The sequence below is a fragment of the Equus caballus genome, chromosome 13, assembly GCF_041296265.1.
Source record: "Equus caballus isolate H_3958 breed thoroughbred chromosome 13, TB-T2T, whole genome shotgun sequence".
In the NCBI taxonomy this organism is placed as follows: Eukaryota; Metazoa; Chordata; class Mammalia; order Perissodactyla; family Equidae; genus Equus; species Equus caballus.
This window is the reverse complement of record NC_091696.1, coordinates 40,485,974-40,630,152: the sequence shown is the minus strand read 5'-3', so window position 1 is coordinate 40,630,152 and position 144,179 is coordinate 40,485,974. Positions and strand designations below refer to the sequence as shown.

At 43.9% G+C, this 144,179-nt stretch overlaps 2 long non-coding RNA genes across 3 annotated transcripts; both read right to left on the bottom strand.

The window, feature by feature from the left end:
• Positions 1-24,865: 24,865 nt before the first annotated feature.
• LOC138917174 (uncharacterized) lies at positions 24,866-37,692 on the bottom strand. The gene is made up of 2 exons (XR_011424789.1): positions 33,833-37,692; positions 24,866-30,236 (listed from the first exon to the last, which is right to left on the bottom strand). It is a non-coding gene; the product is annotated as an uncharacterized lncRNA (long non-coding RNA).
• A 46,637-nt stretch (positions 37,693-84,329) lies between these two features.
• Positions 84,330-142,703, bottom strand: LOC138917173 (uncharacterized). 2 transcript variants are annotated; one of them, XR_011424788.1, is made up of 5 exons: positions 142,156-142,702; positions 97,218-100,045; positions 93,972-94,052; positions 92,316-93,381; positions 84,330-88,002 (listed from the first exon to the last, which is right to left on the bottom strand). It is a non-coding gene; the product is annotated as an uncharacterized lncRNA (long non-coding RNA). The 2 variants fall into 2 exon arrangements; XR_011424787.1 differs by lacking the exon at positions 84,330-88,002 and having other exon boundaries at positions 91,922-93,381; positions 142,156-142,703.
• Positions 142,704-144,179: the final 1,476 nt, after the last annotated feature.

Genomic DNA, 144,179 nt, shown 5'->3' with positions numbered 1-144,179 from the left:
TTTGGGCAATAGTAGATGCTCCAAGACATAAGGAAGAGGAGACGTCAATGAAGTTGGGGGCTCTGTAGGAAATTAGGGAGAGAGAAATTGTCTCCAGACAGTAGGGGAGAGTGGACCTTGCTTGAAGGAAACCTCAAAGAGAGACTTTCGGTTGTTAAATTTGGTGTGCAATGAGAAAATCCCATTTACCCCATGGAATCTTCAGTAAATTTTGCATTATTCACTAATGCATTTATGAGAATAAATTATTTTTAGGGTCCTTTAAGAGGGCATGACATGAAAGCTCGTATCTAGACTTCTCAAGTATGGAAAAATGCATGGACCTGGTTCTAAAGTTGCTGACAAGGATAAATATCATCAGCCTGGGAGAGTAACTTTGGATTTTCTGGTTATCTGTCTGTCAATCTTATAAGTTAACCAAAGTATCAAAAGAACACAACACTTGGGTGTGGGACCATTGTAGCATCATCAGAACACAAAAGCATTGACTAAATACCTGTTTTGAACTATATACCATTTTAGTGTCGGGAGCACGAAGTGGAAAGATAGAGAGCCTATGTTCCCTGGGGACTCACTGTCTGTTGGTGAAAACAAACACATAAACATGGAAAAATATAAGACATAAGATGAATCGATATGATGCCATAATTGAACTTCTGCAAAGAGAGACTCTTCAATAAACATTGACATATTCCAAGGGCAGCAGAAGTTCTGAACCAAGAGCATTGAACTCAGAAAGCACCCTGATGTGTGATGATTAGTGGACATTTCTGACAGCATCACTATTAGCTGTATTGATAATACTTGGGAAAGGTCAAGTTTTGCAAAGACTTTCTGCCCACCAAGAATAGCAAGGAATCGATCGATTCTGAGCATAAGAACAACGTCAGGACCCAGATGGGAGTGCAGTTGCTATCCACTGGGAAGCTCTCTTTCCCTCAAATAAAGCCTCTGGGAAATCCAAGTCCAACCTCCTCTCGTTAGACCATCGGACTCATTGAATACCTTGGATGCCCAGCTTTTCAATGGCTGGTCTTCTGCACCTTCAGTCTGGACTCAAATGTCCATCATCACGGAAGCCTTTCTTGACCGCTTAATAAGGTAACACCCTTCCCCCATCACTGCATTAACACCACACCATTCATTTCCTTCTTGGCACTTGGCATAATCTGAAGTCATCTCCAATATTACTAGGTTGCCTGTTTACCTCGTGGAATCCTCAGTAAATTTTACATGATTCACTAATGCATTTATGAGACTAAATTCTTTTCTGGGTCCTTTAAGAGGCTATGATAAGGCAGCTCATGTCTAGACTACCCAAGTATGGAAAACGCATGGACCTGGCTCCCGAGTTGCTCACAATGACTATCTTCTGGCCTCCTCCTCTTCCTCTTCTAGGATAAGAGCAAGCACTATGATTATCTTGTACACAGACGATAGGCTGGTGTAGACTGCACCTTTGTGTGAATTAGAGAAAATTACCCTCTCTAAACAGACGGGTGAGAATGTCACAGCTTCTTGGCAGGGGTTCACAGCTTGGTGAGTGAATTTCAACCCCACCCTTTCTTCCTGCATGCAGTCCAAGCACTTCAGAAACATAGGTGGCAGTCCTACTTGTCCACTGCTGTCTGGGATTGCCATGGCACATAGCAGGTATTCACTAAAATCTGGGGAATGAAGGAGACACCCCAAATCTACCAAACATATAGAGCAATATCCTCATAGGAGTGTGCAAGGAAGCCCTTGGAAAGGCACTAGAGACCCAGCTGGATTCCCTTCCAATAAGAAGGTAGGGCCAATCAGAGGCTCACAGTCAGAACACAACAGCACTTCAATAGCACAGTAACCAATTGAGATGACCTCTGTGACCTTCTGATAGTTCCTAAATGCACCAACCCCAGGAGCTCTTATCTAAGTACTACTGTCAGCTGTGTTCTTGTTCGTTGACTTTACAGTGCCCTGTATGCATCCAGGCTGGTGGGATTGAAGCCTGCCACCGGAGCACCTCTTACCAGAGGTCCTGTAAGCACTGAAAAGCCAGTCCCCTGCCTTTTCAGAAGAGCAGAATAAAGTCTCGCCGGCGACTTTGGCCCAGGCACGGAGCCACGTCAACAGAGCTGCCTCAGATGGAGATGTGAGGGAACACTACAAAGTAAGGAAAAACCCACGTTGCTTCCTTACACCAAAACTTCAAATGAGAACACGACTTTGGCACTTCATTCCTTGCAGAATTAACCTCTGCTCTCTGCAGGCTGCTTCTGAGAATACACATGGCACCTACAAGGAAAGGAGGGAGAGCATACAGAATGGCTAGTGTGTTTACGGCAAAGGAGAAAAAGCAGAAATGAAAGTGAAGTTGAAAAGGAGGCTTATTTCTAACTAAGCTAGCCTCTAGACAGGAGTCCTAAGATGCAAAAGCAATTATCATCGACAAGAATATGAGTCCCCACTCACAGATGTGCCAACACCACTCCTTCATCTGCTGTTTCCATAACTTACTCTCAAGGGATAACAAAATTCTGGGAGCTGGAAGGCAATCACCGAACCTATAATATAATTTCTTCTTTTCTTTAGAAGTTAATTTGAGACCTCCTTCTGGAAGCCTTCCTAGATTTGATGAGTGCTCTTCCTCTGCGTCCGCTCGAAACCCTACCAGTTTCTTTATTATTGAATTTGTCACATTGTATTATAGTTGTCTGTCTATGTGTCCAGCACAGGGGTATTTTATTTGACTTTAAAGATTTTTCTTTAAAGTCAAATACTTAGGACATTGTCTGGAATAAAATGACATCTCAGTAAGCTCTTAATGAAATAGTCAATGGACCGTTCTATTAACAGTTGTCTATTGAACTCACGCTACTTGTTGTTCCTTTGCCACATACTAGGACAGTACACAAGAAATAAAATACACAGTAATCACAGTGGTAGCTATCCTTTTGAGTGTCTGTTACCAGTCAGGCACTCTGCTAATTGCTTTACGAATAGTTTTCTCCTTAGCACCTTAAGGCTACATTATGACCTTCATTTCATGAGTCAGACTGAGACCCGGAGATATGAACTGGCTTTGGCCCAAAGCCACACGACAGGCAAGAGGCAGAACGAGATTTGAACCAATCTCCAAGTCTCCTGATCTTTACTTTATGGTGGGCGACTTCTCTGACCTTAAGATGCACATGAAATGATGGGGAGGAGGGGGTCAGAGTACAATGCACATGAAGCATTAGGAAACCATTAAGTGCCACCCTGTAGAAATGGGAATCAATGCTTCGAGGGTTCTCTGTGGACTGTATTAATCACGGAAAGACTTATGGAGGCTCTAGGACTCAGACTTGAGCTCAAAATGGATTTAAATATATGGAGGAGAGAAGGTAGAGTGGGGAAACTTGTTCACTGAGTACAGCAGGGCAGTATTGGTTGAGATTGGGCTTCAGAACTGGACAAAACCTGGGACTGGATTCTGATGTTGCAACTTAAAAGCTATGAGAACTTGTGGAATTTGCCCAACTTTTTGAGCCTCCCCATCCTATATATAAAATAATACCCATGGTATCAGTAAAGAATGCTTTCACATGCAGGTAACAGAATTATTAATGAAAAATGGCAATCACAGAGCTCCATCCAATGAGAAACTGTATAAAATAGAAGGATGCATATGTGTCTCCAGGTTTGTTTGCAACTCAGTGGTACTATCAAGGACCAAGGCTCTTTTTGTATATCTACTCTACCATTTTCAGCTGTAAGCTTCTCATCCTCATGTGTGAAAGATGGCTGCCACAGCCCTAGTCATCACGTCCACATTCAAGGCAGAAAGAAGGGGGAAGGGAAGTGCCAACAAGACTTGTCCCTTTGATCAGGAAAGGAAAGCCTTCCCAGTCACTACTATTTAGGAATTCCCCTTGTTACATTTCAGTGACCAGAACTGAATCACGTGTCCACTCTTAGTTGCCGGGAGATTGAGAAAGCAGCTCTCTGGTTTATTTTCATCCTCTTTAAAGTGGGAGGTTAGCAGAGGGTTGGGAGTGGCTTTTGGGATAGCCAAACAAGAGAGTCAGCTACACCTACCTCAACAGCAGTTTAAGTAAGAAGGGAAAGAACACAAGTATGAGGGCAGTAGAACTCTCATGGGAAGCTGCCAGTACATACTGATATGCAAAAATGTGGGACAAAACATGAGTAACTTCTGCATATTTTACTTCGCTCAAAGATGAAAAGTCCGGTAGATGGATTTGGACTTGCTGTGCCATCTATTACGACAACAATAGTACTTAACTGAGTGCCAAGCACTGTGCCAAGAACCTTCTACCTACTGTATCATTGAACGCTTCTAGGTACCATGATTCCCATTTCCATTTTTGGATGAGGAAATGAGAGATGAGTAACTTGACTGAGGTCCACATTTGGAAAATAACAGAGCCAGAAGCTGAGTGCAGGCGGTTGGACCTCAGATACCACAGTGGGTCCCAATCCTTGAGTGATGGAGTGGGACCATGGGATAGGCTGACCCAGCGGGAGTAGACAAGTGTGACGTGGAAGTGCCGAAGTGAGGAAGGGGGGAGCTATAGAATTCCATTCCCCATCTCGTCACACCTGACTGCCCATTTTGAGTCATCGCTATGTGTCCTGACGGCAGAAAGGCATCCTGCTTTTCCTTAGTTATGAAATGAAAGCCAACGAAAGTGACTTGATCAAATCAGGGAAGAACAGAAAAGACAATTGAAGGCCCTAACTGGGGCCCCCTCGCTGCAGGAGGACAAGTCAGCTTGATGAGATCTAAGGGTGGGATCCTCCCGTCTTGTCCTCTCTTCCTCCCTCTTTCATCCCCTCCCCTCCCCTCCTCTTCCCTCCCCATCTCTTGGGTTGATGTTACTCAGCGTGTTCCTCAGATTCCACAGGGAAACAGAGCCATGGTGAATATTCTAGAAGCAAGGATTTCTTACAGGAATTAGACCTCACCCACCTGTGTGAGGAGCTGGGGAACAGAGGCCTGGAAAGGGGAGCCAGAGCATCAGAGGAAGTCACTAACTAGTTTGTCTGAAGCACCCGTCTGGGTGTCAACTTCCAGACTCTAGGCACATCCAGCTGAAGAAGCGGGACAAGAAAGGGGCTCCAGGTGGGCACAGTTGGCTGTGTGTGGCTGCACCTCTGTGAGTCAGCAGCCAGGCACCTGGTAATGGCCTGGGGCCGCCATTGTCAGCAGGGCCAGTGGTGGAAGGCAAGGTCAATGCAGCACAGAGAGTGAGGACAAGCTGGGGCCACCCAAGGTCATCTGTGACTATCCCTCACCATGTTGGACCCAATGACCTTCTGAGGGTAATGGCTGCAGCTTAATCTCTACCTTCAAACTCCCCCACAGGTTCATTTTCTGGACAATTTTAAACCAGAACCCTACGGGACAGGGATTCTGAGAAACACAGTTGTCAGCTTAAAGAAGGAGACAACAACACAGACACGACAGTCACAGACATATGTAGGGACTGAGGCCCAGGAGAAATATTAATTAGCCAGACTGTTTCCATCCTTTAGGTCCATCTAGAACCCTGTTTTGGCTCTGTCTGCTTTTCAAAAAGCTGGAGGAGAGGCAAGGAATGGGTTTTTTTTAGCTCATGATGTTCCAGTCGAATCTCTCCCTCTCTTTTTACTGTCTACAGCCACACTGTGCTTTTAGTTCCTCAAGCAGGCTGAGTTCTTTCTTACCATAGGACCTTTGCACATGCTGCTCACATTCTCTAGAATGCTTTCCTCTCAGATATACGATGCCTCTCTTGCCTTCCAGCATCTTCTTTGTTATTTGTCCTGGTTATGTGCCCCCATAGAATCTTACATTTCTCCTTTAGAATCCTCTATTTCTCCTTTATAATTCTTAAGAGTCACCACCAAAGAGTCACCACCAAAAATAGCTTCTAGTGCCTTTCTTTTCAACTAAAATGTAAATCACATGGAGGCAAGACTGTGCGTGTCTCTTTCAGCCCTGTAGCGCAAGGTCTAGGACACTAGAATTTCAATAAATATTTGTGGAATGCTTAAATCACTAAATAGATAGAAGAATGAGAGAAGCAATAAATGAAAAAATGGGAAAAATATTTAAGGGGGTCAGGATGACAATTTTCCTCAAATATCTGGTGGGATGGGTGGCACATAAACAGGGAAGCCACTGTATCTATGTTGCCCTGGAGATCTGAACTCGTGTCTTAGGGCAGCAGTGGCTGGGATTCGTGCTTAGCATCAGGAAGAACTTTCTAACTAGGAAGCTTCCCTCATTAGAGCAGTGAGCTCCCTTAAGGTGTTCAAGCCAAGCCTGGGGACCTTCTTGCTCAGGGATATTGTAGAGGAATTCCTGCCTCAAGGGTGGATTGGATAAAAGACCGTGGGTGAGTCTATGTCTTTATGTGGGTACCCTCGCAAATGACCCTTAGGGTTAACAGCCAGGCTTTGCAACCATGAAAAGAAGGGTGCAAATCTCAAGGATGCCTCTTACCAGCTGGGGGGACCCCAGGTCAGTGATTTCATCTCTGGGAACCTCAGGGTCTTCACCTGCAGAACTGAGATAAGGATGTTCATCTCACGGGGTCTGTGTGAGGATTAACTTGATACCATGAGGACTGGAAAGAGTCAACCAGCTGCTTGGAGATCATTCACACTCTTGGACAAAGGTCACCATGGTGAGCTTTCATGATTGGGGCGATCACCCAACTTGCCACCACCAGGGTCACCACCCATAATAACGATGATAAAATTAATGGGGAGATGCTGATCAAGAGACACGAGCTGTAAATTACAAGGTGAAAAAGTTCTATGGATCTGATGTACAGCATCGTCACTATAGATAATAATACTCTGTGGTGGACTTGAAATCTAGGAGGGTAGAGTTGAGTATTCTCGCCACACACACAACAATGGTAGCTGTGTAGGGGGATGGATGTGTTCACCTGAATGTGGTCATCCTTTCACAAAGTATACATATTTCAAATCATCGCATTATATGCTTTAAATAGATACAATTTTATTTATCAGTGGTGCCTCAATAAAACTTGAAAAAATAAAAAATAAAATTAATAGCACGTACTTAATAACAGTTATGGAGTACCAACTCAGTACTGAGGATTTTACAAGTATCGTATAGTGCTGAGCAGTGTATTCACATTTAATGCCCCCAAAGCCCAGGGGTGTTGCAGCTTCTCCAGCTTCTGAGCTTCTCTGTGCTTCAGTTTCCTCACCTGTGACATGGACTAGAAGTACTGACCTTGTCAGGCTCTGTGAGGAATGGGCGAGCTAGTGGGAGCGTCTTGCCTGTGATGAACACTGCATGGGCGGAAGCAATGTCAATGCCCCGCTTTCCACACAGGTAAACAGAGGCTTGAGGTTTCCTGTCACAAATCTGGCGACAGCGAGACTGGGCTTGACGCCCAGCCCATCGTGATCACAGCTGTGCGCCGTCTCCTGAGTTGTGTCACCTTTGACAGGCCATGCAAGTCGGTTCCCTGTGCCCAGTGACACTTGCTCTGCTCTGGGCTCAAACTGCCACTCACCCAGGCCAGGCTGTCAGCCTGGCGACAGAGAAGACAGAAATCCAGAGACCTTAACTGGGCACAAACCCAGCCAGAGCCCCTGTGAAGCCAGGCACAGAAGTCTTTACCGGGATTAGCCGTACCTCAGACGCCCTTAAAACCTTCAGGTGGGTCGAGCAGGGGAGAGCAAAGCATCAATCATGCCAAATTAGCACAATTGTGTACCCTGCATGGGACCGCCTCGAGCCCTGGGCACAGTACCCCCAGCAAAGTGGCCCCTAGCTCTCTAACAGGACTTGCCTTCCGTTCCTATCAGTAACCTGTTAACAATTCCTTAACAACAGTGATTAGAACGAAACGCCGGGGCAAGAGAGACGACTGGTGTTTCAACATGTATTTTAATAAATAAACTAACGTTATCTGGCTCCTAGCACAGCAGAGTCTAAACAGTGTTTGGGAAACCTATCAATCAGCTTTTGGGAGCGTGAGATCCGTGCAGTCCTCCCTCCGACAGGCCCTCGGTTGCTATAGCAACCCCAAACCAGGAGTGGTGGCTGTAAACTTAAAAAATACAACTTTCCCTCACCCGCCATGCTTCTCTATCAATATCAAAACCTTTGCCCGAATTCCAAGCGAGTGGGGGATTTTTTTTTCTCTCTCCAGTCGTAAGTCTGAGTTGGAATCTATAGCAACCAAAATTAGACTATAAATCATCTTAATGGTGCTTTTCAGAGAATTCTTTACTGGATCAATTCAGATCATACAAGGTGGCAAGCTCCTGAGCCCAGTGGCTAATAATGGTTGTGTCAGAGATGTATGGCAGGAAAGATGAGGATTGCAGTGGATGCTGTTGGAGTTCATCTCTTTGATGATTGGCCGCCAAACTTCAGCTATGTGTTCCTTGCCTCCACTCCATTGGCTTTTCAGGTGCTCTCTCGAGTCGTCTCTCTACAAGCTGCCTCAGACTCCCAGAAAGAGCGGAACCTCACAATCTCTGCGATTCGCCAGCATGCCACACGGTGGTGGGGTCCTGAGCATTCGGGATCCTGCCTGCCCCAGCTCTCGGTTGGGTCTAACACTTAGTAGCTGTTTGAATTTGGAAAGTGATGTAGGTTTTTTTTTTTTTAATTCCCTGTTCCCAGCCGATTCCTTTTTTCTTTTTTGAAGATTGCCTCTGAGCCAACATCTGTTGCCAATCTCCCTTTTAAAATGTTTTCTCCCCCAAAGCCCCGGCGCATAGTGGTTTATTCCAGTTGTGAGTCATTCTAGCTCTTCTATGTGGGACGCCGCCTCAGCATGGCTTGATGAACGGTGCCATGTTCGCACCCAGAATCCGAACCAGCAAACCCTGGGCTGCCGAAGTGGAGCACGCGAACCTACCCACTTGGGCACAGGGCCAACCCCCTGATGTAACTTCTTGAAGCCTCAGTTTCCTCATCAGAGAAATGGGAAGAACGATAGTGCCTGTTGTCTATGCTATTTGTCAGGATGAAAGAACTAATGATATTAACAGTTGCTGAAGCTAAGTGGTGTTCATTGTATGAACGCTTTTAACTTTTCTTTATGTTTAGGAAAATTTTATAACCAAAGTTGGATGGAAAGAACTATAGAGTCAAAATGACACTAGAGTATATTTTCGGTTCCTCAAATATGGTACTGACCATGTACCAGGCACTGTGCTCGATGCTGAGATCACAGAAGTGACCAAGGTGGGTGAGGGCACTGTCCCCATGGAGCCAGCATTCTAGTTGGGGTGGGGGGGGGAGAGGAGTAAACCTAAGGACCTACTACACTATGGGAGAATGATTCCCCGAGTGGTAAGAAAGGGACTGTAGGGGCACAGCTGAGGGGCAGTGAACTCAGGCTTGGAGCGTCTATCTAAGCGTCTATCTAAGACTCGAAGGATGAGAGACAAGGCGGGTTAGCTAGGCAAACAGGTGTGGGGGAGGCAGACTAATGCTGGTGGCAGATGCAACCATGTGTATAAAAGCCCTTGGTATCTTTGAGGACCCAGAGAACGCCACCCTTCCCCTCCCAACCCTGCCAAATCTGACTGATCTGTCAAGGTTCAATTTTATTCTATTGTATTCAGTAAACCTTTACTCTCCGTCTGCTCTCTTGCAGGCTCTGTGCTACGCACAGGAAATTGAGTTGAATGGATAGCGGGTCATATTTGGCCCGTGGGCTTATACGGTACTGCTAAAGCGTCCCTCTGTGAGGCAAGAGGGTGGGTCTTTTGTACCCCTATATCCATCAGCCATGGGCTGTCGGATGCTTCTGGGTAGAAGACGGAGTGTAATCGCTAATGCAGGGTCCTTCTATCAGCTGTGGGCAATTTGCTGCATAAGTGGAGCAGCTGCAAGCCATTAGCACCCAACATTCACGACAGCTGGAGCATGGGCACAGAGGTGCCATAAAGGGGGTCTGGGTGGGCGTTGTAGGCATCTACCTACAATGTTCCAGGCACGGGGTGCATTGATGAGAAAGACAGACAAGCTCCTTGACCTCATGCCCGCACCCATTCATTTACGTATGGTGCATGGCTGCCTCCCGCCACAATGGCAGCATTGAGTAGTGACAGAGATCACACAGCCTGCAAAGCCTCAAATATTTACTGTCTAGCCCTTTACAGAGAAAGTCTGCTAACCACTGCTCAAGAGTCCTACCCCATGCATCAGGCCAAGACTAGACTTGACCTGAGACAACATCCTTGCTTTGCTCTTCCTCCTTCCCTATTTTGTTTCACTTCCTTAGAGAATTTTCTCGAAGAGTTCTCCCTCAATAAATCACATCCTCCCCACATCCCTGTCTCAGCCTCCACTTCGAGGGCGCCCACCTATAATAAACATTTGTTGAATGAATAAATGCTTCCCGAAGTTGCATGGAGAAGATGACAGCAGACAGATCAAAACTTGAGGAAACATGGCCGGAAAAGGCTGGAGAAGTGTCAAAGAGCAGAGGGGAAGGAAGCTGGGATGGTTTCTCGCGCATCCATACCTGGCCTTGGTTCACACACATACCTGATCCTAGGACAAGAGCTGACTCACACATGTAGCCGATACACACATGGATATTTTGTGCTACGTGGGATAAAAGAAGAAATGAAGGAAGGAAGGAACATTTTCCAAGGTCTGCACTGCATCTACAGGAGCTCACGTCCTCTGCACCCATTCCCAATATCTGGCACCAGAGGCGGGAGGAACAATTTTATTTTATATCCCTGGAAAGGATCACTTATCAGTAGACCTCCTTGTTAGTGGCGAGGGAGCTCTCAGCAGCCTGGGTCTCCTTGTGCCTGGAGACTCACTCCATCCCCATCCTAGCTCCCATCTCTCAGGGAGGAGGAGAGGCTGATGTGACTGACCAGAGTGTAAAACCCTAACTGGGTCACATTTACTGGAGGTCCAAAGCCACCATGTTTGAAAGACATGTACCAAGCTAAGCTCCTTCTCGTCTGTTCTTTCCATGCATCTGGGTGGATGAGTTGCGCTAAAGGCCCAGACCAGCCACATCCTCTCACTCCACACTCATCCCCCTGCCTCCATTCTCACTGGGGTGGGTGGCCTATCGGGGAGGGACGTCAGCTGGATGCCCCATGTCCTGAGATCTTCCCTGTGTCCAGTCAAGATTCCGATTTGGGTTAAGGAGAAGGTGAATTCGCCTTTTCTAAAAAGCCCCGCATCGTAGTCTTGGGCATTGGCCCCGCTGATAACAAAGTGGTCTTTGCTTCCATTGGCTAAAGCTCTTTGCTTCTTTCTCCTGCAGGAACTCCACCAAGAGGAAGAATAAAAGATGAGATGGGGCGGGGGATTTAATTGGCCCCCTGCCACCAAAATATCAACAAAATGCACCTTAAATCCTAATAATCTATTCTGTTCCTGAGAACCCAGTCGGGGGTGAAAAAATGTTCCGAGAGCGACATCCTGCTGAACGTGCCACTCGGGCAGCTCCCCTTTCTGAGAAGCTTTTCAGCCCTTCTTTGTTTCCTCCGTCCCTGTGACTGCGTGAGGCGATTAACCGTGCTGTCCAGAGAATGCTGGTGATTTCCCATGGAGGCTGTGGGCACCTCGAAAAACGGGCTTAAATTAGCAGCCCTTCCTCAGCAGAGTGTCTGCGTGCGGCCGGCCACAGGGGCTTTGCTTCCGTTTTTGGATCTGCCAGCACGCAGACACAGCACACAGACGGTTCCCTGGAGGCAAACTCATTTTCCTTCGGAAGTATTTAGAAGCAAGCTGTCAGGGGGACCACCCACGTCCCACCCCTGCCCGCTGAGATAGTGGTTTCTCTCCGTGTGCAGTTGGTTGACCTCGTAAAGACTTCGTTTTCATGGCCTCCCTCCTTGGAGTCCAGATGGGGTCAAGACATCCAGGCAGGGGGAAAATTCCAACAGTTTCTTCTTTCGCTAATGATGACAACGGTGATCTTAGTGAACAGTAATAGCCGGTCTATAGATGAAGGAGCAAATGTTCACAGCACAGATTTAAAGATGCATTGGGACAAACTCGCTGTCTGCTTGTGGCTTTGCTTATCATGGATGGACTTTGTTCCAGGGACCCAGCCACGGAGCCCTCTCTTGGCCCTAACTTTCCACCTTGTGTGAGAAACAAGAATGAGCACTTTTCGAGAACCAGTTTTGTGCCAAACAGAGTGCTAAGAACTTTGCATATTATGTCATCTGCATTATGGGGAAGTACGAGACCCATATTACAGATGAGAAAGCAGAGTCCCTAAAGAGGGAGAGTGGCTGGCTTCAGGCCGCGTAGCTAGTAAGGGGAAGAGGTGAGATTGGAGCCCAACTTTTATCCGTCTACGCAGACGATTTTACTTTACAAACCATGCTAGTTCAGTGGTTCTCAATTGGGGGTTACTTAAATCTAGTATGTAGAGGTCAGAGATGCTGCTAAATACAGTACAATGCACAGGACAGCCCCCGACAGGGAATTGTCTGGCCCCAAATGTCAGTAGTCCCGAGGGCGAGACACTCCGTGTTAGCTGAGACATTCTCAGTGAATGCTTTTTGACTGTCTGTTTAGCGTTGAGTTAAATAAAGGAGTCTTCAGGCGTCACTAAGGAGACCTGCCGGGGGCAAGTGGACCCCACTGCCGCGTGCAGGAAAGGTGCCCTTCCTCAGGTTGGTTTCCCCAGTCCCACTTTATAGGATGGAGACTGGGGAAGACTGTCCCCGCCAGGGTGGGTCAAGTAGACATGTTCTTATGTTTCTGTACCCACGTGTCAACCAAACAGGGTGAGCAGAGGAAGGCTGGGCCACATCCCCAAAGTGACCCATCGCATGTGAGGGAACCCAGATCCACACCCCAATCTCCTGATGCCCCATTCAGAGGGTCACCCCGCCTGCCATGCTCACCCAGGGATTTTGAGACCCCATTCCAGGGCATATGACATGGCCTCTGTCTTCTTCTCTCATTGCTCCCTCAGGCATGATAGTACCCGGACAGCCTCAGCTCTATATCCACATCCCCATGGAAGGAGGGACTGGTGTCATCCCCATCCTACAGATGGAGATGCTGAGGCACAGTGAGGCGAAGGATTGAAATCCAGGACCGTCTGACTGTGCCGCTGCGGCACCTTCAGGGTTTCTCAAGCTTGGCACTGCAGACACTTGGGGCAGGATAACTCTGTGTTGTGGCGATGTTCTGTGTGTTGCAGGATGTTTAGCAGCATCCCTGGCTTTACCCACTGACGTCAGTGGCACCCTCCCTCCCACTTGTGACAATCAGCAATGTCTCCAGATGCTGCCTAACGGCCCCTGTGGGGGCAGAATTGCCCCTTGTCGAGAACCACTGGTCCAGACTATGAGGCCTAATGTAGCATCCTTGCCCCATCTCATCTCTCGTGACCAGGATTCTTGTGTCCTGGGATTTAGCACCCCTTACCCCCTGCCCTTGTGATACACCTGCCTGCGTTTGCTCTCCCATGTCCTGCTCTTGCAGGCAGGGCATCCTCCCACCCCACACAATATCCTCTTTTGTCAGATGCATTAATGTTGATGATTTCACGAAACTCAGGAAGCTACTCCCACGGTTGTCTCCTCCCTCTCACCATCAATGTCTTTAAATAGCTCGCCTTTCTCGAGGATTTCCCTACCTTCAAGTCCTTGGTGGATCACCTCTCTCTTGCCCCCAAGCCCTCCCACAGTGACCGCACCTCTCTCCCTCTCATCTCTCACGGAGTCCAGCACACAGCTGAATTATTGACCTAACCGCAGGGGCCTTTAAAATGTTTAAATCAGACCGTGTTGCCCCTCGGCTTAAAACCCTCCAGTAGCCTTCCTTGCATTCAGAATAAAATTCAGACTCCTTCCTGCAGCCAGCAAACTCCTGTCTGGGCAAGAACTTCTTGCCTCCCTGGCCGACGTCACCTCCTGCCTGCTCCACCTCACTCATTGCATCATCGTCCGTGGACCTTCTTCGTGTTCAATGGACACGTCCACCCTAGTCTTCCTTCCAGATCTTTGCATTGGGGGACATCTCCTTGAAGCGTTTTTTCTCTAGATTCTGTCTGATTGGCTCTTCCCTGTCACTCACCTTAAATGTCACCGCCTCAGAGAAGTCTCACTCAGTCCCCAATATAAAGTAGCCCCTTGGGTGGTATCTACTGAGCCACCTGCTTAATTTTCTTTCGGGCGCTTCTCAGGGACCATTGTCCACCTGCTTGCTTGTTTATTGCCTGCCCAACCACCCCACTCACAACCAGATTTTAACCTTCATAGGAGCAGAGGTCTCATCTGTCTTGATCACCTTTGCATCCTCAGGATCTAAAACAGCACTGGCCCGGGGTTGGAATTCAAAAAAATACGTGTTGAATGAGCCTGTCACATCAGTTTCGCATGCAGATTTCATGAAACAGAGGTACCTTAGGAATTCAAATCGTTATAATGGGTAAATAAAGCACATGAGTACATATTTGGCTCTCTCTGTCCGGTTTCTTTCCAACTCTTAAGAAGCAGCGTGAATAATATATTCTGATTGTTTTGATTGAACTGTCAGTTTGATTTATTTCATAGCATCTTCTTCCCTCTCCCCTTTGTAAATAATGGTGCGTCTGCAGAGCTTTTTGCTAACATTTATCTTGCTAATTTGCCTAGGGGGTGGGAGGAGGGTGGCATTTTTTTTTTTTACCCCCTTAGAATGGGTTCAGAGAAGAATATTTTCACCCTGGCGTTGGAACTCTAAAAACATCAAGGTTATACGGTGCGTTGACTCTGTGCTGTTTTACAAACCGGCTCAGACTCATTTCACAACTTGAGAATAATTCAAATTGGAAATCACCTCCTTTAAAACTATCAAATTAATGGTATTCCCATTACACTCCCTACCCAACCATGTGAACAACGGGGCCCGAGCTGCAGCTGCTAGAATTCTGCGTCAAAGTAAATAATGTGCTAACAAGACAGCAATTTCTTCCCTCCTGTGGAATTCCCCAGGCGTTTCTCCTTCAAGAGGCCAGGATGGGTTTGGTGGAAATCCCTCTGGATCGTGCAGGGTGACTGGAATGAATGCGGACCCCTGAGTATTGAAGACCGTGTTTGTAGGATGCGGTATGCTTTCTTGAATTACAGTAACCTTTTTGGATTCTCACGGATAACCACCAAGGGGATGGAAAACATCCCTAATTGCTGATGGGCATGTTGGAATCAGTTTCCGGCAATATTATCTGATATATATGTACATATATCACACATATATCATATATATATCACATATGTGTCTATATGCGTAATATATACATGAAGATAAAACCATTGAGTCCCTCAATTCACTAGCCCTCCTCCCTTTTCTCCCTCAGCTCCCACATCTCATCAATCAAAATTGTCAATTTCGGCTCCTAAAATACCATTGTTTTAAATCTGGTCCTTTCTCTCCATCCAGACTCGACTTCCCTAGTGTGAGCCCCCAGCTGCTACTCCTGCCTGTCAATCAGTAGCCTGAATCCTGGCCGAACGCTGGAATTGCCTGATGAGCTTTTCAAATACACCGGCTCCCAGACCGCACCTCCGGAGCGTCTGATTTAATTGGTCTGGGGTGGGAACCCAGCGTCGGATTCTTTAAAACGTTCGCCCGTAGCCAGGGTTCCGAAGCCCTGCTTTAGATCCACCTGGCTTCACACAGCAAGCGGAGGGACTCGGCTCTGTCATCCCCTGCTCAGAACCCCAGGCTGCTTCCCCAGGCCTTTTCGGAGTCCAGGGCGAGGTCCCTCCGAGTGCCCGGATGCTAGCCTGCTCTGGAGTCTTGTTTTTTCCCTTCTCCTCCGACAGGGAGCGGCCGCCAGCAGGATTGGCGGCTTGTCTTTCCTGAGAACAGCGCGCCTGTTCACACCTCCATAACTTTGCACACTCTGATCTTGCATCTGGAATGCCCTTTCTCCCCAAGTCTGCATGCAGGTATTTATTGATCTTGCAAAACTTGCTTTAGGTTCTCCTTCCTCTAAGAGGTCTCTCTGGAGTTACCCTCTCTCCTCCATGTTCTCATATTTGGTTGTGTTGTTGAGGCTGTTGTAATTGACTCACACTTCCATCAGTCTGTCCTGTTGGACCCTGATGGCCTTGAAGACCATGGCCCTATCATCCATCAATATGATCCCAGTATTACACACTGTACTGGGCACCCAGTAAATGCTCAATAAGTGCATATGACTGAACATGTTCCAAATGACAGGCCCAGCGAAGACGTCCATTCCTCTGCTCTCAAGCAGGATTCCCTTTAGATTTCCCAAAATACACATCCACAAAGACACTTGAAGACAGAAAATCCATGAAGGATGACATTGATTTAGCACATTGTTGTGAAGTGAAAAAAAACATGCAGGTCACTTTGCATTGAAATCCTGGCTTAACTACTCACCAGCTGTGTGGCCTTGGACAACTCACTTAACCTCTCTGAGCCTCAGTTTCTCTTGTCTGTGCAATAGGGATACTCATATCTCATTGCTCAGGACTTTATGCTTATGATGCTTTCGAATTCCCAGGGCATCCCCATAAGGCTGGCACGGCTTTTATTCCCATTTTATGACTAGAAATCTGAGGCTTTGAAAAACTCACAGAGGTGAAAAGGGGAAGATGAGAATCCAAACGTCCGTTGTCAGCCACCTTCCTTCTGGGCTCTGTTGGATTTTGTGTGGCTGACCAAGAATAATAGCAGATGGGCCACTTGACTGGTTGTCAATATGAAATGAATCGATTGCTCATTGTTAATGTCCTCCTCCTCCTACCAGGCCTTGAGAACCAGTCTGGGAGAATTTCGCACGTCCTGGCAGGCAGGACATGAATCGACAATACTTGTTGGTGATCAAGGCATGGGAATGTGTTCTGTTGGCAATTAGTGCATTAACGTGTCCTGGATTGCATCGCTCACAGTGATTGAAAAATATGGCAAGCTCGGAACATTGTTAGCACCTGAGGGTTGCAAGCTTTAGGGCGAAGGTGGAGTGTTGATAGTAGGAGGGCAATTGGGAAGTCAGGGGACCTGGTGTCTTGGCCTGCCTATGCCACTTGGCGTGCTGTGTGGCTTTGGACAAGTTGTTTTGCCTCTCTGGACTTCAGGTTCTTTGGAAGTAAAATTAGGAGATGTGAAGGAGAGGGAGGAAGGAAAGGAGAGATGCTAACACAGAGGGCTCTGGGTAAAAGAGATGGATGAGGTTGATTCATCCCCGCTTCTACCCCTGGGAATGCAGGAACCCCCAGTGAGGGATGGATTTCGTCAGGATGGGCTAGGCTCTGCCCTAATAACAGACCAACCCAGAAATTTAGTGGTTTGGCACAACAGTGGTTTGTGTGTCACTCATGCAAATTCCGAGGCAGGTTAGGCAACTCCCCAGGGCTGCCCTTCTGGTGCTGACTCAGAAATAACAGGCTGCCTTGATCTCGTGGCTTCTAGGTTGCTGCCACAAGGGAACAGACTGCTAGAGCATCTTGCTCTGGCTCCTAAATGCTTCAGCCAGGAAGTGACCCAGGTGATGTCCACTCACATGTCACTGGATGGTACTCATCATGTGGCCCTGCCTAACATCCAGGGGCTGGGAGACGTGGGGAAGTTCATGCTATGAAGAAAGCCGTAAGTAGTGTTTCTGATATAGGGAATACGGCAGCTTCGGAACTCTTCGAATCTACAGGGTAAGGAGAGGAAACAAGCACTCAGTAAGCACTTCCTACACGCTGAGACCTTGTACATACATTATTCGGTTCGCTCTTCATACCCCTTCTACTATCACACTCAGTTTTCACATAAGGTCTTTGAGTCTCAGAGAGTTAAGTGTGAGTACAGAAATTTACACTACTAGTAACTGGCTGAACTGGAGTTTTATTCCAAGTGTCTAATATCAAAACCCAAGCTCTTTGCACCTCACCACAATGTTCCAATGTCATTGCGGGCATCTCCTAATCTACCTGATCACTGGGTCCCCCCTCAACTCTGGACCTCTCATGTCCTTAAATGAAATCCCTTGCCGTAATGAAAAAAAAAAACTAAATTAATTTCCATGGTTAGGTTAAATCTCGCTGCCACGGATGGCAACTCTCAGAATTCAACACGGTACACTCTCTATGGAGCTTTTGTTTATTCACATATTTTCCAGTTGACTTGATGTACTTACTGCGCTATCAAAATTCTTGGCGATGTCTTATAAGACTAGGAGAGGAAAAGAGCGAGAAAGTCACAGCGAGGACTCCTTAATCTCATAGCAGCACACAATGGGTTAAAACTCGGGGCAGTGGGAACGTAGATGATTTTCCCAGTCGTGGAGAGATCAGAAATAAAATGTGGTCCTCTGGATCCCTTGACCTTTAGTCTGCTCTTCAGAGCAGGCAGTGGGGTCTAAGGTGGTCAGAGGCATTTCAAGGAGAAGAAGATGCTGCACAGAATCAAATGCCATGGACAGCTCCACAGATGACAGGAAGCCACTGGACATGGCAATACAGTGGTCCTTGGTGACGTTTTGCAGAGCGGACTTCAGTGAACTTGTGGGAACAAAGACTTGATTTCAGGATGGGTGAATAGGAGATAAGGAAGGCGAGATGGTGGTATAGGATATGCTTTCAAGAAATATGGCAGTGATCGGGTGCAGAGGAAGACGGCGGGAGCTTGAAGACCAAGTGTATGCTAATTAAATTTGTTGATTGAGTGCTTTTTTTGGCTTTAGCCAGCTTAGTTCTTAGTTACTTCCCGTCTGTTAGTTTGATTGCCGCTTAGGGAACAGGAATCAGTTTCGTCATTGGCTATTTTAAGCGGCAATTTACAAAGGTCAATCTACTGAAAAAACCCATATGTATCACTCAGTCCACTGGGGATTATTTCCCTGTTACTCGCTGTTTTGGATGATACAGACCACTGCTTTAAACCATTAATAAAGATAATTAAATGCTGGCTATAACAGATCCGCATTCCATTCTTTTGTTATTCATTGTAGCATTGTGGTTGAGAGCACGGGCTATGGAACGCAGTGGTGCCACGTAGTAGCCATGTAACCCTGCACATGTGATCTGGCCTCTCTGTGCCTTGGTTTCCTCATCTGTCACAATGGGGAAAATAATGGAAACTGCGCATAGGGATACTGGGAGAATAGGGTAGGTTCAGACATATGAAAGGATTAGAAGGAAACCTGGCACATAGTAGGTACTCAATGAAATGTTAGCTATTTTGTAAATGTTTATTGAATGCCTACTGTGGACCAACATTGTTGGTGGCACTGGGGATATAAGTGTGGACAAGATAAGTGTGACCCTTGACTTCACAGAGCTTACAGACTGGTGATGTTTCAGAGAAATAAACAGGAAATTCCAATACACTGTGACATGTGCTAAGATGGGGAAAGTGCAGAGTGTTATAGGGCACACGAGGGGCACCTAAGACAGGTGTGCAGGTCCAGAGTAGACCTCATGAAGGAGGCAGTATCCCAGATGTGTGTGATGAATCGAGAGATGCTACTCTGTGCCAGGGAAAAAAGAAAGAGCTCGCATCTACTCTCGTCCTTCCCCAGCTTATTTCCCACACTAGTCAGAGGGTGTGTTTAAAAACATAACTTGAGCCCACGTGTAGTACTTCAATGACTTCCCATTGCTCTGGGATACATGCAAACATCTTTAGCATGGCCCTTGGGTTCCAGAGTCAGGCTTCCGCCTTCTTCTCTGGTCTCTTCTCTCACTAGCTCCTCTATACTTTGGGAGATTCTAGCCATTTTTATTCCTCCAAGGTGCCATGTTTCCTCTAGTCACGTGACTCCTCCCTCCCCGCCCTCTTGGTTAAATTACTCTCTACTCATCCTTCATTTTTCAGATGATGGGCACTTCCTGAGTGGCCTCTAGACCAGAGACAAATGCCCCTGTCATAACCTCCATGTCCTTCTCCATCACGGCATGTGGCCGTTTAGACGCTGCTGTGTGTGATTCTAGCCATTCGTGTCTGTCTCCCCCATGGGATGTGGGCTCCGGACAGACGTGGATCTCCTATGTTTGCACCCCCCTGAAACTCCAGCACTTAGCTCTATGCTGGGCATAGCGGATAGTCAAGTATTTGCAGAAAGAATGCAGAAGCCTCCTTGAAGGCAAGCACATTCTAGACCTGCAAATCCAACAAACCCAAGGCCCATCAGAGCTCATGGAGGTCTGATTCTGCGGTCGGTACCAGTGTCTGCCTCTGGGGTGGTGGGTGTGGGTGGCCAAGACAGCCAAGGGCACAGCTGTCCACTCTGGCCTTGCCAGGGGTTCCAAGAGACTCCAGAAGGCCAAGTCCCAGGGCTTCAGGGAAGGAATCTGAATGGATCTGGAGAGCAGGATGGGTGACGGAAAGGTATCCTGGTTATTAAATGTCCCATTTTAAAGACATAGACCCTCATTGTAGTAATCACTCGGGAACACCTGCAATGGGAAATTGAAATGTTAGAAGTTTGCTGTCTGTGTCGAGAGAGCTTTGGCTATGGAATTCACTGGAATAATCCAGATGGCCAGGCGAGTCCTAGTAGAAAGAGGGAACGCAGTGTAGTCACACAGCTGGGTTTTATTCCCTCTTTCTGGCTGTAGGACCTGGGCAAATTCCTTAGCTTTCTCTATGTGCCTCTATTTCCACCTGTGAAGTATGCAGATAATGGCATTTACTCACAAGGCTGTTGCAAGGGTTAGAAATAATATACATGAAGTGGCTAGCACGGGACAGGCACCCAGTAGGTGCTCAATAAATGGTGGTTGGTGACTGTTATCCCCCTCTTCTCCCTCGTTATTTACCTGGCTTTGGGAATTTACCAACATAAAAAAAAAAAAATGTGTTGTGTGCAAAGAAATTATGGTTGCAAAAAACCCACCCAGTTGATAAAAATTACTACATGTCTCTTTGTGTGGTCGGCTCTGTTCTGAGCTTGGATTCACAATCGTGGAAGAGAAAGAGGGACTCTGCCCTCGTCGAACTTAGACTCAGTGATGTTCTATTTATTTCTAAAGGACCTTTTCCAATTGAAAAAGCAACTGGGGAAATAAATCTATGAAAACGTGAAAAAGTAGAGAAGAGGAATTATCAGTCGACCCTCTACTTCAAGACAACCATCGTAAACATTTTGGTGGGTTTTTTTCAGTCCCTTTGTCTACGCTAATTATTTTTACTTAAATCTATGACAGAAATATATTTCTGGGTTGCTGATAATGCTTTGTGCAAGTAATTTTTAATGACTGAATAATGTTCTATGTAATGAGTGGATTTACTGAACCAATCACCTATCATTCTATATTTGTGCATAAAGATTTTTTCCCCCTGTGCTTTGGAATATTTCCTTGAGATAAAGTCTCAGAACCAACTATCTGGGTAAAAAGCTAGGGAGATTTTTAAGGCTCTTGAAACATTCTGCTCCCCTCTGTTGAGGAGTGTATAGGCAAGTTTCACCTTTGTTTTAGAAAATATTTCTTCTAATGTCCCTTTAAAAGGAGAGGAGATTGAAAATTCTGCAGAGGAGATAGAAAGTTAAAGCCAAATTAATCATCCCAGCTTAGCTTGGAATGCTAAATATTAATGTTCCTCTTTAGCATGTGTGGCATATTATGTACAATTCATCTGAATATAAATAGTCCAGATTGTGACATTACATTATTCATAATGAATCCACTGTCCACCTTCTGTGTGGCACATCACTCAGATAAGCAGCCCTCTCGCTAATGAATCAGCAGGTGGAAAATGGATTGTGTTCGTCAGGAAGGGGGAGCGAAAGGGTCTGATGTTTATTGAGCATTTATTACGTGCTGGGTGCTCTATAGAAATCATCTTACTTAATGAACAGCCCTTGAGGTTGGCAATTGATGAGCCACAGACTTACCTTCCACTCTCTCTTTCTTCAGGCTGCAAGACCCCCGCCCTCCTCCACCCCATGTCTTCACCAGTAACTTCTACTCTTCAGCACCCAGGTCGTCAGAAGGCTGGACTGCAGCTCCGCTGGAAGTGCCTTATTTGTCCTTGTGTAGTTACAAACGTGAGTTGGAGACAACAAGAAAATGAAGAGCTTGGGAAGAAGGAAGCAGGTCATGTGATAGTGGCCAAGGCAGAAATTCCAGTGGTCAGTTTCAATAAACTTGTATTTTTTCTCGTTTATGGCAGCTTAAATGGTTTTCCCTGTGCCACTTAGCACCAAAGACCCCTCTGCTGCACGCGAGAAGGGGCCTAAGGGATTCTGCATGGCCCAATTACTCTTTCAAAAACGTTGAATTAGAGTCTTTGGAGAACTTTAGAAATGTGGTGGTCTTAGTTCCCAAATACCAGTGTCTATAATCCGTAATGACTCATTTGGTGGCTTGTAGGTAACTAGCCTTCAGTCATGGGTGAAAACATCGAAGTCTGTGGAATTGTGTGCCATTCAACAAAGAAGGGTTGTTGATTTATTTATTTTTATTATATGCAAGGTCATTGTATTTTTGATTAGTTAGTAGCCAGTGGAGAGACCCCTAAGCAGCTTGTGCTGGATGTGAGAGTTATAAGGAGCCAGTTCTCATTTGCTTTTGGGTGAGAACAGGTCTACAGCTCATGAACCCTAACATCGGGTATACACGTTTTACCTTATTCTGACAACCCTCCAAACTTCTTTCAGTGGTGAGGCGTAGGAAGAGGGGAAATCAAGGATGGACGTCCCCAACCCATTTGGGAACCTCATCTGCACATCTTGAATTGAGAGGGTTGGAGCAGATGTCAGACAACTGGTGAGTCTAAATACACCTGATCTCAGGGCTTGGCCAAGAACCACGGGGTCAGGTTCTCCTCCGAGAGTCTCCCATTGCAACCAGCCTCTGGAAGGTTTTAGGAAATCTGAGCATTTAATTGATCCAGGCAGAGGCCTCTCTGTTGCATTGTGTGCTGCCATGATGGCAGTGGGGTAGTGAGGAACTGTCAAAATGGCAGCAGACTTGGGACAGGCTCTGGTTTCCTGCATCCTCCAGGAGAGGGAGCTGCCGAGCTTGGGAAGGCGTCTATCCTCCTGGTGGGTGCAGCATCAGTGACCTGTGGATGCAAAGCATCTTGCTAAAGGCTGTGATATTATCATTACTGTTGCTATTGCTATTGCTACTGCTATTGCTACTATTGCAATTACGATAATAATTACCACTATTCAGAACAATACGGCAAGGTCAAATTCCGGCTGCGCCAACTCTCACATTTGTAATTTTTGTCAAATCTCTTCCCTTTGGTTTTCTCATCTGTAAAGTGAAATAATAGTGCCTGTTGTGTCTGTTGTACAAAGATGAGGAGAGTTTGGAGAGAGAGAAAGATTGAGAGAAAGAGATTGATTGAGAGGGAGGTTGAAAGCCTTTGAAAACCACATGGTGCTATATAATATAAGGGGATGTTTTTACAGTTTAATTGATTATCTAGGTAAGAAACACTTGCAATGTTTAATGGCAAAATGAGAAATGTGTGCGTTATAACCCCAAACTCCAAATTTCTGCCCCATGATTTTCTGTTAGAGGAAACCAGTCATGAATCAATTGCAGCCCGATATCAACCGAAAGACCAGTTAACTTAGCCATTTATCTGGAGTCTCCAAGTCCTAAATCAATGTTTTATGAGATTCTTATGAAGCTAAGCGTGTGCACCTAATTCTCAGCCTCATGGCCAAGGCTTCACGGAGTTCCTATCTAAGGTTATGTGCCACTTCAAGGGGCGTTCCCAAAGGTTCGTCCATTTGAACAATGCTTTCTTTTCTTTCTGTTAAAAAACAATCAAAGATACTGTTCACTGTCAACATACCTTAACTAAGGGTATGGTAGATTCCTGCAAAGTTGTCCTGGAAAAAGAAATGTTCACCCTGCAGACATATTTGTATGCTGTCTTCTCTCTGAAAGCAAGTGCTGTGGAGGACACGATGTTTCCGCCTTCACTGTGGCTTCCAGGAAACCGTAAATTCAACCCTCAGCAGCAGCAATCCGTCGATCTCAGGTTCCCAGTGACAACTGCTGTGCTCTTTTCCAGATTTATCCCTGATTGTCTTTTTTTGGCATCATGTTATGCTTAAAAACACCAGATGTGTTTGGGAATAGGGACCCAACCAGCCTGTGGGAGTTGCTGGAGGTCATGTTTTAAACAGGTTGGGATATTTCAGTTATTTATTCAAAATTTCAATAAGACCCTTCAACTTAACAACTGTGTTCAACAATGTCTAGCACAGTCCTTTATTACCCTGCAGAATCAGAGATTCTAGAACAGAAAAGAACCTTCAAGATCATCTTTTATAGCATGTAAAAGGCATCAGCCTCACAATCAGACACGCCGGGTTTCGAATGCTGGCTTTGCCATATCATAGCCAGGTAACCTTAAGAAAAATTCTAAAATGGCTTGAACCTTAGTTTCCTCATCTGTGAAACAGTCACAGTGACATCTAAGTCACAGGGTTGTTTACAATAGTGATAATTTGTGAAAGCACTGAGCGTGGTAGCTGGTGCACAGAAGCTGCACGAAATGTGGTAGTTACTGTATTTAACTATGAGGGAATAGAAGAGGCAATGGGGGAATTTGAAAAGAATATTAAATAAATTATTGGATTAAAATGTAAATACCCCATTGTGAGGGACACACACATCTACCTATTTTAAAGCCTTAACAAATTCACGTGTTGATTTTTTAGTTTATTTAACGGGACAGAACGCAAGGAAGGACCTTGAGTTTTCAGAAGGCATAACATGGGGATTATGGGTTCTTTAAATGCGAGACAAGGTGGGAAACAAAGTTTGAAAAGAGCCTAAATGGAAGACAGAAGGATGCTGGGGATACATTTCATCCACCATAGTTACTTGATTCAAAGATTTATTTTCCTAATGCTTTCTTCTGGTAATTCCACCATCCAGAAAGGTTGAATTTTATAGTGAACACTCATATACCAACTACTTAGTTCAGAATTATATTTTATTCTGCTTGCTTTATCACATATCCATCCATCTATCATCTCTTTATGCATCCTTCCTTTCTTCCTTCCATCCACCCATCCATCCATCCATCCATCCATCCAGCGTATATTCTTGATACATTTCAAAATCAGTTGCAGACATCAGCATGCCTATCATTAGAGTTCAATATTTGTTTACAGTTCTCTTTTTCATGTAAAATTTACATACAATGAAATGCACAATTCTTAAGTGAGCATTGCATGAGTTCTTGCAAATAAATACATTTGCGTGACCCAAGCACCTATCAAGACATAGGACATTACTGTCACCCCAGAAAGTTGCCTGGAATCTGTTCCCTGTCAATGTCCACTCCCTTCTCCTCCAGAGGCAATAACTTCTCTGATTTTTTCCACCGTAGCTTAATTTTTCCTATTCTTGTTTCATATAAATGGAATTATATCCTACCTACTCTTTTGTGTTTGACTTATTTCGCTTAGCATGATGTCTGTGAGCTTCATCTTTATTGTTGCGTGTCTCCGTTTCTGTTGCTTATTGACTGGCACTCCATTGAATAAAGATACTACAGTTGGTCCATTGATTGCCCAGTTGATGAACAACTGGTCCAGTCTTTGCAATGATACACAGAGTTGCTACTGACATCACTGTACACGTCTTTTATGGACATCTGCTTTCATTTCTCCTAGATAACTACCTGGGAGTAGAACTTCCGGGTCATAGTATTAGTTTAGTTGTGTGTTTAGTTTTATAAAAAACTTCCAGAACTTTTTACAAACTGCTTGACCTATCTTACCTTTCCAGTAACAATGTGTGAGAGTTATGGTTGCTGTACATCCTTGCCAACATATGGTGTCAGTCATTTTAACTTTAGCCATTCTTTTTGGCGTTTGGTGGCAATTTATTATGGTTCAAAGATATACTTTTATTTTTCTCCACATTTAATGTTATTTGGGATGCATCTTCCCATCTTTGTCAGTATTTAAGTTGGTTTGCTGCTTTTTTTCCTTCTGCTTCCACCCGAAACGAAACTTCCCATTAAATCTGTTGTACCTGTTACAATCAAGAGCATCTTTTGTTGAAAATACCTCATACTGAAATATTACTGCTATGAGCTCAAGTATGGGGAACCATTTCTGTGGTGTTCAATACAGTCTGCGCAGGGCCTGGGACAGTGCCTGGCACACAGTCTCTGATGAGTGAGTGAATGAATGACCAGTCCTTGAATGAGGCCACATTGGAAGCTGTGGTCTTCTAAGCCCGAAAATCTGAGCACGGATGCACAGTCTCTGTTGTATTCTCCAGAAGTCCTCTTTCCTAATTATTCTGTGCAACCTAGACACCCCAAGGAATCTCTGGGTCAGGTCTGTTGGAAGGTCAAAAGGCCCTGACTTGATGGAGAATCAAGCAAACTTCATGTAGACATTGAAAAACCCGTGGCCAAGTTTCTGGGAGCCAGTCACTTGGTACTCAGAAACGCTCAAGAGCAGGACACCAATCACTTGGTTTTGATCCATTAGCTCAGCTGTAATGTAGCAGAGCTAATGTGGTCAAAGGCAGCAGGCAGCTTCTCCGGCAGAAGAAAAAAGAGAGAGAGAGCTCCTTTCACGTTTGCAATGAAAATTAAATGTGGAAATAATTCCCTGCTCCTTTTTGGAATATTACTGTGCTATTAACTAGGCTAAGATCATTAAAAAGTAATGACATGAAGTTGCATGCATCATTATTTTAAGAGAGATTGAAGGAAAATAGACTGTCGATCTTTTCTGCTTCTTGGCTCATCCCTGGCTTAACGGGCATTGGTAAGGGACCATCGTGAACATATTTTCATATTAAAGTGATGGCTTGGGCCTTGAAGAAGGGAATCTGGGTCATTAGAAAATGGACGGACAGCCCTCATGACATATCTTCCTGATTTTTTTTTATCCAGTTTTCATTAATAGAAAATTAAGAGTGGCTCTCAAAAATCGAGCTGCTCAGAAAATGGTTTAAAGTTCACCATAGACTTGAAAGAAGTAACTATGCTATTTTCAGAAAAAAAAATGTCAGTGGAAAATTACATGGACTTTATTACAATCATCAGGACCTATTTATTTTTCATTGAAGTTATGGATTCCAGGGCCCCAGGGAAATGTAAATTGTCAGACACTCTGCCCCACAGACACTTGGGAAGTTTTACTGGCCGCATGGTATATCCCAAAGCCAGAATGTCTAGAGGGGAGAAAGGAGACAGGGTTTTGATTTGGAAGGAAAGGGTTTCATAAAGATATTATGAGTTCAGGGGCAAGCCTAGTAGTGCAGCGGTTAAGTGCGCACGTTCCGCTTTTGTGATCCGGGGTTCACCGGTTTGGATCCTGGGTGCGGACATGGCACTGCTTGGCAAGCCATGCTGTGGTAGGCGTCCCACATATAAAGCAGAGGAAGATGGGCACGGATGTTAGCTCAGGGCCAGTCTTCCTCAGCAAAAAGAGGAGGATTGGCAGCAGATGTTAGCTCAGGGCTAATCTTCCTCAAAAAGAAAAAAGATATTATGAGTTCAAACTATAACAGCTTCCCAGATTTCCTCTTTCCTCTTCCTTCCAACATGCCACAGTGGCTACCCCTGTAACAAATAGTGTAGTGGTAGCAGGAACATAATCAGGAATTATTACAGTATTAGCCTTTCTCCAGAGAGATGTCAACTGTGCCCAGCCTAAATAGATGTATTAAACACAGAGAAAGTAGACGCTCTTCCTCTCTCCTCTCCTGGGGATGGAAGGAGGGCTGTAAGTGGCTCCGAGGCTTTCAGGTATATTTGTTTAGCACAGATATTCTTTTTTTTTCTCGCTTTTTCTCCCCAAATGCCCCCAATACATAGTTGTATCTTTTAGTTGTGAGTCCTTCTAGTTGTGGCATGTGGGATGCTGCCTCAACGTGACCTGATGAGTGGTCCCATGTCCACGCCCAGGATCCAAACCAGCGAAACCCTGGGCCACCGAAGCAGAGTACGTGAACTTAACCACTCAGCCCCGAGGCTGGCCCCTAGCACAGGTACTCTAACTCTGTTATCTCTGAAGGAAAGGAACAAAGAGAGAACATGCAAACAAAATACTCTCTAATGGTGAATGGACACAGGAGCCAAATCTGAAAGTTTTTCTTCTCCTTCCAAGTTCACTATCAAATCTATAATATTAGATCTCCATGTAAATTTTAATATTATAACCCAATAGATTGTAGTTACTTTCATGTTTATTTCCTTTGTGTGACAAAGGCAAATGTTTTCGTTGAGGAGAATTTGGAAAATTCAACAAAGCATAAAAAAAAGAAAATTAAAAGTTTCCATCATGCCATCCAGCACACCATTGTTGGCATTTTGGTGCATTTATCTTCAGGTTCTCCACCCCACGCACCTTTTAGATAATTTACCTAATTATGACCATACACTATGTACAGTTTCACACCTGATCTTTTTTTCCTTAGCGTGTCTGCATAAGAATGGTCCCATGTCATTAACAATTCTCGTGAAATCTAAATGGTCTTTTGGACTTTATACTCTAATTAGGTAGTTTGAATAATTTTATTTGCACACCGAACTAAACATCATGTCATTTGTTTAGGGTTTCAGTTATACCCTTATGGGGAATCCTTAACACTCAGCACAAAAACCACACTGGTGACTTTTAGCATTCATTAGAGGGCTTGTGCCTTAGCATGTCCCAAAAGATAATCAGAGTAGATTATCTCTGATTATAAAAGACAATCAGAATCTCTCACAGACTCTTCTTCAATAGAGTTCTTGACCCAAACTGGATTTCCAAGTCCAGTGGAATTTTTTGCACTGCAAATGAAGTGGCTATTCTGGAGCCCTCGGCCCAGCGGGGTCCTAAGGCAGAGAGCTGGAGCCCAGGCCTGGGCATTTTGAGTCTTCAGTCTGGCACGGGCAGGAATGAGATAGCTTAGGAAGGGCAGTGCCAGACAGTCAGATGCTCTCTGGGCAATCAGCAAGAAAATCAACGTAAGTCTTTGTGACTGTTGCCTTGATGTCAAGGTGTAAAGTCTCCTGCTTTGAAGTTGGAAAGATGTGAGTTCTGTTTCTCATTCCACACTTAGAAGCTGTGTGTGTCTGGGCAAGTTGCTTAACCTCTCTCTCTGAGCCTCTCTTTTCTCATCAATAGACTAGGGAAGATAACTATACCTCCTTTATTTGGTTGGTGGGAGCACTAACGAGATAATGGGTGCAAAGCTCTTAGTAGGCCATCAAAAAATGGTACTTGTTGATGGTGGTTAGGATTATCACCATCTTTCGCAAGTTCACCCAACGTTGGGAACATTCGAGTAGTGTTATATAAAGTGGTTAGATACACAAGCTTTGGACTCAGTCTTTAGTTTGAACCCAGTTCCAGCGCATCCCAGCATGTGCCCTTGAAGGCTGATTTCTTCTATCAAACGTGCATATAATGAAGAGTAGCTTGCGGTGAGCTTGTGAGGGTGGACTGATATTATATTCTATAGGTAAAAGGAGGAGAGAGATTTCATTTACTTTCGTACGTTGAGGCAGCGGGAGTGTTTCTGTGCCTGCTAATGATATCGCCGTCAGAATGGCAAGCGTTTCTGCCCTCCTGAATATCGTCGCATTTGCAGGTCTGAGTCATGTGTGTTTACATTTCTGCCTATTTGTTAAAACGTTCGGTTCTGATGAGCTGTGCAGCTTCTAGAAATCTGTGCTTGGCCTTCCATTCAGAAGATAGGCACAAGGACTGGCCCCGTGGCTGAGTGGTTGGGTTCACACGCTCTGCTTCGGCGGCCCGGGGTTTCCCCAATTCGGATCCTGGGCGCGGACCTAGCCCTGCTCCTCAGACCATGCTGAGGTGGGTCCCACATAGCACAACCAGAGGGACCAACAACTAGAATATACAACTATGTACTGGGGGACTTTGGGGAGAAAGAAAAAAGAGGAGGAAGATTGGCAATAGATGTTAGCTCAGGTGCCAATCTTACAAAAAATAATAAAGAACAGGTTCATTAATGTATTAAAAAAAGAATAGAGCCACATTTGGAGGGAGACTTATTCACAGGCAATTATGACGTCTTAGTAGGGGCTCTGATGGGGGCAGGACAGGGCATCATGGGAGCCTTAGGAAGACTTGGACCCAGGAATTAGATTATTGGAAAGACCTTCTGGAGGAAGTGATATCAACAGAGAAAACACCTCATATCCTTTTCCCATAGAGCTGATCAAAGCCTTCAGCGGTCGCGGGGCCTCCATCACGAAGTTGGATTTCCTTGGCGCTGAGTCAATTTTAGCTTGTTTTCCAGGATACTCTTTTTCAGACTCACACATCATTTCTGCATAAGTGTCATTCTCTCAAGAACAAGATCTGGAAAGAGAAAAGACCCGTCTAAAACGGCGGCTTAGCCGAGAAGGAATGGCGGAATAAAAGGACGGAGTAAATATTCCAAATGAAATATTCATGGCTGCAGGAAATAGGATCCTCGCTTAATAAAATGATCCGGCTGGGTTCCAGCCCCACTGCGCCTCTCTGCAAATTATGCCCCATCGCCTCTCCCATGTGAGCATTAAAATATATAATTAATGTTCATTGTTAATAATACATTTCTAATTTCCAGTTGCAAAAATATAGCTTTTCCCTCTCTTGGAGGATCACCTATATTTTGTCATTAAGATTTTGTCATAAGAGGCAAGAATGATTTAAATGGATAATAAATCGACAGGCAAGCTGCTGCTTTGGGCTAGGGCCAAACTCTTTGGGGAAGAGTTTCATTTATCACCCAGGACTTAGCATGGTTCTTGTGCTGATTTATGTGGAAGAGAAGGAGAGAGGATCCTGTGGAGGGGTCTCGGGGCCCTGGAGGATTAGTAATAATAAATAGAGTACCAGGATGGCCAGCTGTCAGAGTCAGAGCACCTCCAGCGGGCAGAGGGATGGATGTCTGATTATTGGTCCAGTTTCTGAGAGCATCTGGCTCAACAGTTCTGTGTATCCAATAGCCTACTACACATCTCCGTCTAGATAGCTCGCGTGCACAGGACACTCGATGCGACCCACACCAAATGCTTTCTCCTCAACGGTGCCTTCCTTCCTTTGCATCCTGTCTCGTCTACCTGGTTTCTCAAGACAGAGCCTGGGAGTCATCCGATGACCTTCTGGATCCTCCTACATCCAAAGCTCACAATTCCTTTCAAAGCACGTCCTCCTCCCTTAGCTTATTAGGTCCCCATGGAAGTCTTGAGATGCGAGTGGAGCAGGATCTTTATCTCCTTTTTTGGAATGTAAGAAACTAGGAAATTCACCCATAACTGCACTGGTAACTAATGACTGTCAGGATTTAGGAGTCAAGTGTGTCCCATCGATGGTCCAGTGCCCTTTCCAGGATGCCATCTGGCATCAGGAAACTGTCTCCATCTTTATCCCTCTCTTCTCTTCTTCTGTGCCTTACAGGGCCTCCTGGGTCCTCCTGGCTGCTCAGCCTTCCCCGCTGTAAGGAATTCTATCTTCTCTCAGGAAGAAACACACTAAGACAATGTTCTTTTACCTCGTCTCTGCCAAAGCTTATCTACCCGGTGTCCCATTCTCTTGGAGATACTTTTGAATCAGTTAATGTGGTAATTTAATGAAGATAAGCTGACAGTGATTCGGTGAATTAATCTTCCCCCGTAACACTTTCATAATGACATCTGCCCATGTTTCAAACCTCCTGACTGCAGATGTTGAGGTTTCAGTCCTGCCTAGGGAGAAAGATGCTCTTGAGGGTAGGGCCAGGGCAGATCTGTGCTGCGGAATTAGATTAAGACTTATCTCAGGCACATCAAGGGTCTGAGCATCTTTCACTTTGACATTTAGAAGGAAAGCACAAAATGTTGACATTACAGGAATGGCTTTATGAAAAGCCTTTATGAAAATGCAATCCACCCGGCCCTGTGGAGGGATGGTGATGGAAGAATGACCTCAGGGCCTTCCATTTCTGGATTACTTTGTCGTGCGATACACATTCTTGCATAAAATTTCATTCAGGCTGCACAAAAACCTCTCTTGTGGGACTTTTATTGCGATGCAGAAGACTGATTCAGAGCAGTTAAGTAACTTTCTCAAGATCACACAGCAGTCCCATGGCAGGACATGGGGCAGAAATTTGACGTAAGGATAGAAATTGTCATCCATTATAAACATGTAGCCCTTACATGCCAAATTAGTGAATGAGTTCACTGGCTTGAGAGTCAAGAAATTGGAGTTTAAGTTCTGGGTTGTGCCTCAGTTTCACCAATTTTGGAAATTTGAAGATAAGGATGCCGGAGACCATCTCAAGGGCTGTGTGGGGTTCTAATCCTCTGTGAATGTTAAAACTCTGAAAACTGTAATTTATGGCATTTCCATTGCAGCAATTCGTCTTTAACATTTAACTTTCCTTTTTATGACCTTTACTATTTGACATCCGGAGTGCTGTAGAACATTCCAATACAGTCTTTGCCCCTTTCTGCCTCAAGAGCAAATTTCTCTGGACACCTTTAATTGCCTGTTTCTATTCGGAGCAAAATAAAATAAAATTTAGACTGAAAATCTCTGACCTGAAGTCCCCAAAGAGACTGAATGACCTGATACTTTTCTCCATAATGAATGTCAGTAAGTCACATCACGCCTGCTGGATGCCAACTGAGGATTTTGTCTGAAGACTTGTTTGAACGCATGGCTGGCTTGAGCCGGGTCCATATCAGGACCTGACCTGTGGGGACTGGTCATGCAGGTGCATCAGCTGCTCCATTTGGAGTCCTCAGAGGACATCCGTGGCTATTTAGGAAAAACTGTTGACTATCTGGGTGCCCTCAGATCACTGACCTAGCTTGTGGGATGGTCCCTGCCTCGGAGTCACATTGCCCTCATTTGGAACCTATGTATCGAGCGCTGGCTGTGCAGAGAGGAGAGAAGAGTACGAACTTTAGAGCCAGTAGACCTGGATTCATGTCTTGCCTCTGCTATTTATAATTTATCTTGATGATGTGAACATATCCTTGCAAGCTTTAGTGGCCGGGGAAAGAGGGTTCTGGGGCCCTGGAATCAGGCGGATATTTCTTTTCAGGGAGACCAAAGAATTGACTCTGCTTTTTTCCCCCATTACCTCTGATGAGGACATGGCCTTGCTAATCCTGAATTTCAGAGACCCTGGGGGCCAAGGGCAGCTAAACTGAGCCATGGGGCAGTGGCCCCTGTTCTGTGTGGCCACCTTGATTCCAATGGGTTTCTGTGTCCTTAGCTAAAGAGATTAGTTACATCAGGGAGGAAGGAGGGAGAAAAAGAGAGAAAGAAGGAAAGAGAGATAAATAGAGAGACACAGAGAGAAAGAGAGAGAGAGAGATTCTCTCAAACCTATAACCCACCCCAGATGCTTGACTTACACATCGGACTATGAACACACACACTGTCACCCACATCCTAGGGCCCTGTGTGGGCCTGTCTTCCGTGTCTCATTTTTATCAAAAAATATAATTGAAAACAAGTCAAAGCTTCATGCAAACTCTTGAGAAAACGGCAAAGAAGGGAATAAATTCCAATTTCCTTCCTATTTCTTAAAACTTCTTGCTCTATTTCTCTGTCTCAGTCTCTCTCATATTTTGGAAAAAAATCCCTACAAAACTGCCTTTCCCATTTCTCTGTGCTGCCCCAAATGCTTCTTGATGTATAACCTGGGAAATCCCTTCTGTTTTCCCCCTTCTCTTCCTGCTTTGGTCTTTTAAAAATTATTTATTTACATCTATATCTACATATCAAATAATCCTTTCTTATTTCTTTAGTTTTCCTCCCCATTTTAGCATCATTTGGATTCTGCCTGTATTGGTCAATGTTCTCCAGAGAAACAATAGGATATGCGTATATTATTGGTTCTGTTTATTTGGGAGAATCCAAATATATATGTCTATATATAGAGAAAGAGAGAAACTTATGATAAAGAATAGGCTCACACAATTATGGAGGCTGAGAAGTCCCAGGATCTGCAATGAGCAAGCTGGAACCCCGGGAGAGCCGATGGTGTGAGCTTCAGCCCCAAAACTGGCAGGCTCAAGACGCAAGAAGAGCTGGTTTCAGTTTGAGTCCCAAGGCCAGAAAAGACCAATGTCCCAGCACAAAACAGTCAGGTAGGAGGAGCTCCCTTTTCTTCGAGGGAGGGTGTGCCTTTTTGTTCTATTCAGGCCTTCAACTGATTGGCTGAGGCCCACCCACTTAGGGGAGGGCCATCTGCTTTAGTCAGTCTACTGATGCAGATGTTAATCTCATCCGAAAACACCATGTCAGACGCACCCAGGATCATGTCTGAGCAGATGTCTGGGCACCCGTGGCCCAGCCAAGCTGACACACAAAATTAACGATCACATTGCCCAATGAACAAAATCTCGGCAAGATTTTCCCCCCTTCACAGGCAGGGAGGTGGGAAGAGACTGACTACAAACATCGTTTAACATATCTTCCCCTCCTTCCAGCCTCAGTGACCTCGCAAGAGCACTGTGAGAATTAGAGATGATACATTCAAAATAGCTAGTGTTCAAAAGAAGGAAGCTGCATCGTTCAAGGACTCTGGGTTTCTCTTAGATTTGTACAGATGTTCTTCTGCTGGATGTGAAACGCGACACCAAAGAAAAGCAAAAGAACAGCCAGCGAGTCTGCTCTGCAAGACCTGCCCCCTCCAGGCAGATGTGTGGATGAGCGAGTGTTAATGCAGCCTGATGCGTTCAATTGGCAGAGAATGGATTATCCGACATGTGGCGAGACAGCCCTAGACCCCGTGGATACACACAGAAGTAAGACAGAGCCTTTTCCCTGGAGGAACTCGCTTTCTAATAAAAAAGGTAGTCTGGGAAACAGATTTAAAAAACAATGTGAAAAGTGCTCATCAGAGAGAGATACAAAGATTTCCCAGGGCACAGAAGCTAGTGAGAAAATCCACCTGTGACAAAAGGAGGAGACCGATCCGGGTTTTCAAGGATGAGTATGTGTTCTCCATATGAAGCAGAGAGAAGAAGAAGATTTTTTTTGCTTCTTATGTATTAGGTACTTTCATGTCTTTCAAATTTTCATGCATAAAAATGTTCATTTAATTTATTCCATGAAACCTCGAAGGAAATAGATGTTAATACTCCCATTTTACAGATGAAGACACAAGCTCAGAGAGGTTAAGTGACTCCCCCAATTTGACACAGCAGGGAAGAGTGAAGCCTAGATTTGAACCGAGGTTTTTCTGATTCAGTGCCTCTGGAGGGGAAGAGCTGCAAAGACCTAGAGATGTGAAACAGTCTGGGCACATTTTGAACAAATTTTAGGAGCACGTGACCAAGGGTCACATTGCAGGAAAGTCGCTGTCTTTTGGGATATGGCCATTGGTGAATGGAGAGAGAAACGAATGAGGGAGAAGATGCACAATGAGCGGCGGATAGGGGTGGAACACGGATGGGGATGGGGTTGGTAATAGGTGTAGAGAGTATTGAGGGTCGTCTGTCTCTCCATCCATCAAGGTATGGGTGGAGGTCAAGTTTATAATGATGTGTCATTAAGAATGTGGCTCACATGGAACTTATTTTGAACCCCAGCTCGGGCAGTTACCAAGTGGGTAACTTAGGCAAGTGACTCAGCCTCTCTAAGCCTCAGTTTCCCCAACTGTAAAGTTTGGATAATTACAGTATCCAACTCAAAGGACTGTTGGCAGGGAAAATGAGACAATGCACGTTGCTTTGCAACATGCCTGACACATATTAATTGCTCAATAAATGTAACTGCTATCATTACCATCATTCATTTTCTAGTGTATCTAATTTAGGGAACTTTAAGGATAGCCATTATGCATTCTTGATAGGTTCTCTGTGTGGATCTGTGTCGTCAGATGCTTTAGATACAGCTGTGCCTTCCAAGGGCCCCTAGTAATTTATGCCAGGCTGCTGGTCTCACAGGCGATTTTTGTTTTTTCTGCTGTCATATAAGGCCTGCCTTTGCTACACGATCATTTCTGCAGCTCCTCTGCAAGATGGATTAAAGCAAACCCATGTTCATCCATGTCTGTGAGGCAGGGGGAGCTGCGCACCGTCACCGTCGTGATCATGTGAGACTCTTCACCCCTGCATGAGGCTGAAGTTGCTTTGGGGACCCCAGTGATAACCCAGCACCAGTTCCCTGGGGTGCAGTTGACTAGACTGCATTTGCCGTGTGCTTAACATCGCACCCACTGCTGCCGTCCCATGCACCTGCTGGCAACTCTTGATATGGCCATTCATTGTGTGCTCTTCGGTGGGTGGTATCCTTAAATTCTCTGAACTGCCTCCCCACCTATAAAACAGGGCTAACATTCTGTATCTTGTAGGGAAGTGGTGAGTATTCAAATCAGATAATGTGACTAAAGGGTCCAGCATCTAGAAGATTCTCAATAAATGGAAACACTTAAAGTTACTCTGCACATTCAGCCACTAGACTTTAAATCCCAAAGGAAAGGAACTAGGTCTTGTTGATATTTATATCCCCAGTGTCTATCACATAGTAGGCACACAGGTGTGTTTGTTCAGTGAATAATCAACAAAGTAAGATGGGCATTATTTTCCCCCATTTTACAGATAAGAAGACTGAAACTCAAAGAGGCTTAGTACACTATCCAAGGTTACACAGTTACCAAGTGGAGGAGAAGGGATTTGAACTGGATTTCTAGAGGACTCGAGTCCAAAGACCATGTTCTTGTCTCTGACACTTGAGTCTTGGTTCTGCTAGATTTTGATGAAACTGAGAGTTTAGCATCTTAGTCTCCTTCAGTTCTGCTTTCTTAAAGGCATGCTAAGAAGAGTAACATTTCCTGAGCCTCTATCATGTGCCGGGGACCATGCCAAATATTTTACAAATGAGACCTTATTTAACTTGCAAAGTCACTCTTTGCAAAGTCACAAAATCACATATTGATGTCCCTGGTGGCCATGCGAGGAAACTGAGGCCGAAATAAGTTGCTTAACGTCACAACGCAACTAAGCAACAGGATTCCAACCCCAGCTCGTTGAGCACCACGCTGATTTTTAAATTCTCCTCCACATCCTCACGTGTCTTAGCCAGACTTCTGGGCTTGGTGTGGGTAGAATCTTTGAGATGAAGGACTCCGAGCAGACCTGTTCTAAGAGCTCAGGCAGACAAACCCTGGACAGGCAGACAATGAATCAGAATCAGCATCCACGTGAGGGTCCCTGGCGAGGTGGTGGTTCCTCCCACTCCGATCCCACAAGGATGCGGCTGGACTCCATTTACATGCTGGGTGATGGGTATGTCCTAAGGCAGAATTATTTATTTAAACCATCAGGTACACAAATCAGATTTCAGTGGCCAACAAAAGTTCACTGTGTATCTATTTCTGTAGAAAAATCAGAGAGTAAAAACCTTGATGAAGAATTCATGCCTATCTCAGCCATCCTCCACCATTGTTGTTATTCCAACATTCCTGAGGAGGATGTGGGGGTTTTCCCTGGTGGGAAGAAATCCTTGCAGAGCACCGAGGGGCCTGGAGATGCTGTCATTCACGGTACCCACACTGCCCTGCACTGAGAATTCAGAAAAATAATTACCTGATGCCGCATTACTCTTCTTCCTTATTAACAGAACTCCAATTTTGTTCAGGGTGGAAATGAGCCCAACCAAAACTCGTGATTTACCACATCCCTTGAAGCTAACTGTGACCATATGACACAGACACAGCCAAGGAGACAAAAACAGTTTTCTGGGCAGAGCTTCCAGAAGAGTTTCTGCTTTCTTGATAAAAGGAGACAGATGTCCATTAACCCATCACTGTTATTACTACTACACACACATACACATGCATGTGCACACACATGCACATTTCCTGCGTTAAGTGTGACCTATATTGTGGACTGCATGCCTGGAAGTTGAGCAGGCCACGAGGCCAAAGCTAAGAGGATTGCAGAGACGCTGGTCCCAGACCATTTGACCACCGACCCAATGTCAGCACCTTCTTGTGGTGTGAAGGGAGGGACCTGTTTGTTAACCGGCCATTCTATTACTTGCAGCTGAGAACATTCCCAAATGAAGTATATGGATTTGCTGAGGCTTGTCGAATAAGGCCTTTCACCTACAAGAAACTGCTGCCTGATTTTCAAAGCACATCACCAGTGTGTGTCCTCTAGTGGGGACGAGGCTGGGCGAGGTAGCCTGGTCCTCATCTGCCGAGCTGGTCCGAGAGTTGTTATTTTGGTCTTTTCGTGAATCTTAATTTAAGGAGAGAGCCAGTTTCCCCTCGTTCCTGTGTTATACATCAGGGAGCTATGGGGTCAGTGGGGCATCAGCGGGCCGTGAAGGAGAACTCTGACAGTGTCCCATATGGATGGAAAACTTAGAGATGTTTACCACCCTTTCAAGAGATGTGAATTTCTCAGCAGAAGGCAAGTGTCTTTTTATTTGAGCTACGAGGATGATGGATCCAGAAGCCAAACAGCAAGGTGGAATGCTGGCGTAAATTAAGCAGATCACCTCTGAGATGGATTCATCAAAAAATCCATGAAGACAGCTTGTTTTTTGTGGAAATTACCTCTTGTTCTCATCACAATCCTTTCTTAGTGTTGGGGGTTGGGGTCGTAATGCTGCCTAAGCCAGTGAAAACCAATATGGTAATTGGAGGGAAATTGCTTTAAAGGAATGGCGAATGATGAAATGTGCCTGTTCCATCATTGACTCTTAAATAGATCTGGTGCATCTGTGCAAATAGCTTTGGAAGCCCCGGCAGGGCCACCAAATACAGTTGTCTGGGCTGCTCACTGTACAAATCTTGGAGCCATCAATTGCATAAAATGACCATATGTGACAGCCTCAGGAGAAGTGCCTGGTGATTTTAACTGTCTCTGATGCTCATCCCAGCTTCTCTGGCACATATCCTTATTGACTTTGCTTTTTCGTTCCAGCCTTTTTATCAATTCATTCATCTTCCAATGCAGAAGGTATTCTTTGAGCCTTTACTCTGTTCCAGACACCTTGCTAGGGAGTGAGAAAACAATGGTGAAAAACAAGCAGACCTGGCTTGTTCTTATAAAGCTTATGCCTAGTGGGGAAGCTAAATATTAATTAAACATAGAAACAAATGTAAATTTGCAAATGTGATTAAGAGAGAAAGGAGAGATGTTTGGTACCAGGAAAACTTAAAATGTGGGGGTTTGCCTGAACTCAAACGCTTGAACTGAAGTCCGAAGGGCAAATAGAAGTTACTGGGGAAAAGAGGAAAAACATGGCTGGCTGGGGGAACAGCGTGTGCAAAGTCCTGTGGTGGGAGGAACTATGTGCATATGAGGGACCAAGAGAAAGCCGATGTGGTTATTTGGAGTTGGGGGTGGCAGGGGTACTGTTCAAGCTCTAAACTAATTAAGCTGTCTGGTTTTGAAAACCTGTTGGGAGCCATTTATTCTCCCTCTCTCCTGTTTAGGTCTCAATTTTGCCTCTCATACCTCTTCCTCATGCAAGCCCCCGTCACTTGGCTAGACCAAGCCACACAAGAGGACGGACCCTCACCTCTCACCGGTCCTTGAGATGCCTAGACAAGAAGCTTGGCTGCAGCCACAGCATTGTTCTCCTCCCAGCCTCCAAAGAACCCAGGGCTCTCAAAGCAAAGTGTTCTTCCTCCCGATGGGACCAGATGGGCTGTCCAGATAGTTTCCATTTGCCATCTCAAGTAAAACACCAAGATGCTACAAAAAGAAGCCTGGCTTTTCCATCTCGCTCCTCAACTTAGCATGTGGACCTCAAATTATTCCCAGTGCCAATCCTTTGAGAAAACGAACCGTTGAAAGAGCCAGGGGGGAAGGGAGAAGGAAAAAAAGAACACGTGAGCTCTTTCTAAAGAAATCTGAAGGGCAGTAGGTGGAGGAAACGACCATGTTTGCTCCATCCTCTTGGTGTGATGGTCAAGGGCACGGGTTTTGCTGAAGCCAGGTGCCCATCCCAGCTGTCCCTCTTTTATCCATGTGACTCTGGGCAGAGCATTCCACTGCTCTGAGTCTGTTTCCTCGACTCCTAAAAAAAGGATAATTATGCTTACATTCAAGACTTGCTTTGAAGATGAAGTGACATAATACATGAAGCATTTGGGACTCATAATCAGTTATCAGTAGACTTTAGCTGTTATTATTTTATTATTATCAACAACTATAAAGGGGAGAAAGGCAGACTCTTGCTTAGCAGAGCAGGAAACTTTTTAAAAAATTGCTAGAGCTCGTCAAAGAGGGCAGAACAATCTTTTGAGATTATCAGCATTCCAGACTTCAGACCTTGAAATATCAACAGGATGACCATCTCTCAGGGATGTTGTAGAGGAGATTCCCACTTTGTGGGTCCTTCTGTGAGGGATGCCAGAGGAAGGGCAGTGTATTAAATCATCAGAGATGCCCCTTAGCCACCAGATACTCTGAAACTGTGCTACTATTCTAAGAGCTTACCCACATTCTGATCTTTGGAGATAGTTTGGTGTCATTCCTTCCTTCCTTTCATCTATCCATCGATCCATCGATCCATCGATCCATCCATCCATCTACCCATCTACCCACCTCTCTATCTACCTACCTACCTACCTGGCTATCATCTTAGGAGTTAAACCTGAAAGTTCCGGATGATAGCATTTCTTGGGCTGGTGGAAGATCCTCTGAGTCTTTATCTGATGGAATTTTGAATCTTTGTTGATGCTGATAATGCCCAATTAAGAAGTCAGCTCTTCCTATCCCTTCAATCCATTCCCATTAGCATCTTATTGTCATGGGAGAACCTGAGCTCTTTGGGCATATAGATCTGGGTTTGAATCCCTCTTAGCTGGCTGAGTGACCTTCAGTAGGTTATTTACCTTCTCTGAGCCCTGTTTCCTTATTTATCAGGAAATGATATCCATATATGAGTGGTGTGGTTTGGGGGAGGTTTAGCGATAATGTCTGCATAGTACCTAGCACAATATCTGACAGAGCTGGGATACAGGACCTGGAAATTACAACAATAAACACTATAATAGTAAAAATACTTATTTGTATTGTTAGTACTATTTATTCCTTTTTTAAAAACTATAAAAAGAGCTATTTCATTTGAAACAGTCAGCCACAGAGAAAGACTATCCTGCAGTGAGTAGGGGAGAAAAACACCACAGTGGGATGAGAAAGATTTGATCTGTAGAAGTTTGGGGCTGTGTGTGTGATTTTTATAAGATTGGCAGCCGTAAAAAGAACTTACAAGAGTAGCTATCAGGGGAGAAACTGATCACAAAGCTTAGCGTAAGCAAGAATTATGCTTTTCTTCTGTGCTCCAGGAACGCTGCACCCTCTGGGGGCTGGTTTTCATTCACAATCTTAGTAACTCCGGAGCTGCAGACAGCCAACCTTGCATTGATGGGAGCCCTGCAGGGGAGCGAGGCCACCCGGATAACCAGGGACCACAGTTACGCCTATTGTTACTACTCTCCACGGAGTGCGTGTGTTTGTGTGTGTGTGTCATCGTGCTAGGATGATTCCAGCCCTTTGCGGGACACGGTGGCGAGATGCAGAATTCTCAGCACATAACCACTCTGTTCAAACATGGCTTCTAGCAGCAGAAGACCACGTCCCTAGGATGCCCCCAGATCCCATTAAAAGGCCTGCCTGAGAAAGCTCAGTACTGCCAGGAAAGTTACTGTGTGTTCCAGCCAACACCTGACACAGGCCCCTGACCTCCCTTTCTTAGACCATTTACTAAAAAGGTCTTATGATGGTGAACATGTATCTCTTACAGCTCACGTGTTTTTCTCAAGGACCTGAGAGCCTTTCGTTTCCAAAGGGATAGGCCTCCCAGTCTCTGTGGGAGGATGGAATTCTAAATTTGATAACTCCCAGCTAGCAGACACAGCTGACCTAACTGCATTCACGCTGACCAATCCTTTGCAAGCTTTCTCTTCTCTGACTCAGCTGAGCCCCTGCTCTCCCCCTCCCTCATTCTCCCTTTAAAATGCCCAGATCCCCTCTGCACAAATTGGAATGGAGCTCAGCTTTTCCCCCTGCTGTCAGCAGTTACTGAATAAAATCTGTTTTCATTGCATTAATTAATGTCTGGCCATGTTTGTCTTTGACAGAGGAAAGGCTTTCCCAGGGCAAGGTGGATGTATTTGTCTGGTCACTGGCAGAGGGTCAAGGGATGTTTCTCTCCTTCCTCCCAAACAAGAGACTGCGCCAGGTCATTGTTATAGCGCCTAGATATTGAGACCACGGGCATAAAATGGGAATAATAATAATAATAATACCTGCCTAATGAAGTTGTCTTGAGGATTAATTAAGTTAATGGAGTTAATTGACTTGGAGAAACAGAGCATTCCAGACCCCCCACCCTTCCCTGGCATGCATCGTGAATTCCAAGAAAGACCTAAAAATCTGACAACTGTCAGGCCATGGACCTTTTCCTTTGTGGATGTCAGGGAATGTCCGAGGCAAAGCTGGAAGGCGTGGTGCAGCTACTGAGTATTTAAATATATGCCAGGTGTTGAGCACGGGACTTCACATCCTTTATCTCAGGTAGATCTTCCAACAGAACTTCTGTTTATAGTGTAAGGGTGGAGGGGAAGCAGATTGGGAGGTTGGTCGCATGAGTTTCTCTCTTTTTCCGTCCTTAAACTCCTTTGGAGAGGGAACAAAAAGGAAGAAGGGAAGGAAGGAAGAAGGGAGGGAGGGAGGAAGGAAGGAAAGAAGGGCAAAAGGGAGGGAAGGAGAGGGGAGGAAAATATTATCTTATAAAGACAAAGAGCACAAGAGAGGAGAGAGTAGACCAGGAGAGATTTAGGTGGATTGTGGAAGGCGACAAGCAGGTGAAGAGGTGATAAGTGACATCGCAGAGTAGACACAGCTGCAATCCAGGCATTTAAAGCTCAGAGTGCTGTGGAAGGTGGGGGTGAGTTGATACTTAGAAACTGTATATGGGGCTTTTGACTCTTGGGGTCCCCTGCTCCTCCCCTGACATAGTCAGACCACTACTTCTCTTCCTTTCCCTCACCCCAACACTCAAAAGTGGGATTTTTGTAGTAAGAAACAAAAAAGGCTCAGGAGTCAAGGGGTCATCAGAGACAGCAGAGAGATGGGAAGAGAAGTAGGTAAACACTGGGGCTTCTCAGCTCCTTTCTCCCCCTCACCAACACGATTGGAGGATTTTTATCTGGAGAAACCGACAGATCTGTAAGAAAAGACATCACGACACTGAAATATTGTGGCTCCCAAATGAATAGGCTGACTCACTGCCTCATTACCCTCCGAGGGAGTCCATCAGTCAACACCCTGCCCCCATATGCATGGAATGCAGAGGGCTTTCCTGCTCTTCCTTTGACCACCACACGGTGTGGGAAGTCTCCAGTCTGAGAGAGAAAGACCCAAACAAGCGAGAAACAAGGAGACAACAGGAGAAAGCTGCAGAATTCAAATACGTGGAGGCAAATATTAGAAGAATCAGCTGAAGGAGGGTGGACACTGCCGATTTTCATTATAAGATGTCCAGCACTCTTTGATTTTTAAAAATATGTGTGTATTACTTTGGCAAATATAAAATTGAGTTTTAAGATAATATTCTTGCAAAGAAGAAGTGCTTCCCATTGAACAGATGAGTAAACTGAGGCTCAGAAAGGTTAGGTGACTTGCCCAATATCACATAGCAAGTAAATCCTAGAGCCAGATTGGAACCCACAAGTGTTTGTCTTAAAATCTCAGGATGTTTCCATTCTCCATGAGCGATTCTTTGCTTGCTGTGTAAAATCAGTGAAAGAAAACCAGCCCCTGACAGATAACATTCTCCTTATGAGCCTCCTATGGGGTCAGTTAGAGCGAGTTGGGTGTGCAGTAAACTCTTCAAGTCCCTCATTAAGGGAATGAGACGGGGGGCCCTGTGTGCATCTGGCTGCTCACCGCATGATTCCAGGCACCATCTCCATTGTGGTCAAGATTGTTATTGTTGAAACTCAATATGGCGGCCCCCGAGGACTACCAGAAAACGGCGAGGAATGAAAAAAACACAGCCTTAAAATATATTATTGATGTCTGACTGCAATGGGAACTGGGGAGTTTTGAGCCATTCTTTTTAAAGATTTGAAAAAAAATCTCCTTCCCTTTAAAAACATAAATAAATAAAATGGGCTCTATGCCAGAAATCCAAGTCTTTGTAAAGGTCGTTGTTTCAAGTTTTCGCAGGATTTTTCCTAGTTTGAGCAGCCCCAAGACATGCCAACCTCTTGTTTTCTGTCCTGCCATGAAAGGCTGCAGCACAGAGATGCTAGAAGTTTAATTTGTGTGCTTGTAAATAGACTCATAAATTAGGAGGGAGAAAGAGGTTGAGGAGGACATACCATGTCCTACTTTTTTGGGTCTGGCAACTCAAACGCCGTTGGGGCTGAGATTGGGAAATCCAAAGATGGGAGGCTGCTGTTGCCTCTTTTTGGTGGAAGGAGCCCTTATCCAGGCCCATTTGGAGTACTAGTTGTGTTCACTGAAGGCCATTTCCTCTTGGAGGCCTCCTCCGACTGCCCACCTCCCCCACTATGGGATGGGTTAGGTGTTCAGCTTCTGGCTCCTTTGGAAGCCCCGTCCACGTTCCCTGTGTTAGCACTAACCATGCTTAAATGGAATCATTGGCTTATGTTTCTACCTTCCCTATCTGATTGTAAGCTTTGCAAGGTTAAGGACTGCCCCTGTCTTGTGCGGTACAATATATCATCACTTGGCAGATTACCTGACACAGAGCAACCTTAATACATATTTCCTGATAGACCAAAAGAATGGAATGTCATAACTCAATAGGACATTCTCCCAAGAAGACGTTTCTTTATTTTTCTGAGTGGTATGGTCCGCCTTCCCATCCTTACTTAGAAGAGCTGAAATGTGATATTCAGGCTTACCACAAAATTTTTTTGTTAAAAAATAATCCTAGGCAATGTATGGATCATGCATAAAGTGGGAAGACTACACGCATGTCTGAATAACCGAGGCCATCTCAACCTGGAGAGCAATCATTACTCCCTTGACCACGGCCATGGAACTCTTTCTCTGAGTTGACTTCATGTGTGTACACCAGATACTCAATCTTTCAGTTTTCTAGATCTTGGAAACAATGCGTTCAGGAGCCCCAAGCCTCTCTATCAGATCCCAATAAGGTGACCAGTGACCAATGACCATTGACCAGTCAGACATAGTGCATTGCTGCAGAGAGCAGAGGAGCCAGAAATACACGAAGATCCAAAGGCCTCTTCTTCCCCTCTCCCTAATGCCCAGCGTCTATCTTGGGAATGATTAGGAGGAAAGGAAGGAAGTTGGAAAGTCCACATTATCCCAAAGAGCATTAATTTCCTATGGAAATTCCTTACATTGTTGAACAGGACTAAGCTTACTGGATTTGGACGCACCCTCTCACCCAAGGCAATGAAGGTATATTCCTGAAGAATGACAGACTAGTCATAAAAGATAATTGCACATCTCAGTGTAGTGTGAGCATATGTGCAACCCAGTCACAAATGTTCAGGGCTTTTGCTGAGTGAGGCTTATTGGTGGGCCGTGGAGACCCCATGGGTGTCCAGAAAATGAATAAAGAAAAAGGGTCATTGATTCAATCTTTTTGTGAACGATCCATTCTATCCCCGTCGTGAGTGGTGGGCATCATGCACACTCAATGATGTCTTCCCGTCCTAGCTCCTGGAGGCTTTCGTTGAAGGACAACTCCACATTCCCCTACTATCATCATGTCACCTTCACTCTTCACAGACATGACAGGTAGGGCCATAGCATTGTTCTCCAGTTGGAGGGGACTTTAAAGATGATCTAATCTGATCCCTTCATCACACAGGTGGGAAAAACAAGGCTTTTTGAGGCAAGGTGTTTTGCCCACGGCCACAAAGAAAGTGGAAGAGGCAAAGCCACAACTCGTGCTTCCTAGTCCCAGGTATTCTCTGCTGGTCTGCACCGCATTCTCAAGCTTTCCTGTACATGAAAGATCGTACCCAAAGTGAAAACCATCTGGTCTACGCGATTGCAGTGTTTGCCACCGGCACACGGGAGGCTGAACCCTGATGGTTTCTGGGAACTCTGGCAACTCTCTGAGGCCTGAGACTCAGTTCCACACACTTTTTTCCCTTGAGCTTTGGCATATCCAAACTATGCTACCCCTAGAAGCAGCAGCAGAGTCACTGGGACTTGTAAAATGCCAAGAAAACACTGGCATGTGGATGGCAGGTTGCACAGTGTTCTCTGTCTTCTGTAATGGAATCCACAGGATGCCAAGAAGACAAATGCATTTTTCTCCTCCAAATTATTCCTCCCACGAATGCTAAGTGTCTCCATCTGGGAGACATTTAACATCTCAAGCAGCTATTGCTGATCTGTAGGAGGACTCGCCAAGTATCAACTGTCTCCTCAAAATAACTCTCCTCATCGCTGCCGGAGCACCGAGATGCAGCCCAGGCAGGAGGAGAGGAACAGCCTGTCTGCGGAGGCCCCAAGGTTAGAGGTGAGCAGGGACACCAGCCCCTCACCTGGGTCCACTCACTCTCCTCCCTTCAGAGGTGTGTTTCATGGGACAACGTGTCAAAGTCATTGCGTCCCTCCCCTGGAAGGCTGGATTTTCAGAAAGAATTCCATCAATGACTTTCCCCCAGAGGACGGTCTCATGTTTCTTCTGACACTTGAAGTTGGATCAGATACTTACAGGAAATCACACACACTTCCTGCTAGGCCGAGTTAGAAGCTATCTCATAAAAAACGGCAGAGATGGGAATACCCAAGCTCTGAATAAGATCCAAGAACTTTCTTTGCTGCTTCCCCTTCTGATCCAATTTGCCAAATCCAACCATGGGGGAACGGACACGGGGCTAACACCTTCAAGCCACTAATCTTGAGTCGGTCCGTTTCCCCACCCTCTATTTATTTATTATGCACAGTACGGTGGTTGCTGGGAGGGGGCCCAGGATAGAGGAGACACACAGGCTCCGTCATCATAGTGTACCTATTAGTGGGGAGACGTATATAAATATGTCCACAAACATTATTAAACCCAGATAGAATGGTGTGGGAAATCCTGATAAAAGACTATAAGAATTGGAAGAATGAGAAGTCACTGTGAGCTGAGAGGCCAGGAACGTCTCCACGGGGTAGATGGCATTTGTCCTAGATCTTTAAGGAGGGGGATTAGAATGCGAACATACGGGAATTAATTGAAGGAAGGGCTTCTCAGGTGCATGGGGCCGCTTGAGCAAAGGCAATTCAAGGCTGTAAAGGTGTCCAGAGCTGAATTTCATTTATCCATCCTTTCCTTCATGCATTGAAAACAACATACATCTACCGAGCACAGAGTATGTTCAGGGGCACAGACCCAGGAGCTGGGCACGTTCAGATGCATAGACCATGACCTCCAAGAGCTTTCGTCTACTGGGGGAATCACAGAGGCTGTGGAGAAAGTACAATATAGGGTGACAAGGAAGGACCTCGGGAGACTATAGGACAACAGAGGATGAGCACTTCACTCAAGTCTGGGAAGCCGGGCAAGATTCCTCGCAGGAGGAGAGCGCAGAATCAAAGGCCAGAGATGCAAGGGGAAGGGCGTGTCCAGGGGTGCTCCGCGCGTGCGCAGTCTCTGCGGCGAGAGACTGGAGGAAAGTGTGCCAGGCGGGAGGGCGGCAAGACAGCGGAACTCGATGGAGGTGTTTGAGTGTACTTTCTGAGCATGGGGAGTGTCTTTAGCCATTCGCTATTTAAGCTACTGCAATGGGGAGAGCGAGCGAGTTGACTGACACCACCACCGGGAGTGCTGCTGGCAGCCCGTGATGGGTGGGAAGGTCCAGCTCTGAAAATGTGCAAAGCTGCCATCTACCACTCGTTTTTGTCAGTATTCTCATCCTATTTTGTGCGGTTGGTTCTCTTTTCTCACTGTGTTGGTCTCGGTCGCCAACGACTTCATCGGGGATGGGAGTCAGCCCTGAGAGCAGCGAGCACAAAGCTGAGCAACACAGTACACTCTCCGCGTGTGCGTGGTTGTGTCTGTGTCTGTGTGTGTAACGAAGGGGTGCTAAGTGTGTGATCTCTGGGTGCTGAAATATGGGCTGGCTCTTATATCTGAGAGACTAAAATATTTCTTCAGCTTTTATCATCATTGTTGATTCTTTCCTTCTGTACTCAATCCTTTGTTCTCCTCCGTATGAATGATAATTTATTGGCTAGGAAGATCATCTTTTGTAAGAAGACATTCTTAGATCAAATATATGTTTATCCATGGTCAGCATAAATGACTGGCCATGTGAACACCTCACCTGATGGTTAAAAAAAGAAAAGTATCTATTCCAAGTTTCTGGAAATTTAGATATTGGATGAATCTTTGTGTATCATCTAAAGGAGATAAAGTATTCCTTTATGCCAAACGTTTAAAAGTGTTGTTGAATATTAAACAGAAATAAAAGTTAAAAAATAAAAAATCTAGTATTGCTGTTCATATGTTAGTATGTTATTGCATATTTTTTTATTCCTTTATGTAGGCATATATCAATGTGTACTTTTAAAAGGTAGGATGGTATGGTTATATACAGATTTAGAGGATGCATTTAAAAATAATAAAACTAACGTGTAGACCTTAAATCTTTTTATGTAAAATTTTTTATATTTATTATTTATATAATTTTTCATAGCTGCGTAGTCTGAGAACCTAAGCCTTGGGGCAGAATACGGGTCCATCCAATAAATAAGGAATTTCTGCTCTGATAAGCCTGCAGAGGAGATGCTCCAGATAAAAAGAACACGGCGGAGGATTTGACCCGGAGGTCAGGAAGGGCTCCTACAAGAAGGTGATGACTGATTTGAAATCTAAACGGTAATTCCAAGCTGTCGCTGGGTGGGGATGGGGCAGTGATGAGATGAGCAGGGACGCTCAGCAAAGACCACAGGACGTGCAGACACCTGCAATGGGGAGCAGGCGGCTGTTTGGGAATTTCTATTTTCTAGCTAATTTTCACTGCTATTTGCATGTCTTTATGCTGCCTCTGGCCAGCTTATTGAACTCTTTTGTACTTCTAATTATTTTTCAGTTGACTTGACTGGGTTTTCCAGGTCTACACTCCTATTGTTTGCAACTAATCATAAGCGCAGGCATGGAGTCAGCCTTCGCTGTGTGTCTGGCAGCGCACGAACGTCTGTCTGTGTCTGCTTGTGTCATCCTCGCTGTCCTTTATGGGGCGGGTCCTCCTTTCCTAGCACAGAGGGAACCGACACTTGCACCAGCTCAGTAATTTACCAAATTAGTAATGGCTGATACAGGTGGGCTTCAAACCCAGGTCTGACGCCAACATGTGTGTCCAACCTGACATTAAACTAATCATCTTTCTTTTTAACATTTAAAACTCTTATATTTGACTCTGAGCCCTTGTACTGAAAGTCAAAGCATCAAAGAATTTCTATTTTATTTTATTAAATAGGGAAATAATTTTTTATTGTGTAAGGAGCACTTAACGTGAAATCTACCCTCTGAAATTTTTGTGTCCGATGGGCATTGTTACCTATAGGCACAATGTCGTACAGCAGATCTCTAAAACTTGTTCATCTTGCAAAACTGAAACTTCCTATGAGTTGAAAAGCAACTCCCTGTCTCCTCCTCCCTCTGGCTTCTGGCAACTACCATTCTACTCTCTGCTTCTGTGCGTTTGACTATTTTAGATGCCTCCTAGTAGAGGAGCCATGCATATTCGTCCTTTGGCGACTGGCCTATTGCATTTTGTATGATGTCCTCCAGGTTCCTCCATGCTGTTGCATCTAGCAGGATTTGCTCCTCTCTTTAAGGGCAAATAGTATTCTGTTGTCTGCGTGCATCCCATGTTCTTTATCCGTTCATCTATTGATGGACACTTGGGTTCCATATGTTGGCTATTGTGAATAACGCTGCAATGAACATGGGAGTGCAGACATCTCTCCGACATCCTGATTTCAATTCTTTTGGATAAATACCCAGAAGTAGAATTGCTGGATCATATAGTAATTCTCTTTTTAGTTTTTGGAGGCAGCTCCATACTGTTTTCCACAGTGGTTGTACCTTTTTACATTCCCACCACCAGGGGATGAGAGTTCCAATTTCTCCACATCCTGGCCGGCGCTTGTTATCTTTTGTCTTCTTGATAATAGCCATCCTAACATTGTGATTTGGATTTGTAAACTGACATTTTGTTTTTCTATTTGTATCTCAACTGTTGAAAAGCAGGGATCCTTGTTTCCTCCAGGAATTTATTGGGGGTGTTCTGCTGTTTTTTAGTTCAGTAAAGTGTCGGCTGCTTTTATGTGAGTGCTATTCACTAGGTTAGCAAGGTATTTCTCTTCTCCAAGATTTCTGCTTTTCTTAAGTCAGAGATGAATATTGAATTTTGTCAAAAAACTTTTGATATTTGATTATGGTCTTTCTCCTTTGTCCCACTGATATGTTAATTACTAAATTATGGTAATAGGGGCCAGCCCTGTGGTGTAGTGGTTAAGTTTGCGAGCTCCACTTCAGTGGTGGCCCAGGGTTTGCAGGTTCAGATCACAGGTGCAGAGCTAAACACCCCTCATCAAGCTATGCTGAGGTGGCGTCCCACATACAAAATAGAGGAAGATTGGCATGGATGTTAGCTTAGAGCCAATCTTCCTCACCAAAAAAAAAAAAAGTATATGTTAATAGATTACTGAATATTAAATTATTCCTAATATTTAATCATCTTTGGTTTCCTAGAATAAAATCTACTTGGTCCTGGTGAATTATTCTTCCAAAGCATAGCTGAATTAAGTTTGCTGGTATTTTACATAGCTCATTCATATCTGTATCAATAAGTAAGATTGGATTGGAATTTTCTCCTTCTTTGGCTGTTGTTATGAGGTCTTAGCAGCAGATTCATGCCAACCTCACTAAAGAAATCATGATACATTTCTCTTTTTATTTCTTCCTGAATAGTCAAATAACACGGGAGTTATTTATTCTTCAAAATTTTGAAACAATTAACATTTAGAAGAATTTAGGCCTAGTTCCTTCTTCAGAGATGACTTTTATATGACTCATTCAGTTTTTCCCAAAGTTAGTGATATACTCAGATGCTCACTGGTCAATGTTTTGATTCATATTTTCCCAGAAAACCAGCAATATCAAGATTTTCAAATTTATTTGGTATATGATTATACATTTATTAAACATTGCATTCTCTCATGAATTATTAATTTGTGGTTCCTTATTTCTCTTTTGCATTGAGAAGCTGTATAAGGCACAGTTGATCCTGGAGCAGGGTGGAAGTATTTTCATCCCACCTCTGTCTGCTACTTGCCACTGAATGATCTTGGGCTCGTTAGTTCTCCGTCTTTCTCAAGTCCTTCCTTTGTAAAAGAAGGGCAATAAAAATAGTACCTTCCTTATAGCATTGTTACTAATGTGCTTACCACTGCCAGGTACATACTAAGTGCTCAATAAATATCACTATGATTCAATTTGCTAGGTTTTTAATGTTTGTATTTATAAAGAAAATAGCATTCAGATTTATATATTATCTCTACAGGCTCTTTATTTGCTTTCCTAAATTATTTGCTTTTTTAAAAGCTACTCTTCATTTCTCCCTTAAAGTTTTCTTCGTTTTCACCTGCTGCCTTTGAAGGAAATCTCATTAATGTGTTCTCGTTACTTAATTTCTTTTCATTCTCTCTTGTGGAGTAATGAAATCTTAGGCTGACATCCTGTACCGTCACATTTTTGTATATTGTGTTTTCTCAGGTCATTAATTTCTAAATAACCTATAACCAATATTTTAATTTTCTCTTTGAGCAGCATGTTATTTAGGAGAGAAAATTTCAATTTGTAAAGGCTTGGGTTTTTCTTGTTTGTCTTTAGTTTGTTTTTCATTTAGATTTTAAATAGTATTTTCTATTATACATGCCCAGATTATATTATTTTCTACACACTCTTCTGAATTAGTGTTTTCTATTGTTGCCCAGAGAATGTGACATGAACTACCATTTTTTGGACTTTGTTGTTTTGAACGTGTGTGACCCAATATTATATACATTTTGGAGATTGTATTAATTGACCTCTTGAAAGAAGTTACATTATCTTCTTGATATAACGTTGAAAAATCTATTCAATCAGTATTAATTACATAGTGCAAATCCCTTATGTCCTCATTTATTTCTGTCTTCTGTCAAAAACTCTGAGCGTTAAAACCTCACAGCACCAATGTTTGTCATCTGTCCTTTGTATTGTAGTAATTTTAGCTCTACATATTTAATGATTTTAGCAAGTAAACATTTGTGACTGTTGAGCTGCCTTGTGAATTGCATATTTATAAGTATAAAATAATTCTGTTGTTCTATTTTAAGATATTTTACTGGAATTCTGTAGTGCCTGACATTCATTTTGCAGCCCCTGGTTTCACTTGTGTTTGCAATGGACTGGCACTTCTTTGTTCCTTCTTTTCCATTTAACCCAAATAGGTGATTTTGTTTCAGTTCTGGTCAGTGTAAGTAGCATAAGGTTGGATTTAAATTTTGCACCCCATCTCGGAGTCTCTGACTTCCAATTGGAAAGCTTAAAAGATTTACACTTATGGCCATAACACATTTGTTTGTGTTTACTTCTATCATTTTGTTTTCTAGTTTCCTCAATTTTGTTAACTGCCCCCCCTTTTTTTTTTTACTATAGCTGGCATAATAATTAAGTAGCTAAAAATGAACCTGATCAACTTCCAGCTCTCTAACTAGCTTTGGGCATTGTGTCCAATAACCAGGAGTACATTTTGAGGTGTAGGAATTACCTGGAACACCTCCAGAGAAGTGTGACCCCGGTAAAAGTTGCAGCACATACTTGAGCATTAGATGAAGAAATTAGACCAGGGGGAAAAGTTGAAGAGCTGCTTGCCATGTAAAAGAAAAAAAGAGGGGAGGAGATTAGACTGATTTTGTAGAACTTCCCAATCAGAATTCTAAACACTATGTAAGTCTCAGGAAATCAGGGCTATGAACAAAATCCCAAAGTTGGACTCTGTTCCTCCATAAGCCCAGGGTTCATAATCATTAGAGATGTGAAAGAACAAACTGGACAGCATCAGAATGCACTTTCGCTGATTCATATTTAGAGCAGAGGCTGTAGCTCACTGATATCCCAAATCCTTCAAAACTCAGAAGGTCTCTATTTCCTTGAGAAATAGTGACATTGACAAGATCCTACTCTCTTCTAAATTCATAGTTTTTTAAGCTTCTTAGATGGGAATTCTGGTTTTGAGTCTATAAAATAGCTTTCAAAAGGAAGTCCTGAGCCTAAGCATCCTGTCTGGATGTGTGGTTTGTATGAAAGTCTAGATCTATACAAATCTATGTAGATGGCACTCTTAACCCCGGTTGAAGATTAGAATTGGCTGGAGTGCTTTCAAAAAATACCAACATCTAATTCCCACACAGGGTGTTTGGTTTAACCTTTCTGGAGCTGGAACCCAGACATTCCTTTGTTAAATAATCTTCTGTTAAAAAAGAAACAACAGGTCCCAAATGGAGTCGCTTACGCTAAGCCTCAAGTCAGCAAACTGAGACTGAATACCTAACCGAATTCCAGTTTCAGCCTCTCCCAGGAATGGAATCCGAAACCAGCCAATGTGGAATCACCTGATCAGCACTAGTGAGGTCCCCCAAAGGAAAGTGACCTTGCCACAAACAATCCACTCTTTGCTAGTAACTTCCTTGCCCCACCCGCTTCTGCCTATAAAAGTCTTTCCTTCTGTACAGTTCTTCAGAGCTCCTTTCTACTTGCTGGATGTGGTGCTGCCCAATTCATGAATCCTTGAATAAAGCCAATAATATCTTTAAAATTTACTCGTTTGAATTTTGTTTTCTAAACTCCCCCGGTGATTATAATCTGCAACTGAGGTTGGCATAGAGGATGTTACCATTGATTGTCAGTTGAGCCAATATGGCAAACATTTGTGCTTTGCCTCTGGCCCATCCATTTCTCCATCTGCTGGACACAGCCCCCTATTTTGTTTGGGAATTCATCTCTTCAGTCTTTCTATCCTTGCAGTTTTGGAGGCATCGACTCCACGATTCTGGGGGGACCAGGACTCTCAGACTTCAATCAGCACCCACATTCTCCAGGCCAATCAGAAAGTATCAGGATTTTTTGGGAGGCTTCTTCATTTCACCTAGATTTTAACGTGGTAGAAGGCTGGAGAAGCTGTGCACCGCCCTGGATCCTAAGAATGAAGCTTGCACACGAAAAGGCAGGGTGGAAAGATGGGGAGAAACTGAATCCTGATGACATCATTTGAGCTGTGAATTTAGTCATAATTATAGTTATCATTACCTCTGTTTTACAGATGAGGAAACTGAGGCCAGGTGAGGTTAGATTAGTTGTCCAAAACTCCACAGCCCATCAGTAGAAGAGATAGGATTTGACTCCATGGAGTTAGGGAATTTCTGCTACTATATTGTCACAACCAGTAAACTCACCATTGGTCTCCTCTACCTCTGTTAAACTGAATAATTATGAAGTTTAAAACTGGCAGGTCTGAGTTGAAGTCTGTTGAGAAGATTTACGGTCTTTGGGCAAGGCTTGTGTTCTATGCGACCAACAGTTCCGTCTCCTAGGATAATTCAAGGTTTTGTTTGCCCTTTTATTTATTGCTCACTTTCAACAGAAAGAATCCTAACTATTATAGAAATGTTAATGCATGTCTCTAAAATTTCCGTTTCTGAACCCAAACATAATACTAAAGCAAGCCAGCAAACTACAAGGGAAGAGAGCAAGAGAAGAAGAAAGGAAGATCAATAAGGAAGCATTGGCCTTAAATGACAGATTGGACCAGGTGAACTTAGTACATATATATAAAACATTCCATCCCCAAACCACAGAATACACATTCTTTTCAAATGCACATGCAACATTCTCCAGGATAGATCATATATTAGGACACAAAACAAGTCTCAATAAATTTACTAAGACTGAAATAATACCAAGCATCTTTTCTGACCACAACAGTATGAAACAAGAAGTCAACTACCAGAAGAAAATCAGAAAAGCCACAAATATGTAGAGATTAAACAAAATGCTACTGAACAATGATTGGGTCAGTGAAGAAATCAAAGGAGAAATCAAGAAATACCAAGAGAAATGAAAATGAAAATATGACATGCCAAAATTTATGGGATACAGCAAAAACAGTTCTAAGAGGGAAGTTTCTAGCAATACAAGCCTACCTTAACAAACAAGAAAAATCTCAAATAAGCAATCTAACAGTGCACCTAAAGGAATTGGGAAAAGAAGAAAAAACAAAGCCCAAAATCAATAGAAGTAAGGAAATACTAAAAATCAGAGCAGAAATAAATGAAATAGAGACTAAAAAGAAAAAGAAAAAGAAAAAATCAATGAAACTAAGAGCTGTTTCTTTGAAAAGCTAAAAAAAATTACCAAATCTTTAGCTAGACTCACCAAGAAAAGAAGAAATAAAGCTCAAATAAATGAAATAAGAAATGAAAAAGGGGAAATTACAATGGATACCTCAGAAATACAAAAGATTATAAGAGAATGCTATGAAAAGCTATACACCAACAAATTGGATAATCTAGAAGAAATGGATAAATTCTTAGAACCATACAACCCTCCAAAACTGGACCAAGAAGAAGTAGAGAATTTGACTAGACCAATCACCAGTAAGGAGATTGAAATAGTAATCAAAAACCTTTCAAAAAATAGAAGTCCAGGACCAGACGGCTTCCCTGATGAATTCTACAAAACGTCAAAGAAGACTTAATTCCTTTCCTTCTGAAACTCTTCCTAAAAACCGAAGAGGAGGGAAGTTTCCTAACTCATTCTACAAGGCCAACATTACCCTGATACCAAAACCAGACAAGGACAACACACAAAAAAGAAAATTAAAGGCCAATATCACTGATGAACATTGATGAAAAATCCTCAACAAAATACTAGCAAATCAAATACAACAATACATTAGAAAGATCATACACCATGAGCAAGTAGGATTTATTCCAGGGATGCAGGGGTAGTTCAACATCTGCAAATCAATCAATGTGATACACTACATGAATAAAATGATGAATAAAAATCACATGATCCTATCAATAGATGCAGAGAAAGCATTTGACAAGATACAGCATCCATTTTTGATAAGAACTCTGAATAAAATGTGTATAGAAGGAAAGTATCTCAACATAATAAAGACCATATATGACAAACCCACAGTTAATATTGTTCTCAATGGAGAAAAACTGAAAGCCATCCCTCTAAGAACAGGAACCGGACAAGGATGACCACTTTCACCGCTCTTATTTAGCATAGTATTGGAAGTCCTAGCCAGAGCAATCAAGCAAGAAAAAGAAATAAAAGGGATCCACATTGGAAAAGAAGAAGTGAAACTGTCACTTTTTTCAGATGATATAATTTTAGAAAACCCTAAAGAATCCACCAAAAAACTTTTAGAAATAATAAATGAATATGGTCAGTTGCAGGTTACAAAATCAACATGCAAAAATTAGTTGCATTTCTATACACTAACAATGAAGTGGCAGAAAGAGAAATTAAGAATACAATCTTATTTACAACTGAAACAAAAAGAATAAAATATCTAGGAATAAACTTAACCCAAGAGGTGAAAGAGCTGTACACTGAAAACTATAAAACATTGTTGAAAGAAATCGAAGAAGACACAAAGAAATGGAAAGATATTCCATGGTCTTGGTTTGGAAGAATTAACATCGTTAAAATCTCCATACTTCCTAAAGCAATCTACAGATTCAATGCAATCCCTATCAAAGTTCCAATGACATTTTTTACAAAATAGAACAAAGAATCATAAAATTTATATGGAACAACAAAAGACCCTGAATAGCCAAAGGAATCCTGAGAAAAAAGAACAAAGCTGAAGGTATCACACTCCCTGATTCAAAATATACTACAAAGCCATAGTAACCAGAACAGCATGGTACTGGCACAAAACCAGACAAACAGACCAATGGAGCAAATTCGAGAGCCCAGAAAAAACTCACACATCTGTGGACAACTAATTTTCAACAAGGGAGCCAAGAGCATACAGTGGAGAAAGCAGAGTCTCTTAAATAAATGGTGTTGGGAGAACTGAACAGTCACATGCAGAAGAATGAAAGTAGACCATTCCCTTATACCATGCACAAAAATCAACTCAAAATGGATGAAAGACTTGAATGTAAAACCTGAAACCATGAAACTTCTAGAAGAAAACATAGTCAGTACACTCTTTGACATCGGTCTTAACAGTATATTTTCAAGTACCATGTCTGACCAGGCAAGGAAAACAATAGAAAAAATAAACAAATGGGACTACATCAAACTAACAATCTTCTGCACAGCAAAGGAAGCCATCGACAAGACAAAAAGACAACCTAAAAATTGGGAGAAGATATTTGCAAACCATTATCTGATAAGGGGTTAATATCCAAAACGTATAAAGGACTCATACTTCTCAACAACAAGAAAACTAACAACCCAATTAAAAAATGGGCAAAAGATCTGTACAGACATTTCTCCAAAGAAGATCTATGGATGGCCAACAGGCACATGAAAATATGTTTAACATCATTAACTATCAGGGAAATGCAAATCAAAACTACAATGAGATAGGGGCCAGCCCTGTGGTACAGTGGTTAAGTTCGTGCATGCTTCTTCAGTGGCCTGGGGTTCGCAGGTTCAGATCCCTGGTACAAACCTAGCACCATTCGTCAAGTCATGCTGTGGTGGCATCCCACAGAAATACAGAGGAAGATTGGCATAGATGTTAGCTCAGCAACATCTTCCTCACAAAAAAACGACAAAAACCAAAAACCTGCAGTGAGATGTCACCTTATGCCCATCAGAATGGCTATAATGAAGAAGACAGGAAGTAACAAGTGTTAAAGAGGACGTGGAGAAAAGGGAACTCTCATACACTGCTGGTGGGAGTGCAAACTGGTACAGCCACTATGGAAAACAGTATGGCGATGCCTCAAAAAATTAAGAATAGATCTACCATATGATCCAGCTATTTCACTGCTGGGTGTTTATCCAAAGAACTTGGAAACACAAATGCCTAAGGATACGTGCACCCCTATGTTCATTGCAGCATTATTCACAACAGCCAAGACCTGGAAGCAACGTAGGTGCCCATCAAGGGACGAACCTATAAAGAAGATGTGGTATATATACACAACGGAATACTACTCAGCCATAAGAAATGATGAAATCTGGCCATTTGTGACAACATGGATGGACCTTGAGGGTACTGTGCTACGTGAGATGAGTCAGAGGGGAAAAGTCAAATACCATAAGATGTCACTCATAAGTAGAAGATAAAAACATCAACAAACAATCACATAGAGACAGAGATCGGATTGGTGGTTACCAGAGGGGAGGGAGGGAGGGTGAAGACCAAAAGGGGTGATTAGGCACATGTGTGTGGTGATGGATTGTAATTAGCCTTTGGTGGTGGTGAACATGATGTAATCTACACAGAAGCCAAAATATAATGATGTACACCTGAAATTATATAGTGTTATAAACAAATATTACTGCAATAATAAATAAATAAATAAATAAATAAATAAATAAATAAATAAATAAATAAAATTGTCCTTTCTTGGAGTTTTTCTTTGGATACTTTCTTGCTAGTTCCCCAAATGTAAGTGCATTGTGGAGAGTAGGGAAGGTACAGAATGCTTTGGAAAGATGGGGAAGAAAGAGCCAGGAAACATTCAGATGTGGACCGCAGTATTTTAGGACTGTGTGTGTTATACTCTTTAGGGGAGCTTCCCTAAGACATCCCAATAGAGACTCAAAATAGCCCTGGCAGATACAGGCGGGACGGCAAAGCTAGGACATAATGGCAACACATATTGAATGCTTACTGTGTAAGCAAGTGACAGGAATGGGAGTTGATTTCCAAACACAGGTGCTTCCTGTTACACCCACGGCTGCAAAGCTCTTGTCACTCTATCACTCTTCTCCTTTGCTGATAAGCAGGCCATTATGAATTTTAAGATCATCAGAGTTATCTTGAAGGTTATCAAGTAGATTTTCTGTTCTTTGGGTGATGTTTATCAGGCTAACCTTGAAACTATTCAGAGATGGCAGACAGAGTTGTTCTCTAAGACGGGGAGCTATGAGTCAGGCCTGAGTATTTCTTTAAAAAGAAAGAAAACAATTTGTAAAAAAATTAGGTTCCAAGAGTGCCCCAACTTTCAGACTCATGGTGTTTACTTCCAATGAAGAATCAGGGGAGAAGGGATATATACATATTCTGCCCCAACAAGCGCTTTGGCGGGCTCATCTGGTATTCCATAGTGAGAGCATCCTACTGTGATGATTCTAAGCATGGCCTTCTTCAGAGCATTTGTGATTAAAAGTCCAAGAGGCAAGTAAATTACAAACCAATTTAATTAACCTGACTAGTCATGAGAAACCCCACTCAACTAGCTGGCCAGCAGGATATCGTGGTTAACCAAGGAAGAAGTCAAATTCTACTCAGACCCTGGAGGCTGCCTCAGCTGCTCACCTTTTCACGTCTAATTGCAGCCATCAGTTTAATCCTTAAAGAATTATGTCCAATTGGTTTCCGTCTGTCTGCATTTGTAAATGTCATTCTGCCCAGCGTGTGTTGTAAAGATTAGCTGTGCTTCATTGTTTTGCTAGCATGAATCAATAATGTGGGATTCTTGGCTAGCTGAATTTTTAAAGTCATCTGTGAATCGATGTAAGCTATCTGTACAGCACTCGTTATAACATGCTAATTTGATATCATTGGATAAAATGCCTAGTTTGGGAAGACAGTCATCGACAATTTTAAGATTAGCTTAAAGGTTAGCTTAAGCTATAGAGGAGACAGGCCATGTTATGTTATTTTGCTGATACACGTGTGTGAATTCCATTCCGGGGGGAGGGGTACAATTAAATTATCAAAATTAACAGTAGGTTCTGAATAGAAGCAGCGTCCAACAAAATGCAAAACGAAGGCCCCACATGGACCCTTCATAAGGGACCCTTCAAAACATCCATCAATGATTCAAAAATGCCTCACTCTTGGAAAACATAACAATGATGCTGGAAATTACATTCTATGTGGAAAACAAGGAGAGTGTAATGCATTTCCTGGAAATTGCACTATAAAGGAGATTCATCTTTCCCCCAAAGTAGGTGAAAAGCAAGCAGTGCTTATGGAGTAATCCCACAGGGTTGTTTAATATTTTTTTCCATTGCAGAAAATTCACAGCCGGATTACGTGATAGTCTGAGCTTTAATATAGCCAGACTCGTCCTAAGCCTGTAGAAATGGGCATTGATATAAGGCTGTTATTAATCAGGAAAAGATGCCCTATAAAAATAATCACCTTCATTAGTTATAAAGGACAACAATTTAATTTATCAAATTGGTAAATACTGAAAAAATATTAAAGCTGCTGAGGGTGGGGTGATTTACTGCTAGGAGGCGTGTAAATTATTACAACCTTTCTGACAAGCTGTTTCACAAAAGTATTTGATGGCTTAAAATGAGCTTACTCTTTTAACCTAGTAAATCCAGTTTAGTGAACATCCAAATTTATGGGCAAATATTTATGCTTAAATGTGTTGATCACTGTGTTAGTTCAAACACCAAGAAGATATGGAAACAACCTAACATCTAACAAAATGAATGAATGAAATGATTATAATCTCCCCCTATGACAAACTATCCCAAATTCATAAAAAGGGGGTTTGAGGGGCCAGCCCGGTGGCGTAGTGGTTAAGTTCGCACTCTCCATTTGGCCTGCCCGGGGTTCACAAGTTTGGATCCTGGGCATGGACCTAGCACTGCTTGTCAAGCCACGCTGTGGTGGCATCCCACACAAAGTAGAGGAAGATTGGCACAGATGTCAGCTAGTGACAATCTTCCTCAAGCAAAAAGAAGAGGTTTGGCAACAGATGTTAGCTCAGGGACACTCTTTCTTACCAAAAAAAGGGGGGTGTTTGAAAGAAATTTTTAATTTCCTGAAGAAATATTTAAATGTAAAGTTACATGACAAAACCAAGATACTAAGTTACATGCATACTATCATCTCACCTATCTAAAATACACATTTTGGGAAAGATGCTGAAAATTAATACACTGGGATGTTAGCAGTCATTCAGTCAATAAACAATTGTTATCAGGCACTACATTTTCAGGCACTGTTCTAGAACCAGAGGTTACAATGATGATCCAGATAAGTCCTTGCCCTCACGAAGCTTACATTTTAGAAGAAGATATATGCAAAAAAAAAAAATCAAGGCACCATCTGATAGTGATTAGAGTTATAAAGAATACAAAATATGACAATATACTAGATTGGGGTCAACATTGAGAGGCACAGTGGAGGGCTTCAGATCAAAGGTCATGGAAGCTTCTCTGAGGAGGTGATATTTGAGCTGATCTGAAGATAGAGAGAAATGTGATGATCTCTTCAAAGAATGTGCCAACTAGAGGGATGAGCAAGTGCAAAAGCGAGGGCAGTTGGGTGTGTTCTAGAAACTTAGAGAAGAACTGCTGGAGCCTACTGAGTGGTTACAGAGTAGGCACAGTCCAAAGCAAGCAGATCTTGGAGGCCAGAATGAGCATTTGAATCTCATATATATGCAGTGGGAAGCCTAGGAGGGCTTTGAGCTAGAGAATGACCTAATAGGATTTACATTTTTAAAACCCCCCTGTAGATGCCTTTGGAAATATAATGTAGGTCAAGAGAAAAAAACAGAGAAATCAGCTAAGTGGCTTCTGCGTGTTCCTTTTGATTCAGCAAACCTACTTCTGGTAATGTGTCATATAGATATAATTGCATGTATGAAAACAGTATATACAAGTTTTTTGCAGTATCGTTTGAGATAGCAAAAGACTGGAAACAACCCAGTTGTCCAAGGATATGTCACTGGTTAAATAAATTCTCTTATAGTTATATAAAGGAAAACTGAACAATGAAATAAAGAATGAGGAAGCTCTCTCCAAGATCCATATAGAAAGATCTCCAATGAATAGTAAAGTGAGAGGATCATAACAGGATGCATCATGTCCTAACATACAAAAACAAAAGGGGATATATATTTTATATTTGGATAAAGACCCTGTAAGGACACCCCAAAAGACTAAAATTTGGTTACTTGTGAAAGGTAAGGGTGGGAATGGGCCAGCGAAGGACAAGGGTGTACATATTTTGATATGGTTTGATTTTTGAACAAGTGTACTGTCTAGTCAAAGAAAATCAAAATAGAAGATGGGTCTTTTCAGCCATCCACGAAAGAGGAAATGGAGATGCTAGAGTAGAGGCATTGTAGATGGAGAGAAGTTGATAGAACTGGAATGTGTTTTGCAGGTTAAGTCTATGGTTGATTTGGGGGTTTGGTTGCAGCAGTGAGGGGAAATCAAAGATAATTCCTAGGATTTTGGCTTGAGAAACTGAGAGTTGTGATAATTCCTGAATTGGGGAGGCCTGGAGGAGAACATGCTTTGGGAAGGAAAATCAGAAGTCCTTTTAAATCCTGTTAAGTTTGAGATGATACAGACATTAAGTAGAGATCAGGGAGGCAATTGAATGTAGGAATCTGGAGATCGAGGTGGACATAGGATCCAGAGATATAAACTTAGGAGGCATTGACATAGAGATGGTTTTTAAAGCCATGGGATTGGATGAGGTTACTCATTAACTGAGGAGTACACTTGGAGAAGTGAAGCCTCCTCAGGACTAAGCCCTGTGGTGCTTAATATTTTAAGTTGAGCCAAAGAGGAAGATCCAGGAAAAGAGACTGAGAATCTTGGCTGTGGAGTTAGGGGGAAAACTAGGATCTTGTGGTGACACGGTAGTCAACAGAAAAAATTAAATATTTTGAGAAGGGAGTGGTTATCTATGTCAAATGTTGCTGGGAGGTAAACAAGAGCTTGGAGAAGCAGCCATAGGATTTGTCAGTATGATGACCACTGTTAGGGCCAAGAACGGTCTGAAGAAAGGAAGTAAAGTGGGAGGTGAACAAACCAGGAATAGTGACTAAAAAAAAATCACTCTTTCAAGGAGTTCCTCCTTGAAAAGGAGGAAAGGAATGAGGAAATGTTTAGACAGATGTGATGGTCAAGGGCTTATGTTTCTTTTCTATAAGATGAAAAATACTGGGCATGTTTGTATGCCAATGGGAATGCTGAAGTAGAAAGATAGAAACTGATGGTGCGGTAGAGGGAATGATAATTCCAGGATCAAAGATGCCCTAAGTCTTTAAGGAGATGAGAGGAGTGGAGGGATTGACCTTTGAAGGAGCCCAGCTCTTCTTCCATTGTCACTGCGATTGTCACTAGAAGGCTAATAAGATTGTTATTGCCTCAATTATCGTTATCTGAAAAATGGTGAGTAAATGGTATATATCTCATGAGATAAAGTAAATAACATTGCCTGGAAAGTAGCATATTCTCAGTAAATAGTCAGTTTTGTTATAATTTTCATTCTATGCGTTTTCCAAATATTCCATATTAAACATTTGCTAAAATATATATATTAGTGTGTCATCACATTCCCTGTTCAGTGTGAACAATGGAAATACAAAAGTGACTGGAAACCCTGAGCACTTTGAGACTATTCAGCACCAAGGACAGCAAACTTCATCATAATCAGCACGCGCAAGATTTCAGCGTAGGATTGCCCAGGGGCCAGTCGCTCTCATAGATACATAAAGGGGAAAAGGGATGAATATAGCAAGCCTTAGACTGAGCCCTGTGGGAAATTCCACTTCCCACTTGCAAAGAACAAGGCTGGGCTCTTTCTTTGCAGTGTCTCTGCCACTTGCACATGGTGCTGGCATTGTATGAAGCACGCTCCCTATCTCCCGGGAACCCAGTGTGTTTGCGTGGGCTTAGAGAAAAGCGAGGGAGAGAGGGGGAAATCAGAATCCGTGTTTCAAAGACAGGCTTACAGGACACCTGCAATTCTGGGAGAATGGCAGATTACATTGGGATATGATGTGGGCATGAGTTCTGAATATGTTAACTTTATCTTTTAATAATGCATTTCGTTATGAAGAAGGGCTATTGATGTACCCAGAAAATAAAATGTATTCTTCACAGGCAGCCTCGCTCTGCAGTAGTTTCTTAAGCAGAGGGAAAGGAAGCAGTGCTTGATGGCTGTTTCTCTGATTAAAAATTGCCCATCTGTGGCTCTGGAAAAGGGAATCAGAAACGAGGAATGGGGAAGGGAAGGTAACCAAGTCTCACCAGGCTCCTCTTTTGAGCCAAGCACTTCACAGAGCTTAGCTCATTTCATCCTCTCAACTCCTTTTCAGGGAGGTATCAGCACTATTTGTACAAGAGAGAAAGCTCTGAGAAGTTTTGTAACGTATCCAAAGTCACACAGCTAATGAGTAGGCAGTTGGCATTTGAGCGCATGGTTTTCTTCCTGTGTTTAGCACCCGTTCCTCTGCACTGGGGTTTCTCAACCTTGGAACTATTGGGCTCTATTCACACTTTGTGTTTAATGATTCTTGTGTGTGTGTGTTGGGGAGAGGGGGCTATCCTGTGCATTGTAGCATATTTAGCATCATCCCAGTCTCAGTAGCACCCACTTCCCCAGTTGTAATAACCAAAAATATCTCTGGATATTGCCAAATGCCCCCTGGGAGGCAAAAGTTTCCCAGACTGAGAACCATTGATCTGTGTCATGCTGCCTAAAGAATGCTTCTGCAGCTCACAGCCCAGGAGAAGATTTCTAGATTGTGGTCATAGGTGATATTTGTGTGTGCTATGTACATTTGTTCTTTCATTCACTCACTCCTTCAACTGTCCATCAATAGTTGCTGTCTACCCTGCTAGGTACTGGGGTAAGGAGATGAACGAATCGGAGTCCCTGCCCTTGGGGCACGCAGTCTGATGTGGAGACAGACACACAGCAGATCTCGATGAGTACAATGCCAGTGGTAGGTCAGAGAAGAGATATGTATCCTAGTCTAGGAATTGGGACTTTGAGAAAGAAGAATCTACTAGGTATTCATGGCCCACAGGTTGACTTAAATGAAAAACTTATCTTATGGGCTTTTGCTTAGGGATTGTTCTGGGTTTCTAGTGAATGAATCCTTAGTGATCCAGCTGACAGAAGTTGTTTTAAAATATTTTATTGTGATATACGTACAGCAAAGGGCACATTCCTTATGTGTAAAGCTTGATGAATTCTTCCATATGTTCACACTCATGCAAACACCATTCAAGGTCAAAAAACAGAACATTTCCATCATCCCAGAAGTTTCTCTTATGCCTCATAGTTTGTAGAAACCCCTGCAATGATAAACACTTTACAACTTCTATCACCATACATTAGTTTTACACCCTTGAACTTCATATAAATGGAATCATTACAACATGTTTTCTTTGGTGTCTATCTTATTTATCTCATCATTACATTTGTGAGATTTATCCATACTGTTGCATGTAATAGTATTTCATTCTTCTTTATTGCTGTACAAAATTCCATCGAGTGGATATTGCCATAATTTATTTATCCATTTTCCTATTGATGAACATTTACGTTGTTTGCAGTTTTGCATGTTATTAACAAAGCTGTCATAAACATTTTTATCTATGTCTCTTCTTGGACATAAACACTCCTTTCTCTTGGACCTACACCTAGGAGTGGAATTGCTGGGTCATAGAGTAGGTGAATGTTTAGCCTTAGGAGATACGGCCTGGCTTTTTTCCAAAGAAGCTGTACCAGTTTGTACCCCCACCAGCAGCTCTTGAGAGTTCTGGTTGCTGTCAGGTTTCTTAAGGTGTCACAGGCTAACATCATGCATAAATAAGACAGGTGTTTTAACCTAAGGTTGCAGGCAGCAGAGGATGGGCTGGGAAGAAGGATGACATCACTTTTGTCCTACTGGCCTAGGCTCTTTCGCAATCCCTACACCTGGCCACCTAGGCTCCGGAAGAGAGACTCAGTGAGTCAGTCCCACTAGTGAAGAGCTGGATGAAGCTGCTTCCCCAACCATGAGATGCTGGTGAATAATAGCTGACACTATGGGGTTTAAGAGAGAAATCAGGGTGAGAACACCCTCCAGCCCAATTTCCTTTCTGCCTATAAAAGATACAGATCTGAGGTTGGTTATCTAATGCAACAGAGACACAAAGCTCTTTGAGGCACCACGGTGTCATGCAAAGAGCTTTGGAGATCCCCTCTCAGCTCTACGATGGGACCAAGGAGAACCAATGTAAACTCTCCAAGGCCATTTCCCTCACTCACAGTACCTGCCTTCCTGCCCTCCAGGGTTGCTGAGAGATGAAGAGTAGTGTGCACATGAAGAGATGACTGTTTTTCCGAGCTTGTATTGTGGCCACTCTGCTAGTGGTCCCAGAGGTTGGGAGTCAGGGAAAAGCTGCATGCAATGATGGAAAGGATATGGGACTAATGGTAGTACCCTCAATCACTTACCATTGGAGGGTCTGGGTTACTCGCTTCACCTTTCTGGTCCTTGGTGTCCCCATCTGTAAAATCATGTCTTGGACCAGATCGTCTCTGATGGCATTCCACTGGAGGAGTTGGGTGAGTCAGAGTGTAAATGACGTCGAATCAGTCCCCGTTATTTGCTCAGACCCCATTGGAGATAATTTTGTTGACTTCTATTGACTGCCAGGAACTGTCCTAAGCACTTTATGTGCATCATTTTGTTTATTCCTCACAACCAACCTTATCTGGAAGACACCATTATTATTCTCATTTTACTGATGAGGAAACTGAGGCACAGAGAAGTTAAATAAAACTGACCTGAAATCCCATAGCTAATAAGTGGAGGCCTTACCTCAGCCCACGCAGACTGATTCCTGAGCCAAGTTATTAGGGATATGACAGGACGCTTGAATGGATGGCTCTGTCATATGGGAAAGAAGGGAATTTACTGAAACAGCTTGGGAATCAGACATAGTCCTTGCCATTTACTAGCTGTGTGCCCTCAAGCAAGGGCCTTACACCTGCTGTGTCTCAGTTTCTCCGACATTAAAATGGGGATAATATTTTCTATCTCAAAAGGATAATATGTAGGAGTAACATGGTGCCCAAGACAATACTCACTAACTGTTAGTTCCCCTCTTTCTATCACCACGTAAGTCAAGGCAGAAATGAAGAGTGGTAATTGAAAATGACCTTACCGCCCATCTCCTTGCCACAAGAGAATGTTCTTGGAATAAGGCCAAACTAAAAGCTGAAGTGCAATGTAATACGACTGAGTGGGAAAACAATATGAGTCAAACTGGACTTTCACTTTTTATTAAATTCCTCCACTCTTCCCACTCTATCATAAAAGTAATCACTGCTTATTTGAGGAAATCGGAAAATATAGGAAAAAAAATAGGAAAAACAAGTATCCATAATCTTGGTACCCAGACACAGGCACTGTTGGTAATCTGTTGTATTTCCTCCAAATATGATTACTTTTTTTAAAAAAAAAGATGATATCATATTGGGTATAAAGTTTTATAATTTGCCTTTCTGACGAAATAACATAAGCATTTCCCCCATGATAATGGCAATCTTTTTGTAATCATCATTAAATGCTGTGTAATGTTTCTCTCTATCTATCATGTCTGACTTATTCCCATACTGTTTCTAAATTTTCCGCTATTATAAAAATGCTAAGATGACCACGATTTCTTACACAAAATTTATCCAAGTTTCTACTCATTTCCCTAAGGCACAGACATTTTTAAAGGTTCATGAGATACATTGCAAAATGGCTTTCCAGAAATGTCTAAGCAAGTTATACTCCCACCAAGAGAATGATATTTTTTACTTCACCCAGGCTAGCAGTGAGAATTATAAGGTTTTTTAAAAAATCATTTGTAATTTGATCTTACCTCATTATTTAAATTTACTATTCTTTGACCCAAAATGTTGGTGAATATTTGTTTATATATCATTTCATTTTTTAAATATTTCTATATGTCTGCATTTTTTATTTTTCATTTTTTGTTGTGACATATCAAAAGTATATACATATGTATAATTTAAATCATCATCACCATAATACAATAAACCCTGATTAATCCATCACCCAGTTTATGAAATAGAACATTTCTGTACCTTAGAAGTCTCCTGGTGTCTCTCATAAGTGTATTTTCCTCCTCTTTCTGAGGTAACCATGATGCTGACATCTGTGGTAATGATTTCCTTGATTTTCCCTATGGTTTTACCACACATTCATACATCCCTAAAAACAAAGTATGTTTTATCTGTTTTTAAACTTTATAAAAATTGAGTAGCGATGTAGATTCTTCTGTGGCTTATTGCACCCCAGATTGATATCCAACTATGTTAATATGTATACTACAATTCATTGCTTTTCCCTACTGAGTAATATTCCACTGTGTGCTCGTGTTTCTCTGGCAGAATTGTTGAGTCATTGGGTACATACTACTTCTCCTTTACTTGGCAATCTGTTAGGTTTTAAGCTCATTTCAATAAATATTTTAAATAGATCTTCCAGATTGTTTGGTTCTTAATTTTATGTAGCATCTCTCTGACAATTAGAAATTATTTTTATTCCAATATATGATTTTTTGTGACTCTTTTATTGCTTCAAGATCTAGGAAGTTCTTTGTCACCCTTAAATGGATTTTTTTTCATTCTGTTCTTCCATTTTGTTCTTTCTTTTTTCTGTCTCTGAGTATTTATGTGTGTGTTGAACACTTTACACCATTTGAATTTATTTTGTTATACAGCATGAAGTGAAAATATTTGGTTGTGCTCGGTTGCCAATCAATTGCTTTTTAAAGCATTATCAAATAACCGCTCTGTGGCAGGTATTGTCTGTTGACTCTCCGCCCCACGGCTGTCCTTATGTGTGTTCTACTCTACTACCACAGCTAAGAGCTTGAAAACTACATTTCCCAGAGTTCCTTGCCCGCTGGTGTTACTTTCTGCCAATGGGAGGCAGTCACATGGGATTAACAGGTGGGAAAAATGTAAAAGCTATTTTTCTGCTGGCAACAGTATCAGCAGGAATGCAGACTCCCAGGCTCTTGATAACTTTACTTTCCCTGTTTTAATTCTCCAGCTGTAGAAGAGATACTGTTCACCTAGGGGCAACATGACTTACTCTATTTTGTTCTTCTGGCTTCTGTATACATTTATAATCAATTCCCTGTATTAAATCCTTCTCTGTTTGAAATACCTAGATTGCTTTCTGTTTCCCTGTGTGTACACTGATTGATAAATCTTCCTCTCCCTACTGTTTTGCAAATGCAAGGTTTATTCTGTGTGTGTGTGTGTATAGAAGGAACAAGGGAGAGGGAGAGAACAAGGGAGGATGTGTGCTATTTTTTTTGGAGCTATATATTTTGATTCATTGATCCTTTTGCCAATTCTTGCACACACTTTTTATCCTTATATTTGTTATAGCTTTAGTATGCATTTCAATATCTGATGGTACAAATCTTACCTCATTCTTCTTTTCTCATGTGATCCTCACTATTCTCATCTACTTATTAAACTGGGCTTTTAAGAAAAAAAAATATTTAAAAGGACAATCAATCGCGCTCTTCCTACTAAAATCTTTTTTCCTGCGTGTTGGTGAAGCTGAGGGTATTGCTTAAGAGAAGCTGACATTGCTTCAGTGTAGAGGGTCACGGAAACAGTCCCCCACCCCCTGTGGACAGTTGTGTGTGGGTGCACAGGCTATCAATTATCGTCCAGTCAGAATAGTTCTTCCCTGCCACCTTGGGGTCACCCTGCTTCAAGAAGAGGCTGCAGAACTGTCATCTTTAACAATGAAAGGGGATCCTATTTTCTCTGAGTCAGCCTGACTAACAATGCCCAAGGTCAGGGAGAGATATTTCCTGCAAGACCTTGCAATTTCTCAATGATCCTATTTGGGCTCATTGGATGAAATGGCTGTGGGAAAATGATCTGATCATTATTTTAAACACTGGGGCAATCATAGCAGGAGACACTTCTGAAACACACTATCTCTGCTTTGGTAACTACCAAAAGGAAGAGAATTGGAGCGGGTGCCTCTTAGTGCTTCTTTCTTTATTTTTCTTTAAGAGGAGACTTTCATAATATTCTGAAAACACCCCCAAGATCTTGCCACCAGGCTCTCCTCATGTTCTTCTGTTGAGCCTGGTTTGGATGGAGACAAAGGCTGCCCCCATTTTGGAAGTCCAGCCCTAGGGAAGCCTCTGGCACGCTCCCCCACACAGTTGGCTTTGTGTCTAAGACTGCTTTGGAACACTGAGGCACTCTCTGAGACCCTCATGGCTGGCTGCCCCGGGGAGTCGGTCACATGGAGTGTGAGGAGCAGTAAAACTATTTTAGAGGGAGCGTGGGGATTGTGCCAAGACTTGCCTGGCAGAGAAACCTGGGTGAAGGGCAGCGTGACTTTGCAGTGACTCGGGGCAGAGCAGGAACGCCCCCAGACCGACACCATGAGCTTTAGAGTCAGACTGTCTGGCTTTGAATTCTGGTTGCTTTGCCTTTCTGTGCCTCGGTTTCCTCCTCTGTGCAATGTTAAAAATAATGATGACTGTGTCAAAGCCTAGATAGGATTAAATGAGGGAATCCATACAAGGGCTTAAAATAATGCCTGGATATAATAAACAATATATTAGCCCATCTCCCCATCCCCATTCCCCAACTCCCTCCCCTCCAACCTTAACTCCTAGGTGGTTGATTTTCTCAGCTTGGAAGCCAGATTGCCAGGTTCATATCCTGATTCTGCTAATTCCCAGCTGTTTGACTTTCAGTGAGCTACCTAACTTCTTTGAGCCTTACTTTGCTCGTGTGTAATACAGATTTAATAGTGGTACCTCCTCATGGTGTTGCTGTGAGGATTGAGCTAATTAATTCACGGTAAACACTTTGACCAATGGTTCTCAACTGGGGGCACATTCACCTCCCAGGGGATATTTTGTAATGTCTGCAGACGTTCTGGTTATCACAGCTGAGATGTGTGCTATTGGTCTATGGGTAGAAGCCAGGGATGCTGCTAAACATTCTACAATGCACAGGACAGCCCCCCACTCCCCTCCCCACCGCCAACAGAGAATAATCCTGCCCAAATGTCAGGAGTGCCAAGGTTGAGAACCCCTCAGAGACTAATAGGCTGATTCATGGCTGGGAGTGAACACTCGGTAAATGTTGGTTCTTATCATTCGAGCAACGGTTTTGTGCACTTGCACTTACACTGTGCCAGGAACCACACTATATTCTGGGAAGATGAAGATGAATTACATGCGGGCCCTGCCCTGGAGGGGTCCAGTCTGAAGGGGAAGACAAGACGAGGCTTTTGGACTGGAGGGTGGGGCAGGGAGCTTGGCTTCTGAAACCATGCAGAGCAGCTGGCCAAAGGGGGCCCCCTTTTGCTTTCATTGGCCCTCTAATTGTAGAACCAGCCTTGCTGCTGGTGGGACACCAGGCAAGCAGATCATTGTGATGTAATTTGGTGGTTGCTGTGCAGGCAGAAGTGCAAGACTCTATGGACCCCCATGGCTGGGCCTCGGGGGAGGTGAGGACAGGCTTCCAAAAGGAGAGGATGCTTATTGCTGCCTCATGAAGGATGGGTAAGAGTTAGGGAGGCAAAAGTCGGGAGGGACTAGCAGAGGAAAGCTCATGTGTAAAAGGACAGAGGTACCATTTATTCAGTAAGTATTTACTGAACACCTAATGTGGATCAGGCACAGTTCTAGGCACAGGGAATACAGCAATGAACCAAAGCCGAAAATCGGTGCCCTCATGGAGCTTACAGTGTAGTGGTGGGGGCTGGGCACAGACCACAAGCAAACACATCGGTAATGTGTCAGATGGTAACAAGTACTATAAGCAGAGAGGAGAGATAGAGAGTACTTGGGGGGGGGGGGCATTGCAATATTAAATATGAGGATCAAGAAAGGCCTCAATGAGGATATGACCTTCCTCAAGCAATGACCTGAAGAATGTGGAGGAAGGAGCCATGTGGGTATCTGTGTTCCAAGCAAAGGCAGTGGCTCATGCAAAGGCCCTGAGGCAGGAGCCTCTCTGGCATGTTTAAGTTCAGCAGGAAGATCAGCGGAGTGGAGGGGAAGAATTGGACTGAAGTGGGAGCAGGAGCCAGACCAAGAAAAGTCTCGGATGCCATCGAGAGGAGGATGGATTTTCTTCTGAAGGTGACAGGTTATTCTATCAGCCACCAGGAAAAACCCAGAGATCTTCTGTAAGACGTTGCCCCCACCTGAAGCGTGTGCTATGTGCGCAGAATGAACAGGTTGTTTCTGGGTGGCTGTGTCCAGTGCGTGCTGCTCCCATTAATCAGTACAAATACTGGTCCTTTTTCGCCTGCAAGATGTGTGCTTTGGAGATGAGCTAACAAAGGCACAGAAGGGCTGAGCGACGCACTGAAAGTTGCACAGCTTGTATGGGACAGTCAGGCCCAGCTCTGTCTGTCTGCAAAGCCCATACTCTGCAGGCTGCTTTAGACTGAGGCTCCCATAACACTCCCAGAAAGGAGAATTCGAGCATCCCGCTTCTCCTGTCTCCGCCCTCACACCTGCTCTGCCGAGGTACCTGAGGGGCTCAGAAGACCTGCACAGGGTCCCTGGGGTCTTATCAGCAAAGGCGCAGCCAGAGTGATGTGTCCTGGAATAAGGGCTGGCGTTTCATCGAGAACTTGCCCAAGAGACACTTTTGGGTGGTTAGGTGAGAGACTTATTTATGGGGCTGCCCGGGGCATCCCAGACCTCTATCCAGGGTGGAGGAAAGCCAGGCGTCAGCCTCAGACAGCAGGAGACTCAAGACACACGATGGAAACCGCGCTGACACCTTCGCCTTCCCGCGCGCTTGGTTGCCTAGCAACCGAAAGTGACGAGCTGCCAACTCACTGATGCGATCGCAGTGGGGAGATCAGAGTAAGCCAATTAGAACTTGTATTTATTTATTTCTTTGCATTTTCCTTTTTGGCTCCCATAATCTCATTTAGTCCCGACTGCCCCTAAACATGGATTAAGAAGCCTGCTGGAGGAAAGTGGACCTGGTGTATGACACAGCCCCTTGCCCTCCCAAGTAGTCAGAACATATGCCGGTCACGTGCCAGCCGTGGAGCGCAGGGTGATTTTCTTTAAAATGTAGGTTTGTGTACCTGTCTTTGGTACTCGGCTCTGCTGTGAAATTTGAAATTTGAAATTTGAAATTTGGCTGGCATTAGGGCCAAATCTGATTTTTATTGCTGTGTGTCACTGCTTCCCCAATGCCACCTCCAATGCCTGGGAAAATGCCTGCCACATAGTAGGTGCACAATGCACAATTGACTGAGTGAGTGAGCGAATGAAACAGACCCTGGGGATAATTGTGAAGTTAACTGACAGCCACATAGGTGAATCGAATGTCACTGAAATATCAGGTGATAAATCTTAGCATCATTCACTAGCTTTGGGTCTTTTTCTTTTTTCATTTTGTCTGTCTTATCTCCTCAGCTTTCCAGACAGATTCTAAGTAGCAATAGAAAGAGTCCCACTTCAGACACGAAGAACGGGGGGTAGTCAGAAGGAATGCGTTTCCCGCACGGTCTTTATTCTCCCCCCTTCTCTGGGGTCTGTATTCCTCCTGTTCCCAACACACTTTTGCCCTCATGTTACAGCCTCTCTGGATGTCCTCTGTTTCCTCCTGTCCCTTGTCACATCACTCAGACGGTAAGACAACTTGATTCTTCCTAAGGATCCCAAAGGTGCATAATTTTACCACATGGGTCATTTATTTTGTTTCCAAAGTGTCATATCAGTGGAGAATGTGGGGTAAGGAGATGTGGAGACTTGTTCTCTGCTCACGGATCTATTTAGTTTTGCGTGAAAAAAAGTGGAACACGCATTGGTCTAGCATCCAACAATTGTGATCTATGCCAGGCTCTTTCACTAACCCGGCTGTGAGACCGTTGGGCAGATCTGAACATCCGGGTCCTTGAGGTGCCCGTTGGAAGACAGCAGCTGGAGGAAGTGCTCCCTTCCAGCTTTAGGCATCTATGGGTTCAGAAAGGTGCTTCTCAATGTTTTTAAAAATTATTATTGCTTCCACCGCACCCCCCCCCCAAGCCCTTGTAGCATTTTTTCCCTAATTGCTCCCCTGTGAAATTTTGACACCATTGCTATCCTGTTTATCTGCTTATGGACTGTGTGTATATCTGTGCCTTTACATAAAAAGAGTAAGATTATTTTGCATCTCCCCCTAAAGAACCAATTTTCACCCCCTCAGGGATGATGCAGGCTCCTTTAAGAAAGCATGTTGTAGCATAAGGGCTTATCTTTTCCTTTAGCTTCTGGAACTCAATAAAATAAAAAGCCAGTCTGTGCTTTAAAAGAAAAGACTCATTGGAAAAGAATAAATAAAAAGCAACTAACTTCTTTTTGGAACGAGGCCGTTGTAGACTTTCCACGGCAGGACTCTAGAACTCAGCATCTTCCCTGGCCAGCATCACCTTCTTCGTTCTTGGGCCAGCTTCATCTATGCATTCACACACCGTGTGCCAAACCTGGGGCTGGAGTATGGAGACCAGGGGAGAGTAATGGTTAATTTAATGTGCCAACTTGACTGAGCCATGGGGTGCCCAGATGTTTGCTTAAATGCTGTTCTGCGTATGTCTAGAATGATGTTTCTGGATGATATTCTTATTTGAATCAGTAAACTGAGTAAAGCAGATTGCCCTCCCCAATGTGGGTGGGCCTCACCCAATCAGTTGGAGGCCTGGATAGAAGAAACAGGAGGAATAAGGGAGAATTTGCTCTCTCTGCCTGACAGTTTTGGGGCTGGGATATTGGTCTTCTCTTGCTCTTGGACTAGAACTTACACCATCCGGTCCCCTGGCTGTCCAGTTTTCAGACTGGGACTAGGGCTGTACCACCAGCTCTCCTGGTCTCCAGCTTGTAGATGGCAGATCCTGGGATTTCTCAGTCTCTGCAACTGCATGAACCAGTTCCTTAGAATGAATCTCCTTCTGTTGGTTGTGTTTCTCTGGAGAAACCCGACTCATCCAGGGAGCTTGGGGAGAGATGAGGATGGAGAGGTTGGTAGGGGCTAGATCATGCTGGCTTTGCGGGTCACTGTTGTAGCAGATGTGTATTTTGCCCCCCACACATCCCCTTTACTCGGGCTGGCTCTGTGTGCTTTTCTGCCAATGGCTGGCATTTGAGGCCTTCATCAGAGGATGACTCAGGCTATTGGAGCCACCTTGCTATATTGTGAACTGAGCTTACATCTCCTAGGTTGGTCCACAGCCAGTGATTGACTGGTGGGGAGCACAGACCGCTAGTCGCCTTGTCTTGAGACAGAACAAACTCTGAGGTGCAACTTCCCCTCCACAGCTCCCCACAGGGTCAGGCTGGGGTTGGGGCATGACCTGAAATTTCACCCTTCTTTATTTCCTTCTCCTCTCTAGCCAGTTTCTCCAGCCTCTCGAAAGCATTTCCTTAGTAAATCACATGTACTAGAATCCTGGGCTCAAGATCTGCTTCTAGAAGGAGCTAACCAAAGGTAGTCATAGTAAGCAGTAGGATTTTCTCATAAGAAAAGTGGGAAAGCACTGAGGGTTTTTAATCCGAGAGTGAACTTCTAAGATTTGAAAGCTCTGCCTCCTAATCCTACTCTGGCTTCATCACATTTGTTCTTGGTTAAAGTAGGCTTTTCGTTCTCCTCCTCTGGAGTGAGTGGATAGACCCCTCGAAGTTTCCCATTTCCCAGAAGCCAGTTGAGTTCTTTCACACCTAGATTTGTGTGTGTGTTTCTGAACTTGGGTGGGCTACTCCCAGATCTCTGTCAATTCTCCTCTGTTCTTCCAACCAATATTTATTGACTACCTACTATATATATATGCTCCCTATGCATCCAGTCTTTTGACTTCTTGGACCCCCCACACTACTTACATTCAAGCAGCCCTCTTAGTATCTGGGCCCTATATGGTTCTTTGTATCTCTTGTTTGACTCTGATCTTCAGAAAGTTCTAAGTATACTAATAACATGTAAAACTGAGTTTTGACAAAGAGCTTCCATAACACCCGTACTGACCCTCGTAGGTGCCTCCAATAGACCCCACATCACTTCTACACCTCGTAACTGGTTGTCCTATAGGAAGACATCAATGTCATATAATCAAATACCAGAAGAGACTTTTTTCTGGGTATCCCTGAAGGACCATCTAAGAATAGGCTATGCAAATATACCATCAGGATGCTCCGTTTATATTTGCTTTGCGCTATCAAATAAACACACCTCTCTAAAAATAGTTTTGCAGACTCAGTGGTGGATTGTTGTTGGTCTTCTTCTCACTGGTCTTCAAAGGCATCGTGTGAAGTAAGATAGTTTATAACCATCCCAAGACTTAAAATTCTTTGGCTATGGTCCTTGCACGAATTATAAGTATTTCTTAAATTCCATTTTCTGTAAGGTGAATTCACTTATCACCCCTCTGCATCCCCACCTCAGTATCCTGAATGATACAACGGTGGCCCAGAATAAGTGTTTCCTCACCAACCAGCGGATCGTTCCCATTGAGCCCTGATTTATCCTGCCGCACCTCCCTCCTGAGTAACGATTTAGGAATGCAGAGATTCCATCTAGTCATTGCCTTTGTGCTGTAGAGCTAGAAGCTTCTCGTTTTCCATGGGAAAGCAAGGCATTACAATGACAAGCCGTTCTGACAAGAGCCTGACAAATGTCAGTCAAGACCATGGGGAGAGTGAGATCTTTCTGACAACTCTATTATTTTTCTTTATCTCCAAGTCCTTGGGGGGTAATCTTTTCTTGAGAGGAATTAAGCTCTCCCTCTTTCTCTTGTTCTACATGAGAGAATGGGGAAAAAAAAACTGGATGATTTGTAAACATCTTTCCAGGTATAACTTTTACAAGTCTGTCAGATACACCATCTATGAGAGAAAGAGCCTGACGTACAGCTTTTCTAACTATGAAAAACTGTATATGTGGACGAACAAGGTGGCCCCCGCATACAGCGATCCCATTTTTCCCACGAGGAGATTCTCAGCTCTCCAATATGTTTAGCCAAATTACATTTACAATTTACAGTTACAGGATATAGATAAAATCCTCTTGTATCTAACTAGCATAATGAGTTTATTGTTTAGTTACACGTATTTTTTAAATTACATATAGAATTATAATTTCGAAATAAGGCTTCTTTTTACTTGCATCTCAGGAAACAGTTTTGTTCAAATTTTTCACATGCGTGAGCTACGTGATTTTCTCTGGCATGACTGGAGTCAACTTGGAGTGATTTCACAGGTTTTCTGAACATGTCACTTTCACTTTCTTCCAAAGTATTTGAGAAACAGTCGTTTTTGAGTTCACATAGGAGCTGCAACTAGAAATTTATTCCAAGCCACCAGTCCTAATTTGCAAAAATTTAGGACACTTCTTCTTTTATAGTGAAACTTAAAATACAGAGATATGCATAAAACATGTGGATGGTTCAATGGATAATTAGAAAGCTTTTGTCACAGCCACCCAGACAAAGAAATAGAATATTTCCAGGTACTCAAAAGATCAAAACTCATTTCTGCTCGCTGGAGGTATAAACTATCTTAACTTTTGTGATAAGAAAAGCATGAACAGTTTTTTAAAAAAATATTTGTTCTTGGAGCTGGCCCCGGTGGCATAGTGGTTAAGTTCACATGTTCTGCTTCAGCAGCCTGGGGTTCATGGGTTCAGATCCCGGGTGTGGACATACACAGTGCTCATCAAGCCATGCTGTGGCAGCGTCCCACATACAAAATAGAAGAAGATTGGCACAGGTGTTAGCTCAATTGTCAGCAACAATCTTCCTCAAGCAAAAAGAGGAAGATTGGCAACAGATGTTAGCTCAGGGCCAATCTTCCTCACCAAAAAAAAAACAAAAAAAAAGTTTGTTCTGTGTATGTCTATTGATTGCATGATCCCAACTCTTTGTTTCATTGTAAAGTCATTTTGCAGGTTTTATTTATAATGAAAACCAACACTTGCAATAGTAAAGCTGTACTCCCAGGAATAATTACTAAATGTGTGTTAAATTTACCTGCTTCCTTGTTTACGGATGCTGTCTTGAGACCTCTGTAAGCATCCAAAGCTAGCACTGATTGAGGTCGTTTCGGAATAGTGTTTTCTCCAAGAAGTACCTTGTTCTTCCAAGTAAAGCAGTGGCAAATGTGTCCCATAATTTGAGAAACAATCAGAGGACTTGTGTATAAGATGACTCACACTTTTCTGAGGTGTGATTTTGAGCCAATCTCTTCCATGGTTTGCAGGCCTATGTGGCATTATTTCAATTCAAATTTTCTTTAATAATAAAGTATTTCAAATACAGACAAACTTAAAGAGTTATGCAGTGAAGAACCATATACCCTCTACCCAGGTAACATTTTGTTATACATTTTGTTATATTTGCTTTATCATGCCATCCATCCATCCATTCATTCAGCCAGCCAGCCAGCTATCCATCCATCTTATTTTTTTTTTTTGATGCTTTGCAAAGGAAGTTGCTGTGTTTCACTATTCAAAATAATGTTAGAGATGGAGAACAAAGTAGTGGTTCCCAGAGGTTAAGGGATGGGTGGAAGGAGTAACATGAGGGTGAGTGTAGAGGGCATCACAAGGGAAATCTTCCTGGCGATGGAATAGTTCTCTATCTCGACTGTGGTGGTGGTTTCACATATCCACACATATGATCAAATGACATAGAATTATACACATCTACGTTGTACCAATGTCAACCTCTGGCTTTTGATCTTGTATCAAAGTTGTGTAAGATGTAACCCTCAGGAGAAACTGGGTGATGGACACAGGACCACTTTGTACTATCTTTGCAACTTTGTAAGCATCTGTAATTACTTCAAAATAAAAAATTGAAACAAAAAACCCCAACAGGAATAAAGAGTAAATTTGAAGCCCCCAGACATTATTGTGAAGGCAGAGATGTTGTGATCAAGAAGTGAATAATTATAAGAAGAGGAGTTAGGAAGCCAATGGTGGCAAAGCAGAGAGACGGAAAGAATATGGGTTCTTAAGGTCATTGTCGAATCACAAAATTAAGTAACTCTCCTAGACATCTTCTTATGGGAGGTAATACATTTTTCTCTGTTTAAGCCACTTTACTGACGACAGTATTCTTATTGATTTAAGCAGTAAGGAAGCTAACCCTGCTAGCTTCATAGAATAAAACTTTTTAAAGCAAAAATGTTGTGATGAGCAACGTTATATATGTCTCTGTGTATAGGTGTGAGTTTCTCTAGAGATATGTCTAGGAACCAAATTGCTGGATCAACGAGCGTGAGCATCTTCAACTTTACTACCTGTTTTATTAAAACTAGAGGCCATCTGATGTTAGTTGCACCAAAAATGCAATAATTTAAAATCTTAAGACACCAGCAATTGTAAGATGGATCTAGATTTCAGAAATGTTAAAATGCAGGGGGATGGGAGGTGGAGGTTGAGGTGAAGCATCCTAGAATTAATGCAATGCTGCAGATCCCTCCAAATTCCTTTGCAAATGATTGTAAAAATTTTCACTCTCATTAGAAGTATAAAACTGAGCATTCTTCACACTCCCACAAAAACTTTGATAATTGGATGACACGGTTGTTTTTTTTTTAATTGCAGTTCTCTAAGCACCTTTTCAAAATGTTTACTGTTCATTTGTGTTCCCTCTAGTGTGAACTGCTGTTGCCATTTTTTCTACTCTACTCTCAAAACTTTCTACAACGTTTTATCTTTTTCTTATTGACTTTAGGAGCTCTTTATAGGTTCTAGTTTTAGTCATTGTAAATATTTTCTCTTATATTCTGAATTCCTTTTGTAGCTCTTTTTTACATTTTTCTAATTATCTCTCTCTTCACCAAATCCACACTCTTTTATTTAAGTTTTATAACCAGTCTTCACGTCTTACGAGTGTTTCATCCTTCTTCTTCTTATTCAAATTGTCTCGCCCGTTCTTGGCTTTAACATTTCTTTGTAAATTTTAGGGTCTGCTTGTCAAGTTTTGTGAACGAAAATCTTTGAAATTGCATTGATGGTATAGATTAATATGGAACATTCCATCTCTATTTTAGTGTGTTTTCCTATCCATGAATCTGGTATACCTCTCTGAATGGTTTTCTTTTCTATCCTTCAATAAAGGGTTATATTTGTCCCCATAATGGATATGCAGATCTTTTGTTAGATTTATTCCATGGAATCTTATTTATTTATTTGTTTTTGCTACTATGAATAAGACATTAAAAATTACATTTCCTAATTTAGTGTTGGTGGTGTTCAAATACACTAATTTTATTTGAGTTTGTACCCATATTTTTTTTAAAAAAATCAAATAGTTTGTCTGGATAGTCTCTTGATTTTCTTATGTAAATAATCATACCAAATGCAAATATTTCTTCAAATATTAAGGATTTTTCCTACTATTCCTAGTTTGCTAGCTTTATTTTTTAATACATGAATGAATGTGGAATTTTATTGAATGCTTCTTCTGCCTCCATGAAGATAGTTATCATTTCTCTCCTTTAATCTGTTATGTAGTAACTTATATTGATAGATTGTCTAATGTTTCCTCATCCTTACCTTCCTGGAATAAACTCTAATTGGTTATGGCTGTTCATTTATTTTTAAGCTGCCAGGTTTTGTTTACTAATTTTTTGTTTAGGATTTTTACACCTAAATCTATAAATGAGATTGACATCATTTTCCTTGCCTGGTTTTTGATATCAAGGGTATTAACCTTATAAAATTAACTGTACCATCCTCCTCTTTGTCCATTCTTTTAAAAATGTTTTATGTGCAAAGGATTATATATTCCTCAGAAATGTGTAGATCTTGCCTAAAATAAACCACATGAGCCAGATAATTGTTTTATTCTTTTCTTCTCATTCCTTTTTTGTTTGTTTCATTATGTTCTGCTCATTTTAAAAACCGTTTTTTCCTGCTTTCTTTGAATTCACTGTTTATTTTCTAATATTCAAGCTAAGCGTTTAGCTCATGCTGTATCTTTCTTCTTTTATAATATATGTACTTAAGGCTATTCACTTCCCTTAAAGTACTTCATGAATAAAATCTCATATGTGTTGATATTCGTTCACTCCTTCATTTGTTCATTCATTCGACATGCCCCTACTATGACTCAAAATTCTGTGTGTGTGCTAGGGGTGGTGTAGTAACCATAGCTGTTGGGCCCCATAGAACTTGCATTCGCATGAGGAAAAGAGAAAATATACACAGAAATAAATCATGTCAAGTGACATTTGAATTATTGAGAAGCACGTTTTTAAATCTGCAAATATATGGTGAGTTTTTCATGTGGCTATCAAATCATCTGGAGGTTTGACTTTTGTTTTCCTTTGTGATTTCGGAATGTGGTCTAAATGCTACTGATCCTTGCTTTATGACCAAAATACGGTCAGTTTTTGTAAATATTGCCATATGGGCTGGAAGAAGTCATTCTTTAAATCTGGGGCATAAGAATGTTTACATTTTGCCGTATTCAACTTATTTCTGCTTCTCCTCTAACAGATATGAGATCAATTCAGGCTCTGACTCTGTGGGATGCTTTCAAAGGCTTTACTGCTTTATTACCTTCCCAAGACAGAGTAAATGGCATATTGAACTAAGCCAGGAGAGCAAAATATAGGATACATATGGCACCATGTCCACTCCTTCATCTGTGGCGGACATTACTAATCAATCATGGAGCTTAACCCAACTGTCCTGGCAATCATTAATTAATCAGAGCTGGCACGAGTAATAAAACTTTTTGACAGAAGTGACAGCTTTGGGGGACGATCACTTGATATTTTGCCCTGGAAATTTTGACCTTTTCTTGAAATTTCTTTGTAAATGTATCTGGTGGGTATATCAGAAAGACTGTGGACTGTCTGATGCCAGAGTTAGCATTTTAAAAAATGAATGAATGCTCTACCATATCTGCATATCAAGCCCATGGGAGACATGACTGATCCGTCCCACCATATTTTCTCATCCAGTCTGAACTGAGCCTCAGAATCTTCCTCACCACAACATGCCAGACAACAACTTGATATGTAAGGTAAAACCTTTGATCATCCTTGAAATACTGGGCTTTAACTTGAATAACATGCTCCTCCTTCATCTGTGCAACTTTCATCCTTAAAATCCAGAGTGACCCATTTCCTCTGAAGTAAAAATGAGGACATATTCTTATAGGTATGTGAAGAATTGACTCCTTTTCTCCTTAAGTAATATTCTGGAAAGGGATATTAAGTAACTGTGCTGGAAAGAAAATCTTCCTCCTGTACTAGAAACAACCAAAGACAGCAAAATCTAATTTCCAAGCATGAAATTCAAAAAAAAGAACAAAATGCAATTCAGCAGAGAAAAAAAAAAATGCATGCTGTCACTTCTCAGTGGTGAGGACGATAATCTGAAACAGATATTAAAAGGGCATAAGACATCTGAACATGAGAATTGCTGAAACCGAGTGAGAAGCATGCTGACTTGCTGGGGCTGAGTGAAAGTCCTTCTCCAGAGGAAGAAAATAAAGGACAAAGATGGACACGAAGAAGATCAGATCATAGTTCAAGAATGGGAAGACTGTGGCAAGGCTGGCTGAGCACTAGCCGAGGTGACCTTTCCATTTTAGGTGATTTTCATATAAGAACATCCTGGACTGGCTTCCAGAACTTTATTAGGTAATAAAGGACAGGGGGAAGAAAGAAGGATACATTGGACAAATTTGGGAATAGGAAATGAAAGTATGCAACATCTGTTATCTCCTTGACGAAGTACTTAAGAAGGACCACGTCATAAGACATGGTACATGGTACAGTTATAGTTCATCAAGCAAGAGTGAAGATTAAAGATTGCTGGGAAGACATCCTACTTGCAAAATAGGAGCTGAATTGGAGGAAAAACATCCATGTCCACGCCAACCTAGGGCCATCAAGGGAGGCGGGAGGCAACGAACACAGCCTCTTTCCTTAGGACCTTCAGAACAGACGTTACTCAACAGTCCAGTCTCAGAATTAGATTTATGCGTGGGCCCCTTCTTCTGTTTCTAGTTTCTCCATATTTCATGATGTATTTTGGGAGAAAAAAATACTTTTCATGATGCCAACTTGCCTCCTTTCAGCACATTAAAAAAAAGGGAACGATTGGCTGAGGCTGTCATGATGATGGGAATAATTTTGTCGCTGTGCAATTTGGCTCTTGCTGTAAAGTGAAGCGCACATTTTCCTCCAGTGTATTTTAAGCGAGAGACTTCTAAGTAAATGGGAGGTGGCTGATTTTATTTCTGTATGCAGCCAGCCTTCACTGGCACGAGCTCTGATTTGGCCCAATCAATTTTGTATTCATGCTGAGAAGCGAGTTGATCAAGATCAAGCAACATCTGTATGCATTTATCTGGATTGGGAGCAAACATCGGAGCCGCTCCTCTGAAAGGTTCTCAGCCCTCCAGGGTCTGGTGCAAGACTCCTGGACAATGACCTTTCCAACTCCTGCAATTTCGTTCCATCCTTAAATAACTACAGTGACTCTTTACCACATCACTTCTTTGTAATTTATAGGGTTGTTTTTAGAAGTCTAGCTCTGGCAAATTTGAGAGTTTATTTAGTAAATCTTCTTGAGATGGTTAAATGGTCTTCAAAAAGTTACCCAACTGAGGATGCCAGGGTTGGGACGTCAATCCATATATTAACACGACATTTCTGTAGCTACATCTGTCTTGGTCTTCACCTTCTTTTTATTTCCCCTTTCCTCGCTGTCATCAATTTCGTGTGCCAGCAGCTCTATGGCTTGAGGAGGGTTGTAAACATCTTCTTGTTCAATTACATCAGGATTTTTTTTTCCTTTATGTCAGCAATTAAATTTATGAGGGGAAAAAAAAAGTTCACCATCTAAACCTAAACAGACACGGTCGAGCTCAGAGTAAATAAAAGCAGAATGCAATCAACTCACGGCTGTAAAGTAGAAATGTGGCAGTGGAATCCGAAAGACCTGGCTCCAAATCCCAGATTTGAATTTGGCCGGAAGTTATCTTTCGTCCTCAAACTGTTGTTTCCTACTTTCCAAAATGGGGTGAAAGATTGCAATTTCATAGAACTTTTGGGAGAATTACATGAGATTAAGTACGTATACAGCGGCTACTCCAAAAATGGTCAGTCCCATTTTCTTTCCTTCTCTATTTGCGTAGAGGGGCAAGCTGGTTGCGTACAGGACCCACAGTGTAGGTATCTTTGTTTTCCCAGGACCTGGACTACAGTAAGTGCTTAGAGAATATTCAGCAGAAGGAGTAAGTAAGGCCATCAATGAGAGATATTGGGTTTCATTCTTACTTTTGGTTTAGGCCATTTAGGTCTTAGGATGGGGGTGAGCTCAGTGGATTAAGGCCTTACTACTCCATGGGTGGTCTCTGGCACAGAAGCATGAGCATCACCCACGGGGAGATGGTTAGAAATACAAAATCTCAGGCCGCCCCATGGTCCTACTGAGTCAGAATCTGCCTTTTAAAAATGTTTTTATTTTTAAATTATTAATTTACTTAAAACATTCAGATGTAATTGACATAGAACATTATGTTAGTTTCAGGTGTACACCATAATGATTCGATATTTATATATGTTGGGAAATGATCTCCACGATAAGTCTGGTTAACATCCATCACCATAAATACACATTTTTTTTCCTGTGATGCCTTTTAACAAGATCTGGGGTGATTTGTGTGCACGTTAAAGTTTGAGAAGCGAGAGATCAGAGCCCTTGATTATAAAGCCAAGAGTGTTGAGTTGGTTTCCCATGCCACCTCTGCTGACAACAGAGCAACTTGACCTTGCATTTGGTCTTGAGGGGATCCCAGTGTGGGATCAGAGCAAATGAATCTTTCCCACTATGGGATAGGGGAAACAACCCTGTTCATGACAGGTCAAGAGTGTCATATTTCCCCCTTCATCTTGTAGAGTATTATCCTCTTAAATAGTATACCTACATCCAGATCCAAGAAAAAGCGTGCCAGCAACAGACCCAGCAGCCACTCTGTACGGTCCTTGCAACGACCCACTTGGCAGCCGAGGCTCCAGGAGGTCCAGTAGGTTGCCTGAGGTCACATGAGTAGAAACTGAGAGCTGAGAGTCAAGCTCGGAGCTGTCTGATTCTAAAGGCTTCTCTCTGAACAGATCTGCTACCCTCCTTCCCAGCCAGCCCTCCCCACTGATGCCAGGCACCTTTTTAAAGTACAGCTGGGAGACCTGATGCAACCTGATGCTTTTTTCTGTGTGTATCAGCATTGCAGAAGGCAGACGCCCAACCCCAGAAATGCCTTAGTTGGAATATAAGAGCCTCTCTCGTTTTGCCCAATCTACCCTCCTTGCTTGTCTCTTCTGCCCTCCTTTGCATGTTGCATGCCTCAGCGCTTTCCTGCTCAGCCTAGGCTGCCTCTCGCCTCTGTGCCTTTGCTCAAGCTGGTCCCTCCACCTAGGGGGCCCCTTCCTGCACTTGCCCACGTGGCTAACAAATGCGTGATGGCATTTAAGGATCTCTTTCTCAGTGATGCTCTCCCCGATGTCCCCAAGCAGAACTGAATTCTTTCTCCTTGGATGTCTCCATCAAAATAGGTATCACATTATTAAAATGACTGTTTTGTGTCTAAGTTCCTCTTCCCTACCAACCTGTGAGCTTGAGGACCAAGACCCCGTGAGAGGCAGTGCAATAAAGAGCACAGTGTTGGAGCCAGACCTGCCGCACTTCAAATCTCAAAGGCTGCATGACTTCGGGCAAGGTAATTAAACTTCTCTGTGCCTCAGTTTCCTCTTCTGCGAAATGGAGATAATAAGAGTATCTACCTCTCTGGGTTTTTGTGAGCCTTAAATGAGTTAATACGGGTAAAATGCTTAGAGCAGTGCCTGGCACATAGTAGGTTTTATTTAAGTGTCTGTTACATAAAATTTTGTTTCTCTCTTCACATCCCAGTTGCACACAGTGAGCACTGAGAAAGTGATTTTCAAATGAATGAACGAATGAATGCCTTGGGGGCTGCCTTTATTGGCTTTCTCTCTGTGGCCAGGAAACTCCCCCACAACTTTTAAAACTTCAAGAATGGAAAAGCATTTGCAAAAAAAAAGAAACCACTTTCCAGCTTCTCGATATTTCTAATCTCTTCCCACAGATCTTCTCCTAATACAAGAACCTACATTTTCATCCCTTCCTTTTCTCTCCCTGGTTGTTGATTAATGATGGTATCAGTCCGTTCTTACCGTAATCCCTCACATTTTCCTAAGTCTGCATAAAAACATGCAATTTGTAGAGATTCTCCCTTATTTGGGGAAGGCGCAGCCCGAGCGGATGCACGCACAGTGGGATGAGGCATGAGCAGAACCGCCGACGCCAGGGGCTCCTGGAATAACAGCCCGGCCCCTGCTGGCGTGCGCGCAGGTATCTTGCTCCACCAAACAGCTGGCCTCTATTTCCATCTGTGCTGCCTCATTTTGATTTTGAAAGGAAGACAACCTGTCAAAGCAAACCCAAGAGCTTGGCTGGCTGCAAGGACTTGAAAGGGCAGAGTTTTTATTTTTTCTGGGCTTTCTTGTGGTTCTCTGGAGAAACACAGAACTATCTTAGCATTTGAAAAGGGAGAAGATAGCGTGGTGGTGAAGTCGTTTGGAGGCAGACACACTTCGATCTGAAACCCAAATCTCCTACTTATTAGCTATGCAATGTTGTGTAAGTTCCAGAACCTCTCTGAGCCCCAAGGTTTTTTCCCTAAACTGTAATATGGTTCTAATTTAAAGAAAAGCAAACTGCATAAGCTAATTCATGCAAATCACACTATGCCTCACTCATAGTCAGTACTCAATCTGGTTATTTTGTAGACATGTATATATAGACACATACACATGTACACAAGACATCACACGTCCTATTTGACACCACTTTTTTCAATCACTTCTATTTCTCCTTGATTTAAATACTTTTTGCACAGTAAGTACACAATATATGTTTGAACAGATGGATGGGTAGATGAGTAAACTCCTGAAAGAAATCCTTTTATGTGTATACCCATATCCTATACATCAGTTAGGATAAGCCAAGTTACACCGTGGTAACAAACAGCCCCCCGTTGCCACAGCTTGAACAAAAGTCAACTACAGGTCACCTCGGGGTTCTCCTCCTCTCTCCAGGACCCAGTTAGATGGAGCAGCCACTCTGGGGTGTTGCGGGCACCATGATAGAGGAAAAAGTCCATGGAAAACCACGCTGGCTCTTAAAGTTTCCACTCAGAAGTGATATGTTTTATTCCTGCTCACCTTTCATTTGACAAGTCACCTGCCCACATCTAACCTCAATGGGGTGAGGCAGTGCAATTCTCCACATGCCCCAGGGAAGAACTGGTGGCATTTGGTGGAAAGTGCATTGTGACAAACCTGTTACCCTCGTGTACTCATGACATTCTCGTTGTCATGTCTAGACAGTAGGCGGGCAGTAACTGCATCGTAAGTCCCCCATTTCTAAGGCCACAGAACACTGCAGAGGGAGTGAGTACAATGCCCATCACATGCTCTTTCTGCACCTGGGGGAACACGCAACGGCATTGGTCAGAAAGTACCACGGCTACATTTCCCCATGGCACGCGGAGTCTGTTTACAGCTCAGAATTGAACGAAGAATAAGTAATTCTTCTCACCCAAACAGATAACTAGACCTCACGGAGTCCCCCAAAAGAATATTAATTCAGAAAAGAGGACAGAAGTACCGCAACGGGCCACTTGGGTGAGGAAGGAGAGAGAGAGAGGATGAGATGTCATGTGGCAACAGAGTGAGTGCTTAGGGCGTTAGGATAAAAGCAAGACATGACCATTGCAACATAGAATAAAGCAATGTGGGACCCCCAAAGACCCTTCAAACCAGACAAGGATCATCCTCTTAGCCACACTGATCACGAGGCCATGTCACTTCCTTAGCAAAGAACAACCGGAGGCTGAGATCAAGTTGACGTGCTGGTTAACCCATGTCTCCTTTGGAAGTGTCCACCTGTCCCAGGTCCTGTCCAACAGACAGCACTGTTTGTACCGCATGATCCACCCTTGTGGCCACAGCTGATTGCACCAGGGTGAGTCCATTTGATCCAAGAGGAATCAGTGCCTAGTTTGGGCTGAGCCACTCAGATTTGTTTTTCAAGATTCTAAAGAAAAAGAGATAGAGAAATATAGATCACTTAGTCTGCAATTTATGTAGCATTCATTCATTCATTGATTCATTCAACTGATTTTTATTAAATGCCCACTTGGGGATCCAGAACCCCCAAATCCTGACGTCACAGTTTCCATCCCCATTCAGCCCGACAGTCCTTCCTTCTGTATCCCTGGTTGGGGATGACATTGATAGGAGAATACTTCAGTCAATGTGATGCTTCTCGTTGCACGGTTGTGCTCCAGAATGCTGAATTATTTTGCCACTTTAATAAAATTAAATTTTAAAATTAAAAAAAAAATTATCCAGGTAGGTACCCTTCTATAAAGACACCTGACTTGAGAATCAGTCTTCCGATTATTCCAGTGGAGGGATGCAGAGGAGGAAATATCAGGAGACCCCACTCCATCTCCCAACTTCTTTACAGAACTCTGCCTTCATTGTTTGTGCCCAGAAGTTCTGCATTCCACACACGTGGAAGAGGTCTCGGGTTCACATCCCCCTTCCCCGTCTATCAGAAAGCACAGGCGAACGCCACTGCTGGCAGATGCTGTGGACGTGGGAGAAATGCACCGAGACAGATGACGCTAAAAATTGCTCGTGCAAAATACACCAGAGTGAACCCCTGTGGCGATTGTCATCCGCTTACACCCCAGATCGGCTGGGGGAGATCCAACTTAAAACAGCCTGTCTTGCTGTCTCCACAGGCACTTATTTTTGGCAGATTGTGTATTATCCCAACTTTTGCTTTAGGAAACATTGTCACTTTCCATATACTGTCCACTCAAATGTCCTCTGCCTGGAAAAGGGCCCAGTCCAGCTGGAGTAGGTCCCCTTCATAGTGAGAGAACTTCCGTCTCCTGAAATTGCATGAGAATAAGATAAATAACTGAAAGAAAGAATGAGTACGGGAAAGAGGGGAAGGACAAGGCTAGGACATCCCTCTCATTTTAATTTCAATCCAATTTAATCCAAATTCCTAGAAATAGTTACTCTACAGTGGTTTCCTAAAGATCCTGGAGTTGCCACCTGATTAAAACCTTCTGTTTCCAGCCAGGGCTGTCAGTGGAAAGACCTTCAGTGAACAGTGTTCACAGCGGCTGGAACCACTAAGTACAGTGTGTCCTTAGATCTCCTCAGTGCTTGGCTCATGAGAGATGCTGGTGAAACGGCTGATGAGTCAGATGCCAACGTGTAAACCCAATCTTTGAGTTGATGAGGCAAACTCCACAGACAGACTCTGCTCTATCTTCTAGCTTTCTCCGTTCAAGTGTGGCCATCCTTGATTCTTGCTCCTTTCTATCCTGGGTTCTTGACTAGGTTTGTTTTTAGATCTCTATGAGCTTATTGGTCAATGAACCCCATGTTGGTACCCATGGCTGTTTGGAGTCCTGGGAGTGATGGAAAGAAGACAAAGTCCGTTGTGGCTGGAGAGGGAGATTTCATTTCATGCCTAGAGGACTCCCCGGGCAGACAGTCTGTGGTCTCCATCGCTGTGTTGATAAGCACTTCTGATCAAGGCATTTATAGATGTCACAGCAAGCCTCAGCATAGCATATCCGGTCTTCTCCCAGGGGTCGCCCTTCCTAGAATTGCAGCCCTCCCTTCACCCAGTGATCATCACAGAAAATGTGGTGGGGAAAATATTATTAAGGTGGATAAGTAGAGTCAGGAATGTTTAAGCTCCATTTCCATCGTCCCTGGAGATGCTTAATGCTCTCCAGTTGGGTCATCGGCCCTGAAGGACCCAGGTGTGTGAGGACATCATAGCACAAGCATCCAGAGAATACTAAAATTATTTCCATTTTCAACTTAAAATCATTCCAAACAATGGGAGTAGGGGTTCTCCCCAGGCAACTTTATTATGGTACTGCCCAAACCTTGGTCACTCCCATGCCACGGTCATCAATTTTCTACATATCTGCATTCCTCAGTGGTTAGAATTTAATCACTTTTTAAAATCAGCTCATTTGATTTTTTAAAATACATTTATTTTAAGGGGAAATTTTGCATTGCTTCTATGTTGTACTCCAATAAAAATTTGCTTACTTTTTAAAAAAGGAAATGTTATTTCAAGACTCCAAGAGTCAAATCAGTATCATCTGTCATTAAGAGAAGGAAAGAGTAAAAATAAACACAATGATATTTTTACTTATGTCTATCCTAATTAAATAGAATAATATCTTTAAAAAATTTTTTTCTCTCTGCCTCTGTATGCCCAGGGGTCTTTTCCACGTCCTCCTTCCATCTGCATGAACTGTAAGGCATTGTATATTTAGCAGACATCTGTATAGCTATGTGCCAAGTAATGCCTGAACAGCTTTCCAAATGTGAACATAGTTAATCCTTTTAATAATATTACAATGTCAGACATATAGTTACTATTTCCATTCTACAGATGAGAGAAAACTGAGACACAGAACATTGAGGTGACTCGCCAGAGGCCACACAGCTCATAGGTGCCCGAGCTAGGATGTAAGCCCAAGCTTTCTGACAGCAGAATCTATGCTCCTCACACCTGGAGCCCAGATCTTGGTTTGAAGACACCTCTCCCCACTGAGAAGAGCCACGTTTCTTGGAGAAATGGCTGATTCCAGGTCTGGGGCTAGGAAAGACAGGTGAGCCAGGGTCGTCTAGTTCCAGAAAGCAAGCAGGTGTCCAAAATGATGGGCATGTGTCAAGAGCCCCAAATTCAGCTTTATGGGACTTGTAATGGCCAAGTTTGGGACAAGTTTTGCATGAAAAACGACAGAAGTTGATTGTTACACATTAAGGACTAAAATTCCACAAGTCCATAGGGACTCTTGAGACAAAGGGAGAGAGGCAAACAAGGAGAGAGAGAGAAAGAAACAAGAAAGAGCTTCTTTAAGAAGAACACCAAGGACCCACAACTAAAATGTACGACTATGTACTGGAGGGATTTGAGGGGGAAAAGCATGAAAAAAAAAAAAGAAGATTGGCAACAGTTGTTAGCTCAGGTGCCAATCTTTAAAAAAAAAAAAGGAAAACCAGCTAATCTAGGAGTAACAGAATGAAAGACTCAGGAAAAGTATCGCTTTTAAACTTGCAATTTAGCAATCATTTCAGGACAGAATTAGCAATGGATGCTGGGACACCTGGGAGAAAGGTCCGACAGGAGAAATTTGGCCGAGTGCCAACGCGTCCCCCACGGATGTCTTTCTAAAGCAGAGAGGGTGAAGCGTGCCTCCACAGGGGGCGATCTGGTGTCACCACCTTAACCAAGTGACAAGCTTCTCTCTGTTGATCTTGGGGCACGCTCATATTGCACACCTCCTAAGGTGGTGCAATTTGAAATACAGAGCATCATCTGTAAGGGATCCTTGCCGAAAACGTAAAACATGAGTCTAATTTGAATTAACTAGAATCTAATTTAGACCCAAATTCCAGTTTATGGAAAATATAGGGGACAGAGGCACAAGACACATGACAACATGGGGAAGCAATCAGACAAATCCAGAACATGGGACAGTCTACAAGACGACTCGTCCAGACTCTACAAAAAGTCAATGTCTTAAGAATCTGTGTGTGTGCGTGTGTGTGTTTGGGGTGGGGGGTGTTGAGGTTAAAAGACGAAACAAAGACAATAAACAAATATAGTGCATGGATCTTGCTTGGACGGTGGTTTAAAATTTTTAAAACGCAGTCAGGACAAATACGGAAATTTGAACTTGGATGTTAGATGTTCTGGAATCCTTGTTCATTTTCTTAGGTATAATAATGGCGCCGTGCTTGTGTAAGGGAATGCCTTGCTCTCAGACTGAACCATTTAGTGGTGAAGTCACCATCTCTGTGACTTTAAATAGTTCAGAAAAAATACACACACACACATATAGATAAATAGACAGACAGACGGATGAACAAACAGATAGACAACAGATCACCACAAAGTATTAGCTGTTGAATCTAGGTGGTCTTTATTGCATTACTTTGACAATTTTCTGAATATTTGAAAATTTCCATAGTGTCAAGTTGAGGAAAATAAAACATAAGTTGCGCTCTTAACAGCCCTGCCTGCTGCGTGAAGTTAGACGGAGAGGCTGCAGCGCTGTGCGACCCGGCCCCTGAAGTCCCTCATATACCACCTCATGGCCCTCACGCTGCACATCAGGAACACGCTGGACCACAGTGGTCCCGCAGACGAGGAAATGTGTGCAGGCTGTGGAGCTGTGACATCGGCTCCTTCCTGGAGCACTGACACCTCCCAGCCTTCTCTGCTTGAGCGGGGAGCCCAGAATGCTCGGGTGTTTTGTTGAAATGCTCTAGCTTGCTGCACCCGTTACTCACCCCTGCACGTTTCAGCACCTTCTGTAGACAGTGGCTGCAGGGTCGTCCTTGCCCCCGCCCCACCCTGTGTGTCTCAGCAGGTTAGCAAACGGTCCAGGACCGCCTGAGTCCTGCAGCCTCCTCTTCAGAACTGCCTTCGTTTCCTCTGAAGCACAGAGATGTGCCGTGACATTCATTTGCAGTTAATATGCTGTAAATCTGCCGGATGGAAGACCTAGCACGATTTGGCAGGGAAGAGGCGCATGCCCCAGGCCTCTCAGAATTGGAAGTTAAGGCCCTGTGTCTGCGGCCCAGATGGCCATCATGAGTCTCTCTATCAGAACACTGTCTCTGAGATTAGGCTGGGTGCCACCAAGCAGAGGCCTTCCCCTCGACTGCTCGGTCAGAATGGGGCTGAGCATCCTCCATACGCCTCTGATGGCTGGAATTTGGAAACGTGCTGCTGGCTCTGTCACGAATGATGGTTACAGGTGAGGAGAGACCGAGCCGAATCTGTCACAGGGAGCAACCAGCAGCCCAAGAGGGATGCTCAGAATTGCTCCTGGCTCCCTCCTGGGCTCTGAGCTTCCTTCTGTGTCACTAAAGGACCTGCCCAAACTTTGCCTTTTGTTTAGCAGCCAGGAAGTCCTGTGTGAGATCTAACCTCCGTCAGTCTTGCTGCAGCATGAATCTATTTCTTTGTTTTCTTTTTGATTAATTTTTTCTTTGAAGAATTAAATAGTGCTCCATTAGACCTTTCTTTAGGGTGACTAATCAGCCCCATTTGCCTGGGACGTTCCTGGTTTTACCACTGAAAGTCACATATACGAGGAAACCCCTCAGTCCAGGGGAAACCAGGATGTTTTCATCTGTCCCTCCCTCCTCTCCTTCCTTCCTTTCCCCAAGAGGAAGAGTTGCCAGCTGCTCTGGTTCTTCTCTGCACCACCACTGCCCAGGAGGCGATCGTCAGCGTGAACAACAGTAGCAAGTGTGTACTTCACTGAGGCAGCAGCGGGCACGGAGGTTCTCCTGCCTCATCCCAGCGGGTCCTCACCAAGCCCTCTGAGGGGGGTTCTGTCACCTCCATCTACAGAGGAGGAAAGCACGGCTGACTCAGGGTTTGGAACATGCCCGAGATCACACAGCGGGAGGGTGGGGGAGTTGGGCTTCTAATCCAGATTAGAGGGGTCTCACCCCAGAACCCTCTCACCCAACCCACTCCAGACACGGGGTCACAATTGCCTGTGGCTTCACAGAGCAAGAGCTCGGTCCATGGCCGGGACCCAGGGACGGGACGTCAGGGTCCTGTATTCTAGCCACTCTGCATCTCTGTGTGGACAGAGAATGAAATCCTGAAGCAAACCTCAATTTTTACATTCCCTCCAGAGCCCTCCGTCCGGCCCTGTTTCCCCTTCCCCCCTCACCTCTCCCCGCTCCCCTGCATCAGCCCACACCTCCCGGAACCATGTACCTGCCCCAGAAGCCCCCGCTCCTTCCTGCCCCTGCACCGCTGCTCCTCCGGCTGGAACACCCTCTCCCGGGCTCACGTCTGCCGGGACTCCACAGCACAGCGTGGAGCAGCCTACCAGCTTCCTGCAGACTGCCCACTCTCACTAGCTCCAGAGCACCGGGTTCAACAATCCCAGATAAACCTAGGCCCCCGGGGAAGTTTCTTACTTTTTCCAGGCCTCAGTTGCCTCATCTGTAAAATGGGGATGCTGACGAAGACCATCAGGACCTAGGTCTGTCGTGGAGCATCTACTCAAGGGGGAGAGAAACAAAACCAAGGTCACAACAGTAGCAGACACCGACGCAGGGCTCGCTCTGCACCGAGCACTCGCTCTCCTCTGCCCGGCAGGTTCATGAGCTCATGAGTCCTCGCCAGAGCTCTTGGGAGTAAGTGTCATCGCTCCCATCGGACAGGAGAGGAATGGAGGCACGTGAATACACGACCAGCCCCAATTCTCTTAAGTGTTGGGGGGCAGCTCAGGGATCTGAACCCACACGCTCCGGCTTGAGAGTCCAAGCTCTTCATGACTACTGTAGATAGCTACTTGTGCTCTGTAGGAAACGAATGGGGTGTTGTCACAGACAGTTGTTTGGAGGGAGGGTTATCAGGGAAGACATCTCGGAGGTGGTGTCCCTTGTCTAAGACTTGAATGATGACAAGAAGGCAGGCAGAGGAGGATCTAGCTCAGCAGATCTCAGTCCTGGTTGCTCCTTAGAATCACCCAAAGGACAGTTTTAAGGAATGCAACGCCCGAGCCTCACCCCGGAGCAATTCCATCAGAACCTCTGTGGGTGAGCCCAGGCATCTGCATTTCTCAAAACCATCCCGGAGAGGCCCAGCGTGCAGCCAAGGTTGAGAACCGCTGGTCTAGGGGGCGAGGCATTCCAGGGAGCAGGGCACCCCTCCAGTTTTCCCCGGGAGTGACGGTCCCTGCCCCCAGCCCGGCCATCCGCCCATGGCCGCCTGTCTCCCTGGGGCGCAGCCCTGATGCGTCAACAGGAAGGAGAGGGGAGGGGAAACTCCAGGGAGGGGAAGGTTAAGAGCAGCTTTTGCCTCCTCCGTTAATAGGAGGCCAGGAGGGGGCTGAATCGATGCGGCCGCCCGGCAGGCCCCCGATGACAAATGACATTCTGAACCCGGTTCTCCTCAGATCCTTCTAAGCTGACCCTTGGAGATAGCTAATAAAAGACCAACCTGTCCTCCAAGATTAACGACTCGGAGAAAGACAGAGGGAGGGAGAGCGGGCGAGCAGGGGCCTGAGACCTGTGCTGCCCCCGGCCCGCCTTTTGATGGTAAGGAGGCCGGAAGGGAGGAAGATGGGGAACAGAGAGCACCCACCCACCCAGGGAGTTCATTGGCAACCTGCCTTCTGCTGGGAAGCCCATCAGGCTTCTTCCCCTGCCCTGTGCCCCCTCCCCGGTGCCCGCCCGTCCCCTCCCTGGCGCTCCGGGACAACCTGTGCTCCCCTCCTCTTGGGCTTCTCTGTAGAACTGCTTCCTGGGGTCTCAGCATCTTCCCCGCCTCTCCACAGAGGCCTCTCCTGGCTGTGCCTCTCGACTTTCTCTTCCCTCCTTCTGCTCATTTCTCTTTCTGTGTCCACTCCGTCTCTCCCAGCCTGTCTCTCCATCTCTCCTTCAGGAGTGTGTGAGTTCCTTGTGTTTTTCTCTGTCTCTCTGGATCTCGCTCTGCCTGTCTCTCTGTCTGTCTGTCTCTGTCTCTTTCCGTCTCTTTCTCTGCCCGTCCCTGGCTCTCTGGTACCTGTCCGTCTTTATTCTTTCCTTCTGAGTCCTTTCTTCCTTCATGTCCCTGCCTCTGTCTATTTCCGTCTCGTTCCCCGTCTCTCTGTCTTTCCCCGTGTTCATGTTTATCTCGCGTCCTCTGTCTGCCCTCCCTTTGCCGCCTCTGCATCTCAGCACCGGCTGGCTCCTCCTTGCCCTCTCTGGGCGCTGACATCTCCAGGAGAGGGGCTTCTTCCCACCGTGCTGCATGGTAATCAGTGCTGAGCAGAGCAGGGGGATGGGGAGAGGCAGCCCTCCCCAGTCCTGCCTGCCCACCAGCGCCCCAGGTCGCTTGCTGCCTCACTGGTGGTCCCTGAGTCTGAACGTGTCCTGCTGACTGGTCCCCACGGGCTCCTCATCATTACCCACTGTCCACTCTAATGCCTTTTCCACAGGAAACTACAGATCAACCCCCTTGTTCCTCAATTTCACTTGACCCCATCAGCATCGGCGAGAGCCCGTGTCCATGGCTCAGAAATCCCAGCCAATACTGAAGCTGCGAGACATGCTTATTATTTAGTTACTACAGCTGCAATTTACTAATTGCATATGGGCCTGCCCTGTGTTCTGTATCTGTAACTCATTTCCACAAGAATCCTGCAATGTAGATACCATCATCCCCATTTTTTAGGTGAAGAGACTGGGGGTCAGAAAGGTTAAGACATCTGCCCAAGATCGCACGGCTAGTAAATGGTGGAGGCAGAATTCAAGCCCATTCTGGATGGCCCTGAGGATCATGCTTTTTCCACCGAATCTTTCAGTGCTGTGCTGTCCATGAGGTAACCACCGGCCAAATGTGGCTATTTAAATCAATTAAAATGAAGTAAAATTTTAAATTGAGTTTCTCTGTTGCACTTGCCACACTTCCGGTGCACAGTGGCCACGTGTGGCTCGCGGCTGCCATATTGGGCAGCACAGATAGAGAACATTTACATCCAGGCAGAAAGTTCCACTGGATAGTGCTGTTTTAGATAAACACGGAGGAGTTTTCTGTATCGCTTTTGTGGGAGAACAAAAGAAAACAGGATATTGAAATAACCCCGGGCCACTGCCTGGTCCCGATCCTGGTCACGTGAGAGGTGGTATGGAAGAATCTAGTCTGAAACAGCAGTCCTATTTCCAAATACCTGCGGGCAGCATCACCTGTGCCATGCACCCTTGCCTTCACAACCCTGCTTATGTCAGGATCACCACCTAGGAGCGTTCTGCTTTTCTTAGGGGGAGGAGGGAGGGGTGGATGTGTCTGTCTTCTAGAAGGCAGAAAAAGCACAATCTTATGCCAGAAATTGAATTTTTCTTATTTCAGCTGGTGTCCGGGGCTTTGAACCTTTCCACAACATGAACAGCTTATCTTGTTCCACTCGATCAAAAACATTTCATAATGCCGGCTCCTTCCACAAGGTCACCTTGAAATCTCTCCCCTGCTCGAAGCATCCTGAACCCTCCTTTCCCTTAGAGAAGCATTCTTGAAATCAGAGGCAAATGGACTTCCCCAGCCCTGTTCCCTCTCCAAGAAGATTGCATCTTGCCCCTCTGTAACAAGGCACAAAAAAGACGGAAATAGTTACAGTTTCTTGCAAGCTGGCCAGTCTGGACGATCCAAATACCCCAGCACCCCCGGCCCCACGTGCTTACCTGGGCAGTCTTGGCCTCATGCAAATTTCTCCTCAGGCAGCTCTGACGCCCCGTGGTCTCTGAAGATTCCTCGAGGATGCACTCCCTCCTTTAGTTTTCATGCGTGCCGCTGCTGCTCTGCTGGGCACCAGTCCTTCCTGCCGTAGGGTTCTCCTCCCCTGGTGGCTCTGCCTCCCCTTTGGGCCCCAAAGAGTCCCTCTGATGGTTGCCCTCCTAAGCCTTTAGATGCCAAAGCTAGCTCGTGGTCTAGGAGAGAGTTGTTCTTGCTTCTCAGTCTCATTTTGATACCGAGGTTTTATTTCTAACAGTGGAGCCATATATGTGCAGTGGTTAAGAGCATGTGCAATTTAGCCAGGGGACCTCGGTTTGAATCCCAGCTCTGCCACTTACTGGGTGGGTGACCTGACGTAAATTACTTAACCTCTCTGTGCCTCAGTTTCCTCATCTGTAAAATGAGGATAATAATATCCACCTTTAAAGTGTGAAGAGTGAACTAACTGTTGTTATTGCTGTTGATATTATCTCGGTCTGCTCTTTGGGCTCAGAAATGCCCGCTGGTGTGGTTTCAGCCACGAGCATCACACTGTGCTCAGTTCTCTACTGCCCCCAAGCACAGAGCCGCTGTCCCTGGATTATTTGCTGCAGCTGACCCTTTTTGCCCTGCCTCCTGGGAAGCTTTTCTACACCATCCTGCCCCTGAGTCATCTTCCACCCGCCCTCCCCACCAGTTCAGCAGGCATGGCTGCATGCGTCTGAAGTCCAGCGGGGCCAGTGGAAGGCTTGGCTCGAGCAGACACATCATCTCCTCTCAGCCACCAATCTGGTCCCCTTTTTAGAGATGAGGGGACTGAGGCTCTGAGCAGCAAGGCATCAATTCCATTGACTCAGGAATTCAGCGGGAAGGATACGACCCAAAGCTGGTGTGTTTGGCGTCAGAGTCTACTTTCCCCCAGACCTCAGGTTGTCTCAACATGGCTACTTAAAGCATCGTGCGTCTTGGGAACGAAGCATGGAAATACACACTGCTGCCTTGGTAGACTTCCCTCTGGCTGTCAGCTGTCCTGTTTGTCTGAGTCCTTCCAGTCTTAGCCCTTGAGACGCATCCATTCACCCCAACCATCTGCAAGTCACTCCCGTTTCACCTTCCTTCCCAGGTTCTCCAGCCACCATGAGCCCCCTTACTCTGAGAGCCCGCAGCTCGTCTTTTCCCGCACCCCAGCCCTTGTGACTGTGCCCACGTACACGATCCCATCATTCAAACTCAGCAGCCCGCTTTGCACACAGTATCAGCATTCGCCCACAGCAGAAAAAGGACCCCCCCTGCTCCCGGCCAGGCCCCAACAGGACGGAAGGACCAGACCCACCCACTGCTGGCTTCCCTCCGTGGGAGAGGAGAGCACAGGGTGGACACAGGGACCCCCGGATTCCCAAGTTTACTCTGGCAGTACAAGGTGCTGACGACTTCAAAAAAATTTTTTTTCCACAGTAACCTCTAAATCCCTTTCCAGGCTGGAGGGACTCGTGACTCTTTATTAAGATGTGCTCTCCCTATCTTTCGGTTCATTGGCTCCAGACTTATTATCTTGTATTTGTCTGCATTACGCTGCCTTTTCCTCTGACCGACTGAGTCACCAACAACAACCCAGGCCAGCCCCACCCCATCCATTTCTGGGTGTGTGTGTGTGCATGTGCGTGTATGTGCATCTATTTCTGTTGTTCCCATCAGAGCAGGTGCTGGGGTAGAGAAGGTGAAGAAAATTGCTCTGAGTCCCAGGCTGGGCTGGGGGTGGAGGGAGGCGGCCCATGGTGCAGCCACTGTACTTCTGCCTCCATTTTCTGATGTGTAAAATGGGAATAATAGTCACCTCATAGCTCTCGTGAGGCCCACATGCGATGGATATCAGAACAGCGTGGCACGTAATCAACACTCTATATAAATACTTGCTGTCATTGCTGCTGTTGTCACAATGGTTGCTCAAGAAGTTACGGCAGATGAAGACCCAAGATTCACAGAATGGTAAAGTAATGGCCACCATTACCTAGCACCCACCAGGTTCTAAGTACTATGTGCTAAGTACTTCATTTGTCAATGAAGAGACAGCTCCCCCTTTTCCTGCTCTGATTAAAAAAATACAAGCTAATCGTAAGGAAAGACGCATAGAGCAAATTACTAGATAAAACCGAAAAGTGTGGGTGTCTAGCAGAGTGTCTCAGATTTAGGGTGAGAATTTAATACATTTTAGTAAAATAGTGGCAAGGTAAATGGAAGTCTACACCCACCACTCAGAACAACCCTCTTGACCCTTTAATGCGTGCTTTTCTGGACATTTTTCTATACACATGGGGATAAACTTTTTTATCCTTTTATAAAAGTGTGATTATATTGTATGTAATGATTGGTGAATCACTTTTTATTCCCTCTTGCCGATTTATTGTGGTCATATTTCCATGCTGGTAACTGTGGGAGGCAGAGGAGACTGGTTTCTAAGTCTCCAGTGTTGACCACATCAGAGTAGGACAGTGGAAGAAAGGTTTTCTTGACCTCACAGAGTTACTGACTGTCTAATTAAAATGAGAACACGGAATTTAAGTTTTAAAAATCCCCAGTAAGGGCCAGCCCGGTGGCTCAGCAGTTAGGTGCGCATGTTCCGCTTCGGCGGCCCGGGGTTCACTGGCTTGGATCCTGGATGTGGACATGGCACCGCTTGGCAAGCCATGCTGTAGCAGACATCCCTCGTATAAAGTAGAGGAGGATGCACACGGATGTTAGCTCAGGGCCAGTCTTCCTCAGCAAAAAGAGGATTGGCAGCAGGTAGCTCAGGGCTAATCTTCCTCAAAAAAAAAAAAGAAAAGAAAAAAGAAAAAAATCCCCAGTAAGCATGTACTAGTGATTATTGTGTGTTACTTGAATTACCTTACTGACATCATGCACACACACATGTACACACACGCACACCATAGATAGGAAGCCCTTTGAACAGCTGCATGCTGTTCCATTAAATGGATATAGCGTATTGTGTTTAATTCTTATCTGATGGATGTTTAGGTTATTTCAAAAGTGTGGCCCATTTGATTCACAAGTCTCACGTCATTGATGGACAAACATGAAAGAATTTTATTTTTCTAATAACGGCTACTGACTCTGCCCTTTCAAATTTCCCCTTTCCTGTTACCTCGTGGGCTCCCTCAAAGAGATCTCTGACCTAGATCAGACAGAGACATTCTGGTACTAAAAGTCTCACCTTGGGTAAGTGAGAGGTCAGGAGAATCTCTCCTCACCAAGCTTCCACCTCTCCAGAAGGTGCCGTCACCCTCCCTCCCTGTCTTCTGTCTTCTTCTATCTTTGGTGGGGCGTGGGTGGAAGGGATCAGGGCTGTTCTGCTAAAATGACCCCTCTCACCAGGGTGCACTGAATCCCGCTCATCTCAGCTCCAGCGCCAATGGTCAGTGTCTCTTTCAAACTCCATGTCAGCGAGGGCACCTTGCTAGCTGGAAGTCAGCCCTGATGGGAGTATTTCCACCATGGAAATTGGCATTATCTGACAAGCCCACGCCCCCTACCCTATCCCAGAGCTGACTGTTAAACATTACCCAGGTCGCCAGCGCCTCTAACCCACCCAACAGTGGGCAGTCACAGCACTTAAAATATGGGATGCTTACTATGTTTTTGTTGTCAGCCTTTAGAGGCCAATTATGGGGACTCAGGAAAGATCACACCATCATCACAAGCATTATGTGTTATAAACGATGCTTCAATTAGCAATTTTTTTTTTTTATTTAACCTGCCCATTTGAATGATTATTTCCTTTGGCTAAGTTCCTGGAAATGGAAATGCTGAATCCAAGGGTACATCTAGTTTACAGTTTCAGATGCATATGGTGCACCCCATTGCTTGTGTGGGACTGAACCTCCAAACACCCTACAGACGGCCACATGCGCAGGCCCCCTGTTCAAGTTAGAAATAAACAGGTTGCAACATTTGCAGCCCAACCTGGTTTGTTTCCTCCCAGTTCAAAGGAGGTGGTTAATTTCAGCCCCTTCATGTGGAACTTGCAAAGCCTCCTGTAGGAGATATCCATAGCAACTGTGGAAACCATCTGCAAAGGAAGATGTTAACCTTTTGGAGGCTGCTGCCCACTTTGTATGTCCCCCTTAGCATATTTGCAGTGTTTTCTCGAAATCTCTGAAATAATGAGGCCGTCTGACCCGGGGAAGCAGCTGCCCTGGGGAGTGGTGAGGTCTGGGGTGGGGAGCCGGGGACCCGGGACCCGGGACCGGGGACCTGCGCCCCACCCCTGCAGGCTAATACTTGATGAGGTAAGCCTGGCGCAGCTGGTGTGTGGAGTTAGAGGTGGAGGGAGGAGTTAGGATGATGGGGGAATTGGCCTCAGCCTTGCCCCCAAGCTGCAGGCTGAACTTTCTGAAATTGCCAGAAGGTCTCACCCTGGGTCCTGCTGCGTCCAATTTGACCTTTTCGGTAAGAGTGAAAAATGCTCAGCGCCTCCTCTTTGGGGCCAGAATGGATTGTTTCTTCAAGCAGGTCAGCCATTTCTCCTCACTTCCTGACCTTGGGCGCACCACTCCAATTTTCTGATCTCATCTGTGGGGCAAGGAATTCGTTCGAGAAAGCCCTTCCTTCTGGCTTGGGGGTGGGGGGAGCTCCGGGGCGCAGCATGAGTTAGAGAGAATGTGCCTCATTTTCTGCTCTTGGGGGATGCCTGGTGGAGAGGAGAGGTTTGGGGGCCACTCGGACCTGGGTTCAAACCCTGAGTCCATTCACATACTTGCCGTGTATCCCTAAATGAGTTCCTCCTCTCTAAGACTCAGTTTCTTCACCAGCAAGATGGACATAATGACGCATACTTTACAAACCCATCGAGAAGATGGAAGGAAATCATGCATGCAAGTAGTTGAAACTTGCACTTGGTATATGGTAGGTGCTCAATAATAATAGTTTACTTTCTTCCTTGTCCTGCTTGTCTGCTACCCTCCACTCTGTGCCAGCTATAGATGCAGATATTAATGAAGCCAGCCCTTGAGGGATCCCAGTCTCGCAGACCAGACACATGAGCAAACAATTATGAAGCAATGATGGGAGCAGCTAGTTGGATGTGAGGAAGGCAGAGAATCTTCTTGGAAGTGGTGACATTAACCAGGGCAGAATGACCACAGTGACAAGGAGGGGAACCCACTTCCTGTAGAGCAGTGGTTCTCAACTGGGGGCAACTTTGCATCTATCAGCCGGAGATACTAGTAACATCCTACAATGCACAGGACCGCCTCCACAACAAGGAAACCTCCAGCCCCAAAGGTCAATAGTGCCAAGGTTGAGAAACCTTGCCGTAGACTCATAATATTCTTTATCACAAAAGTTACAATCACTACTGATTGTTGAGTACCTACTGTATACCAAACATGACACTAGGGGCCTTCTGCATGCCTCATTGCATTTAATTCTCACAGCCAGTCTATGGGATCATTCTCAGTGACTCTATTTTAACACTAAGAAATCTCAGGCTCAGAGAGGTTAAGAAACTCACCTGAGACCTCCTGGAATTAGCAGTCAAGTTTGGAATTCAGGTCTGCCTGACTCCAAACCCCACTTTATTATTTTTTTAAACCTCACCGTGCTGTGTTCAATGTCTCTATCGTGGAAAGATCTGGGGCTTGCCTTCACCACTCACTGGACATGTGGTATGTGGGGTGGGTCAGACTAGCTTAAAGATTCAAGAAAGAGGGGCCACTACTGCCTTTGAAGATGCCACCCAGGGTCTTGCTTAAGGGAGGGATGGTAGCTCTGATTCAGCCCAGTGAGGCATTCCTGAGGTGAATAAATAGAAAGAAATAAAAAGGGAGTGGCTAGTCCTTGTTCCCTGTCCCCCGGGCTCGGGGCTCCATCAAGTTCTGCTGCTGCTGCTACTACGGTGACGTCTCCTACTTGAGCTAATAATTAACGAACACTCACGAAGCTCGGCCTCCGATTCACTTGATATTGTGTGCGTCTCCCAGCAACCCAGTGAAATAGGGATGGTTGTCTCTATTTCACGTATCTAAAACTAAGATCCAGAGAAGGGTCTAACATCAGAGCGGGGGATGGTGATGCAAGTCACATTATTCTATCAGGGGTTCTCAGCTGGAGAACAGATTTTCCCTCCTGGGAGGTGGCAGATTCTCTGAATATCCAGATATTATCTAGAAACAGTTTTGATTGTCACAAGGGGGGGGGGGTGCGGGCATGTGTGTCCACACTGCTGGCATCTAGCAGGTGGAGACCAAGGATGCTGCTAAATATCCTACAATGACAGGACAGCCCCCACCACCCAGAATTTTCTGACCCCGAGTATCAGTTTTGCCCAGATTGAGAACCATGGACTCTGCGTCAGACGCCCCTCCTCTGCTCCGTCGAGTTACCTCTTTAGCACACGGTGTGGGGTGGATAGTTTTCTGGATCGTGTTGAGTAAATGTTTATTTAAAGTTTTCTAAGGACAGAAAACTGCTTGCATTGTGCCTGGAAGCGTAGAAGAGCAGATAAAAGTTCCAAATTCCTTTTTGACTCATTTTTGACATTGGGATGACTTCTGTGGCAAAACTATGAGAAAAAGCGAGGAACATGAACATTGCAAATTCACCTGTTTATGGCTATGTGAGGGTTTTTTTTTTTTTTTAAGATGGAAATTGGGAAGGCTAGCAGTGAGCCCTAGTGAAATATTCATGACCCCCATCTAATTTCTAATTCAATTAAAAGGTGCTAATGTAGTTAACTGTGACAACAATTATTTTTGTTAATGAATATATTTAAATGCTTATCAGCAGAGGTGATAAGGAGTGCCCACAAGACCCAGCTACAAACTTGAATTTCAAATTGGTTTCAAAGTTTAAAGGTTGTTTTCAGAAAGCTGTGAACCAAATTCTGAATTTACAAAATGGATAATTTCAGAATTAGCTATTCACTTCCAAAGGCAGTCTTCCATTTTCTTGAGGATTCAAGACAGGATTCTTTTAAAGTGCAAGTTCTTCAATTGCATTTGAAATAGGATTTGATTTATAAAAGTTTAAATTACGGTGACTTTGCAAGAACCCAAGGACAAGAAACTGGGCAAATTCCGGTGTTTGTTGCTGAGCAGAAGACAGTTTCTCAGCCTGGGATGTCACAAGACTGTTCCAGGAGTGGGAGGCTATGTTCTGCGAGTTCCTTTTAAGAGGAATTGAACAGCATCTCTTCCTAAAAATTCAGCTTGTCCTGTGGGGTGGATGGGTGCACAACAGGCGGACATTCTGGGACTGGTATACCAGATGTCTAGACATAGTCTCTCCTCCTTACACTGGCGTTTAAACCAAGCACTTGATATTGCCTAGTTTTAAACATGGTCATCAAAATGTGAAATTGCCTATGTTAAATTTTACAGTGTTTGCGTGACTTTTAAAAGATGGGTTTCTAGCTTCTGGATGAAAAATGTCCCTTTTCGTGTTCTTGATTCTTACTTTCACTGTTCTGTTAGGACAATAGCTACCGTGATGGGTAGGATGCCATCTTTGTGACCAACAAATCTGGTTTTGACACTCAGTTCCGCCACTCACTAGCTGTGTGATTTGGGACAAATCATTTAACCTGTCTGAACCAGTTTTTTCATCTGTGAAGAGAAGGTTATATCTTGCCAGGTAACTGGAGGGGTCAGAGAGGTGACCCCTTAAATTAAGTGCCTAACAGTGTCTTGATATGTAAATACTCAATAGATGGTGGTGATGGTGGTAATAGTACTGGTAATAGTTGTGGTTGTTGTTAATCCCAATGTGCTTTAATCTCAAAACATCCTACAGAGTAGGTACATTATTCTATTTTGGTAAGAAGACCGAGACTCAGAGAAGCTTAGTGACTTGTCACACAGTTGGTAAGCAGTGAGATTAAGATTGGAATCAGATTGGCTTGATTCTAAAGAACATATTCTGTTCACGTATCATGATTCTCCCACTTACAATACACATTCCATCTCCTCTCGACTGGACTTCAGTCTCTGCACACTTTACAAAGCCTAGGAATTCCAATTCGCTTTAATTGACATCATTTGAGAATGGCAAGTCCTCACCATTGCTTTGAACAAAACTCACTCATTTCCTATGTTTTTACTTTGCTTTATTTTCTTCAAGATACTGCAGAAAATAGCACGGAAGGTTGTGAAGATGAGTCAAGCAGTAGCGTCTTTGATGCTGTTTGGAGCAAGATGCAGGGTACTAGTTTCTTCGTGTAGACATCACTGTAACCATACAGACCCCTTGGGTAACGTCTGAGGAAATTGTTTGTAGATCTAACCCTTCTCCCCAATTCCACCAGGTGTTGGAAATGCTAAAGGTCTTGGAAAGGTAGGGGAGAGAAAAGGGCGAAGACTTGAGTAGTTGACTGATGGTGTTGATTCTGTAAAATGAATCAACTCAGGATTTCTGGCTCATGCACCTGGAATTCCCAGGAGTAGCTCAGTCCAGAGCCTTCCCCTGGAGGCCCCAGGGAAGGGAAAGTACATAAAGGACTCCAGATAGGAATGCTGCTGGTCGGGTTTACAAAGCCAAAAGAAGGCTCAAAGACTTGATTTGAAGAAGAAATCTACCAAAGGAACCCACGGAGGGAGAAAAGATAGTTTTAAAAGCCATTCGAATCTCAACAACCCATGAACCTTGAAAACATTAGGCTAAGTGAAAGAAGCCACTCGCAAGAAACCACATAGTGTATGACTCCATTCATATGAAAGTCTAAAATAGGGGAAGGTGTAGACAGAAAGCCAACTGGTGGTTGCTTAGGGCTGGAGGAGGAGGGTGGGAATAGGAGGGTGAGAGCTGGAGAGTACAAGGCTTCTTTAGGGGGTGGTGAAAATGTTCTAAAATTGATTGTGATGATGGTTGCACATGTCTACGAAAATACTAAAAACCATTGAATTGAACACTTTAAATGTGTGAATTGTACGGTATGTGAATTACATCTCACTAAAGCTGTTAAAAGAAATCTCAACAACCCACACGGGCAGTCCATGACCTATGGCCATGCCCTTGCTCACAGTGCCCACCCACTGCTTTCTCAAAGCCTTTTGTGGTCTTGCCTTCCTTAGCCCACCAATATTAGCAAATTGATATTATCCATAAGGTCCCAGAGTACTCATGATAAATATCTTGGAAGCTAAAGAATCTTTCCTTTCCTTTTTTGGAGTGGGCTGACTTCTCTGATCACCCTAATTTGTGTTTGTGTATTTCAGATGTACATGTGAAGGCTTTAAGGAAATTTACATACCACCACCACCCAACAACCATCTGTTCTCCTCCTCTTAAGCCTACCCTGGGAATCATTGGAAATTGGGAGGGGAAATCATTTCATCATTATGTTGAACTTCCTGCTCAGTATTCTCAAAGGAGGCAAAGAATAACATATAGATGTTGGGAGCTCATTTTCTAACAAAATTTAGACGTTACCACCTGTGAGATCCAGGGAAAATTGCTTAACCTCTCTGAGTCTGCTTTCTCATCTATCAAAAGGGGATAATTATAGTACCTGTAGGGTTTGCTGTGTAAATAAGACGATGTCTATAAATCACTTAACCTGACGTGTAGTAGGCACTCTGTGGATCAGAGCTATTTATTATCATTGCTATGGTTGTATTACAATTGATTATAGAGTGTGTATACCTGAGATTCATCTCTTTGACTCCCTTAGGACCCCTACCCCAAGGAATACCCAGCTTCACGTAGACTCCCCTTGTCTTGAAGCGACTACCATTCTACTTTGACCCAGAATTCAGAGAAACAGGCGTCTGCATGTTACAAATGTCCCTCTGGTATCCTTGATGGGGATGTACTGGAAGGCTGGCACTTCAGACCTGTTACCTCTGCTTAGATTTTGCAGACCCACTGACCATTTGGTAGCCAGAGGTGGCTGTTCCTTTCATCCTTTCATCTTTATATTTTCAGTGATTTCAAGAAGAACGGAACCAGAGAGCCCACCCCGGGGGCCCATGGGGCACACTGCCCACAGGTGTGTGTGGGTTGCCCCTGGACATATCCCTGGTTTTTAATGAGTTACTGGCACCAAGTAAAAGTCAGACTTCATTTATTATCTGGATTTCTGACCCCTCCAGAAAGACTGAGTGTGCATCTCTGTGTGGCAGCAACCAGCTGGAACTGAAGAGCAGCCGCCCCCTTTAGAAGGGATGTGCTTCTTCCGGTCCCTCAGTCTCTACCTTCTTCCTGACTCATTTCTGTTACCTGTCTGGTGTCTCGATATGCTTGAGTTTATGACCCCAAGCTAAGCCTTTGTGATCCGTGGGAATGAATTGCTCAGAGTGGAAGGGATGCTGATGGGCTTTCTTGGGTCCCTAATAAAATCACAGTCGATGAGGCCACGTACAGGGATTAAGGTATTTTGTCTAGAAGTACACAGGAGCAGGAGCCCAGCCAGGACTGGAAACTCTGCCTCAAAACCCTATCCCAGGATGTATGAAGGTAGAAGATGAAGCTACTGGGACTGAGAAAGTGTGCGACGTCTCTCCGAGTTTAACACAACATCATCATTAAATCAAACATTGTAAGGGACAACGTCAGGGAATCTGCGTTTCTCTCTCTCTTCCTTACATGCATCAGAAGAGACAGAACTCTCAGCTGCAGCCCTCGCTGCAGGTCTCATCACAGATCTCTGAGGCCCTCTCCTCCTCTCTAGTCCAGAAGCAGATGAGCTCACATTTCAAATTCTCTAATAGAAGCACAAATGAGGTTTATGAACCATTAACCTTAGGTCAGTTTTCCAAAGTCTCAAAAAGCGTTTTAAAACAATTAATTACTCTGCTTCACTGGAAACAGATTGTAGCTCAGTGCAATTAAGCAGATGCTCGAGGTGAAGCCCTTTGCTAAGATGGACAGGAAGCTCCCATCCCAGAACTTTCGGGGGAGGGGGAAGATTATTTCTCCTGCCCACACAGCCCCCAACCCAGCAACGTCGTGATCATTTCTAAGCAGGAACTGTCTGCATTTTCCAAGCCCCTTCCCCTTACAAGGTTTTGAAGTATAACCTTGAGTTTTCACTGTGCTTGGGGAAAGGATGGTTCTGAGTAGATGAGTTTGTAGGTTCAGAAGAAGATGCTCTTAAATTCATTCGGTTCTGTTGAAAATGTCTTTTAGAGCTATGAGTCCTCCGTTATTTTGGATTAGGAGGAGCTTAGAAACGAGCTGATTAACAGGGAAACTAGGCTGCTGAGCCTGGGGAAAAAGTGCGCTGAGACTTTCACTCCCTCCTATAATTTCTCAGGGTTCTTGGAACAGAAGACAGTGGCCAGAGGCCAGTGCAGGGGGCGAGGGACTTCCCTTTTTGTCCCAGCTCTGCTGCCACCATGCTGTGGAGGTTTGCATGAGTCAGTTCCCTTACAGGAGATTCACTCTGCTCATCCTCACAATGAATGAATTGGATGCAATCTCAGATTTCCTTTGTAGCCCTGACATTCTGGGATTACTTATAAAACTTATTCCGTAGACGCGAAAAGCACAAGCAATCGGTCTACTACTTTCAGTTCAAGATGGCTGACTGAGCACATCTTGACAGGAGAAATATAAGAGCAGGAATAAATCAATGGCAGAGCGAGGAAATGGGCCATGTTGCCTTCAGCAGGTCGGAAATGTTGAGAAACTGTGTGGAAAAGATAAAATACGTGACATCAGATTAATGGTGATTCTTAATAGCCTTCAGGAAACTGTAACCCCAAGTAGATAAGAGAGGGGACAGTGGTAAGGCAGTTCTCCCAACAGAACTCTGGAGGAAAACCAAGATCGGAGACAGCAGTTGGAGAGAAATGTTGGTCCGTGAGATGGCCTAAGGGGAATAAACTAGAGAAGAACAGAATGATTGCACAAATTCCTCATTCAGAAGAGAGGCTGGCTGCAGCCCTTATGCTCAGGTTTTCTGTAAAGTCGGTTTTCTATATTAAGTTGGGACTAGAGTTTAGGTGGCTGCAGAGAGAACTGGGTCACTGCCCTAAGTAATCTTTGGTCACCACAACTGAGATGGAGCCCCCACAACTAGAAGTCCGGCTTCACTCCCTCACATCATGAAGGGAAGCCCACACAGATGTAACTCTTCTCCGCTCAAATCAGCCGCTTTCACTACCTGAGGGACAGTGACTGTCACGTGTTTGGAGGAAAGTCATTTTAGCTGCCAAAATGAATCAGCCTAGATCAGCACTGTACATGGAACAATCGACGGTGACAGAAATGCTCTATAAATTTGTGCTGCCCGACACTGTAGCCTCTAGCCACGTGGGGTTAATGAGCACTTGAAATGCGGCTGGTGCAACTGAGGCACTGAATTTTCATCTCACTTAATTTAAATTGAAATTTAAAAAGTCACGTGTGGCTAGCGGCCACCACATATGGCTATTGAAATAGCTGCCATATTGGACAGTACATTCTCCTACATTCTCCTTTATAGATATAAACAGCCACATCACCAAATATTTGAGGGAACTAAATAATGTAAAAGAGAGACATAAAACTGAGCACACTGAGATCCTAAATCCTGACCAAAGTTAATACGTGAAACAGAAGATGACTTCAAAGAATGCTAATTAGTACCCTCAGATCTGACAGCATGTACCATCTGTACAAAAACCTGGGGCTATTCCTAAGGACACTTTAATAAGACAAAAGAAATCTTGGAAATTGTGATTGGTAACATTAAAAACTAAGTAAAAGAGCTGAATGGCAGAATTAAAAGTTAAATAAAAGGATTGACTTAGTGGTCTGGAATATCTAAGCAAAACATTCGCCCGACCCACAGAGCAATGACATAAAAATTACAACAGAAAAGTTGACACATGAACAATGGATCCAAGAGACCCAAAATTCATCAAAGAATGATTCTAGAGTGAGCAGATGTAATGGATGTGAGGAAGGAGCCGAAAAATAATAGGGAAAAAAATCCAAATAATTGATATAAGGCAGGTGTAAAATCTCAATGTGATTGTTAAATAAGAGTTCATAAAATAGAGGCGGAATGGCATAAAATCAAATATATAACACTCATGCATACCTACAACAAAATATTAACTTTAGACCAAAATCCTACATAATAAAACCTGGGAGGAAGAGAGTGGAGGGTGGAGGAAATGAAGATAGGCTATGAAGATTGTCTTTTCGGAGAGGAAGCTTTATAAACTACTGATTACTTTTTGACGTTGCTGAGAAAATAGGATTTGAAATATACTTATGTTTGTAAAAAATATATAAATTGGGCCAGCCTGGTGGCAGGGTGGTTAAGTTCGTGTGCTCCACTTCGGCAGCCTGGGGTTCGCTGGTTCGGATCCCAGGTGTGGACATGGCACTGCTTGGCAAGCCATGCTGTGGCAGGCGTCCCACATATAAAGGAGAGGAAGATGGGCATAGATGTTAGCTCAGGGCCAGTCTTCCTCAGCAAAAAGAGGAGGATTGGCAGCGGATGTTAGCTCATGGTTAATCTTCCTCAAAAATAAATAAATTTAAAAGTATATATATATATATAAATTAAAATAAAAGTACAAAAAAGGAAGGCAGACCTCTATTTCACTGGAGAAATAAAATCAAGAAAGAATATTTGCTTAATTAGCTAGAATCCAGAAAGGAGAAACTCAAGACTAGATAAAAAGTAAACAACATAAATTAAGATGACAGAAATAAAACCAAATATACAGTGATTACTGTAAACATAAATAACATAATTTCTCCTATTAAAAGACAAACAGTATTAGGACTTCTTTAAAAGGGAAATTTAACTGTCTGTTGCTTAGGAAACCTTAAATAAAATTATTAGAGAGGGTTAGAAATAAAGGGTTAGAGAAAGCTGTAAATATTGAATTAGATTAGCAATTATCTTTTCTAAGAAAGGATCTTCTTTGTTTAAAGATTATATGTCCCACTACTTTTTATTCTTGCTCTATTAAAATAATCTTTTATGAAATGTCAACCTTAGGTTAATTGCCAAATTATTTTTAAAATTTCGCTTGTAAAAAAAGCTCCACATCTGGCTTAGGGACATTTAAGTTAGAATGATAAGAAATCAAGCTCACATCAGGAATTTAAAAAAATAGTAGGAACTACCAGTTCCAGATTCTGTTTCAGGGCCACCATTCCTTTTCACCCAGTTGCTCATATTATTGTTTGTTTGGCTTTTTCTTTTTGTGTTGCTGAACCCAAACTTGATAGTTGGAAGAATGGAAGAAATTCAAGTGATTAAAAGGTATGTAAAACACATAATTCCTGACACACACACACAACTCCTACCAATTAGTTCTCCAATTATTGAAATAGTGTAGGGGAACCAGCTCCTCCTGAACACTTCAGATACTCATGTCTTTTTCTAGAAAGATGTTTTGAGGCATCTGCTCTAATCCGTCTACCTGTCCTGAGGGCCTGAATTTAGGATCTTCTGCCTGCCTCCTACAAAAATCCATGTTTAAAACAATAATTCAGTACAATACCCTAGAATGCGAAAGCTAAAATATGTGCTTCGTCTAATAACGTCATTTCATAGATGAGGAAATCTAGATTCAGAGGGATGAAGAGGCTTGCCCAAGGGCACACGACTGGTTTGTGGCAGAGTTGGGCCCGGAACCTAAGTGTAGCACTCTTCTTTTCGTTTGTTTCACGTGATGGAAAACCCAACCCAAACTGGTTTTGATTCCTATGAATGAAAAGTTGAGGATCAGGGCCAGTTTCAGGTGAGGCCTGACCCAGCTGTTCAAATTCTACCATCAGAATGAAGTCTCTATCTGTCAGAATGCATTCTTCCACATTGGCTTCATTCTCAGGCTCCATGCAGTGACCCCATGGCTACCAGCATCACCAAGTTGAACTCCAAACTTAAGTCTACCTATAAAGAGCCCGGACCTCTAATCTTTACCATCAAAAGTATCTTTACGTCTCGTTGGCTCAACTTGAATCATATGGCCATCCCTGAACCAATCTCTATAACCACAGTAATGCATGTTCTGATGGCCCTGGTCTGAGCCACATGCCCATCCCTGGGACAGGAAGTGGATTCAACTTCACTCAAAGCACATGGACAAAGAGTCAGGGAGGAATGGTTCCCAGGAAGAAAATCCGGGTACACTAAATAGGAAAAGGATGAATGTGTGTGGAGTGGCCAGGTCCAGTCTCCCTCCTCCTGGTCCAGGATGTTCGCACTGCACCATCATTGAAACTTCTTCGTTCCTCCATCAGGGAAGCAACTGTTACTAAACCTAGTCATCCCATTTCAGGGGCAGTAGTAACCAGGCAGGAGAATTTAGAGTCATTTTCTTTCCTTTTTGTTTCCTGGAGTTCTGCTTGAAGGGCAATAGTGAAGGATGACAATAGCGAAGCTGTTGTTCATTGTTCTGTCATCATCTATTGCAGATTCCAAATCAGCAAGAGCAGCCGCTGTCTGGAGCGACAAATCCTTTGATAAATTGAAGCCTTCCTGGTTGCCAAGCCTTGACCCTGTTCCAATCATTGATTGTGAAAAATCAATGAAGATTATGGAGCCTGAGATAATAATATTCTCAACTCCGTATACTTTCAAAATGGGCTAGCCAGAGGATCAAGTTTAGACAGCTGAGAGTCCTCCAGATGCTGCTTATGAAGGAATCTTCCAGTTGGCAGTGCACTTTAGGGAGGTCTGGAAGAAGGATGCTGCGAGGTATCCCACCTTCTTTGGGACTTGGGATTGTACTGGAGGACCCCTGTGGTTTGTGACTGCTCCACACCAACGATGTCCTTCTTATGGAAGAAGACACCCTCCCTCACCACATTCCTTAGAGAATTTACTCCTCCCTGACTCCAGCCTTGTGTTTTGTATGAATTTGAAAAGCATAGCATCTTGCCGACAGGACATAGGATGACCCAAGTCTGGAAGATGATTATTTCTATTCCTCCTGGTCACAGTGATTGGACCCAAGTTGGACCAATCAGAAACCTACCTTGGAATTTTTACATGGAAATCTGGTGGGGAAAGCTATCTTGTTTTCCTTAGGTATGGGATTGTAAATATCTGAACCCCAGCTGCTGGTGATTATGGGGAGTGGGGTTTAGAAAAGACGTGTGCAGGGTGGGACAGGGGTTATGGGAAGAAAGAACGTCCTCCCATACTTCCAGGGAGACCTCTGCATTCGCATTTTCAGTTTTTATCCGTAAGCCTTTTTAGTGGAAGCTTCTTTCCGATTCTGACAATGGGTTTATGCTAAGTCCTTGTGGAGTGGAATAGCCAAACCAGACTTTTTCCTTCTTTAGCTTAAGAAGCTGCCAGCTGTTCTTCATTCTGGTGGGGATAGAAGGTCAATTTAAAGCAGATGTTTATGCACTCTCTTTAATATGCAGAAATATGCCAGAGACCCAGATTTGAGAACTATTGTGATGAGGCCTTTGGTTTGACTTAGAGAAGCTACCTATACACTCCCCGTTCTTAACAGAGAAGAGAAGGCCACTTTGCATATGGAGACCAGGGGTTTGCTGGGAGGGAAGACACCAACATTCTCACAATACTTGCCCCTGATTATTTTACTTAGGAAACTCTGCTGGAAAAGACTGGAGCAGACCTGGCCAAGATTCACTGAAAGAGAAGAGCAATGGGGCCGTTAATTAAAGTAATCATAAGCAGAGAGAGATACTAGACCAATGGCCTCTTTCTGGCATTGACTCAAAAAAAGAAAATAGAAAAAGGTAGTTCTAGGAATCCAAGGTGAGTATGCCTTAGAAAGGCTGTTGATCTAGTGTTCTTGGGGTTAGCTCACGACAGGAAGCAGCTGTGTGTTAGCTGGGGCTAAGGGCTGAAGCATCTAGGTTTTTCTATCTTTGAGAAGGTTTTAGAGATGTGGCTAGGGCCATCTTCCTGCGTCGTGGTCTTCACCAGTGCTACAGCCAGTAAGCACCTGTGTACTCTGAATGAAGCCGCTCTTGGGTACCCAATGATGTTCTCTACGTTTCTAACTTCCTGTGCTGGTAGACCAAGAGAATACCCAAGTTGAACTACTCCCAACCCAAGGAAGCTTATGCCTGCACCAAGTGGGACCTTGCACGATGATTATCACGCTTCTCTATTCCACTTTCTAGGATAAGGGAGGTAAGGAAAGGTGCATGTATTCATATGTTGGTGTGTTTTCCTTATTGCAGAAAATGCTAATTGTTCAAGCTGCATTCTATTAGCAAGAATTAAGAGTGCGTGGTCAGCTTTTGTAATCCATAGAGCATGCTCCATGTGGGCTATTGGCTTTCTATTTGAATACATACAGTAGTAAAATTTGGCACTAGCGCCGCTCATTGTTACTGAGTTGGTGGTTGTTTCTAGGAGTTTTCAGGAAATAAATTATAATATAATAAAATGTCTCATGGAGTCATATTGATACTTCTAATTTTAAGTCAAGACTTTTTCTATTCAACCTCTTCTCTGTTAAATCAGTATGTCCTCCCTTCTGTTCTAGGGATCCTGTTTTTCCAGGGCACAGAGGGTGATAGAATTAGAATATATCATAATTTCTCATCTGTTTTACCCGATTTTAAACACACAACAGTTTCAGAATAATACTAATGCCACCTCCATTATGATTGTTGAAAACATTAAAAAATGTTGGTATATGCTCTTCTCATCCTCCCCAGCCCCATTTTCAAGTTTATTGAGATAAAACCTACATACAGCAAAGGTTGCCTGTTTTAGGTACACAGATCTATAAATTTTGACAAACTTGTAAAGACCCCCACATTCTTAATAGTTGTACCCTATATATGTTGCTAGAGCATGTAACCGTTTCGTAATATACTTTCTCCCTATTTGTCCTCATTTTTTCTTAGTTCTGACTCAATAGCTATTTATTTAATGCTCATTAGTAGTCATGATGTCGCTGACCCTGTAGTTATTTTGGTTGTCTAAAACTCATTCCATAGTAGATTACTCAGAAGGGGCTTGTGGGAACAATATTTCTTGAGTCCTTGTGTTTTGATTAGTTTGTCTGTGCCCTTTCTACTGAAAAAAAATCAATTTTGCTGCATATAAAATCTTTGGTGCTCTCTTTCCTTGAGTGTCTTAAATATATTACTCAATTTTCTCTTGACATAAAGTATGGCTTTCAATGCCTAATAATAATCTAATTTTCTTTCCCTTAGAAGTCACATGCTCTTTCTTGCCAGATGCCGAAAGTATTTTTTAAGCCCCAGATCATACCGGAATATGTCCTGATATCGATCTTTTTGGGGTCAAGAATCTCATGGATGCATAGTGCTCTTTCAAAACATGGTTTCAAATTATTATTTTTTAATTTCAGGAATGTTTACCTGAAATATAGTTTTTAGTATTTCTTCTGTTCCCTTGCCTTGGTTTTCATCTCCAGAAATTCCCATTGTCTGTGTATTCAATCTTCTTTGCCTATTTTCAACAGCTGTCTCTCTCCCAGTGCTCTTTCTTCATTTCTTCTTTTGAAATATATTTTTATTTATTGTTTAAAATTGTGGTAAATATATATATAATATAAAATTTAACATTTTAACCATTTTTAAGTATACAGTTGTGTCATTAAGTTCATTCACATCCTTGTGCCACCATCACCACCATCCATCCAGAACTTTTTTCATCTTGCAGAACTGAAACTCTATACTCATTAAGGAATAAACGCCATCCTCTCCTTCCCGCAGCCTCCAACAACCACCAGTCTACTTTCCGTCTCTATGAACTCAGTCACTATAGGTGCCTCATATAAGTGGAATCATACAACCTTTGTCCTTTTTTCATTGGCTTATTTCACTGAACATAGTGTCTTCAAGATTCGTTCATGTTATAGCCTGTGTCAGAACTTCCTTTTTAAGACTTTAAGGCTGCATAATATTCCATTGTGTGTGTGCATCTCTCTCTCCCTCCATATATATATGCACCACATTTTATTTATCCGTTCATTCATTGATGGACTTTTGGGTTGTTTCACTTTTTGGTTATTGTGGACAATGCTGCTCTGAACATGGGTGTACAAATATCTGTGTTCTTCACTTCTTCATGACTTTTTAATTTTCCCTCTTTTTTGCCTTCTGTTTCTTTAAGGCGTTGTTTCATTCCTTCTAGTTGCTTATGGTGGGCTTCTCTTTTTCTCAAGTCCCTCAGATTCTGCATCCATTACTTCCTCTTCGTCCTCCCCCACAGACATCGGGACCATGCCAGTCTTGGATCTATTAATGGCCTGTCCCCACCGTCTTGCATTTTAGGATTTGTGGGGTATTTTCTTCCCTAGGTTTGTTGTAAAATGTTGTCCATGCATTTCTCCTTTTTCTATCTGCTTGTTCTGTGTCTCTGTGGGGATGGAAGTTGGTTGAAAAACTAAGCTGCCGCTGCCACCATCTTCCAACAATCTTTGTCATTGTTTCTCTTTCTCTTACTTTCTGCTTATTGTGTCTTATTTCCTGTGCGCTTACACATTTATTACTGTGTGCTGCTCATTGTTCTTGGAGATTTATCTGTGGCTCTCCCTTGAGGCTTGGGAAAAATGTACGTTCCTCCAGGGAGCGTTTTCATCTGCCTCTGTCCAACACCTGGGGGTACAGTCCGTGAATGCGTTAAACCAATTCCTGGTTTGGAGGTTTGGGGACCTTGTGGGTGGTTCAATTTGGGCTGCAACCCCTGTGATTATGGCTATTTAGAGAAGATATTTTTCTCCCTGCTCTGCTCAGTGCTGAAGAATTTTTCTTGCAGGCTCCAGGGGTTGGGGTCTACACAAGTACAGTGGATTTACCATCGGTTCATCCTTATGCTGACAGCATAGCCCTTTGGGCCCCGTATTTTGTAGAGTCTTGCATTTAACTTCCCGCTTTAGGAAGGCCCTAGGCTTGGTATTTAGACTCTTGTGCCCCATGAGGTTGTGAAAACTGAAGCCTAAGTTCATCAGGTATGGGAAATGCTTTCGGCACAAAGATGGTTCCATACTGTGCCTAGCATTCTGGATTTCTGCCTTCCCTGAGATTTTGGCCTGATAATTCTGTACTATCAGCATCTTTAGTTGTCTTCAGAGGGAAGGTTGGCCTTCCATTTGATGAGAAATGGAAGTCCAAAATGATCTTTTTCTCTATGGGTTTTTGCAGAAATATTGTCACTCTATGACACTAAAGCAATTGCTCTTCTTTTTTCTACTAGATATCAGGAACCGGGCTAGGTGAGGTTGGGTGTCCGGACCAAGCATTGGCACCCAAGAACATCTAACAAGGCTCAAGGAGGCCATATCCAAGCCTAGAACCCACATCAGATCTACACACAAGGCAAGTCATGTTGGAACATCCCTTCCCTGCCTTTTTTTCCTACAATATAGTCACTGGCTACAGAAGACTTACCTTAATTTCTGAGCTGGCATAAATGTGTTTTCTTGGTTGATATATCACGAATAGGACGTTGGTTCTGGATTCAGACTGCCTGGGTTTGAATCCTGGCTCCACTACTGACAGGATTATGACCTTGAGCATGTAATGTAATCTCTCCAAGCCACTTCCCTCACTTTCAAAGGGGATGAAAATAATACATGCCTTGTTGGGATGTTCTGAGAATTGCATGTGATAAAGTGCTTAACGGTCCCTGGCAGATTTATGAGCCCTCAGTACCAGTTAAACTGTAATCTTAATATCCCCAAAGTGAACAGTTGTGTGGCAGTTTCTTCTCCTTGTTGAGCCATCCCCTATCACACTTTCATCCAGCGGGAGATCTTTTTTGTTTACCACAGTTACTCTTTGCCATAATAGAAATGCTGAACCAAAGTTTTAGGGGTTGAGAGGGGAAAACAATTTGGAAACCCAAGGACAAAGAATTCACTGAGTGAGTGGAGAGGCGGACGGATGGATCAAAAGAAGCCATACTACAGAGACCAGGTTCTGCCGCATCCGTAAAAATGATGGTGCTCAAGAGAGAGGAGAAAGACATGGCTGAAGTGAGGGGTGGAGGAGCCAGATGGGTGTGGGAAAGTCCTGGACATTCGAGAGTCTGAGTCAGTAGTGTATGAACAGTGGAGTATGTGGGTAATGAAGTCTCATATTTACACGCTATTGATTGCAAGAGTTCTGCAAACAGTAGGATCGAGTGGACTCCGGGGAACTGACCCCTGAGTTTATACCTGGGTTTTCAGAGTTCCTGAAGTTTGCTTTTGGCTGCGCTCTGTTCTTTTTCACTTCACACCTTAGTTCTTACCATCAAGGGGCCCAGAACCCTTTTGGTAGCTCTGCCGTGACAGCCCGGGACAACCACACAAGTTTTTCTGAACTCCTTTCCCTACATCCCCATCAAAACTCATCTCTCCTATGGTCTGTTCTTTCTGAATTTTCTCTGCCTTGCTCATTTGACAAACATATCCACTCTAGGATGTGGTGTGTTGATGGATTAATTTATTCTCCATTCTAGGAATATTCTAATGAGGGTTTTCTAGAAAGCTGGTTGCTTCAGCCCAAGGATGGCATATTGATTCTGTCCTGTATGCCAACTCCAATCTAGTGCTGGGAAGAATGTCGAGAAACCGGATCACCCATGCATCGCTGGTGGGAATAGAAAATGGTACCACTACTCTGGAAAACAGTTTGGCAGTTTCCTAAAAAACTAAACATGGAACTATATTATTACCCAGAAATTGCACTCCTGGGCATTGATCCCAGAGAAATGAAAACTTATCTTTAAACATAAGTACACAAATGTTTATAGCACTTTTATTCATAACAGCCGCAAGCTGGGAACAACCCAGATGTCCTTCAGTGGACAAATGGTTAAATAAACTATGGTCTGTCCATACCATAGAATACTACTCAGCAATAAAAAGGAACAAACAATTGATTCCTGCAACAACCTGGATGAATCTCCAGAGAATTATGCTGAGTGAAAAAATTCAGTCTCTGAAGGGTACATCCTGTATGATTCCACTTGTATAACATTCATGAAATGGCAAAATTACAGAAATGGGAAACAGATTAGTGGTGGCCAGGGGTTAACGAGGGGCTGGGGACAGGAGGGAAGTGGGCGTGAATATAAAAGAACAATGTGGGGGATGCTTTTGGTGATGGAAATGTTCTGTATCTTGACTGCAGTAATGCCACTTTCCTGGTTGTGATATTTTGTGCTATGGTTTCTCAGTGTGTTGCCACTGGCAGAAACGGAGTTAAGACCACATGGGATTTCTCTATTATTTCTTACAACGCCATGTGAATTTATAATTATCTAAAACTGAAAAGTTTAATTTTTTAAAAATGCTAATATAGCTAAATGCTAAAAATGCTAATATACATCAAGTATTCAGAACAATGATTGGCACAAGGCCAGAGCTATTTAAGCATTTGCTATTATTAGTAGCTTTCAATAATTATATTGTATTTCAGTATATGAACTCTTCGGCTCTGTTGAGTTCCAACGCCATGATGATAGGAAGTGAAATAATCTCTAGCTGTGTGGGATGAAGTTGGGGGCGGGGGGTGGGCGAGCCCTGGTGGAGGTACCTTGAGGAAGCCCCTCTCATGTCCTTGAACATCCCTGTCTTGGGGTCAGGAGAGCTCCTCCCTTCTGTTCTGCTCCTTCTTGGCCTCCAGAGAGGGCTTTCCTTAACACCGCAGACCAACGCTGGCCTTCCCAGAGGGTCACAGATCTCTGAGACTCTCAGGATCTGCTGTTTGGGTTCTGTAGCTACACGGTTCACCCAGCCTTTGGAGAAAAAGTCTCCTCCCCATTTCTCTCTGGAAGGATGTGAGCAGAGCCCAAGGCTTCATCTGCTTCCACCTGCACCTAGATGATGTCGGTGGCTTTGACTTGTGAGTGGAGGAGATGGAAGTCTCATGTAGGTGCTGTGCTCCCAGAATTCAACACCATTCTCCCTTTCTTAGGAACACCACATTCCCAGAAGCTCCCCCAACTTTCTCTCTCTCCGGAATGCCACTGTGACCCGCATTCCCAGAATCCTCCTTGGCCCTCTCTCTGGAAGGTCATTAGGATGTGCCCAGATTCCCTCTGGCCCTCTCTCTGGAAGCTCTCATGCCTCAGCCATGTTTGTATTTGGGCTGGTGTTTCTCCAGGAGGGGTGATGCCATCCCCTAGCGAGTGGGGTACTTGCAAACAGTGCCAGATTCTTGGTCATCCACCCCCTCTGCCACCGTGTGCCTGGCACACAGAAAACAATATTTTCCCTCTCCCTTTCATTGGCGTTACTGCATAGCATGTTTCCCTCTACTTAATTGTGACCACCCTGCAATGTGATTAAAAAGCCATGAAGTCTCAGCACACATGGACGGAATGTAGCATCGCCGTGAAATACGACTTCTAAGCAAGGTGATCCGATACCTCCTTAGTGATAAGCATCATTGTCACCATGCTGCAGGGCAATTAGGCACACTTTGCATGCTCTTCACATAAATGAAAGCAATTCCTCTCTTCAAAATGCCAGACCATGCGCTCCTGGAGTGAAGGGAACGCCGGCTGGGAAGAGCCCGCCACTCAGCAAAGCCTCCATCCTTACTGGAGGAAGGCATCTCCTTTCGTGGTGCCCACCTGGGTCTGATGCTCGCCTTCCTTCAACCAACAGGGGACTCAACTTTCCTTTGCTCTAGCATCCTGTTCTTTTGCTTTCCTTAAGAACCAAACTAAAATTCAGACTCTTACTTGGTTAGCCTGGCCTGTCTCCAAAATCTGCAGGATTTTATTCTGGTAATGGAAAGTTGCCACGTGTGTCAGTTTCTAATTCTCAGCATTTCCTAGGTCCGGCCCCAGGAACTTGATCTTCTGAAGTGGTTGGAAAAGAGAGTTTTAACAGATGGGGATTCACCACCTTGAGATGCTGAAATGTCGTTGTCTCTGAGCTGGAGAGATCTGGGTTCCTCTCTGGGCTCTGTCGCTCACCACCTCTGTGAACTTGGACGCGTTAATTTACTCACCTCCCTGAGCTTCAGGGCCATTAACTCTGAAATGTGGACATAAACACTTACTTGCCTAAGTTTGTTTTGAAGTTTGAGACCATGTTTATTCAGTTCTGGTCCATATTAGATACTCAGTAGCTATGAACTATAATTATTCATTGTAATTCAGAGAAAGAGAGAGATGACAGAGAGCCAACACTCTGTGATCATGGCGGACGTGAAAACCCTGATGTCCACTGGGGTTACTTTGTCCTTTGAAATTCAAAATTGGCTTTACTGCCACCCCACCTATGGGGGGAGAGCCAGCGTCGCTTCCCATCTCTCTAGGACTCTGAGAGCCCTGATGCAGATTGGCTCTTCGGCTTCTCTGGTCGCTGTCTTTGTGTTTCTCCTTTCATGGAGTTTCAGGGCCACCTCACTGTCTTGCAAGCACTGTCCACAAAGCATGCAACCCCCAGTTTTCCACCTCCTCTGCTTCTCCTAAGACAAAGTTATGTTCCTCAGATTTTTGGCAAAGCTTTAAGGCAACAGAGGTTTATGTGGCAATACCCCCAAACCCAAGCTGGAATATTAAACATCCCTGCTCCTAAAAAAATGCCCTCTGACCCCCTGCCATGGGGCACTTATCACTGATTACCTTTCTCTACAGGCTCCGTCTTTCTCTACAGGCTCCATCTTTCTCTACAGGCTCCGTCTTTCTCTACAGGCTCCATCTTTCTCTACAGGGTCCGTCTTTCTCTACAGGCTCCGTCTTTCTCTACAGGCTCCGTCTTTCTCTACAGGCTCCGTCTTTCTTTACAGGCTCTGTCTTTCTCTACAGGCTCCATCTTTCTCTACAGGCTCCATCTTTCCATCTTGTTACTCCGTCTCCTTCTCCTTTCCATCCCCTCTCCTCTTACCTCAGCCTAACCATCCTCCCCGTAACAACCACCAATTCCTGCCAACCAAACAGAGAGCACCTTTGTCCAAAGAGCCGTCTCCTTCCACATGGAGAATCTTTTCACACAAAAGTAACCCATCAAGGCATTTTCCTCATCAAACATAGTTCTCACCTGAAGAGGCTCTCTGGAGCCAGCTGTTGAAATAACATTTTTTTGTTCCACAACATGGGGTAACTCAGAAATACAAATGACTCTGGGTCAGGACTGCCATATAAGGTTTTGCAGGTTGTGCACTGCACAAAGATGTGCCCTATGATGTTGGAGTACTTTTTCCTAGGTCAACCACTAATGTGGGAATAGCTTTTTCTGACTTTCTGCTGGGGATGGCGAAGTGGTGGTGGTGGTGCTTTCTTCTAATTTATCTTTCCAGAGGGGGTGCTATTTGCTCATTCTCATAAAGGCGTATGGGTTAGCAGTGGCCCCGCTTGAAGTTGGGGCATTGAGATCATTGGGTAAATCGGCACCCCGAGGTAAAGTAACGCAGCGACGGTAACTGAGTGGGAGCAGCAGCGGGGCTGTGTCATTTTGAGGGAAAGACATTTGCACTTCTTTCCAGGCTGTCACTGGGAGGTATCATTTGCATATTAAACAAATGTTTAAAATTAGCCATGAAGCAAACAATCAAGCTGGCGTCGCAGACAGGACTCCTTCAAAGCAACAGCAGGGACCCAAATGTTCCTCTGGGTGTGCGCATCTGGGTTGGGGTGGTATGAGTGGAGCCGGGAGCATGACAGGTAAACTTTTCAGGTTAGATAGGGAAAATAAAATAAAATAAAATAAAAGTTAAAAATAAAATACCAACTCCTTTATATCTTAGTCCCAGAGGACTTTTTTGAGGGTTAAATGTGATGATGCATTTTGATTAGTGCCTGGCCAGTAAGGGCTCGGTAAATGTTAGCTACATCTTTCATTATTCCTGGGATGACAGCCAAAATGTTGGACTACAAATGGACTGATCAGGATGGACAACACCTGCAGACAATTGGCATAGCCATTATGTGAACTGATTTTCCTCGCTGGGTCAACGTGTATTATTCTAATAATAACCCAGTGGTTTGTGAGTAGGCTAGGAGCTTTACGTGTTTGATTTTGCTTAATCCTTGTAAGATCCTCGTGTAGTAGGGAGAAGCATTATCCCCATGTTACAGATGAGGAAACTGAGGCAAAGAGAAGTTAAGTGAGTTGCCTGAAGTCACCTGAGCCATTGGAACCCACATCAGAGCTTGTGCCCTTGGCCCCATCACTATCCTCTTCCTCTCCTTCAGGTCTGCTCAAGGCCCATCTTCTCTGATTTAGCAGGAAGGCTGGTGGGCAATCTAGTCATCGTGCCCTGATAAGTAAGCCCTTTGGGCAATCTAGTCATCGTGCCCAGATAAGTACATTTTTTGAACCACTTTATGCTTTTCTCTATTTCCCAACTTGTCCACTGTTGTCCCAGTATTTTTATAATTATGAAAAGAGTGATAAATAAAATCTTGGTTAAACTGAAAGGAGAAAATAAATTGATGCCTCCCACCCAACCAACAGGACTCTCGATTTGCGTCATTAATTAAAACGCTGTCTTAGGCACACATATTGCATATCCATTAGCTCACTTCGTCTTCACAGTGTATCAGGCGGTGGGCTGGGGGGGCGGCGCTTACATCCATATTTGAATGAGATTATGCATCCCAGAGGGAACCAGATGACGGGAGTGCACTGACAGGCAGACTCGATGCTCGAGCCCCGAGTCCTCCAGGGCCTAAATCATGAATGCTGGCCATGTTCAGGATTACTCTTCATACGTAAGCAGAGCGGGTAGCAACCTACTCTTGTGACCTGAAACTGTTTGTTCTTTCTCCAGCTAGAGCAATGTGTTTTGTTTGTCTTTAATTTAGCGAACATAGGAACAATGTGGGGGTGCTTGTTGAAACTGTAGACCTCATACTAGGAGATATTGACTAATGAGAGCTAGGGTGCTCCCAAGAGTCATCATTCCTATGAAGCACCTTAGAAGTTTCAGTTAAAAGTCCCCCTTCCAGGGCCAGCCCAGTGGCGTGGTGGTTAAGTTCACGCACTCTGCTTTGGCAGTCCAGGGTTCACAGGTTCGGATCCTGGGCGTGGACCTACACAGTGCTCATCAAGCCATGCTGTGGCAGAGTCCCACATACAAAGTAGAGAAAGATAGGCATGGATGTTAGCTCAGGGCCAATCTTCCTCACCAAAAAAAAAGTTCCTCTTCCTCCTTGGATGGGAAGTGGGTGGGGGAGGGGAGGAGAGGAACAGCACTTTCTCTGGGCCAGGTCTGGACTTCTGGGCTATTTCAGAAGTGTTTTCTCATTTAATCCTCACAACACTATCATTAGCACCGTTTCACAGGTGGGTGCACTGAGGATCAGAGAGTTTAAGCCAATGGCCCAGACCCACCAGACCCCAAGGTCTGCTCTTTTGACCAAGATGTTAGCAGTCATTTCCAGATCCAGGTCTAGCAGCTGGTCCTATCATGGTCACTAAGGACTTTTGTTAAAATACATATTCCAAGACCCACCCTAGGATCACTGAATCAGCACCGGAATGTAGGGCTGAGAATCTGAATTTTTAACAAGTTCCCCAGGTGGTTTCTGTTGCATAGACAAGCTTACAGCCTATATTTTTGTCCAAGCAGGACTGTTATTCAACCATGCACTAGCCTGCTTATCTAAGTTGGTTAAACACTGGAACACCGCCATTCCGATTGGTAAATGCCTGCTGTCCCAAATCTCTATGTCCCCCTTCCCCTCCTGCATCATGCCAGCCACTCACCCGGGACGTCTCACACTCCAGCCAATAGAGGGCGATTAGCCAGCTCAATGTGATACCGACCCTGGTATCAGTTTCCCCACATTAAACCCAGCATATATGGGGTTAAAACTAAAACACTCATTCCCTGCTTACTCTCTGGCTTCCTGGCTCCAGAATCCACTATTCTCCATGGAGACAGACACCATCAAGGACAAGCACCTGGACTATCTCCTCCCCACAAAGAGATACAGACTGGTGGGAAAGCTTCTGACCAGCAAGGTCATGAGCTCCCTCCTCTCTGCAAGTGTCTCAAGGCCAAAGACAGGCTGGTGGGAAAGCTCCGACCAGCAAGGCCATACGCTCCCCCTCCCCTACCTAAAACCCCAAATAAAAACCCTTCCTTTTAGCTTTTCGGGGAGTTTGGGATTTCAGCGTTAGCTGCCCTCTCTCCTTGCTCAGCGCTGTGCAAAAATAAAGTTCCTACTTTCTTCCACCACCCCCGGTGTCAGAGATTGGCTTGCTGCGCAACGGGTGAGCGAACTCACTTCAGGTTCGGTAACAAATGGGGGTCTTCGGGGGGCTGCTCCAGTGCTGAAGCCATGGTCTGTTCTGATTTGTGGATGCTCACGCGTGGCTGTCATCAAAGATTTTGAATATCTCCCTGAGTATGAGCACACCTCCCTCTTTAGTCATCTGCCCTGGAAGACAGGCAAGATGACATCCACATCTTTACATTGCAAATGGCGCCATAGGTGTAGTTAAATGTTTGTTAAATTCCATTTTTTAAAAAATCATAACTGTATGGTTTTTGTTCTCATTTGTGTTATAAGAGGGGGCCCGTACAGACGAGGGGGCAGTGGGGGCAGGACCTGGAGGTGATTCCTGGAAGCTGTACGTCAGGGTGGACCTGAGAAGCCTGGGACAGAATAAAGGCTGCAAACTTTGAGGGACTTGGGAAGACAGGAAAGCAATGATATTGCTGAAAGAGAGAATGGGGTGCTCAGCAGACAACAGGTCCTCAAAGAGACATTTGTTCAATGTTAGGTGAGTGGACGTAACAAGGGAATTGCAATTGGGCTCATTTTTCACATAATCTAAAGAGAAGGACGCACCCGCGGGTGGACGTACGTCAGTTTCATTCCCTTTGTAGTGGCGGTGTGTGGAAAAGACATTAAATTCTCAGGAAGGAACCCATTAAGCCAAATAAACGTCACAGTAGCCAAACATTATTGGCTCCCTGACTTCCACAGATAACTTTAGAGATGGTTATTTCCTTAGCTGAGAAATCATGGCCAGGTATTTTCAATGGAAATGAGTTTCACAACCTATAACATGTTTGAGAAAAAGAAATATTTTGACACTCCATTCCAATAATAGATAATGCAGAATAATCTCCCGGGCAAATCAGCAGTATGGAACAATTTACTTCATCACAGAAAGGCTGGTTCTCCCCACTCCCCCACCATTCCTTCCTGGAATGTCTATATCATTTCCCGTGTTGCTCTCGGTGCTTCAGAAAAGAAATAAGAAATTTAGGTTAATATGCTGTAAATGCGTTTGTAGCAGAAAGCCTCATCTCTGCACCACTGGCATGCCCGCCAGCTTCCTTGGCATTCGGTCAGGTTCACTGACCGGGGTGTTGCAGCGGAATCTAAGGATGTCTAACTAATTAACCCCTAATTATAGCAAAATGAGGTTTATAATAGAGGAGAGAGTGCCAAGGCTGCATTTGGGAGCTGCAGAGGAAAAATAAAAAGTAAAACTGTAATACCAAGCCAGCTCAGAGCCTGAGAAAGAAATCAGAGCAGAATGCAAATAGATGACCAGACTATTCAGCTATGGGATTTCCATGTCGAGGTCAACTTTGAAAATAAATTCTCCAACCTGGCCATTCAGTGCAAATTCCTAACCATCCAGGACCTTCTTGGTGGGAAAATGAATGCAATGTCAATTCTGTACTGTAACGGTGACTCCCAAGGCAGCCTCTAGATTCTAAGGCAAGAAGCAGTGGTAGGCAAGGTCATTGCCGCCTGAAGTCTCTGTTTACTCTTCCCATTTTCACTCCTTAGTGGAAAAACTAAAGGGCATAAGGCTTTTTGGCAAGGAAGCCTTTCCATTTCTTGTTGCAAACATGAGCCCAGTGCTTTCATGTTCTTTCCACAGGAGTGGGTTGTCCGGGGAGAATGAAGTCATAGGGTTTGCTGATGTCTTAGAAACAACTTGAAGATATTTCTCAACAAGGAGTCATCCTTAAATGTCCAGAGAAACTGATGTCAGAGGGTTTTAACTAAAGATAAAAATATTTCTATTATTCTGTTTCCAGTCCCCCGAAATACCATGGTTTTCCGTCTTCAAATCAGCAAATAATTTTGGGTTGGGGAGAGCAGAGTTCAAATCTCAGCTCATCTCTCCTAACTGAGTGATGCTGGGCAATCCCTTACTTGATCTGAGCCTCAGTTGTCTCCGCTGTGAAATGGGGATGACCGTTTCTGACCAAGGATGCTCTAGAGGGCTCAGGTTGGAAGGAGGGAGAATGGTCTTCTCAACTTTATCTTACACTTTGTCATCTGCCCCTGAAATAACTCTGAAAATACCCAGACCCACCAAGTCCCTAAGGACAGGGCAGTTGGTAAGTTTCTAGCACATACAAGAAGCAGTCCACGAGGCTTGGAGAAGGTAGACATCACGGAGTCCCCTCATGGTTGTCTTCTTTGTCTCTCCCACTGGCCTTTGATCCAAGAAAATACCCCCCCAACCCAGTTCTTCCTTGATTATAAAACAAAATGTATATTAATATGCACATAAATTCCTGAAGAGAAAAAAAAAGAAAAACCTATAATATTCTGTGTCTACGCACAGTTGGCCAAGATGTCCTGACCCTTGCTCATCATCGTCATCATCACCATTGTTACTTATTGTTAATGTTACCATTGAAAACACGTGCCTCCACCTTGCTCTTGGCCAAAGATTAGGGCAGAACTTTCAAAACAAAGAAAAATAACGTTCTGATCTTCCGAAGAAGCTACATTTTTCAAAACTGAACACGGAATGAACATGAACATATTTTATATTTTCACGATGAATTTTATAAGAGGAATCACCAGACCGATACAGCTCCAAGCTGATTAAACTGGAGAGTCTAAAAGAGTGATTTTCACATCTGGCTGCACATTCGAAACATCTGCAAAGCTTAAAAACCAACAAAAAAAACAATGTCCAGGCACCCTCCCTACCCTGAGATCCTGATTTAATTGTTCCATGGGAACGGACCAGGCGTCTATGATATCACAGCTCTGAAGGTGACTTTAATGTGCAGTTAGGATCAAGAACTACTGATCTAAAATTGGTTTTTTTGTGGCTTTTTGAAGGTGCCGTTACAAAATGAAGACCAGATGTTGACATTTATGTAGCAGTAGATACCTTACGCTTTCGGACTCTGATATCCCAATAAAAGTTAACCAGGGTGCCCTTACCCCCAAGGAATATTGCTTGTGGTCTCAGATTCAGAGAGCCAAATAAAAGCGGTCAAGACCATTTAGCTCAGGGAGTCGCGAATGCAGATCCCTGGGCTATGGGGCCTGCCTTTGGTCATGGCTGCATTCTCTGGTGGAAAGAGAGGCACGAAGAGGCTTGTCCAAGAAGGAGGAGGTGAAATTGGCAAGGAAACAGTCACTCTGATCATTGCATGCTTTCTGTAAGAAATGGACCTAACGGAGCCAGCGCAACACATAGAAAGCTTCTGTACTCAGAGTTAACCTTCTGTTGGGCTGGCTGTGCTTAGTCCGTAGTACAGTGACCTTAGAATCCTCAGAAATGGGAGACGCCTAACTGTCTATCTATAGCCACTAATGTCGCACCTTTGCTAGTTTATAACTAGTCTGAGCACAGTTTTGATAGATGTCTTGAGTGAGTCTTTCCACTGAGCTGCCTTAGAAACAGCCATGGGTCATGTGCCTACATTCACCAAGGCCTGGAAAGAGCAACCCCATCTCCCCATTCACCTGCCCTGCTCTCCCATAAACCGGCTCACCTCTGTGGGTTCTTCCCCATTTTCCTTCTCCAATGCCAAGCACACTGTGTCACACCTCGCTTTCCTCTTCAGAGGAGATCCTCACATCACTGTAAGGCAAAGCTTCTCTTTGGGACTTGTAGTAGATTGGGTAATAGTCTTAATTATTCCCTCCCTCAGAACAGTATTACACACCCATCCCCTTGCCATGGCCACATGGTGGGCAGTGTTCCCCTACCCTCTGCTTTTGGCTATGGGAGTGACTTTGGCCAATGGGATGCTAGCAGACAAGATACGGTGGAGACTTGAAATGTGCTTGTATGATTGGACTTGCTGTCTCGTGCTTTTATCATTGCCATGACATAAGCCTGCCCTGGCTCCCCTGCTGGGCCACAGAGGGTGGGAGACACGTGGAACTGACCTGAACCCAGCTTGCAGCTTGGAGCAGAGCGTAACTTAGATCAACTGAACCCCAGCTGGTCCACAAATCTGCGAACAAGAAATAAATGCTCACTGTTGTAGGAGGCTGAGTTTTGGCATGGTTTTTGCCATAGCATTATTGTGGCAACATATAGTATTGGACTCCTCTAAGTACATGGCCTTCAACCGTTAGGCCTTTCCTACTTTACTTCATAAAAATCATCCTTTGGTGCCCTCTCATTGTGTCTAATCTCCATTCTGAACCAATGTCTTCAACCTGCTCATTCCACTTGCTGACATGTTCCATGTCTTTCTGACCTTTGATCCTTGACTGTTGACGGCCTTATCTTGCTCCATGGAAATTGAGTTCTTGGCTGCCTCTCTGATTCTGCCTCCTGCTCCCTTCAAGCATGAATGGCATTTGGTCTCTTTGCTTGCGTTAATTAAACATCTTTTGTGGATGCCAGGATTCCACAACTACTCTCAAAGCCTCAGAGGCGATCCTCGCCTGGACTCATTATTCCTGTGAACTGGATCCAGATACATCTCCATTTTCCCCAATTTTCTCCCAAGCACAAAGTGGAGAAGCAATACAACCTAGTGGTTAGAGCACAGACTCAGAAGCCAAGGTGTGTGACCTTGGGCAAGCATTTCCATTTACCTATAAATGGGGGAGGCCAATGCCTACCTCCTAGAAAGGCGGTGAGGCTTAACTCATGGAAAGCACTTAGCACAGAGCCTGGCACATAGCAAGCACTGGATAAGATTTTGCTATTATTATTATTCCTATTATCCTTCACCTCCCTTAAATTACTGCGTTCTCCTTCCAAATCTCTCAACATCCTCCTCTGTGACTGGCATAAAACATGTGAATAGTCAACCTAGAGTTGACGATCTGAGATGCAAGTGGTGGCTTAGAGCTTTAGCGCCAGGCTTCTCAAACTGAAATAACCACATCCCTGTAGTAGACGATTCTGCTAGCAGGTACTCAGAAGCCACGGAATAAATACAGTGCCACTTTCTAGAATATTCATTTTGCTTGATGATAAATTATTAGACACACTACTTTTATGTAGTGAAGTTAAGTTTTTTTGTCATATTGGCTTGAAGAGAATTTCTCTTGGGAAGAAAATACCTGTGTTTATCCAAAGGCTTTATTATAGCCTTGGGGTGGAAAGTGAGGCCCTGAGGTTAGGAGCCAAAACAAATGTGAAAGTTAAGGATATTTCTAGTTTTAAGTGACAGAAAATTTGACTCAAATTGGCCTTAAAAACAATGGGGATTTTTTTAGTTCTTGTACCTAAAAATCAGGAAGGTCTGGTCTTACTAAGACTTCATCTAGTAGCTCAAATGACTTTACCAAGGATTCAGGTTTCGTCTATCCTCTTTGCTTTCTATGATGTTTGGCTTCATCCTCAGGTTCTGGTAGTCTCTCTTCCCCAGCTCTGAGCTCTCTCCTTGTGATAACAAATGACTGAAGTAGTTCTTATCTTACACTACATTGTCCAAAGAAAAGGAGCATATTTCTTCCATCTCCTCCTTAAGTCCTAGGAGTCCCTTTTTCTCATTGGCCCAAGTTGGGTCATGTGTTCAACTCCAAACCAATCACTGTGGCAGGAAGCGGGAACAGGCTGAATGGCTTAACCCAACAGAGCCGATCCCTATAGTTGGGGAATGGGGCTAATTCCACCCAAACAATAAAACTGAGGATGAAGGAGCTGTGCATTCCCAATGAAAGAGTAAGATGCAATTGATGGGAAGAAGGGACATGGATGTTTGGGTGGTAACACACCATTGTCCAATATCGCAGTGAAAGAGATGATTAAATAGCTTTGCAGAAGATAAAGGAAGCAGTTAGTTTTTGCACCTGAGAGGGAGGGAGAAGAAAAATGACCCATTCTGAGGTGAGAAAGTATATACTTATGGATGCTTACCGTTCAATGTGTTTATATTATGATATAAACGCCTTCCCTTCTTAGCTGGTAAACGTTTAACAACTAGCTCTCTGGGGAAACATATGTAAGTTTATTATAAACTTTACAGATATAAAGGATGTGTAGCACACAATTTACAAATGGTAACAAAATATGCACTCTTCTTTACCGTTTGGCCAATTGCTTCTCACAAAATGCTTTCTTGAATTTTTCAGAGTTCTTCTATCTCTAGCTGATCTGTGGTTGCAATTCAACCATAACTTGACAAAATCAGGCAACAAATATATATATATGATTACAAGGATAGTTCTGATGTGAATGTTGGTTGATATTCATTCATGATGATGCATAAGATGGAAGTGAATACAGAAGGGAGACATGTCAGAACTTCACTCATTTGTCAATAGACGTGTAACTACTTTGCTGAATGGGGTAATAGTTTTCAAATACTGAAAAAAAATTTCTTCAACTTTTTATACTAGTCTCAGATATGACAGACTCAAGTTTAATTAGAATTATTAACATATTCTCCATTAATTTGTGTGTGTGTGTGAGGAAGATTGGCCCTGAGCTAACATCTGTTGCCAATCTTCCTCTGTTTGCTTGAGGAAGACTGTCACTGAGCTAACATCTATGCCCATCTTCCTCTATTTTATGTGGGATGCCGCCACAGGTTGGCTTGATGAGTGGTGATAGGTGCACGCCCAGGATCCGAACCTGCAAACCTCGGGCTGCCAGAGCAGAGTCTGTGAACTTAATCACTACACAACCAGGTCAGCCCCACCTCCAATAATTTTTGAATCTAGGCAGTCAACAAAACAATAAATCAAGCTTTGATTTGTAGTGTGTACAATTTGTAGCTTTGCCAATTTATATGATATAAACACTTGCACCATGGCCAATTTCATTCTACCAATGTGAAATCACTGAACAAAGAATTGGGAAGAGATGCAATAGCAGCCCATTTTACGGTATTTCACCCACACAAATATAGTAGACAAATAACTTCAACAGCATAGATAATAAAATAGAGTGAGTTAATATTTATTACCTTTATTAATAATGTATTTTACTTAATTATAAGTTTATATAATTTAATTTTTAATGATGGCCAAGTTTAACAACCAGATTGCAAAATTCCTGAAAATTTAATGGCTGGCTCTTGTGAGTCTGTGCACACAGAGCCAGGTCCAGCACATCACTGTCCTTCCTCCATGCATTTCTTCCCATTTTTCCCCAAATAATCAGTTTTAGAGTGTGCCCGTAGAGACCAATAGCTTGTGAGAATGGATTAGTAGAAATCAAGTATGGGTCACTTAACATCTCATCAAAAAGTAGAGATGATAGCCGTGGAATAATGAGAGGATCCAGAAACAAATTTAGTGGAAGCAGGAATTTAGAGCCTGGAGATAAACTGGAAGATATAACCACCCACTCCTATCCCACCAGGGATTTCTAGAAATCTTGGGACAGGCTATGTGTGTCCACTGGCTAGAGCATGGGCTGTTCTAGGAAATGCAACAGATCTTCTGGAATTAGCTAATATCTGGGGTATACATACACACATATACATGCACACACACACAGAGATATACACATATATTTATATAATGGTTATTATTAAAGTGGAATCCCAAATTATATGATTTTTTAGGATAAATGAGAAGATTTCAAAGAAATTCCCCTGTGGGAACCACTTAGACTGGAAGCTCCAGGCTCTGAGGGGTGTGTTTCATTCTTCTCGGCTCTTTGGGACACCTGGTGCACTTCTCTTGCCTGAGAAGTTGTGTTTTTCACCTGGTCTTGCCATTTTAGTCCGACGACTCCCGTGCCTGGCTAGTCATCAGAATCTCTCCAGAAGCATTTGAAGAATACAGATTCCGGCGAGCCCACTAGACGTTCCGATTCCATAGCTGGAGGCTTGGGATTGAGAATCTGAATTCTAAAGACCCCACCAGGTGACCCAGCCGTGTGTGATAGAGAAACTGTGCGATGGGTCCCGGTGTGGGTTTGCGGCACGGTTGCGCCCCTCATCGTGTGACTTGGCGGATCACGTCTCCTCCTGGGACCATTTCTCTTCCAAGCTGTGGCTTCAGGGCAGTGCTGTGGCTACTGCACAGCCAGAAGGCGTCTCCTCCTCCTCCTCGAAAGATCCTTTCCATCTTCACAGCAGCGCAGCTCTGTCTGCGTGGCCGGCTCCAGTTTAAAGGGAGAAAGAATCGAGTCCCCTTGCTGTGGTGAGAAGTCCTACTTGCCATACACTTTTAAAGTTTCTCTCTCACGAGGAACACTTTGGCTCCCATCTCATTTTGCCTGGACCAGAGGGGCTCTGCAAGTCAGGCTTCCTTCCAGATGGAGAGAACTTGGTGTGAACTTTTAAATCAGTTTCAAAAAAATTATTCCTAAACTGCCTCATGGGATACACGATGCTCCAACTGAAGGCAGGAAGAGGAAGGGAGCGCTCAAGTATCTAATTTAACACCTGAAAATTCCCGAGGATGATTATACCATAGAAGGAAGATGTATTGAGGATTGTAAGAAAAGGTTCCATAAAAAAAAAATGTAAATGGAAAGGTCGTAAAATTCAAATGAGTCTCTTTCCCCGGGTTATAACAAGCTCTGTGCTCAGAACTTGTTAATGGCTTTTTTTTTAAAAAAAAAAATAATTTTATTGTAGCTTCTATTTTTTCTGTCGGTGTAATTAGAGCTTAATTAATTCCCCCCTAAAGGGGAAAAAGAGGACAAAATGGTATTTGATCTGAGACGTGTTCAGCGGGCAAAGCAATTAGGATCAGCAACTGACTTTCGGTTATCGTTTTTGCTAGTTAGGTCTTCTGGGAGGCAGATGGCTTTGCACAGAGACCCCCAGTGTATCACCCTGGACCAGAGAATCAGCAGTGCCAGGATATGCAATAGGGCCAAAGGACAGAAATCATGCAATTTAAATAAATACAGCTGTAAAAGCGTGTTGCAACAATTCTCTGGTAATAAGAAGGGTTAGTTAAGTTTGGGCTGTAAAATATGGTTCCAGCACCAAAAGCATAGCTCAAGGAGGATACCGGAAAGAACATGGTCTCGGTAATAACTTAGACGTGGGATCGAATGCCAGCTGCAGCACTGAAGCTGTGTGACGTTGCAGACCTCTCTGGGCCTTAGTTTCCGAGACTCTGTAAAATGAGAAGAGCAATAGTATCTAATTGATAGGCTGGTGGTGAGAAGTAAATGACAGCATGGAACAAAAAGCACCAGGTGTAGGAAGTTAAGTGACAGTATGATTTTTTTTTTTGTCCTGGTTTCACAATATAGTTTAGTGGAATTAGTCTCGAGTAGTTCGTGGTGTTAGAATTAATTACCTTGAGCTGGCACGGCAATGACTTATTATACCAAGCCTGCGAGTACGACCTCCGGTGGCCTCAAAGGCTCAGGAGAAGCCACGGGCAGTACAGGTGTGCTAGGTACTTAGATAAGAAGTAACACGCTCAAGAACCCCGGTCGGTTCACACCCTGGGGTTCAGGGAACTGAGTGTTGGAAGCCACGCACTTGTGGGACCTGCTGAGTGATAGAAAATGATCTGGTGTGGGGGTGGGGCTCACAAGAGGATAAAGAGAGAGACACCTGGCTTCTAAAAGCAAGCAAGTGAGCCCCCGGGCTTGACTCCAGTATCACAGCAGGGCCTCCAAGAGGATGGTGAGAAATAAGGCCACGGAGCAGCTCTTCCGCCAGTCTCCCCACATACTCTGAGATGCAAACTGGAGCCGGAGCGGAAGTCTGTTTTTCGCTTCCTGGCCTTTGCATGTGCGTTTCCTCTGCCTGAAGTGTGCTCCTCGCCCGTTTCATTGGATCCAGCCCTCCTCTTTCTGTCACATTTCTGCTGAGCGACTGCATCTGAGGCCTACCTCCTGCTCCCAGCATATTAAACCTAAGACAGCCGTTATAAGCTCTCATCTCCCCCTGGAGCACTTTATGATTAGATAAGTTTACTTGATTCAGGTCTGTAAGCTCCACTAGAGTAGAGATTGTTTAGTTGTTGTTTCTTTTTGCTCACCTCCATAGCCTCCATTTCCAGTTCAATTTGAGATTTTTTTGGCAGCTTCTAGTGGCTGCCCACAGACCTTGGCTTGTGGCAGCATTATTCCAACAGCTGCTTCCCTCATCACATCTCCATCTCTGACTCAGACCCTCCTACTTTAAAGGACATTGGGTCCACCAGGATAACCCAGAGTCACCTTCCCATCTTAATATTTTTAACTGGATCACATCTACAAGGTCCCTTTTGCCATGTAAGGTGAGACAGTCACAGGTTAGAACTTGGACATCTTCTCGGGGGTCATGACTATACCTGCCATGCTCCCTAAAGTGATCTACAGATTTAATTCAATCCTTATCATTAACACAGCAGGACTTTTTTCAGAAATTGGCGGGCTGATCTGAAAATTCATATGACCTAGAATAGCCAAACCAATCTTAAAAAAGAAGTACAAAGTTGGACTTACATTCGTAATTTCAAAACTTATTCCAAAGCTACAGTAATCAAGACAGTGTGGTACTGGCATAAGGCTAGAAGTATAGATCAATGAAGTATGACTGAGAGTCCGGAAATAAACCCTCACGTTTATGGCCCATTGATTTTTGACAAAGGTACCAAGCTAACCCAATGGAGAAAAAAATAGTCTTTTCAAGAAATGGTTTTGGATAAATGGATATTCAGAAGTTAAAAGAATGAAATTGGATCCCAACCTCACACCAAAAATGAACTCAAAATGTTTCATCAAACAAAATGTAAGAGTTGAAAGTATAAACTCCTAGAAAAAAAATAGTATAGCTTTGTAAACTTGTATTAGGCAAAGCCTTCCTAGATATGACATCCTAACACAATTGACAAAAGAAAAAATAGAGAAATTGAACTTCAACAAAACTAAACACTTTTTTGCTTTGAAGGATGACGTGAAGAAAGTTCAAAGGCAACCCACAGAATGAGAAATATTTGCAAATCGTGTATCAGATGAGAACGTTGTAACCAGAATATGTGAAGAACTCTTACAACTCAACAATAAAAAGAAAAACAACTCAAGTTAAAAATGAGGAAAGGAGTTCAAGAGACATTTCTCCAAAGACGATAAACAAATGATGAATAAGTGCATGAGTAGATGCCCAATATCATTAGTCATGAGGGAAATGCAAACCAAAACCATGCCGAGATACCACTGCACGCCCACTGCAATGGTATAATAAAACAGACAGACTATAACAAGTGTTGGCAAGCACATGGAGAAATTAGAACCTTAGTATATTGCTGGCAGGATTGTAAAATGGGGCAGCCACTTTGGAAAACAATTTGGTAATTTCTCAAAATGTTAACCATAGCTACCATAGGATAGCAGGTCTGCTCCTAGTTATACAGCCAAGAAATTTGAAAACATACATCCATACAAAAACGTGTACATAAATGTTGATGGCAGCACTATTCACATTAGACAAAAAACTGAAATGGCCCAGGTAGCCGTCAACTTATGGATGGAAAAGCAAATCGTAGGGTATCTGTACCATGGAATATTATCCAGTCATAGAAAAGAATGACGTACTGATACGTGTTACACCATGGATGAACCCCCAAAACACTATGCCAAGTGAAAGAACCCTATCACAAAGGACACGTGTTTTATGATTATATTTACATGAAATGTCCAGAACAAACAAATCCTTAGAGACAGACAGTAGAGTAGTGATGACCAGGGGCTGGGGAGAGTTAGCTGTGGAGAGCGACTGCATAATGGGTATGGGCTTCCTTCAGGGTTGATGAAAATGTTCTGGAATTAGATAGTAGTGATGGTTGAACAACTCTGAATTTACTAAAACCCACTGAAATAGTACACTTTAAAAGCCTGGATTTTGTGGTATGTGAATTATTTCTCAATAAAGCTGGTTTTTTACGGAAATCATAAAAAAAATACTCAATTCAACAAAAGGAAAAAAGAACAGAAGAAAAGAGAAACAAATGACTGATAAAAAACAAATTGCAAGATGATAGACACAAACCTAACTATATTAATAATCATATTAAGTTTAAATGGTCTAAGCATTCTTATTAAAAGGTGAGTAGGCCAGTATGGAAAAAAAAAAGCAAGACCTAACTATATGCTGGAAATACAAGAAATGCACTTTAAATCTAAATATACAAATAGGTTAGTCAAACTAGAAGACAGAAAAAGATATATCATGATATTATTCTTAGGAAAAGCTGGAGCAGTTATGTTAACATCAGAGAAAATAGATTTCAGAGCAAAGAATAAAGAAGTTTTCTTCACAATAAATAAATGGGTCCAGGGGTGGCCCAGTGGTGTGGTGATGAAGTTTGCACGCTCTGCTTCAGTGGCCTGGGGTTCCCAGGTTCGGACCCTGGACACAGGCCTACACACGGTGCATCAAGCCATGCTGTGGCAGCATCCCACATACAAAAAAAGAAAAAATACAGGAAGATTGGCACAGATGTTAGTTCAGTGACAATCTTCCTCAAGCAAAAAGAAGAAGATTGGCAATAGATGTTAGCTCACGGCCAATCTTCCTCACCAAAAATAAAAATGGGTCCTTTACTCTGGAGGACACACATGTTTATGTACCCAATAACAGTCCTCAAAACAGAGCCAAAACACAAAGCCAAAACAGAGAAATGAAGAATTCCACAACTGTAGTTAGAAATTTCAAACTCCTCTCTCAATAATTGATAGAACAAGTAAATGGAAAATCAACAAGGATACAGAAAACTTGAACAGCATGAACCAACCTCACTGAATTAAAATATTTACAGACCACTCCACCCAACAGGGGTGGAACATGCGTTCTTTTCAATGTGTTTCAAGTATCCACAAAGAACACTTAGCAATATGGGCTAGATCCTGGACCAAAATACCAGTGCCAATATAGTCAAAGGGATTCAAGTCATTCAAAGTATGTTTTCATTATAATGGAATTAAATTAGAAATTAATAGCAGATCTCTGGAAAATTCCAAATATTTGGAAACTTAATAGCATATTTCTAAATAACCCATGGGTCAAGGAAGAAATCCAAAGGAAAACTGGAAAGTATTTTGAACTGAGTGAAAATGAAAACACAACATATAAAAGATGTGGAGTGTTGTGAAAAGCAGTAGTTAGGAGAAATTTGATAATGATGAATGCCTTCATTAGAAAACCAGGAAGGTCTCAAATCAATGACCTCGGTTTCTACCTTAAAATAGAACACAGAGACTGAGCTGGACTCAAAGGAAGCAGAAGAAAGGGTACAATGAATATCAGAGCAGAAATAAGTGTGATAGGAAACAGAAAATAGAGAAAACCAATAAAACTAAAAGCTGATTCTTTGAGACCATCAGTACAATTGATAAACGTCTAGCCAGACTGATCAAGAAAGAGAAAGGGGATGTAAGTACCAATATCAGGGATGAGAAAGGTGATCTCCTTACAGATTCCACAGATATTTAAAGGATAATAAGGTGAGTAGTATGAACAGCTTTGTGTCCATAAATTCAACAACTGAGCTGAAATGGACAAACTCTCTCAAAGACGCAATCTATGAAAGCTCATTCCAGATGAAATAGATAATCTGAATAGTGCTGTATCTATTGAATTGTAGCTTAAAAATTTCCCATAGGGACCAGCCCTGTGGCCGAGTGGTTTAAGTTCCACGCACTCGCTTCAGCAGCGTGGGGTTATGCATTTGGATTCCAGGTGTGAACCTATACCACCACCAGCCATGCTGGGGTGGTGTCCCACATACAAAAAAAATGGAGGAAGATTGGCACAGATGTTAGCTCAGGGCTAACCTTCACATGGCAAAAAAAAGGAGGATTGGCAACTGATGTTCGCTCAGGGCAAATCTTCCTCAGCAAAAAAAAAGAAAAAAAAAAACTTCCCACAAAGAAAACTCTAGGCTCAGTTGGCTTCGCTTGGGAATTCTCTCACACATTTTTAGAAAGAAATAATACCAATACTACACAAACTCTTCCAAAAAATTGGAGACGGAGGAACACTTCCTAATGCACTGTGTGAGTCCAGCATGAGTCTGACACCAAAACTCATCCAAGACATTACGAGAAAAGAGAACCGGAGAGTGGGGTTCTCGTCTCTCCCAAGATAGAGTCTGCATGTGAAAATGCGGAGCATCAGTCTGGGATAGTGGAGTCAGCCAAATCTGAGTTCAAAATTCCTTCTGGGGCAGGCCCAGTGGCACAGTGGTTAAATGCCCACATTCCGCTTTGGTGGCCCGGGATTTGCCGTTTCAGATCCTGGGTGTAGACATGGCACCGCTTGGCAAAAGCCATGCCACGTATAAAGGCCTCCCACGTATAAAGTAGAGGAAGATGGGCACGGATGTTAGCTCAGGGCCAGTCTTCCTCAGCAAAAAGAGGAGGATTGGCAGCAGACGTTAGCTCAGGGCTAATCCTCAAAAAAAAAAAAAAAAACAAATTCCTTCTCTGACACTTTACCCGCTGTGTGATTTTGGACAAGTTACTTCACCTCTCTGACCCTCAGTTTCCTTATCTATCAAATCAAGGTAATAACAGCACCCTTGGCTGAGGATTGGGGTGAAGATTAAGTTACACAACGTATTTTCAGTGCCCTTTAACAGTGCCTCAGACACAGTAGGAAGTTCAATAGCTATTAACTGTAACAAGATAATATTCTTCTTAAGATAAAGGATGCTCGCGCCTTTTGTGGTGTGAATAAATGTTTGCCACCGGTAGTTAAGTTTTGATCAATGAAGCCATTTCAAAATTATTGTTTTTCTCCGCATTTAAAGGAAGAATTAAAATCCTCTATAACCATGTAGCTTACATAACAACAAAACTTCTCTCTTAAACAGGAAGCAGTGGCCCTTTTTTTTTTTGTCATCGGAAGAAGGAAGATTTTCCTGCTCCAATCTAATGTCAAAATTCCTCTCGGCCGTCTATTTTCCTGGTGGCAAGGACCTGACTGGCTTGTACGGCAATCACTGGGTTCAAGCTGAGATGAAGTCCGAAGAAGTCTTGCTTGATGGACCACGTGGCTTACAGAGAAAAAGTCTGTTTGTAAGAGAGCTTTCGCTGGCCCTGCTCAGACCCTGGTCGTCCCCAGCGGCTGGGGATTAAAAAGCAAGAGATAGCCCTGCCTGCTTGTCCTTGTTTACCTGTGCTCCAGACCGAAGTCACCGGGACCGCAAAGTGCCAAGCATTCAGATCAAAATGCCTTCCTTTTCCCCTCCTGGCTAAAGGACATTTACACAAAGAGCTGGGACCACGAGCTGTTTGGATGGTTTGCCCTCTCCCACCCCCTCCCCACCAAATCCTCGTCCTACGCTTTTACGGGAAGTAGCTTAGAGCAGAGCTCACAGGCCTCCGGCTCCAAATCTAAACCTTGAAAAGGATACATGTTTTGTTTACGCAACCATGGCAGAGCATTCAGAACAGGTCTGGAGGCCACACTGGCAGGAGCCGCAAGGACAGGCTGCAGCCATCAGTAAGAGGCAGCCTCTCCCCGCCTCCTGGCCCCGGCAGGGCGGCCTGCCTATTATTTTTCCCGCAGGGATCGGCAGCAGGACAGGAGAAGGAAGCCTCGCTGTGTCCGAGGGCGGACGAGACCGGAGGAAGCAGACAGCCTGGTTCTTGTGTTCGAAGCTTTTGGAGAACAAAGACCCTGCCTGCTTATTGATGTGTCTCCGTAATTGTCCCCTATTCTGGCAAACAGGATTACTCGCTCCCTGTCCCATGGAGACGACCACGTAAATCGGTGGAGAAAGAGACTGAAATTGTTGGGACATTTTTCCATCCCCTTTGGGGCTGAGACGGGGTTTCCTAACTGCAGCTTTGCTGACATTTTGAACGAGATGAGTCTTTGTTGTTGGGGGGCTGTCCTGTGCACTGTTGGATGTTTATCTCTCTCCCTGACTCTACCCACCATACACCAATAGCTGCCCCCTTCCCAAGCTGTTACAACCAAAAATACCTCCAAATATTGCCAAATGCCCCCTGGGCAGGGGGTACAAAACCTCCTGGGAGCTGAAAACCACTGGCCTATGTGGAAACATGGGAGTAAAGACATTTCTTTTCTTTTCTTTTGGTGAGGAAGATTGGCCCTAAGCTAACATCTGTTGCCAATCTTCCTCTTTCTGCTGAGGAAGATTGTTGTTGAGCTAACATCTATGCCAGTCTTCCTCTGTTTTGTATGTGGGACACTGCCACAGCATGGCTTGGTGAGCCATGTGTAGGTCCGTGCTTGGGATCCGAACCTGCGAACCCTGGGCTGCCAAAGCAGCGAGCGCAAACTTAACCACTACACCACGGGGCTGGCACCAAGACATTTCTCATTAGAGCCACCATAGTTTTTTCTTAGAAAAATAGGAGAAGGGGACAAATTCCTGGACCTCACACAGTAAATCACTGGGTGATGAGAGAGAAGAAAGGTGTTTGCAAATGCTTCTTGGGCCATCCACCCTGTCTTCTGAGTGCCAGATGTTGCCCAAGTTGGAAATAAAACACATTTATTTAGTTGGGAAAATACAAAGACCTTGCTTTGCAGGGCTCTCTAGTCAGAGCCGAGTTGAACGATGCAGGATGACTGAACAGTATTTCTTGGCGTCCCATCCCCCCATTGTAGGATGACTGGGAAATGCCACCCAGACCCAGCAGACACAGAGCAGGTAGGACAGAAAGGGAGTGGACACAGCCGCATATCAGCCTTTAAGGAAGTTCTCTCCCTCGAGTCGATATGGCCCTGAGGGGTCAAAGGACAATTCCTTGTCCCTTAGCAAAACTGGGAAGGGACCAGCTGGAGAAACAAGCTCAGAGAAAGCAGACATAGTGCCCTTCTCTGCCACAGCAGTCACCAGCGATCTGTGACGCAGCAAAAACAGGCTGAGACTAGCAAATCCCTGCCAGGAATAGTGAAAGGATGGAACTGTGGTCGGCTTAATAAGGGCCCTCCCCAAAACCTGCACATGCTAATCCCCAGAAACTGTGAATATGTTACCTTATAAGGCAGATGGGACTTCGCAGATGTGATCGAGGTAAGGATCTTGAGATGGAGAGATTATCCTGGGTTATCCTGGTGGGACTGATGTCATCACAAGGCCCTTCTAAGAGGGATGCAGAGGGTCAGAGTCTGACAGAAGGACGCAGAGGGAGAGAGAGAGAGGTTTGAAGATGCTGCTTTGCAGGTTTTGAAGATGGAGGAAGGGAGTCGTGAACAAAAAGATGTGGGTGGCCTCTGGAAGCTGGAAAAGGCACAGAAACAGATTGTCCCCAGCGCCTCCGGAAGGAACACAGCCCTGCAGACCACTTGAGACTTCTGACCTCCAGATCCGTAAGGAAATAAATGTGTGCTGTTTGTGGTTGAAGCAGCCGTAGAAACAAACACAGAACCCTCCAGAGAATCTCAAAGAGTTCAGGGTTAGAGACCGAGCTTTCAGACCGGCTTTGCCACCAAGGAGCTGGGTCCTCAGCATCTCTGAGTCTCATTTTCCTCCTCTGTACAATAACAGATCGTTTGTCTCCCCTGCTCTGACTCTGCATTCTGCTATTTCAACACTCTGAAAACACCCAGGCAGCTCTCAGCAGGAACGCTGGGGTGGCAGAGAAAGCAGGGGCGGTGGTGTCAACCTCCGCCCATGAGGGATGATGGCAAAAATGAAAAATCTGGTCTTTGCCCCTGGTTCCTGGCACAGAGCTTCAAAAACCTTGGGAACTTCCTGAGGGATAGGAGAATCTTTTGTTATTCCTAAGGAGCTCCCTTTGACCACACCTGAGTTTATGTAATGAGGTGACTCAAGGTGGACTCTTAAGCAGTTTTGAGGGAGGGCCTGGCCATGCCAGAAAGGACAAGCATGTGATTAGAGAGCTAGAACTTTCAGCCCCACTCTTGCCCAGACCTCCTGGGAGGGGAGAGCAGCTGGCAACCGAGATCCCTAATGTAGCCAATGATTTAATCAATCATGGCTATCTAATGAAACCTCAACAAAAACTCTGGACAAGGAGACTCAGAGAACTCCCTGGTGGCCAACATACTGATGTATAGATGGGGTGGCGCACCCCATGCTCCACGGGAACAGAAACTCCTGCACTCCGGGCCCTTCCAAACCTTGTCAGTTTATGAATCTCTTCATCTGGCTGTTCATTTGTATCCTTTAAAATAAAATGATAATCACAGATATGGTGCCTCTTGAGTTCCTTAAGTCCTTCTAGCGAACTGTCAAACCTGAAGGTGGATCGTGGGAACCCCCACATGTATTGCCCAGTTGGTCAGGCAGAAGTGTGGGTGGCCCCTGGAACTTGGGTCTGCTGTCTGGAGTGAAGGGAGTCTGGTGGACTGAGCCCCTAATAGGTGGAGTTGGATGCTAATCCAGGTACTTGGTGTCAGAATGGAATTGAATTGTTGGGCATCTCATTGACGTCAGAGAGCTGGTGTTGGAGTATCCAGCCCCTGACTGGTTGTGTGGCCTTGGGGCCTAGCTTTCCTCATCTAAGTGAGTAGACAAATGGGGTTCGTGGCTTTTAGCACCATGTCTGTTTTCCCTACATAATATCTTACCCTTAAGCCCAATATATATGAGATAAATTAGAGCAAATTTCAGGCCCTGAGTCTCTTCCAAATCTTCTTCCTCTGCCCCTGAGACAACTTTGTGAAAACATAGAGCTCGGCTGACTAATTGGGAAGCCACTGGCCTGGGTGATCTGGGAGCCCCTTTTCTCTCAGGAGATCCTATTATGTGCACTCTCAGAGTCTAATAAACAGAGATCTGATTTCCCTGAGGCCCTAGATGCTTCTTCAGAGGGCCCCTTCCTCACCTCAAGCTGCTGCATGGGGAGCTGATGATGAGACAAGCGTGCTCTTGACTGAGTTGTAAATGAGCCCTTCCACCTACTGGAGTTCTCCACCAGAGACCCAAGGTCAAACCTGTGTGGTCACAGAGCCCAGCTCTTTATTATCAGAAATAAAGTAAATCCTGCTCTCCTCCTACATACAAGGCATGCAGCAGGCTCTGGTCCTATCTCTGG